Raw genomic sequence first — 123,808 nt, 5'->3', positions numbered from 1 at the left:
CCAGGGGAGGGGACAGGCGGGAGTCGGGGGCAATCTGGGGAGGGAGGTTCCCGGCTCCCAGCCGTGCCCAGCCCCATTCCCTGCAGCACCCCAGGGCCGATTGACTTCCCTGGGGAGAAGGAGAGGAGCAGGGAGAAGAAAAGCCAGTTCCTGCCTCTGCCTGGTCCCCGCGCTGCTGGGGGGATGCGCTGCCCTGGGGATCGTGTCAGGGGACCCCCCGCCCCCCAGAGCGGCTCCTTCGATTCTGCTCTTTTCTAGCATTTGGTAACTTCAGGGACTGTTACTTGCCAGGGTTTAAAAATGGCTTTTGGGGTTTAGTCCTGGTGGGAGTGGGTGGATCGGGGCTGCAATAAGGTGACCAAGGATTCTTCCAGCACTGCAGAGTCTGGAGCATCTGTCTGCAGAGAAAGCAGCTGGAGGGAATCAAGGTGTGAAATGGACCAAAGCCCCTCCTGAAACTCCCCCCATCGCCCTTCTCGCCCCCGACAGGCTGCAGAATAACATTGCCCCCCCCCGCCCCCAGGGGGGATAGAGAAGAGCAATGGCAGCAGTGCGACAGCTCAGGAAAACCATTGTCAGGTGGGGAGGGGGAGGGCTGGCGGGGTGCGGTCTGGATGTGGAGGGGGAAATAAATACAGGAGAGAAAAACAGGAAATGAAAAATATTCAGTTATGTCTTTTGCTCAGTATGGAGAAGCCGCAGGGGCACAGCTGGCTCTCAAATAACTGTGTTTACTAAAAAGAAAAGGAGTACTTGTGGCACCTTAGAGACTAACCAATTTATTTGAGCATGAGCTTTCCTGAGCTACAGCTCACTTCATCGGATGCATAAAGTGGAAAATACAGTGAGGATGTTTTTATACACACAGACCATGAAAAAATGGGTGTTTATCACTACAAAGGGTTTTCTCTCCCCCCCCCCCCAAACTCCTGCTGGTAATAGCTTATCTAAAGTGATCACTCTCCTTACAATGTGTATGATAATCAAGGTGGGCCATTTCCAGCACAAATCCAGGGTTTAACAAGAACGTCTGAGGAACAGTGAGGGGGGACGGGACAAGTAACTACAGTAGAACCCCAGAGTTATGAACAGTCAGGAATGCAGGTTGTTTGTAACTCTGAAATGTTCACAACTGGACAAAACCTTATGGTTCTTTCAAACGTTTACAACTGAACATTGACTTAAAACAGCTTTGAAATTTTATTATGCAGAAGGAAAATGCTGCTTTCCCTTAATTTTTTTTTTTTTTTTAGTATTTATGTTTATACAGCACTGTATTAGTCTTTCTTTCTTGTCTCTACTGCTGCCTGATTGTGTACTTCTGGTTCCAAATGAGGTGTGTGGTTGACCGGTCAGTTTGTAACTCTGGTGTTCGTAACTCTGAGGTTCTCCTCTATACACAGACATGCAAGGCTGAGCCACGTACATACACTGATGCAGGTGGGTGGTTTCTGACAGCAGCTTCTTTAAAACATAGAACACAAAGTGTGTCACCAGAGGGCTCGCAAATTATTTCAAGGGAAACCACCCAATTCTTGCACACTACATACCCCTCCCTCTTCAATTTAAAAGGACATTTTAAAAAAAAACCCTTACCAAATCATTATTATCAAAAGTACTGTGATTAATATCCAGCACACTACACACCAGGTACCAAACCCACTGAGATGTTGTTAACTTCCCAATAACAGTGTCTCTGAACCAAATATTAGAAAGGAGTAGATTCAAAGGAGCCACTTTGGGGAATCTTCCGTCCACCCTTCCCCCCCAACACTGTTCCCAGGGCAGTGCATCCCCCCAGCAGTGCGGAGACTAGGCAGAGGCAGGAACTGGCTTTTCCTCTCCCTGCTCCTCACCTTCTCCCAGGAAAGTCAATCTGCCCGGGGTGCAGTGAATGGAGCTGGACAGATTGACTTGGAAAGTCAATCTGCTCCATGCTGCTAGGGTCACTTGTAGTAGAAGCAAAGATATGAGGCTCGTTGGTGCTGTCAGGAGTCACTGTCTGTGGTTGGGTAGTAGGTGCGATATTTTCAATGGTTGTCACTGGGGTAGAACATCCTGCTGAACTTGTGCTTAGCAGCTGTTTAGGTGTCTTCCTGAGGACATGTTCATTGAAAGTTCCTTGTCCAAAAGTTTAGCTAATTTGTTTTGTACTGGAGTCCATCATTTATTTAACTTCAGGGATCTGCTGTTTTGCTGGTCTAGCTGAATCTCTCTGTCATTTAATATCTGACCTGTTCGCTTCACAACACAGATGTTTAGCATATGCTGTTTTGTTAGATGTTACCTCCCCCACTGTAACAAACCCAGGGGACCACAGATTTCCCCTGTATGTTTTTAGTAGCACTGAGGTTTGCTGCAACCTCACTGTTTTAAGTAGCCTCTGATTGCCCTGTTGTGAAGTTAGAAACACAGTGGAATCTTTATCCAGCTCCATTTTAAGTCTGACTTTTGCTTGTAAAGGAATCCAAATAATACTCGATCTTCTTCTAAGTTCAACAGTTCTTAAGAAGTTATTACACTCTCACAACTTGGCTTGGCTCTAGTTATAACCTGAGTGTTACCCTAACTCAAGATCCGTCCATCCACACACAAAATCCTGAACTGGAAAGCAACTCATCATTCTGTAGTACTGAGAGTCATGGGATCTGCCACCAGAAGTCATAGTGACATGCAAAGTGGGAACAGTGCCAGTGTGGACACTATAACTTGCGTGTTATTTCAATGTGGCCACAAGTAGATAACTGGAGTTAGCTCCGCAGTGAAGACAGACCCTCCTCCGTGGACTCCATGTTGTCACCTGCAAGCTGGTTTATCTTAAACCCTCTGGATTACCCTCATGAAGTGGTTCTTTCACTAACCTGCACGTTTTGTCTGTGCCCCAGTTTTTTGCTATTTTGACAGGGTTTGTGCTTGAACCAGTCATCATATCTCTTGTGAGACTGTTTCCCATGACAAAGAACATAGTGTTGGGTTCTACAGAGCCACCCAGATGAATGACATGGAGAGGTACCTGGCCTGGGTTTTCTGCAAGTCCAAGAGGGAGGAGAGATGGGGAAGAACTAATAACCTGCATCATAGTAACTCCAAGACCTCACAATATTTGCTTTGTGAGCAACCTGAGTTTTAACCTGCCAGACATCACCTCCCTGCAGCATGAGGGCCCCTCACATGGGATGGGGATAAAGGGGGAGGCTAAATTCAATTTAATCAACAACAGGATCATTGGCCATAAGCCTTGATGCAGAGATGGGGAATGGGTAGAGGAGGGGGAGATCTTTGATGTCATCTCCTCTTCAGCTGCTCAGCAGTCAGTTGCTGACACTTTGCCTCTATCTCTTATCCTCTATTTCAGCTTCTGCAGAGAGGACCTTTGCTGAGACAGTTTAGTTACTTTTCTCCATAGTCTCTGTGAAGTTCCCCTCTCCTCCTCCTCCTCCAGTCTCTGCAGAAGCAGCTGGTCTTCCTCTCTCGGGAGCTGATGCACTTTCTCAAATTTTTATTCCATCTTCTCTCTTTTTCTCCTCATTTTGTTCTTTAATAACAAAAATTCACAAAGGACCAAGAATCTCAGTTGCACAGGATCCCCATCCCCACTTCAGACTCATTATGGGTCAGAGAATCCACAGCAATTTGTGTATCTAATGGATTTACAGAGTTACAAAGTATGGGCCAGACTGAGCCCTCAGTCACCCATGCAGTCCCCATGGAGGCTCAAGAACCCCACCCTGCCGTGGTATTTCCATTGCCCTCAGACAGCCTGTGGGGTTAACACCCCACTGAGATGACTGGGAAGTCATTGTTTAAGGCAGCCTGCAGAGCTCAGACCTCCAGTGAAGTATATGCAGAGTTCATATCTCCATTTGAGGAACTGCCCCAGATTGAGGTATCATCAGAGGATGTTTTGGACCAAATTGATAAATTGAACAGTAATAAGTCACCAGGGCCAGATGGGATTCACCCCAGAGTTCTGAAGGAACTCAGATATGAAATTACAGAACTACTAACTGTGGTATGTAACCTATTGCTTAAATCAGCCTCTGTCCCAGATGACTGCTGAAAACACCATGGTGAAAGTTATAAGAGAGGCATCACCATCTTCTCCTCCAACCATTTTGTGGGGAGTAAGGCAAGCACCTAGCTCATTCCTGCAAGAAACGCCTTAGGAACCTAAGCCATCTCCCAAGGCAGGTTCCCATTCCTGAATCGCTAAGCAGAGCTAGGCTCCTTCCTGCAGCCTGGACTTAGGACACATCTGGCTAGTTGGTATCTTCCATTGATTGCTAGGCAGGTCCTTGCTTAGAAAGCTGGTTTTGTTGGATCACAGTTTTAGGTGCCTAGCTTTTCCCACTGATTGTATAGGAACATCTGGCACCTAACTCAGGTTGGTGGATCACAGTGTGGGTCCTGTAACGCTCAGCATCATACCATCTAAGTTCCTTCTTGGGTTTCACCCTAAGACAAATAATTTAGCCCTGGTCTACACTACGGGGTTAGGCTGAATTTAGCTGTGTTAGGTCTATTTTAAAATGGATACGTCCATACAACCAACCCTGTTCTGTCGACTTAAAGGGCTCTCAAAATCAACCTCTGTACTCCTCCCTGGCGAGGGGAGCAGTGCTAAAATCAACCTTGCTGTGTCGAATTTGGGGTAATGTGGACGCAAATTGATGGTATTGGCCTCCGAGAGCTATCCAAGAGTGCTCCAATGTGACCACTCTGGACAGCACTTTGAACTCCGATGCACTAGCCATCTGGGGCCTCCCGCTAACTCAGCTGGCCAAGGCAGAATACTGGCCACATGAAGGTGAAGCACATATGAAAATCTTGTCCCTGGGGACTTTGGCAGAGTTGAGTCATGAGACAGTTGTCCATCCCTGAGACAGCAGCGGGGTCAGAGGCCGGCTTCTAACACCTGAGGGGACAGGAATCCTTACCCAGTGAGGTCACACTCTCAAAATTCTCCCACATGATGACCCTGAAGAGGGCTCTCTGACCTGGATCCATCAGGGCCCATTCTTCTTCCGTGAAATTCTTCCACCTCCTCGAAGGTCACCGGCTCCCCTGCAGCCATTTCCCAGCCCTGTCCCCTGGGAATATGGGATGATCTCCAGTGAAACATGGATGTGATTCTGCAGCCTGTCAAGGTGAGAAGGGCAATGGGGGATGTTTCAGAAGGGGCTTTAATCCAATTAATGTCCTGATTCTCCCCAGGTTCTTTCCCTGCAGACAAATGCTCTAGAGATTCTGCTAGGATGGGAAAATGGTTCAGCCAAGATTTTCAAACACAGCGACCAAAATTTGGGTTTTTAAATCTCCAGTTGCAGTCAGGGCCCACCATGTATCTACTGGGAGCCGTGGACCCTCCACCTGCCTGGCAGGGGGTGGGGCGGGGAACCGAGAACAGCCCTGGCCCGTGTCCCCGCCCCCCGGGCTTCCCGCCCAGGGTGGATGGAAGGTCCGTGGCTCCCTGTGCGGTTCGTACCATAGCTGGGCTGCAGCTCCAGGGCCCATACCCTGGCTGGAGCTGGGTCAGGGTAAGAGCCGTCCAGACAGCTGTAGGGAGCCACGGACCCTTCTGCCCTGGGTGGGGGGCCCACGGGGTGGGGACATGGGCTGGGGCCTGCTCTTGGCCCACCCCACTCCCCCTGGGCAGGTGGACTCATAGACTTTAAGGTCAGAAGGGACCATTATGATCATCTAGTCTGACCTCCTGCACAATGCAGGCCACAGAATCTCACCCACCCACTCCTGTAACAAACCCCTAACCTATGTCTGAGCTATTGAAGTCCTCAACTCATGGTTTAAAGACTTCAGGATGCAGAGAATCCTCCAGCAAGTGAGCCGTGCCCCACACTGAAGAGGAAGACGAAAAATCCCCAGGGCCTCTGACAATTTGCCCTGGAGGAAAATTCCTTCCTGACCCCAAATATAGCGATCAGCTAAACCCTGAGTATGTGGGCAAGACTCACCAGCCAGACACCCAGGAAAGAATTCTCTGTAGTAACTCAGATCCCACCCTATCTAGTGTCCCATCACAGGCCATTGGGCATATTTACTGCTAATAGTCTAAGATCAATAAATTTCCAAAATTAGGCTATCCCATCATACCATCCCCTCCATAAACTTATCAAGCTTAGTCTTGAAGCCAGATATGTCTTTTGCCTCCACTGCTCCCCTTGGAAGGCTATTCCAGAACTTCAATCCTCTGATGGTTAGAAACCTTCATCTAATTTCAAGTCTAAACATCCGGATGGCCAGTTTATTATTTTATTTATTGATTTATTTATTATTTAGGTGTAGGGTCTGCGGCTTCTGGCTCGCTGCGGTTTCCAGCTTTGCCAGGGGCAGAGCCTTGGGTAGAAGTCATGGGGCCACAGAGGGGGTGGGGGCCCCTGCTTCCCCCCCTTTTGGGAAGGGTCCACCACCCCGGTGGCAATGCCATTTGGCTCCCTCTCTCTGGCCCAGTGTGGTCAGGACATTTTTTAGGACTAGAATAAAGTCCAGGGTCCTGGGAAATGATGGGGGTGGCAGCCATGACAGTGAAGCTCACTCCAATGGCCAATTTTTTACCTCAGAGTCTCTATCTTTAAGGACCCCAGAAGGAAGAGGTGGGCGGAATAGACTGTCCCCATTATTTTGTCCACCAATTTGGCCTAATTTCGGACACACTAATTTTAGTTCATTGATTTTTGGTCTCACACTGTCTCGTTTACCAGGCATGATCTTAACGTGGTTCTTGAATTATATCAATAGGCCTTTTTGTTTGGATCAATTCAGTCTTTGGACCAGTTCAGTCTTTCTGCCTCCCTTTCCCATCCCCATTTGTTGTTATAGGCTCTTGTGGGACTATAAACTGTCACTCACTTTTCATGGCTGAGCTCACAATTAGGGTAAATTTGTAGACCCAACATCCCCGATTCTGGGGGACCAGTGAAGAATCCTGCACAGAAGCTAACCCAGGTGCTTCCGAGACCCCCCGCCCCCTCATTCTAAACTTCTAATACCCATGGGGACAGGAATCCTTACCCAGTGAGGTCACAATCTCAGAATTCTCCAGCATGGCGTCCCTGTAGAGGGCTCTCTGACCGGGGTCCAGCAGAGTCCATTCCCCCTTGGTGAAATACACAGCCACCTCCTCAAAAGTCACCGGCTCCTCTGCAGCCATTTCCCTTCCCTGTCTCTTCAGGGGATGTGAGGTCCTGAAGCAAAATGTGGATGTTATTCTGCAGCCTGTCAGGGTGAGAAGAGCGTCTGGGGAGATTTCGGAAGGGGCTTTAGTTGCAGCCCAGTTCCTCCCTGGTTCTTTCCCTGCAGACAGGTGTTCTAGGCTCTGCTGTTCTGGGGAAATGCTAGAGACATGATATTAAAAAACAACAAACTAGTTCAGACCCAATTCCCTGGTCCGATCTCTCAGTAAGAGGACAGAGTTTCAGCACTGGGTTAGCCTGCAACAATGTGGTTCAGTTCTGAGTGTCCAACACTTATTCAAGCACCTGAATATGGATTTAGGTGTCTACATTTTGGCTCCTGCATGTAAAGATCCTGGCTTTCCATCATTTTATTATAGCACAGACCCAGTCCTTCCCTCCAGCACTAAACCCTCAGAGACTTTTTTAAACCCTCTCAGTAACAGAGATTAAATGAAGCCAATGGACCCACTCAGATACTTCATATTAAACACAGGTGTGAGTGTTTGAGGGATGAGATCCTAAATTTCATTGTTTCATGGAGCTTAATGCCAGAAGGGACCATTAGATCATCCAGTCTGACCTTGTGTATTTGATAGGCCCTTAAATATAATCCAGTTACCCTATCCTGACCCCAATAACCTGTATTTGGCTAAAGCATATTTTCTATTAAGTCATCCCGTGTTGATCTGAAGACATCAAGAGATGGAGAGTCCACCACTTCCATTGTTAATTTGTTGCAGTGGTTGATCACCTTCACTATTAAAAATTTATGCCTAATTTCTCATCTGATTTCACCATCTTCAGCTGCTGATTGGCTGATGTTACGCCTTTATCCACTAAACTGAATTTCCCTTTGGCACTCATTATTGTCTCTCGCTGAAGGTCCTTCTAAGTGTAATCAAGTCACATCAGTCTTTCAACAAAACCCAAACATTTTAAAAAAAATGGTAAAATTGTATTTTTCCTTTTTTCCTGGACCCATCTCAAAAACAGGCCAAGTATTTTTTTCATCAAAAATAAAGTCATCATGACCCGATGCAGCCCTCAGGCCAAAAAGTTTGCCCACCCCTGCTCTGGACTAAACATGCCCAGTTTTTTTAACCTTTCCTCATAGATCAAGTTTTCTAAACCTTTGATCATTTTTGTTGCTCTCCTCTGGGCTCCTTCCAATTTGTCCTCATCTTTCTTAAAGTGTATCACCCAGCACTGGACAGAGTACTCCAGCTGAGGCCACACCAGTGCTAAGTAAAAGGAGACAACGGACATATGACAGTCCTGTTAATACACCCCAGTATGATAGTAACCTTTTTTTTTTTTTGCAACTGCATTACATTTGTTCATTCATATTCAATTGGGGATCCACTATAACCCCCGGATCCTGTTCAGCAGTACTACTGCCTAGTCAGTTATTCCCCATTTGATAGTTATGTATTTGATTTTTCCTTTTTAAGTGTAGCACTTTACACTTGTGTTTACTGAATTTCATCTTGTTGATTTCAGGCAAATTCTCTAATTTATCAAGGTGGTTTTGAATTCTAGTTCTGTCCTTCACAGTGCTAGCAACCCCTTCCATTTTGATGTCATCTTCAAATTTCATAAGCGTACTCTCCACTCCATTGTCCAAGTAATTAATGAAAACGTTGAATAGTACTGGACCCGAGACATACCCCTGTGAGACCCCCTAGGTACTTCCTCCCAGTTTGACAGTGAACTATTAATAATTACTCTTTGATTATCCTCTTTCAACCAGTTGTACCCCCAGTTTATCATAATTTAATCTTGACCATATTTCCTCAGTCATGTAAGACAATGTCAAAAATTTATTAAAATCAAGACATATCCCATTCTACAACTTTCCCCATATCCATTAGGCCAGTAACCATGTAACAAAGGAAATTAGGTTGGTTTGGTATGATTTTGTTCCTGACAAATCCCTATTGGCTCTTCCTGATAAATCTATTATGCTCTAGATGCTGCTAAAATAATTGTTTAATAATTTGTTCCACTAGTTTTGGGTAGCCTGGAACCTCCCTCTGGACTTCTTTCTCTGACTCTTCTTGACTTCTTGACTCTGTGCTACAGTTGTCAGGTGTCCTATTCCCTGAGTGACATGCACTATCTACAGAGGCAGAGTGCAGGGATGTGCACTATTGGGTCATCACTTAAAGAGGGCAGAGTTAAGGTTGCATTGGTGTGTATTTTAACTCTTCATTTGTTGTATTTCAGAGGTTTGAGTTTTGTTGAACTCAAATTTCGGGAAGATGCTGAGGTACAGCTGGTATTCCTGGGGGAATTCTGCACCAAAAATTTAAAAATTCTGTGCACAATATTTTAAAATTCTGCAAAATTCTACATATTTTATTTGTCAAAATAACACTATATAATCAAGCCAATTTCAATTATTTTGGTAATTTATTTCAAAATACCTGTCAGCAGCCATGTCTGTAACAGCACAGATAACAACAAAAACTCCCACAGGAGCAGAGAGTTAAAGAAACCCTCATGACAATCCAGTTCCTGTTTCTCTGCCCCCCACCCCTGATCCCGGACACCCACATCCCCTACCCCCAGAATCCAACCGGAGGCCCACCCCCACCAGTCCAGACACTCTCACCCCTTGCCTCCAAGAGTCCAGGGATCCAGAGGGAGAAACAGGCTGATGCTGGGTCCTGGGTTTCTATGGAGTTTCCTGCATGCCGCCTCCTTCCTTCAGGGTGTGCTGAGAACTTCACCTGCCAGGAAGCCTCCAGCTCCATCCCCCTCCCCCAGGCAGTGTCTTCCCTTTACAAGCTGGGGAGCTGGGCTCTGCCAGGTCCAGTGGCCCCTAGTGGAAGCCAGCACTTCTTCAGCTCATTTCTGCAAGGGAAAAAGGAAATTCTGCGCAGAACATTAATTCTGCTAAAATTTTGTATTGCGCAGTGGTGCAGAATTCCCCCAAGAGTAATCTGCTAAACCTCAATTCTGCATGAATGAATTTTTTTGCCATTTAATTTCTGAGTTTTTTAAACAGAAAGAGAAATGTTTGTTGTAGGAGTTAGTGGTTGTTTAGGCAGCTATAGTTCTCGTTTCAGAATGCAGTTCATTGCTTCTGTGGCTAGGTAATGACCAAAAAACCTAGCTTTTATGTATCCATTACATATGTATCCATTACGTAGCACTTTTGATAAATAGATCCCAAAGAACTTTACATTATTATCCTCATTTTACAGATGAGAAATTGAGACACAGAGTGGTAAAGTGACTTGCTCAAGGTCATCCAGCAGGCCAGTGGCAGAGCCAGGAATAGTCCCAGTCCAGTTGTCTCTCCATTAGGCCACATGGTTTCTATGTGATTCCTGAGTGCTCCTCCCCCCTCTATACATATTTTATGGTGGAATGGGGATACTTTGAAGTGTGTAGTTGCTGAGAGGGCATGTGAGAGAAAGCTTAGTTACAATAATTATATGATCATGAGTAAGGCTACAATTTTGTCACAGAGGTCACAGAATCTGTGACTTCCAAAGCCCTCCATGACTTCAGCCCCGGTTGCTGGTAACTGCAGGGTCCTGGTGCCTCCCGCAGACTGCACCCCACGGACTAGCTGTCACACAGGGGAAAGTGCTACTGGACAACACGGAGAAGACTGGGAGCCATGCGATAGCTTGGCAAATAGGGTTCAAGCTCTATGGATCCAGGACTTGGAGGAAATGGTGATGTGAAAAGTGGGGGGTGGGAACTTCAGCTGCAGAGAGACCTGGTCTTTCCTGGACGGCAGAGCAGAGGAGAAGCAGGGGCTGGGGAACCTCAAATACCTTCCCTGACTGCAGGAAGCCCCCATTGCTGCTGGGGAGTGGGGAGACAGCTGCCAGGCAGCTTCAGAGGAACTATTTGTCTGCCCATCTCCTCTCTGAACCTCACACAATTATCTGCAGCCTTCTGCTGTGAACACAATGCACGCAGGGAGTCAGCCGCTTGCATGCCTAGGGGCGTAGCAATGGCAGTGATGACCTCTTTGCCCAAGAACATGAGCAGACACGGGTAGTGCGCAGAGACATGAAGACAGGAGATAGAGGTGTGGAAAGGATGGTGGCTTCAGGGGCACAGAGGGAGATGGTGAGAGAAGCAGAGACACCAAAGACTTGGTGGGGGATGTAAAGAGAAGTTGCTCCCTTGGAGTCAGCATGGTCTAATGGTTATGGGGCTGGACTAACAATCAGGAGACCTGGATTCTACTCCCAGTTCTATCACTGCCCTGCTGGGTAAGTCAGAAATTGTCAGTGCACAGACTGTAGATTAAAATAGGTTTGGCTTCTTCAGGGACAGGAAACTGTCCAGCGATGTGGCATTTAAGGCCCTTTCAGTGATCATGTGCCTGGTTCCATCAAGCAGTTTGTGCTTGGTTTGGGTCCCTCTTAGGTCTCAAAGGAGACCTTTGAGTGCTCTGGGTCATGTTCTCTGGTTTCAGTGTAACTTTGTTGCCCTTGTGGCCAAGATGGAGTCTGCTCTGCAGGCAAGTCTGCTCTAGACAAGAAAAGGTGTGAGCAGGAATGCAGCCATCAAGTCCCTTCCACCCCAGGGCACAGGTGCCAGCTTCCAACTTGGCTCGGGGGTGCTCAACCTTCACTCTGCCCATTTCCACAAAGCCCTGCTCCGCCCCCTTCCCACCCAATTCCATCCCCTCCCCCGAGCACATCCTGTCCCTGCTCCTCCCCCTTCCTCACAGCACCTCCTGCATGCTGCAGAACAGCTGATCCAGGGTGAGTGGGAGGCACTGGGGGGAGGGAGGGAGGGAGGGATGGGGGGTTGGCTGCTGGTGGGTGTTAAGCACCTGTTAATTTTTTCCCTTGGGTGTTCCAGCCCTGCTTTGCTGTGATGTACCTGGAGCATAAAGAGTAATAAAGACATGTGGTGCAGGTAGCCTGGTGGTCTGTGCTGGCTGCTTACTTCCCAAAGAAGCCTGCCAGCCAGGGGCTCCAGGAGCTGAAGGGGGAGCCCATTCACAGTCAGATATTTATCAATGAACATCACCACCATTGTCCTCAGGACAGTTTGTACTGTACATTGTTAGTGACAACACATTGTTATGTCTCCTCAGATACCAACAATTGTTTTGTACATTAACCAGCTTACCCACATATTTTCCCACGCAATAACACAATAAAGAAACCCCAGATAAGAAACCCCAGTAATTACCCACAATTTCAGTGAGAAATAGGAAAAGGAACACCAGTATTTCTGAAGGAAATTTTATGGAAAAATAATGTATTTTCAGCTTAATCTTTCTCGATGTGAAAAACTGGGAATAACACAGAGCTTCACCAGCCTAGGCCACCTAGAGACCAGCAGACTGGATGAAAAGCCAAATGAATCCATCACAAGATAATTTAAAGGTGTTTATTTTCAAATAATCAAAGTAAGTGGAGGGTGCTCTGCCATAAATTGCATATTGTGAATAATCTTGAAAATTGAATTATTACATTGAAAATGTTCATACCGTATCAGGTTTAAAACAGAAAGTAGTCCTAGCAATGCCATGTGATGAGCCTCCCCTCATACTCTGCTCAGCCAGCTCTTCAAGAAATTAGTTTCAATCACTGATTTCAAGAAATTTAGACCAATCCATCAGTATATATACAGAGCATTCCAGAAGGCGGTGGATAGAACCCAGAGCAATTGGGCTGAATTTCCTGGAACAACTTTATTTTCTTTGTGCGCTAAACCACACATGACAACAAAAGCATCACGTGTGACTGAGAAGAAAGGTTTCCCCATTAAGTTTCACTGGATTGCATGGTAAGTATATTTAAGAGCCAGGGTCTTTTTAATACAGTTAAGTTAATTTGTGATTAATCAGTTAAGAAATACAATCCCTTCTCTATTTCTGAATCAATCTACATTTGTTGTGTCCTGATAACCAAGAACACAAAGAGACCAATGAAATCAGCAGTGGACACTGGCAGTACATTGGCTTCAAATAATATTTTTAAAGAGAAACAAACGAGAAAGGATTTGGTAGAAGAGATTTCTATATATAGGAAATTAACATTTGAGGTTGGGGACCATGTTTTGTTCATTTGTGAGAAGGAGAACAAGAAAGGGAGAGTCATATCTTAATTACTGATTATATGTAGCTAGAAAGTTACAAATCACATGAATTAATTTAACAGAAGTTCTAGGAATATCATTATATAATCTTGTGTGAGTTCATTGAAATATTTGGTTAATTAATTCTGTGTCATCATTTTTTCACCTATTACTTTGCAAAGTTGCAGTGTGAGTCCTGCAGGAGGTGGGTGCATGTGCCCTGCCTTCCAGAGGGATCCAGTCAAGACAGTAAGGAGAGAGAGAGAGAGCAGCAGCACATGTGTGTACCTGTGATGTTTAGACTCATGTACATTGTAACTAAACAACCCCATCTGAAAAATTTATAATTATTTGGTTAGGATAAATATTTTGCATTTCTTGAAATGAAACTCTTTAAATACAAATGATGCCATTGAGAGAAGTTAATCTTTAATGGAGATTTCAGGGAAGAATCACAAAATAAATGTAAATAATTCTATTTCTAAAAATATGTTTAGATGCTTGTTTTGGAAATACTGTTGAAAAGGATATTAAAATATTCTTGTTACTGTACTGACATTTCCTAAATTGGAACAATTTTTTTTTAAATTCTTTCTTTTGCTCCATATTTTACGTTGAGATTTCACAGGGGTAGAAATTCTGAGACGAGTGAATGATTCCTCTCCACCATCATCTGCTACACCTGGGCCAGGGGGTGGGGAAAGGTGAGGGGCAGCAAAAACCAGTAGCTGTCTGTCAGTATTTCTTACCAGTATTATCCTATGCTGGGAGCCATGTCACACACTGCACCAGGGGCAGGGGTGTGTGGAGCAAGGAAATGCAGGGGGGGGCGGGGGAAATTACCTGGGATCCTTCCCATGAGTGGTGCCTGTACCCAGCCTGCTCACACAGCCCTGGGGCTGGGCTCTCACTCCCCTACCCCTGACCCCGCTAATGAATCCGCACTTCCCACCCCTCCTTCCATCGAGCTGGGACCAGCTCCCCGCACACTGCTGAGTCTGCAGCACAGAGCAGCCCCTGCAGCAGGGCCCCAGTTCTCTCACCTCTGCCGCCATGCTGCCCCCTATGGCCGTTTCACTCCCCTCCATGGGCAGAGACTCCCCCAGGGCAGGAAATGCCCCAGGCGCTCACTGGCCCCCTCACACTCACTGGGCCCCTCTCCTCACCGCTGTCATTTAGACCAGGGGATTGTCCCACATGTGGTCTGTCTCCCCACCCCCTCTAATTACATCCCTTCCCCTTGTGATCTGGGCTCTTCTCTTCCTGATGCTTCAGGCCCCTTCCCACACCACCGTGCCACCCCTGACATTGCACCCATGCCTCTCTGCCCCTGCAGCCTGCTTCCTGCACCCCCTTCTCAGCCTCTCTCCCCTCCCCCAGCTCACAGGCCTGGTGCTGGGAACTGAGAGAGAAGGGGGTGGAGGGGGCAGGCAGATGATGCCCTTTAGACCATCCCCAGGAGAACAGACTTGGGGGCTGGTCAGCGCTGGGAGGGGCCAGTCTCTGCTACAGGTGTCACTGTCAGGGACAGAGATTCCCTCTGGCCTGAGCTGGGACCGGGCAGAGGATCAGGGGAGCCGCGTTTTCACCCCCAGTGTTGAGACCAGGACAGAAAAAAGGGCAGAGCATCCCGGAGAAGGTGCCAGTGAAAGTGAAGAGATGGGACCTGTCAGTCACATTGTAAAACGAGACCTCGCCCGCCTCATAGTCCAGGAAAATCCCCACCCGGCCGGGCCTGATGCTCACTGGGAGGAGGCTCAAGGGATCGGTAAGAGCCTCATATTTCTTACCCCTCAGCCACACAGCCCAGTATCCATCCTCAGGGGAGAGGAAGACCTTCCCCTTCCTGCTCACAGATTCCCTGCAAACCCCAAGAGCCCACTCAGGCTTGTCTCCCACCTCCACCTCCCAGTAATGCTTCCCGCCCTTGAACCCCTCAGAACCCAAGACATTGGGGCCTGTATCAAATCTCTCAGGCTTGTCGGGCAGATCCTGGCGTGTGTCTCCGAGTCTCACACGTTTCCGATCCTCAGACAGGACGAGGTTGGGATTTGCCGTGTCTGGATCCAGAGTCACGTCCACTGGGGAGAGAGTCACAGAGTCAGAACCGGGGGCAGGGGCTGGTCACTGGGATCAAAGAGAAATTAACCTGCGTCCAGTCTAAGCGCTGAGGGGTGGGAGTGTTATTGCCTGAGGGGAGTCAGGGCCTGTCTGCCTGTGAGGAGACAATGAGGGGGAAAGGGCGGTGGGGGGGGGGGGAGGGGAGAAGGTGCCAGTGGGCGCGGGGGGGGGGGGGGCAGGCTGATGCTGTAAGTGGAAAGGGGAGGGGCAGGTGACAGGAACAGAGGGGGTGGAGGGACACAGGGGAGGGGCAGAGGAAAGGAGCAGGCACAAGATGTGACGAAGCGGGACTGTTCTTAATGTTTCCTCTGAATATTGTGGGGGTACCTCAGTTTCCCCTATGCAGTTCTTAAGTATCTAGGTGGTGGGATAAAGGTGTATGATTGTTGCAGAGCTCTAGAGGGCAGGTGTGTGCAGGGGTTTGGACACAGAGAATGGCCGACACCCTGTTTCCTGGAAACTGATGGCCTGGGCCCTTCCCCCCTGCAAGGTGAGACCTAAAGGGTTGGAGAACAAAGGAATCAGGTGACCTCCTAGCCCAGGAAAGGGACAAAGCCCAGAGGAGGAGGGGCTGGAGAGAGTTTTCAGTTTGGGGCTGGCTGGGGACATGGAGTGAAGTGCAGACGTGGTTGTCTGGTTCACTGCCCCCCAAAATGGACCCAGCTGAGGGGTCCTGTTCTCTGCACCTACTAGCTCTGTTTTAGACCATGTTCCTGTCGTCTAATAAACCTTCCGTTTTACTGGCTGACTAAGAGTCACGGCTGAGTGCGAAGTTGGGGTGCAGGACCTTCTGGCTTCCCCAGGAGCCCGCCTGGGTGGACTCGCTGTGGGCAGCGCACAGAGAGGCAGAGGATGCTGAATGCTCCGAGATCAGACCCAGGAAGGTGGCAGTTGTGTGAGCTGTGTGTCCTGAAGACAGTCTGCTCACAGAAAGGTGACTTCCCCAGAGTCCTGGCTGGCTTCGTAGGGAGCAGTTCCAGAGCATCACCCGGGGACTCCGGGACACAAGGGCAGTGGGGGGCCAAGGGAAGAAACGGGCACGAGGAGGAGGCGGGGGTGTGTGAAGGGAAGAGCAGGTTCTAGGGTGCTGCAGAGGGTGAGCAGACAGGTGGGCACCTGAGGAAAAGGAGGGGATGGGAGAAGGCACAGGTGACAAGGGGACAAAGAGGGCTGAGGGGTAGGGCAGGTGCCAGAGGGGAATGAGGAGGCAAGGGGTGGGGCAGACCCCAGGGGGCAATAAGGGAGCAAGGGAAAGGTCAGTTATCAAGGGGGAGAGGGGCATGAGGGGTGGGTGCCAGGAAGACAGAGGTGGAGCGGGGGAAGGGGTAGGCATCAAAAGGGATGGGGAGGGTTGAGCAGAGGGGCAGATGCAAGGAGGGGAGAGAGGAGAGGGTGGGCACCAGGGGGCATGGTGGGAGTGGGGGAACAGGTGAGCACAGGGGGGTAGAAAGTGGGATATGGAGAAGGGCCGGCCCTAGAGGGGCAGAGAGGTGTGGAGATGTGGGCACCAGTGGGGCAGAGATGGGATGAGGGGAAGGGCTTGGACCAGGGGACCCAAAGGGGGGCAAGGGAAGGGGCTTGCACCAGGCAGGCAGAGGGGGTGCCCAGGATGTGGTTCCAGGGGGTGGCAGGAGGCTGGCCCCTTCCTAAATGAAGAACCAAGGAGAAAGGCTCAGGATCATGACAGGCTCAGAGCTCAGCCATGCCCAGGCCCAAGGGCATAGGTGCCAACTTCCTCTGTTCCTGGGGGGTGCCTGACCCCCGCTCCACTCCAGGCCCTGCCCCCACTCCACCCTTTCCCCCAAGCTCTCACCCCTGCCCTGCCTCTTCCTGCCCCCAGTCCGCCCCCTCTGCCCACCTCTTCCCACCCCTGCTCCTCCTCCTCCTCCCACCCAGCACCTCCTGCACACCACCAGCTGAACAGCTGATCACGGTGGGTGGGAGGGGCTGGGGAGAAGGGGTAGATGCTGATCCGTGGGGCTGCCGATGGGTGCTGAGCACCCTCTATTTTTTCCCCATGGGTGCTCCAGCCCCGGAGCACTTACGGAGTCGGTGCATATGCCCCAGGAGGCTCATCTTGGTGCGTGGGCGGGAGGGACAAGGGGCTCAGGTCACACGAGAATATTCTGGAGCAGTGAGGGATCCTGTGGGGGGCAGTTGATGCTGCTGCCACTTGCTCACAGTCCCGTGTTCCTGGCACTACTTCAGGTGCCACTTTTAATGCCCCCGCCATGATGGGCAGCCCGGTGTGATGGATGGGATGGGGAGCAGCAGGCCCCCCTCTAAGGCAACAGCTGTAACACCTCCTTAGCAGTAGCCCTAGAGAATAACAATGTTATTGAGGGTTCCACTTCACCACTTTCATGCATAGAACCAAGGCACTTCCCAGAAAGAGAAACCGCACTCAGAACGGTGACATCTGCTGAATTGGACAGGGGAGCATCAAACCACCCAATCCCTGAACACAAGGGCATGCCCGGAGGAGGGTTCTGAAGGGAAGCAAATCTTAATGTGCACATCCCGGGCAGCACGTTCACAGCTCCAGCATGTGCAGTGGCATACTCCCACCATTGCACTCCAGTGCAAATCCTTCACTCTGACCTCAGGCGTTCCTCCGCGCCAATATCCCGTCTCCCTCCTTCCCGCCTCAGTTACACGGATGAAGGGGAAGGCAAAAGAAGAACTGGTTAAATAAAAAGCTAACTCTTTTTTTGTTGTTTCCTTCTTTCAAAAGTTTTCAGTGAAAACATGGACAACTTTTTCTCAGGTTTTGTTTAACTGAAAAAACAAAAAATCTGGTAAAAATGAAAAAAATCAAGTGACACTCAGAATAGACCCAGGCTCCAAGTCACTTATTTCTCCTGCACTGGGAAGCCAACCTGCAATGCTCTGCGATCTGCTATCGCCTGGCAGGGGGACGACACTCACGGCAGAACAGGACATTGGTGTTGGAAGAAGGGGCGTAGCATTTTTGACCAGCTGTAGTGAAAAGTCTCAGAGCTGGACCATTTAGCTGGGGTGGCTCCTCCCCGGACCCCTCTGTGGTGTCTGGGGTTCTCCTCAGGCCAGGGGAAAGGAGAGGGGACAGGCAGGGGTGACCCTTGGCTCAGGCTAGCTGGCACTGGCCTCTCACATCCTGTCTCCAGGGGCAGGCAGGGGCTGCCAGGAAAGCGGAACTGCAGCAGTCAGCTGGTGTTGTAGGCAGGAGTCTGAGCAGCCTGTTTATTCCAGTACTGCAGGCAGCTGCCACAGGCTGCTGCCTATTCTTGCTGGGAGTGCCAGGCCTGGGACAATGCCCCCAGCTGTTCCACTCCTGACAGCCACTTATATGGCACATGTTGGTGACTTTGAGATGTCTTGTCAATGCTGAATATTGCAACGGTTACAGCTTCTATAGGAGCCAGGAGTGGCCAGTGCCTGGGGCAACAAACTAGGAGACCTTCGTTCTGTTCCTGGCTCTGGTCTGACCTTGGGCATGTCTTTGTGCCTCAGTTTCCCCTCTGGAACGCTGGGACAATGAAAACTTCCTCCTTGGAAAGCACTTTGCAAGTTGTGGCTGAATAACTCCATATAAGAGCCAAGTGTTGTTCCCTTTCTGAATTATATGTAATGCTAACAGTTCACAGCCCCTGGGGACCGAGCAGTGATTGGATTTTTACCAGCAATGCAGATGTGCTGGAACTAGAGGTGCTGGGGGTGTGGCAGGAACCCCTGGCTTGAAGTGGTTTCCATCATATACAGGGTGTATAGCTTGGTTCAATGACTCTGAGCACCCCCACTGTACAAATTGTTCCAATGTCACTGCAGGAGTTGGTACATTTACTTCACAGGCTTTTTCAGTGTTAAATCATCAAAGGCAGAGTCCCTGAATGTAAGTGCCCCTTTTCCATAGGGGGCCCGGTATTAACGCATTGGCCTCTCTGTATCATAGCACTTTTAGTACCTTTGGCTGGAAGAGCCCAGAGGAACCTGGCACTTGGATTTAGGAATGGGGAAACATGGGTGCTTTTCAGGTTGCAGATAGGAAAACCTACAGAGCCCCTGCTGCGTTAGTGTTAACTTACCTGTGAATTCCCTCAGCACTTCCATCATGCCGGGGACTCTGTATGCATCCTTCAGTTCAGCAGCACTGAGCTCTGGTCCCTGCAGCCTCATCTGCTCACTCCTACGGAGAACACAGTCCAGTTATCGACGCTCAGCACAGGCACCCGTGCAATGGGCTTGATAGAAATTGATGGTGAACTGAACATGGAATCTCACCTGGCCAGTGTGCCCTTTACATCCTACGGAGACAGTAAATAAGGAAGTGTTAGTGTTGTACTGTTCAGCTGTTAGAAGAATAGAATCATAGGACGGGAAGGGATCTCAAGCGGCCATCTAGTCCAATCCCCTGCACTCATGGCAGGACCAAGCACCATCTAGACCACCCCTGACAGGTGTTTGTCTAACCTGCTCTTAAAAATCTCCAATAATGAAGATTCCACAACCTCCCTTGGCAATTTATTCCAGTGTTTAGCTACCCAGACAGTTAGAAAGTTTTTCTTAATGTCCACCCTAAACCTCCCTTGCTGCAATTTAAGCCCATAGCATCTTGTCCTATTCTCAGAGGTTAAGGCGAATAATTTTTCTCCCTCCTCCTTGTAACAACCTTTTAGGTACTTGAAAACTGTTCTCATGTCCCCTCTCAGTCTTCTCTTCTCCAGACTAAACAAACCCAGTTCTTTCAATCTTCACTCAGAGGTCATGTTTTCTAAACCTTTAATCATTTTTGTTGCTCTTTTCTGGACTTTTTCCAATTTGTCCACATCTTTCCTGAAATGTGGTGCCCAGAACTGGACACAATACTCCAGTTGAGGCCTAATCAGCGTGGAGTAAAGTGGAAGAATTACTTTTCGTTTCTTACTTACAACACTCCTGGTAATACATCCCAGAATGATGTTTGCTTTTTTTGCAACAGTGTTACACTGTTGACTCATATTTAACTTGTGGTCCACTCCTTCCTAGGCAGTCATGTCTCATTTTGTATGTGTGCAACCGATTGTTCCTTCCTAAGTGGAGTACCTTGCATTTGTCCTTATTGAATTTCATCCTATTTAGCTCAGACCTTTTCTCCAGTTTGCCCAGATCATTTTCAATTTTAATCCTATCCTCCAAAGCACTTGCAACCCCTCCCAGCTTGCTATCATCTGTACTTTCTATGCCATTATCTAAATCATTGATAAAGATATTGAACAGAACCCAAAACTGATCCTTGTGGAACCCTACTCTTTATGCCCTTCCAGCATGACTGTGAACCACTGATAAATTGAAATGGTTATCAAACCAGTTATGCACCCACCTTATAGTCACTCCACCTAGGTTGTATTTCACTAGTTTGTTAATGAGAAGGTCATGCAAGACTATAACAAAAGTCTTACTAAAGTCTAGATATACCACATCTACCGCTTCCCCCATCCACAAGGCTTGTTACCCTGTTAAAGAAAGCTATCAGGTTGGTTTGACACTATTTGTTCTTGACAAATCCATGCTGACTGTTACTTATCAACTTATTATCTTCTAGATGTTTGCAAATTGATTCCTTAATTATTTGCTCCATTATCTTTCCAGGTACAGAAGTTAAGCTGACTGGTTTGTAAGTCCCTGTGTTGTCTTTATTTCCCTTTTTATACATTGGCACTGTATTTGCCCTTTTGCAGTCTTCTGGAATGTCTCCCATCTTCTATGACTTCTCAAAGATAATAGCTAATGGCTCAGATATCTACTCAGTAAGCTCCTTGAGTATTCTAGGATGCATTTCATCAGGCCCTCGTGACTTGAAGATATCTAACTTGTCTATTTAATTTTTAACTTGTTCTTTCCCTATTTTAGCTTCTGATCCTACCTCATTTTCTCTGGCATTCACTATGTTAGATGTCCAATCACCACCAACCTTCTTGGTGAAAACCGAAACAAAGAAGTCATTAAGCACCTCTGCCATTTCCACATTTTCTGTTATTGTTTTTCCCTCTTCATTGAGTAATGGGCCTACCCTGTCCTTAGTCTTCCTCTTGCTTCTAATGTATTTGTAGAATGTTTTCTTGTTACCCTTTATGTCTCTAGCTAAATTGATCTCGTTTTGTGCCTTGGCCTTTCTAATTTTGTCCCTACATACTTGTGTTATTTGTTTATATTCATCCTTTGTAATTGGACCTAGTTTCCCCTTTTTGTAGGACTCTTTTTAGATTTTTAGATCATTGAAGATCTCCTGGTTAAGCCAGCATGGTCTCTTGCCATACTTCCTATCTTTCCTATGCAGTGGGATAGTTTGCTCTTGAGTCCTTCATAATGTCTCTTTGAAAAACTTCCAACTGTCTTCAGTTGTTTTTCCTCTTAGACTTGCTTCCCATGGGGTCTTACCTACCAACTCCCTGAGTTTGCTAAAGTCTGCCTTCTTGAAATCCATTGTCTTTATTGTGCTGGTCTCCCTCCTACCATTCCTTAGAATCATGAACTCTTGTCATGTCATGATCACTTCCACCCAAGCTGCCTTCCACTTTCAAATTCTCAATCAGTTCCTCCCTGTTTGTGAAAATCAAATCTAGAACAGCCTCCCACTTAGTAGCTTTCTCCACCTTCTGAAATAAAAAATGGTCTCCAATACATTCCAAGAACTTGTTGGATAATCTGTGCCCTGCTGTGTTGTTTTCCCAACAGATGTCTGGGTAGCTGAAGTCCCCCATCACCACCAAGTCCTGTGCTTTGGATGATTTTGTTAGTTGTTTAAAAAAATGCCTCATCCATCTCTTCTTCCTGGTTAAGTGGTCTGTAGTAGACCCCTACCATGACATCTCCCTTGTTCACAGAACGGCTTGTTAATTTTCTCTGTTCCCTGAGACTTTGCAGAAAACACCTGCTGCTCTGAGTTACATTGAGATTTGTAATAATTAGGTAATAATAACTGAATGGTGTATGATTGCAATGGTGCTCATGCACAACGCCAGCCCCAGAGAAGTGCAGACAGATGCATGACTCATCAGTCACTAATGGTACTGTGGGGTGCACTGGGTCACTAAATAGTGTATTAACTATTTGAAAACAACAATAAGAGAAATTTAATTTTCACAAAAATATTCTGCAGATTTTCCAGCTACTGTGCTGAGCTGCCAAAATAAATCACAAGATTAGAAAAAGCCACTGTCTAAATCATGCTTATACAGGTGTTAAATAGCAACTGTAGTGCAAAAAGTGATGGTAAAACTGGCCTCTAGAGGCTGCAAATACTGGATAAAATGTGCTGACCTTACTGTGAAAATGTGTCTTCTAACTGCCCTACCAATAACAAAGTTCCGCTCTGCTGACTGGTGGAAAGAGAGAACTTTATCTTGATGCCTACACTTGATGATGTTGGGAGGTGCTCTGATACCATGGTGATGGGCACCACGTAAGAACCTAGGAATGTTGATTGGCTAATCTTTTAGGGCAAGGGTAGTCAATTATTGTTTGTAAAGGTCCAAATTTCTTGGTCAAAGGTCCAGACTCCAGAGAGAATAACCAAAATAAATAAATAAAATAACAATAATGATAATAAGTAAATAAAATATTTCGGGGCTGTTCAAAAGCATCTGGCAGTCCAGATTTGGCCCACAGTCTGCCTATTGACTACCCCTGTTTTTAGGGGCGGGGCTGTGTCTTTCTGGGTACTGGAAGGCATCCAGCAGTTGGTGGGTGCTACCCTGATAGGAACATTAAAACCAGTCAATGGGAGCTAGGTGCCTAACTTGTTTGATGCTTTTGAAAACCTCACAAGGTGCCAATCTGCATCGCTAGGCACCTACATACTTCTGAAAATCTGGCCCTAAGTCATTCTTCAAAATGAGATGTGGGCTCCTAAGTCACTTAGTGTTTTTGATCATTCTACCCTTAGGTCCCTAACTATAGGGAGCCAAATGTGAACATTTTGGCCTAAATATTGCTAATAATGGTGTGTAATACTATAAATCTGTGGCACTACGTAAATAAATAGTAAATCAGTAATAATAATGATAATGGGGGGGGGCGGGGGGGAGAACAGTCTGTATTTGTCTCCATGGATGTGGAAAATCGAAACTAAAGGGGAACTTTGTACAACTCACCTGCAGCAGCTCAGTGGCCAGTTGCTGGCACTTCTCCTCCATCTCTGAGATCAGCTGCTGAAGAGAGGAGCTTTGCTGGGCTAGTTTGGTTACATTCTCATTTAGTTTCTTCAGAGTCTCCCTCTCTTCCTCAGCCAGTCTCTGGAGAGAGAGTTTCTTTTCCTCATTCAGAAGTAGTTGTAGTTTCCCAAATTCAAACAAGATTCGCTGTTTCTGGCACTTTACTCTTTCCTTTAGTGAATAAAAATGAACAAACAAACCCATAAATATCAGCAGAATTATCAAGTGTAAGGCCATTTTGGGCGAAGTACATTAGATTTGAATGAACGTTCAGAGATTCATATTTTAAGGCCAGAAGGGACCATTGTGGTCATCTAGTCTGACCCCCTGCCTGGCACAGGACAGAAAATTACACCAAGGGGTTCCTGCATCAAACCCATAACTTCTGAGTAAATAGTCAGTAAAGCAGGGGGACCGGATTCTGCGTCTCCCACTTCCTAGGTGGATACCCCAACAGCTGGGCTATAGACCCATTCTCTTTTACACTCTGGCCCAGTGACTGTATAAGTATTTACACACAGTGGAACAATTTCAACAGAAGAGACTTGCCTTCCCCCAACTCTGCCCACAACTCTCTTGAGAAGTGTGAGATTCCCCTGTTCCAATCCTTTCTGCCCCTCAGGCCAAGGGGAAAATCTCCCACATCCCACGTGAATGCTCTAACCACTGGGCTAAAAGTTATAAGAGAGGCACCATCCTACCCCCATTCATTGTACAGGGAGCTGAGGCCCCCAAGCCACTGATTTTCCAGGTGTCTTAAGCTTTGGTTTTGTAACACCTAAGTCCCTTTGTGGATCTGGGCCAGAGTCACCTTCAAGTAACAATTACATCCTTAACTCTGCCCCCACTTGAGACAACCAACCCAAAACTCATATTTGGGAAAAAGCAACCTCCACTACCCATCCTTTCATTACACTAGATATTCATCAGGAAATGGAAAATGTCCATAAAAGGAAAGATGGGAAAGAATTAGCATCTAAAAAACAGATCATCATATGGTGTTGGGGATGCAGTCTCCAGAATCCCTTGATCAAATGCCCCTAAATTTGCCCCATGTATTCTGCACTGGTCCCTCAACAAACAACAATTTTCAAACCAATCTGAGCATGCCTGGGGATTGTAGAGCACTTTGAATGTCAGCTTTAAACTGAAATGGTGTTTCAGCCTTAAGTATGGTGCAGTAACACTGACTCTAAACGTGTATAACTCCACTAGACTTACTAGGGCTGATTCCCCTCTCATTGACCCAGTGTAAATCAGGAGTAACCCTATCCATGCTAATGGGGCTATAGCAGTGTAAAGCTGGTGTGAGCGAGAGCAGGGCTACCCCAGTGAGCAAGGTCAGTGTAAAATTGACCAAATCAGAACAGCGGCATTTTACACAGATTTGGCCCTGCTGTAAATGCTGACACAAGGGGTGAGACAGGGAAGAGTCTGGCCCTCTGCCTTCCTACTGGCCTTGATCCAGAAGGGGCTTCTGCAATAGAAATACAGATGAATAAAATATGGATTTATCTGGGCCTCATTTGCATTTTGAGTCAGGGTAAATCAATGTATTATTGTTAAGTGCCATGTAGATCTGCTAATTTTGCACTTCCATTACCCTCCATATTCCTCAGGCCAAACATTTTCAGGAATTAAAGTCTGATTATAATAATAAACAGGGTTTATTTGTTTTAATGCTATGCTCGTGTTGTCTATTTTTATCGAGAGTCTCTCGTAAATTCTTTAAAACACCTAAATGAAATGAGAGATTAAACCAAACCGCAGACACTTACTTTCCACTCTTTTGGTTTATTTTGCTCTCTGGATTCCAGCTTTGAAATCTCTTCTCTTGCTTTCTTCAGAAGCTCAATGTCGTTGTGGAGTTTCACCTGTGGGGAAAACGATGCCTGGAGAATTCTGCTGCACTGAGTCAGAGCCCTGGGGATTCCTCACCCATGGGTGGAAGGAGGGGTTTGTGGCCAAGCACAAGCCAGCAGTGGAGGGACCTGGGTTCTGTCCCCAGCTCTGCCACAGACAGAGCTGATTTGAGTGACCCCGGGGCTCTCTGCAGAGCTGTTGTATTGGGTCCCCAAACTGCCAGATCCAAGATTCGGGGTGGTGATTTTCTGCTCACCTGCCATGCCTTGTGGGGCAATGAAGGGTTTGTGGAAGGGGCTCAGGGAGTAGTGGTGTCATATAAGGAAGAACCTGTTCAGCGCCCAGCGGGACACCCCCCGCCCCAGCTTGTCCTGATTGGCAGGAGGTGGGGGAGTGCCACTCAAACACAGAGAATTAACTCTGATCCCAGGGAGGGTTTGAGCCAATGAGCTGGGGGACCAGACTGGGAAATTCAGAAGGAAATCAAAGAAAGAAGGAAAGGGAAAGGCCTTGGGTGAGGGGCCAGAGGAAGCTGCTTGGCATGGGACAGGGAGCCTGAGTGTCTAGCCAGGCATGGGGGTGGGAAGGGAAGAGCTGTGTGCTGTGCCAGGGTGAGGGAATCTGTGTAACCCCTGCTAGAGAGCCTGACCTGGATCTGCTCCTGCTCTGTCTGGGTTAGAGAAACGTGTTGTGCTCTTGGTGCTTGTTCCAGGGGTTAACTCCACCCCCTAGGATGGAGGGATTGTGTTTGTATCAAGGTGTGTGGCTGGGACCCCTTCCCCAGCGCTGGGAACCCCACTGACAGACCTTGGGCTCCAGCCCACAGCACTGGAGCACGAGCATCACACTGGCTTTTAAAATGCTTCAGCCAGTTCGGCAGCTCTGTCTGCACCAACCCTGGATAAACAAACTCCTCATGTGGATCTTGGGCAGCTCACACAAGGCCTGCTCCCCTTAAACCCCGTGTATAAACTCCCAGTGGTGTCAGTGAGGGCAGAACTGGGCCCGTCCCCTCTCTGTGCCTTGGGTCCCTGTGTGCAAAGCAAGGTGAACAGGGCAGGGCTCTGTGGCTAGACCCACTGTCTGTGTGGGGTCTGCGAGCCCGGGATGGGAAGCCGCATGCTGTGTGCAAGTACAAAGCATTACTGTTGCTTTAATTTCTTGTAAGAGCAAGAGACCATGGGGGAGTGAAAACAATAGTCAGAAAGTTCATAGATGCCCTGCACGGGCTGGAGGGCTGCCAAGCAGAGTTTCAAGTCAGAGACGTTCTAATATGTTCAGTGGGTGAAATCCTGGTCTGATTGACATCAGTGGGGCCAGGATCCACAAAGGGACTTTGACATTGCGACACTCGGCATTGCAATGCCTAACTTTTAAGATCCTCAAATACCTTAGGAACAACACTGTGATCCACAAAGCCTGAGTTAGGGGCTACGCTCCCTGTACAATGCATGAGGAGAGACAGCACCTTAGCCTGAGATCCACAAACCCCAGCATGCCGGGGTGGGAGCTGCCTAAGCTAGCAAATGAGAAGTGTTGATGAGAGATGCCCTAAATCCCCCGATTCAGGGAGATAGACACCTTACTCCAGGCTGCAGGGAGGCATCTATCTCTGCCAGTGACCCCCAGCCAAGAAGCCATCTCCTGGAGTCACGTGGTTGGACACCCAGGCTGTTTCTTGGGGGAATGAGCTATGAGTCTGCCTCACTCCACACAAAACAGCTGGAGGAGGAGAAGCCACCTGCTTTATAACTGTTAGTCTAGTGGTTGGCACACTCAGCTGGGATGTAAGAGACCCAGGTTCAATTCCCCCCTCTCTGCCTAATGATGAGAAAGGAGACACATCTGGTCATGGAAATTGTATGGCGGGCCATGAATGCTCAAAACACTGGGGATTGGGGTGTGGGAGGGAGTGAGGGCTCCGGCTGGGGGTGTGGGCTCTGGGGTGGGGCCAGAAATGAGGATGCAGAGGAGGCTCCGGGCTGGGGCTGGGTCAGGGGGTTGGGGTGTGTGTGTGTGTGATGATGGGTCCAGCTGAGGGTGCAGGCTCTGGGGTGGGACTGGGAATGAAGGATCGGGGTTTGGGGTGCAGGAGGGTGCTCCAGTCTGGGACCGAGGGGTTCGGAGGGCAGGAGGGGGATCAGGGCTGGGGCAGGGGGTTGGGGCATGGGAGAAGGTCAGGGGTGAAGGCTTCAGGTGATGTTTATCTCAAGCAGTTCCTGGAAGTAGTGAAATGTGCCCTCTTCGGCTCCTACATGGAGGCATGGCCAGGCTGCTCTGTGCCCTGCCCCATCCGCAAGTGCCGCCCCTGCAGCTCCCGGAAGCAGCGGCATGTCCCCTCTCTGGCTCCTACGCAGACGTGCGGTGCTGGCCAGGTGGCTCTACGCGCTTCCCCATAGGTAGGTGCCGCCCCTGTATCTCCCATTGGCTGTGGTTCCTGGCCAATGGGATCTGCAGGAAAGTGTTGGGGGCGGGGGCAGCGTGCGTACCTCCCTGGCTGCCCCTACATGTAGGAGCTGGAGGGGGGATATGCTGCGGTTTCCGAGAGCCGTGCAGAGCCACAGCATGCATGGAGCAGGGAAAGCCCTTGACTCCGCTCCCTGTCTGGAGGGCCAGAGCGGGGCAAGCCCCAGGCCCCACTCCCCGGCACGAGCTCCAGGGCTGGATTAAAACGTCTGATGTGCTGGATGATGTCCCCACGAGCTGTAGTTTGCCCACCCCTGCTCTAACCACTGGGAATGTTTAAAGTAGGGCTCCCTCCAGCTCTCCTGTTGAAGCTGTTCCACTTTGGGTAAATAAAGAGGCTCTTGATCGCGGTGACACCTAAAACTGGGTCTTAGGTTTCAATGTACCTTTGTGGATCCAGGATCCAGGTCTCGGAGTTTTCCATTGACTTCAATAGGGCCAGGATTTCACCCAGTGTATTTAGAAGACTCCTAGCTGTCATGGCTAAACTCCATGTAATTTTAAAATTAAATATAAGCTGAGTCAGAATGGGCTCTACCCTGACATCTGGTGGTGAGCTGTGGAAAAGGCCTTCAGGGGCTGATCTCGTTTGCATGGGCACACCCACCCTGCCTGGCATAATGGGACTGCTTGCCCAAATGGTCACTTTGGCTGCTGTGGGATCCCCAGTCTCTCTGTTATTGGGGCAGAAGTAATAAAGTGTTGTTATCCTGGTTATGTGACTCAAGGACAGTAGAACTGTACTTGGCATTTTATGACAGAGGGACTCGCCCTCACCTAAGTAGCGCTTGTTAGGCAAGGGACATGGGTTCCAAAACCCTCTGAATTGAGAGAGAGAGGTTGGAGAGTTGGGGTTGGTCCTATGTGACTTCTTTACAGTGTAATGATAGGGCTAATTTTGACTCCCTTAGAAGTCTTGTTACATGCTGCAGAACTGAAATTAGATCTGAACTTTAGACCTACTCTAGGCTAGTGGTGTACCAGTACTGAGGCTCCCCTACTAGCAGCTGAAATCACTAAAGAGCTGCAGTTATTAAGAGCTAAAATCACTGAAAGCTGTGTTAAGGGGGGGGCTGAAGACATATTGGTGAGTGGCTAGTAGAGGGGAGTGGCTCACAGTAAAGATTGCAGCAGAACTCCATTGTGGGGCTGCACTGACCAGGGACAGAAATTGTAGGAGGGGGAGACTTTTGGGTTGCTGGACTCAAGAACCAAAGGGAAAGGACCCAGCCCAATCTGCTTGGGGGTGGGTCTTCTGGTTCATGGTTTGTGTTTATGGACCCTAGTTGTGGTGTTTTCCCAATTTAATGCTGAGTTGTTTACCTCATGTCGTTAAAGATTTTTGCTACACCGAGACTCTGTGCTTGTGAGAGGGGAAGTATTGGCTCTTGGAGGTGCCCAGCTCTGTGTGTGTAATTTTCCCAGGTCACTGGGTGAAGGCTCCAGCCGGTTTTGCATGGTATTGTTGAGAGGGAACCCCTGTGTACTGAACCCAGCCCTTGCTGCTGTCAACTCAGCCTGGCAGAGGGGTTACGTAAACTTACCCTGCAGTGACTTAATTTCTCCTGACTATTTAGAAATAAATAATGTTTCCTACCTTGTATTGCTGTGCAGCCTTCTCGATGGGCACCAGTGTGTGAGTTCTGTGCTCCTGGATTTTATCACAAACCAGACAAATCACCTCATCATCATTTTCACAGAACAGCTTCTCTTTGTCCTTGTGTTGCCTGCAGACTGTCTGCTTTTTTAGGTCTTCAGATTTTATCCCTAATTGCTGAATATTTTCCACTATGCTGGCAAGCTGCCTGTTGGTCTGGAAATTCTCTTTCTTGATATTTTTCCTGCATTGTGGACAGAAAACTCCCTCTGTTTCCATTTTCCTTTGTTCATAGTGCTCTGTGATACAAACTCGGCAGAAGTTGTGTTCACAGTCTATGCTCACTGGATCCTTGAAGTAACCCAGACAGATGGGACAGACCACTTCGTCCAGTAGCTTCCTCAAAGAATGGGCAGAGGCCATGGCTGTGGGAATGTAAGTGTTTCAGTGATCAGTTTCATTTCCTGACTTATACCCTAACTGCAAATTAGATGACATTTTAACAGTGAGGGTAGTAAACCATTGGAACAGCTTCTTAAGGGAAATGGCAGCATTTGTCATCAAGTCTTTAAACTGTCATTAGATGCATTTCTAAAATATTTGCTGTACACTGAACCTAATGTTAAGGAAAAGTTAACATATGTGACTCCATTTTGGTCGGAGGGGGGGCCCACCATTGTCTAGAAGCAAGCACATTATGTACCAGGAGGAGTGTTCCTTAGATACTGCATTTTTGTGAAACACTTTTTCTTGTTTTTAGCTTGCCTTGACTTCCGGTATTTGTTTTTTGTTTGTTTTTAACTTTTTGGTCTTTAATGTGGAGCCTTCTATTTTAATAATAAAAGTTACTAATGCATTGCTTTAGGACCATGCTGTGTAATTAACATACTAGTTTAGCATGAGGAATGCACCTAGCAGGAATAGATGGTAAATAAGAAAAGGGTTTGTTTATTGGCTAAGGTTTCTGATGCACAAGGGCATCATGCTTTGCTGAAAGGTATATAACCTTTGTATAATCTGCATTTGGGGTCCCCTCCTGACTAGCAGAGGGGCACCACACTCAAGCGTAATAAACTTAGTATTTTTTAGGAACTCTGCAGTTGTGGACTTTGTTCGTGTGCCTCAGCCTAGATTCAAACTGTGCGTGGCCTAACAGGTATAATCCGCAGCAGTTTTGTGCGTGACCTATCAGGTATAATTCGTAACACTAAGAACATAAGAACAGCCATACTAGATCAGACCACTGGTTCATCTAGCCCAGTATCATGACCTCTGACATTGGCCAATGCAGGTGCCCCAGAGGGAATTAATAGAACAGATAATCATCAAGTGATCCATCCCCTGTCACTCATTCCCAGCTTGTGGCAAACAGAGACTAGGGACACCATCCCTGCCCATCCTGGCTAATAGCCATTGATGGACCTATCCTTCATCAATTTATCTAGTTCTTTTTTGAACCACGTTATAGTCTTGGCCTTCACAACGTCCCCTGGCAAGGAGTTCCACAAGTTGACTTTGCATTGTGCGAAGAAACACTTCCTTTTGTTTGTTTTAAACCTGCTGTCTACTAATTTCATATGGTGACCCCTAGTTCTTGTGTTATGTGAAGGAGAAACTGACATTTCCTTATTCACTTTCTCCGCACCCATCACGATTTTATAGACTCTCTATCACATCCCCCTTAGTTGTCTCTTTTCCAAGCGGAAAAGTCCCAATCTTTTTAATGTCTCCTCACACAGAAGGAGTTCCATACCCCCTAATAATTTTTTTGCCCCTCTCTGTACCTTTTCCAATTCCAATATATCTTTTCTGAGGTGGGGACCACCAGATCTGCACACAGTATTCGAGATGTGACTTACCCTGGATTTATATAGAGGCAATATCATATTTTATGTCTTGTTATCTATCCCTTTCCTAATGGTTCCCAACATTCTGTTCACTATTTTGATGGCCGCTACCCATTGAGTGGATGTTTTCAGAGAACTATCCACAATGACTCCAAGATCTCTTTCTTGAGTGATAAAAGCTCATCTAGACCCCATCATTTTGTATGTATAGTTGGGATTATGTTTTCCAATGTACATTACTTTGTATTTATCAACACTGAATAAGTAAACACTGATAGATGTGAAGGCCAGAAAGGACCAGATCATCTAGTCTGACTTCCTCCATAACATGGACCAGAGAATTTCACCTAGTAATTCCTGCATCAAGCCCATAATTTGTGGTAGAGGTAGAGCAAATCTTTTGGAAAGTGACATCCTATCTTGATTTAAAGATCCCAAGTGATGGAGAATCCACCATGTCTCTGGGCCAGTTGTTCCAATGGTTAATTACCCACATAGTTAAAAAACTACACCTTATGTGGGACTCTTTGTCTTCATTTTTATTGATTTGGTTTGCTCTGCCTCTCTCCTTCCCTTTGTTTTTCTCTATTTTTTGCTCCAACTTGAGGGCCCAGTGAGCTAGAGATTGGTCAAAAAATCCACCCCCCTGGGTGACGTAGTTACAGCAACCTAACCCCTGCTGGAGAGAGCACCATGTCCAGGGGAGGGCTTCTCCCATCAACATAGATACCACCTCTAGGGGAGTTGGAGTACCTATGCCAGTGGGAGAAGCTCTAGGTTATCTCACCTGCAAACACAAATTCAATTATCTTCTCCATGCTGATGATGACTCACAGATTTACCTCTGGGCTCCAGACCCCTCTCCTGCTGTCGAGACTAAAAGCTCATCCTGTTTCTGACATCTCCTTGTGAATATCTAGCCGCCAGCTTAAGCTCGACATGGCTAAAATAGAGCCCCTAATCTTCCCCCCAAACCTTTCCCCACTGCCTACTTTCCTGATCACTGTGGACAACACCTCCATCCTACCTGTCACTAGGCCCTCATGTACAGGCCTAGCAGATTTTCCACATAACATCTCTAAGATATGGCCTTTCCGATCCGCCCACACAGCTAAAAACCCCTCTCCAGGCTCTCATCATCTCAGATCTCAATTACTGCAACGTCCTCCCCTCTGACACTGACAAATGTAAACCTTTCCCCACTCATAGCCATTCTGCAAAGGTCATTTTCTTAGCTCACAGCACTGACCATATCACCCCTCTCTTTGCATCCCTCCACTGACTCTGCTTTCTCCATTGACTCAAACAAAAGCTGCATGTCTTCACTTTCAAGGCTCTTCACAGCCTATCCTGATCTACGTGTTATCTCTCATTCAGTATCAAAAGGTCACCTCTTGCCTCCCATCAGCCCATGGTGCCAGCTTGTCTTGCCTACTTGTTACATTTTCAAACAAGGTCCTTGGTACTTTCTCCCCTGCTATCCCTCATGCTTGGGAGAAGCTCCCACAAAACCTCTGCAAAGCTACCTCATTATCCTCCTTCAAGTCTGTCCTCAAAACTCTCCTTTGCTGTGATGCTCCAGAAAACTTGACATCGGGTAGACTGCTGATGTGCTGTGACCACAGCCTATTGTGCTGACCAGCATTGTCTCACTGTTTCCTTGTTCTCCTCCCTCTGCAGCCACCTCTTGTCTTATACTTAGATTGTGAACTTCATGGGGCAGGACTGTCTCTGTTTTGTGTTTGGCCAGCACCTGGCAAAACATGGTCCTGATCCATGGCTAGAGCCCCAAGACATGAGGATAATACAGATAATTAAAACCACACTTGCCCCCTGTTACCATCACAGCAGGGGAAAGGAGCTGTGTCTGGGACACCCTGATGCCACACTGCTCGGGGGCAGTGTACTGGCTCCTGGTGGTTGTTACAGCCTGGTGTAAGTTAGAGAGAGCAGCCTGCAAACAGCAGCTATGCTAACCCAGCACATAAGGAACGGCCAAGTACAGCCCAGCCCAGGGCTCAGGGCACTGTAACCTGAGCTTTGAGCCCCTGTGTTAGCTCCATGCCACCACTGGGACCCCTTTTTCTGGAGTGACACTCACTGGCCTGCTAGGCAGGGCTTCCAGCCGAATTCCCCCAGCAACACAGCACAAAGCAGCTGGGATTCAAGATGAGTGGAAGCCTATTTATTTATCTGGTTCTATCTGTACTTGGGAACTGTTTTCTCTAATAAACACCTCGTGGTTTTGAGATGTTCTGTGAGTCCAGCTATCATGACACACCCGACCTGATTAACACAAGGGCCCCCCAGATTATCCCCCCTACTCAGTGCTGCCTCCAGCAAGACAATGGCAGGGCAGAAACATACACAGGAGGATGTGTATGTGGGCTGATCCTCCCCTGTAGCTGGGTTGGCTCCTGTAGCCTCTCAACCCACTTTTGATCCCATGGTTCCTTTTCAGTCCCTTTCTCTTTCCTCCCCTCCCCTCTGCCTGAGAGACTTGGCCCTGATCTACCTTACCAACTTATGTTGGTAGAACTACATTGCTCAGGGGGTGGAAAGTCCACCCCCCTGAGCGATGTAATTATACCAGCCTAACTGCTGATGTACCTACACTGACAGGAGAAGCTCTCCTGTTGGTATAGGTAGCAGCTTTGCTAAGGACAACAGTGCTGTAAGTGTAGACAAGCCTTCAGTTACTGTCCCGCTCTCTCTCCTTCCCCCTTCCACTCCCCTCTGGCTGGGAGAGTTGGTCATTGTCCCCTTCCCGGGGTGTTGGCTTTCCTGGAGCTGGATCAGCTCCTGCGTGTGGTAAGGAGAGCAGAGCCTGGGGATGTCAGTGAGAGCAGCAGCTCTGGGAATCCCAGAACCCTGAGACCAGAGATGGGGTGTGTGCCAACCTGCACCCCATGTTCACCTCTTTTCATAAAATTATGATAAATCTTGTACAAAGAATGCCTTGTGAGGTGTCATTTGAAAACTCATGATCTGCTGAACATTATTGTCCTGTTGAAATATGTGTAGCAACACGGTGTATGAAGTTATAAGATTCTACTGTAGGCTTGCTGCTGTAGCATGCTGTAATTTTGGTACATATTTGGTTTGCTAACACCCACAAACCAGTTTTTCAGTGACACAGGCATGTTAGCCCTAGTCAGGTCTTAAAGAGCCATTGTCCAGCAGGGGGAAAGATATAAACAATAAATTTACATTTCATCACAGGGCTGGCTCAAAATCTCACGTCTGCAATCCCAGCAAGAGATGACCCTCAAAGAGGTGAGAAAAGTATAAATCACTTTTCTTCAGGCAGTACCAACTGCTATAAGCTTTCGGTGAGAAAAAAAATTTGCTTTTATGTTTATTTGGCTTGATAAGTTTAGACATTAGATTGGGTTTTTAATCTTTTCATTTTCTTGGTAACCTGGCTTGACTTTTATGCCTCATGACTTGTAATCATTTAAAATCTATCTTTCTGTAGTTAATAAACTTATTTTCTTATTTTATCTTAACCAGTATGTTTGGATTAAAGTGTGTGGAAACTCCATTTGGGACAACAAAGCTGGTGCATTACCATTTTCCACTGATGAAACGACAGTCCCTATATGAACGTGTATCTTCCAGGAGAGGGCTGGGCAGTAAAAGACACACATTTCTGGGGAAAGTCTGGGACTGGGGAATTTGCCTGTGTCACCCTGTATATGATTCATGAGTGGCTGGCCAGAGTATTCATGTATTTTGGCTGGGTGGAATTTACATGCTAGCGGCTGTGTGTAAACTGACCAGGAGTGGCTGTTTACACAGAAAAGTGATATAAATTTTACCCCAGACTGGAGCATTGAAGGGACACAGTGGTCCAGCAGTCCAGATGGTACCCTGTGGAGTGTCACAGGGTGAGGAGAGACTGTTTGTTCAGATTCACTTTCCTGACCGTCCCCAGCACTTTCCCCCAGGTCTTTCTCATCCCCTGTAGTCTCTGGCTCAGCAGCTGATGATGGCAGAGGCCGGGCTGCCCAAGTGGCTGGTTTAAGCCACCAGAGGAGCTTTAATGAAGGTCTCTCACTAGCACAGGGCCTAGGGGGGAGCAGCAGCTGCTCAGTCCAGGCTCTAAGATGAAAAGAAAGGTGGAAGCAGCATCTAACCCAGAAGCTCAGCACAGACAGATCAAGTGCAGCCTCCCTCCATTAAAAATAACTGGAGCTCTCTGGTGGCAGCAGCTCAGGACACCTTCCCCCTCCCTCCACGCTCCCCAAACAAGCCAATTTGGGCAATGACATGACACCAGATGCATCCAGCCAGAATTTCAGTCTACTTCCTTAGAAGACAGGATACTCCCCAGCTAGTGAACCCAAGAGAGATAGACGGGGCAGATGCCTGGAGAGAGGAGGGGCGGGGGTGTCTCTGCTCAGTGCTGGTGCATTGGGAAAGGCCGGTCATTGTGTCTGGATGAGCACTAGGGAATGACACCCCAGAGCAGGCACCTGAGGGGAGGTCTGGGCCTTGTCCATGGGATTCCTGGGCACTGAGCCCAGATTCTGATCAATCACATGAGTGCCCCTCACCCCAACCCCAGCTCCTTTCACAGCCACCGGCAAGAGACACCTGTGAATCACCCTCTCACCAACAGCCCACAGGAAAGCCCCACTGACACCAATAGGGAGAGGTGGTAGGATCAGACCTGTTTCTAGCCACATTTATTATTACTCCATGTCATACAGGAAGGGGTTAGAGGCAGAGGCAACGTGTGGGACTCCAGCAGCAGGGAAGGTGAAGCAGCCTCAGTTGGCTGGGGAGGAGCTCAGCCAACCAGCGCCTAGCAAAATGGGGTCCTGGTCCTTGGCTGAGGCTCCCAGGTGCTACAATAATACAGCCAGCCATCCTACTGCTTCCTCCCTCCCAGGGTTGCAAGGACACAGGGAGAGTGGCACTGCCAGAGGGAGGGACCTCCTCACTGCTGGGTGTCCCAGTTAGGGGCATCCCAAGCAATCTGGAAGGGCACGTGACCCCCCCCAGAACCTTTTATTTTTGCCCCCTCACTAGCCACAGCTGTGTGTGGTCTCTGGAGGGTGTTCCCTCCTATCATAATTTGCTACCCTGGTGAAATACTTATTTTAAGTTTGGGCACAACGAAAATGAGATTTTTCTAATTTAGGAAATTATATCACATTGGAATCTTATTTTCTTTGTGTCCAAATTTAAAACAGAGACTTCGCAGTTGTAGTACATTGTGATGGGAGTGCTTCCACCTAGCACAACTTGCTGCCCCTGGACCAGGGGATGGGGAATGGTGAGAGCAGCAAATTGTGATGGTGCAGCAAAAGAATCCTAGCTGGGTGACAGTAACTGGTTGGAAATGGTGACAGGGAGCAGTTTGTAACGAGACACCTGGCTCTACAGGGAAAATGCCAATGTCTGCATGGAGCAAGTGCTCTAAATAAAGGTCTCAGGCCTGGGGCAGCACCCAGGCCACCAGAGGCCCGGGAAGGTCAGGCAGGAGACAAGACCTGGCCTGAGCCTGAGAGACGAGCAGCAGAAACAGTAAACCCCATGGAGGTGAACACAGCCTGAAACAACAGCTCTGAGACTGAGGACTGCTCCATTCATGCCAGTGGGTGTCTTGTTCCCTCCCCAGGGCTGGAGAGTTTCTGATACTTGTCAAGCCTGCCCATTCTCAGCTCCTCAACCCGCTCTCATCAGTGTGTTCTTGCGGCAGGCTCCGACCATGCCAGTTCTCAGCTCCCCACCCAAAGGGGCAGGGCTTTCCCAGATCCTGGCACACACACAGGGGAGGGGGGGTTCAGGCACCACGAGAAATGCAAGTTCCCATGGACCCTGGCTCACATGAGGGGATAACGGGGAGGTCAGACACACATAAATGTACAGAGGACCCCACATGCTGGCACACACAAGGTCAGGAAGATGGGCTCAGGAACCACTGTGGGGAGGCGGCAGGGAAAGGAGACCTACAGACCAGCCTACCCAGAAGGGTAGGGAGGGGGCTCAGATTCCCCCAGAGAGGCAGGGCCCCTCCAGGAGCTGGTTTGCATGAGAGGACAAGGAAGGGTGGGTCACACCTCTGTAGCTGGGGGCCCCCAGATCATTGCACTCACACACAAGAGGGGAATGTGAGAGTGACAGGTGCCCCTGCCCCTATCTTCTTGAGTCCCCCTGTCACTGACCCCCATCTTTTCCTTCACAGTGTCGCATTTCCCCACCCCATCATCTGAGCCTCCAACCCCTCTCCCTTTATTCCCACCTACTCTTCCACACCAAACATCCTCCCTTCCTAGCGACTATTTGCTTATGTAGTTTATTTTCTGTTCAAAAATAGTGTAAATGCCTTTGGATTATTTTGCTGCACTCAGATTACATTTCCCCTAAATCAAAACCCCCTTTGAAGAGGCAGATTGGAGCAATAGGCCTGTTTTTTGTTCTTGACACATCTCCCTCCGTTTGGATTTACACCCACACTACCTAGACTCCGATTCAATGACTGTGACTTTCCCTCAGAGCTACCCAAGTGCTGTAAAAAAGAGGCAGTTTTCCAGGTAGTTAGCCTCTCTGTCTGCACGACTTCACTGTAATCCCTTTAGCTCCTTCTGTAGCACAAGAGACTACTGATGAGCTAAACGAGAGGAGCAAAACCTTTTTAAAAAAAATGTTTAATTTGATTTTCACCACAGGGCTGGTGGATACCAATACACCCTGTCCAGGCAGTCCTTGAGCTTTGGAGATCCTGGTGTGATCAACTGAGCCCTAGTTTTATCTCTATTTATGAGGGAAAATTCGTTGCCGAAGTCTGTCAATTTTAAGAAAACCTCGATTTTGGGGGTGTGGCTGTATCTCAGCTACCCCTTGGCCAAATGGTCCCAAAATTGGATCAGTAATAGAAATATACACCCTCATAAGCCACACCAAATGTCAGGGCATTCCAAATAACAGTGTGGATTTTACAGCACTTAGGAAAGACCAGTTTTAAACAGAAACCTGATCTAAACCTTAACTCTAGCAGGGCTGTCACCCTTCTATACTTAAGCACTTAATATACCTGAGAGAGTACTTATGAAAATACTTATATACCGTAATACTTATTTGTCCAGAAAGCAAGTGTGAATCACTCTGCAGGTCAGAGATTAGGACGGTCACCGGGGAGGGGTGAGCACCTGGGTCCCAGTTTCTGTGTCTATGACTATTTAATTATTGATACCACCTACAACAGCTTTGACAGGAGGCTTTGAGAGGGGCCACTTAGGAATGTGACAGAGCAATTCATTTATGAGACTAGCTGAGTGATCAAGACAAGGTAATCTGAGGGGTAGGCACATTTTGATGAACAGTACTGACAAAGTGATGCCACCTGGTGAGCACAAGTGGAATTACAGGGAATTGACAGAGTTGGGAAGTCTACTGCTGGTGACTAATGTTAAGATTCTGTCAAGGGCATTTTTAGTAAAATTCAAGGACAGGTCACAGGCAATAAACACTACCAGGAGGATGTGGAAAAATTGGAAAGAGTCCAGCGGAGGGCAACAAAAATGACTAGGGGGCTGGAGCACATGAATTATGAGGAGAGGCTGAGGGAACTGGGATTGTTTAGTCTGCAGAAGAGAAGAATGAGGGGGGATTTGATAGCTGCTTTCAACTCCCTGAAAGGGGGTTCCAAAGAGGATGGCTCTAGACTGTTCCCAGTGGTAGCAGATGACAGAACAAGGAGTAATGGTCTCAAGTTTCAGTGGGGGAGGTCTAGGTTGGATATTAGGAAAAACTTTTTCACTAGGAGGGTGGTGAAACACTGGAATGGTGGTGGAATCTCCTTCTTTAGAGGTTTTTAAGGTCAGGCTTGACAAAGCCCTGGCTGGGATGATTTGATTGGGGACTGGTCCTGCTTTGAGCAAGGGGTTGGACTAGATGACCTCCTGAGGTCCCTTCCAACCCTGATATTCTATGATCTGTGGCACAGCAGGCTAGTGCTGTAACCACTGGATCATCCTGCCTCTCCAATCTCATTATCTCTGCCTTAGCATTTGCACATGACAATATGTGAACACAAACATGGAGAGCCACCACCACCTCCACCATTTGAGCTAAGACCCCAACTGCAGGAGATGCTCACATTTGTACGCATGTTCTTAAGACTGGCTGTGCATCCTGAAAGAGCACACACAGACTGTGGGGGCAGGGAGTGGGGAATGGGGTGCGTGGAATTTCCTTAAATGTTCAAAAACGAGGTGGCATAATTGTTTTTGTTCAAAATCTTGTAATATTTTTTATCCAGTCTTGTCATGTATTTGGACCTGACTGATGAGTTGTGAGTGCTTGGGGTGGGCACTGCTGAATATGAGAGTGGTGTTCACTTACCTCTGAGCTCCTGCTGTTGAGTAGAAATTGCTTCCTGTTCCTGAATGTTCACATTTTCACTCCTAAAAAGAAGACATTCTCTGTCAACTTTCAGTTCAGCTGTTCAGTGCAGTAATGCTGCAGGGCATCGAACAGGAATGTAAAGGGAAATGACAAAGGCAAATACATGTACAGTACCTGCTTGATGTGCTTGCCTCCCCCTGAAAGGAGAAATGGGGAAACTGTCAATAATAATCTATAATTTAATAAAACCATGTGAAAAAACATCCAGGGACCATTCCCCATGGGTGTGCTACGTGTTTTCAGACACAAAAACCCTCTTCCCAACAAGACAACCCCATTTCAGAAGAGTAAATTTCCAGCCATCCCTGCTTTCCTAGGTATTTATGAATTTCATTCATCTGAGCAAATAATGTAGCTAACGTATTCACCCTGCTGTGGCTACAGTTTGCTAAACCCATTGCCATGCACCTTTATCAATCACAAAGGGTTATGCTTCTATATGGACCAGTATTAGCCAGAATAAGTGATAGATTCACAGCTGATAAGGCCTGAAGGGGCCATTCTGATCATCTGGTCTGACCTCCTGTTTTTGAGCACAAGTCAGAGAACCTCCCCCGGTGATTCCTGCATCATTAGGAATCCATTTTGAAGCATTTGGAGGAGAGGAAGGTGATCAGGAACAGTCAACATGGATTCACCAAGGGCAAGTCATATCTGACCAACCTGATTGCCTTCTATGATGAGATAACTGGCTCTGTGGATATGGGGAAAGCAGTGGATGTGATATATCTTGACTTTAGCAAAGCTTTGGATATGGTCTCCCACAGTATTCTTGCCAGCAAGTTAAAGAAGTATGAATGGACTATAAGGTGGATAGAAAGCTGGCTAGATTGTCGGGCTCAACAGGTAGTGATCAATGGCTCGATGTCTAGTTGGCAGCTGCTATCAAGCAGAGTGCCCCAAGAGTCGGTCCTGGGGCCGGTTTTGTTCAGCATCTTTATTAATAATCTGGATGATGGGATGAATTGCACCCTCAGCAAGTTCGCGGATGACACTAAGATGCGGGGAGACGTAGATATGCTGCAGGGTAGAGATAGGGTCCAGAGTGACTTAGACAAATTGGAGGATTGGACCAAAAGAAATCTGAAGACGTTCAACAAGGACAAGTGCAGAGTCCTGCACTTAGGACGGAAGAACCCAATGCACAGCTACAGACTGGGGACCGAATGGCTAGGCAGCAGTTCTGCAGAAAAGGACCTAGGGGTGACAGTGGACGAGAAGCTGGATATGAGTCAGCAGTGTGCCCTTGTTGCCAAGAAGGCCAATGGCATTTTGGGATGTATAAGTAGAGGCATAGCGAGCAGATTGAGGGACGTGATCGTCCCCCTCTATTCGACATTGGTGAGGCCTCATCTGGAGTACTGTGTCCAGTTTTGGGCCCCACACTACAAGAAGGATGTGGATAAATTGGAAAGAGTCCAGCGGAGGGCAACGAAAATGATTAGGGGGCTGGGGCACATGACTTATGAGGAGAGGCTGAGGGAACTGGGATTGTTTAGTCTGAGGAAGAGAAGAATGAGGGGGAATTCAATAGCTGCTTTCAACTCCCTGAAAGGGGGTTCCAAGGAGGATGGACCTAGACTGTTCTCAGTAGTAGCAGATGACAGAACAAGGAGTAATGGTCTCAAGTTTCAGTGGGGGAGGTTTAGGTTGGATATTAGGAAAAACTTTTTCACTAGGAGGGTGGTGAAACACTGGAATGCTGGAAACACTGGAAACACTGGAACACCTTCACAGGGAGGTGGTGGAATCTCCTTCCTTAGAAGTTTTTAAGGTCAGGCTTGACAAAGCCCTGACTGGGATGATTTGATTGGGGACTGGTCCTGCTTTGAGCAGGGGATTGGACTAGATGACCTCCTGAGGTCCCTTCCAACCCTGATATTCTATGATTCTATGATTGTCCCTGAAGGGGTCAACTGAGAATTCAGAGTGTCCACAGTGATCTGGAAATCTGCCAGAGCGTGTGTAACCAACTGGGAACTTGGGAGGGCTGCAGCACTGGTTCTGGGGTTTTAGACAGCTGGGGTGTGGAGGACCATATCCCAAAGAAGCGTGGCAGACATGGGGTCTGCAGTTGGGAGTGCAGCTGACAGACCCAGAGCTGGAGTCTTAGAAGCACATGGGATCCTGTGGTTAGGTCCAGTCACATCTGACTGGTATCTGTCCAGAGAGGGTGTGACACAGGGCCCTGAAGGGATTTAATTAGCCAACAAAAACACCCCTACCTTGGACTCGTGGGCAGCCTTTCCCATGGGAATCACAGCGTGAGAGCGGTGAGCTGGGGATCCTTTGCAATCCACACAAAGGGCTTTGCCATCCTCCTTACAGAACCATGTGAGCTCTTTGCCATGTTTCTCACAGAAATTCCCTTTCCTACTCCTTTTCCACAGTTGTTTGATGAATTGTACTATGCTGCCCAGCTGTGTGTTGGACCTGAAGGCTCTTTTCTGGAACGTTTCTCCACACTGAGGACAGGCGGCTGTCTCCACTCCTGCACAGCGCTGGGTGATGCAGCCCCGGCAGAAGTTGTGCCCACACTCTATAGTCACTGGGTCTGTCAAATACTCCTGACAGATATGACAAATGGCATCTTCTAGCTCTCTACCAGCTAAGGATATTGGAGCCAGGGGTTCCAGACCCTCAGCCTTACGTTTTCTCTTCCCTGGTGGAGCAGGTGTCCCCATGGCTGCTGGGCTCTCAGTCTGTCTGTCTCTTTCCCCAGCTCTGTGTGTTCTGGTGTCACTGGTGGGAGGTGCCTGCATCTGGCCTCTGCCCTGCTCCGTGCAGGGTGAGGTGAAGAAAAGGGAGGGGGCTGGAGGAGAAGGAGGAGAAGGGAAACAGAAAAAAGGGGTGAGGAACTGACTGGGAGAGGAAGATGAATGACAGTTAGAAAGGGTGGGAAAGCTGCTCTGCCAGACACCCCCTCGCCAGTGACCAGGAGCATGGAGGGGGTTTTAGCTCCGTGTTTGGCACTGGCGAGATGGACCCTGGAACACTACACCCGGTTCTAATGGCCGCATTTTGGAAAGGACGTTCAAAAGAGTGGAAAGGTTATAAAAAGAGCCACATATTTGATTTGAGGGCTGGAGAAAATGCCCTACAGGGGCAGACTGAAAGAGCTCGATCTGTTCAGTTTATCAAAAGGAAGAGTGAGAGGTAGCTTGATCATGGTGTTCATGTGCCTTACATTTCTAGTAAGGTTGAACCCTAAAAGCACAAATACAGAGTGGGAAATAATTTTCTTGGCAGCAGCCCTGCTGAGAAAGATCTGGGAGTAGTGGTGAATCACAACCTCAACATGAGTCAGCAATGCGACGCTGTTGCAAAAAAAGCAAATGCAATTAAGAACGTAAGAACATAAGAATGGCCCTACTGGATCAGACCAAAGGTCCATCTAGCCCAGGATCCAGTCTTCCAACAGTACCCAGTGCCAGGAGCTCCAGAGGGAATGAACAGAACAGGTAATGATTAAATGATCCATCCCCTGTTGCTCATTCCCAGCTTCCGGCAAACAGAGGCTAGGGACACCATTCCTGGCCATCCTGACTAATAGCCATTATGGACCTATCCTCCATGAATTTATCTAGGTCTTTTTTGTGCCCTGTTATGGTCTTAGCCTTCACAACATCCTCTGGCAAGGAGTTCCGTAGGTTAACTGTGCATTGTGAGAAGAAATACGTCTTTTTATTGTTTTAAACCTGCTGCCTATTAATTCCATTTTAGGTTGCATTAACAGAGGCATAGCATACAAGTCATGGGAAGTGATAGTACTGCTCTACTCAGCACTGGTTAGGCTGCAGCTGCAGTACTGTGTCCAGTTTTGGCCACCAGTGTATAGAAAGGATGTGGAGAAAATGGAAAGGATCCAGAGGTGAGCGGCAAAGATGATCAAAGGGATGGAATGCAGCCATCTGAGAAAAGGCTGAAGGAACTGGGGTATGTTTAGTTTGGAAAAGAGAAGATGCGGGGGGAGGGCAGACACATGATAATCTTCAGGTATGTGAAAGGTGGCCATAAAAAAGATGAAGAAAAGTTGCTTTTTTGCCACGGAGGGCAGGACAAGAGGCAATGAGTTCAAACTACAGCATAGCAGATTCAGATTAAATCTCAGGGAAAACATCCTAACTGTAAGAACAACAGGGCAATGGAACAGAGACCTCGGGAGGTCGTGGAAGCTCCTTCACTGGAGGTTTTCAAAAGGAAGCTGGGCAGCCCTCTGTCTCGTATGGTTTAGACACAACAAATCCTGTATCTCAGCAGGGGTTAGACTAGATGGCCCTCGTGGCCCCATCTCACCCTGTGGTTCTATGATTCTAACAGGAAACACACATGGTGACAACACAGCCTGTAACAGCCACACCAGCTGCCCACATCCCATCTCTTCCCCCGGACTCTGCTCTTCCTTACTCCTACTGAAAGTGGCAGCTGCCTAATAAAGACACACGTGCCCCCAGCGCCCCCTGCTGAGCCCTCTGCTGAGCCCCTCTCCCTTCCCTCCAGCTGTTCTCTGCTGCCCTCGACTTGCCCAGGATCACCTGTGTCAGCAGCAAAATAAGATCCGGATGAAGCATGGTCTGAGGATGTCCCTCCCCCTCCACACCCAGAGACCAGGGTGAAGCCCTGGCAGTCAGGTTTACTGGGCCCTGCCTCAGCGCAGGGGGCTGGACTTTGTGACTTCTCCAGAGCCCTTCCAGCCCAACATTTCTGTCAGTTAGCTCTGGCCTGTCTGAGACTCTCCGGGCCTTGGAGCCTGACCTGGTGCCCCTTGCAGTCAATGGTCAGATTCCCACTGGCTGTTGGATCTGGCCCTAGCGCACATCTTATCACCTGTGTATTGCACTGTGCATTGTTAGGGGCCTAGCAAGCCCCTGGGTTATTGTTACAGGGAGACACTGAGCTGAGCTCACAGAGTTCTGTCTTGTCTGTTAAATCTCCTCTGGGTTTCTGCCATCCTGCCCCTGAAAATGAAAATGCCAGAAAGTAACAGCAGCCCTGGGGCTAATCTGAGGGACTCTGCAGAGACACTGGGAGTTCTATTGCTCCGGAGGCTGAAGTGCAAAACCCAGCCCAAGCCAGGTGCCAGATAAGTCGCAGGCTGCAGCTTTCAGTTGGAATGTGGCAAACTCCAGGTAACTGAAGAGGAAGGAGCAGGGACAAACTGACAATGTGATTTTATTGGCTGTTCTTTTATGTGGCCACATTATTTCCGCCCCCCGCCCCCGCAAGAAAATAGGCTCAGTCCAGTGAGAATGGGGGAGAAAAATAGCATTTAAAAATTAAGGGGAAAAGTTATGAAGACACCCCAGATAATGTCCAGATCTGCCCACCATTCCCAGGGAACTCTCCCCTCCCTCATCGTTTATGATCCTGCTGAGATAACGACCTTGGGTAACAGCAGCAGAAAGGTGCAGGTGGTGAGCGTGGGGTACAAAGGGTAACAATAAGCAACAGTTTATTGAGCTGCAGAGGGGAGCGGTGTCCAATGGGAGCCTCTGGGGTCAGAGTCTCCTTTTTTATTGCACATCATTGGACTATTATCTGACAGACAGGCCCTCAGTCAGGGTAACAGCAACGCTGAGCCTGTGTGCCCCAGAACACACTGACAGGAAACGATAATTAAACACCCCGCTGCCTGTGTGACCAAGCTCAGGGGATCTGAGACACTTCAGGTGCGGTTCTGAAGGGAGTTCCAGGGTAAGGTGCGTAACTCCCTGCTCTGCTACAGACTCCCTGTGTGGCCTTAGGTGAGTCACTTAGTCACTTACCTTTAGATGCAGATAGACGCCTAGTGGAATTTTCAAAGGTGCCTGGGCACCTAGCTTCTAATGGGAGTTAAGCACCTAAGTGCTTTTGAAAATCCCACGAGATGCCTAACTACATCTTTAGGTGACTACAGACCTTCCAAAATCTGCCCCTTAGTCTCTGTCCCAGATTTGAAAAGCTATTTAGTCTCCTAAAGATGCAGACAGGAGCCTAGTGGGACTTCCAAAAGTGCCTGTGTGAGTTAGGTGCCTGACTCCCATGAATTCCTTTTAGATCCTGCACCTTCTGCACTCGTCCCATGCGTATTCCATTCAAGGTGCTTTCTGGCAGGAATGTCCATGAGAACAAGGGATTTCTACTGAATGTTATGAAATGTTCATAGAATATCAGGGTTGGAAGGGACCTCAGGAGGTCATCTAGTCCAAACCCCTGCTCAAAGCAGGACCGATCCCCAATTAAATCATCCCAGCCAGGGCTTTGTCAAGCCTGACCTTAAAAACTTCTAAGGAAGGAGATTCCACCACCTCCCTGGGTAACGCATTCCAGTGTTTCACCACCCTCCTAGTGAAAAAGTTTTTCCTAATATCCAACCTAAACCTCCCCCACTGAAACTTGAGACCATTACTCCTTGTTCTGTCATCTGCTACTACTGAGAACAGTCTAGGTCCATCCTCCTTGGAACCCCCTTTCAGGGAGTTGAAAGCAGCTATCAAATTCCCCCTCATTCTTCTCTTCTGCAGACTAAACGATCCCAGTTCCCTCAGCCTCTCCTCATAAGTCATGCGTTCCAGTCCCCTAATCATTTTTGTTGCTCTCCGCTGGACGTTTTCCAATTTTTCCACGTCCTTCTTGTAGTGTGGGGCCCAAAACTGGACACAGTACTCCAGATGAGGCCTCACCAATGTCGAATAGAGGGGAACGATCACGTCCCTCGATCTGCTGGCAATGCCCCTACTTATACATCCCAAAATGCCATTGGCCTTCTTGGCAACAAGGGCACACTGTTGACTCATATCCAGCTTCTCGTCCACTGTCACCCCTAGGTCCTTTTCTGCAGAACTGCTGCCTAGCCATTCGGTCCCTAGTCTGTAGCGGTGCATGGGATTCTTCCATCCTAAGTGCAGGACTCTGCACTTGTCCTTGTTGAACCTCATCAGATTTCTTTTGGCCCAATCCTCTAATTTGTCTAGGTCCCTCTGTATCCTATCCCTACCCTCCAGTGTATCTACCTCTCCTCCCAGTTTAGTGTCAACTGCAAACTTGCTGAGGGTGCAATCCATGCCATCCTCCAGATCATTAATGAAGATATTGAACAAAACCGGCCCCAGAACAGACCCTTGGGGCACTCCACTTGATACCGGCTGCCAACTAGACATCGAGCCATTGATCACTACCCGTTGAGCCCGACAATCTAGCCAACTTTCTACCCACTTTATAGTCCATTCATCCAACCCATACTTCTTTAACTTGCTGGCAAGAATACTGTGGGAGACCGTGTCAAAGTCAAGAAACAACACATCCACTGCTTTCCTCTCATCCACAGAGCCAGTTATCTCGTCATAGAAGGCAATTAGATTGGTCAGGCTTGACTTGCCCTTGGTGAATCCATGCTGACGGTTCCTGATGACTTTCCTCTCCTCTAAGTGCTTCAGAATTGATTCCTTGATTCATGGGAAGCAATGTCTGACCATTTAGGCCCTGATCCAACAAGGTCCTTAATTATGTGCATAACTTTCAGCATGCAAGCAACCCCACCAAAGTCTTAATCACAAATATTTGCACCAAACACCTGTTTCTAAGAGTTAAATTCATCTGTAGCAAGGTCAAAAAATCACAGGCATGGTGCCTCCTGCTGGTCATCTTGGGAATTAGCTCAAATCCAGCTCCAGAACACCTCCTTCTGGCCAGTGTCCTGCCTGCCTTAGGCCCCGTGTCCCGCCTGGACCCTGGTGCCCCTTTACCCAGCATTACTCCACACTCTGGGTTTCCCCTCCGAGGGGAACCCCCAAACCTCTAAACCCACCTTGCCTCAGCGGCTACTGCCAGTCATCATCTAGCTCCCATTCTCTGGGGCAGACTCCAGTCTGTAATGGCCACTCATCATTGGCAAGGCAGTTGGACCAGCTGCCTCTGCCTATCCCCAGGCTGCCCCTCTGTAGCTCCACTACCTTCTTCGGCCTTAACCAAGGCCTCAGCCTGGTGAGTTGCCAGGCTTGAGCTCCCCAGCTCCTTTGCCCAGCACTGCTCTGTCCGGTACCCTGCTTTGCATATGTCCTATTATCATACTCAGCCTTCCTGTCTGGAGTGCTGTGCAATGAGTGCTGCACTTCAGGATGGCTATACTGCATGGTGATGGGGGTTGAGTGCAGGGGGTAAGGGTTGTAGTTTTCAGGGCTGGGTGGTGAAGCTACAGGTGTTGGAGGCAGCTGGTGGCGATAAGTACCCAGATGTTGGGGAAAGTGGGTTGGAGGTGACATGGGGGCACAAGGGAAAGAGTTTTGGGACAAGGGCTGCAGGGGGGGCAGGAGCGGCAGTGCTCTGCCTGCATGGCTACGAGTGTTTGGATCGAGTCCGCTTGGCGCTCATGATGCTTATCAGCCACTCTGTGCTTTGGTGCCGGCGATCTACATTCTGCTGGCGGACCATCCTTTCACTCTCCCGCCATCCTGCACTTTTTCATTTTCATTAAGGGACTGCTGCATGACTTCATGCAGCATGTCCTCTTTAGAATCATAGAATCATAGAATATCAGGGTTGGAAGGGACCTCAGGAGGTCATCTAGTCCAACCCCCTGCTCAAAAGCAGGACCAATCCCCAATTAAATCATTAAATCTTTACTTTTTTAAAAATCTTTTACCAATTAAATCTTTACTTCTACGTGGCCTATTCCTGATTCTTTGCAGTCTCTCAGCCGGTGATAACACGGACAGCTGAGATCTCAAGGTTGCATCTGTAAAGGCAAAATGCAATACTTAAGAGAGGCAGCATTGTTTACACCAGACAGAGCAATGATTCCCCCATACTTAAGGAGGGCAAGCACAGTCTACACAATAGCATAATTTGCAAACAGGAAGGGGGTTTTCAAAATTTCCAGAGAATTTAAAGGGCTGGTCTGATGGTTGGTCACCAGAGGGCAAGGCAGTAGAGTTCAAACTGATGACCAGAGTGACTAGAATAGGCATTGTGGGACACCTCTGGAGGCCCATCAGAGTGCATTAACAGACCAGGGTGTCCACATTGCCCATCCCAAAGCAAGCGCATATAACCCACAGGAGCCCCAAAATAGTGAGTAAGCACAGGGTCAAGGGGGACTGATTGTTTCATGGCTGTACTGTCTTCTGGGGTTCTGTGCCTTGGGGAGAGCCAACAGCTGCAGGGGGCCCTTATACTGAACGCTGTCCCCACATTTTCCACAGGAGTTTGTCCTGGAAGACATCTCGCTGCTGAGGGTGACCTGGGAAGCAAGGGAGGGTCTTCTGCAACAATGCGGCTTCCACCCTGGCCCATATGCAGCTTGCTTGTGTGCAGCAATGGTCCCCCTGCCCCTCATGGCACAGTGGCGTGGACATGTTAGCCTGACAGGGACAAGGACCACAGTGGCTCTCCCAAGAAACCTGCACAAGTGCATTGCCCAAGTTCTGGCTGAAACCTTTGAAGAGATCACTGAGGCTGATTACTGCAATGTGAGAGAGCACATCAACGCCCTATTCCGCATCTAGACATGCATGCAGCCCTAACCCTCCTCGCTCCAAAAGCCGTCACCGAATAACTTCCTTCCCCAAATAAAAGTCGCTTACCGGGAACCTCCTCTGGTGTTTGTCCTTCCCCAAGCACCGGCCGCCGCGACTGGCTACCTTCCTCCTGGCTTGAAAACAGCTCCTGGCTGCATGCCTCCAGGGATTCCGGGGTGTCTTCCTCCACCTCGGCACCCTCGCTCCTGCTTTGCTCCTCTTCCTGCCTTGTTGGACTGGGCTCTGAAGTGTCCATGGTGGTAATTGGAGTGGAGGTGGGGTTGCCCAGAAGTATCACGTCCAGCTCTTTGTAGAAATGGCAGGTCATGGAGGCAGCACCGGAGCGGCAGTTTGCCTCGCGGGCTTTGCGGTAGGCATTCCGCAGCTCCTTCACTTTAACCCTGCACTGCAGTGCATCCCAGTCATGGCCCCTTTCCATCATGTCCCTTGATATCTGCCCGAAGGTATTGTAATTCCTATGGCTGGAGCGCAGCTGGGACTGGACAGCTTCCTCCCCCCAAACACTGATGAGGTTCAGCACCTTGCCATTGCTCCATTCTGGGGATCACCTGGCGCATGGAGGCATGGTCACCTGGAAAGATTCGCTGAGAGCACTCCACACTTGGCTGAGCAAACAGGAAGGGGATTTTCAAAATTCCCAGAGAATTTAAAGGGCAGGTCTGATGGTTGGTCACCTGAGGGCAGGGCAGTAGAGTTCAAACTGATGACCAGAGTGACTAGAAGAGGCATTGTGGGACACTTCTGGAGGCCGATCAGAGTGCATTAACAGACCAGGCGGTCCACACTGGCATCGCAGCGCTCCAGCGGGGGTGCATCAAACGTTATTCCACTCGCCGAGGTGGAGTACCAGGAGTGCTGTAGCCGTGGAGTCAGAGTGCCCTACATGCCTTGCCAGTGTAGACGCGTCGTGAGTGAGAGCGCACTGGGCTGCTTTAATGTGCTCTAACTCGCAAGCGTAGCCATGCCCGTAGTCACAAACTGGGCCGTTCCTACAGTCATCTTCCATCAGTGATGTCTGGATCCTTAATCACAAACTGGGTACTGGATGTTTACACAGCTGCTCCTTATCTTATACTTTGCATTTCAGGTTCATCAATTCGCACTCCTTGGATCATCAAGCCAAGGGTGATACTGGTGTCTCCTTTTCCTTCACTCTTTCTTCTCTAATTAGGCCCATCTGCTACTAACATCCTATCTCTTATTTGCTATACACACATACCTCATTCACACAAAGAACAGCTCTACATTCTTTCTCCAAGCAATGAGAGGAAACAGCAGAGGGGCTGTTAAACAATTTTCTAACAAGCAGGCTTGTAACAGAACATCATGATTCTTAAACAGATCCATTTCATATTACTACTTTAGCTTATAAAACAAATTACTACTACTAATTTAATAAATCCAAAACAGCTTAATAGACCAAGGGAACTTTGTGCGGGCTTGGGTTCTTTGGCTAACACCCCCACCGGTGTGGCCAATGTCATACTGGCAGGAGCAGGGTGGCAAGCTCTGCAAAATGGCATCCTCTATAATAATACCAGACAAGACCACATCTGGTACTGGACAGGGAAAAAACCTTTCCAAAAACAGCACTGTCCTATTCAAAACCAGACAAATGGCCTGCCTAGAGCTGTGCATTAAATAAGTTTTTAAACCAGTTTAATTAAACCTGTATGAAAGACTGTGTGGACACTCTTAGGGTATGTCTACACTACGAAAGTAGGTCGAATTTATAGAAGTCGTTTTTTTAGAAATCGGTTTTATATATTCGAGTGTGTGTGTCCCCACAGAAAATGCTCTAAGTGCATTAAGTCGGTGGAGTGCTTCCACACCGTGGAATGCTACCGAGGCAAGCATCGACTTCCGGAGTGTTGCACTGTGGGTAGCTATCCCACAGTTCCCGCAGTCTCTGCTGCCCATTGGAATTCTGGGTTGAGATCCCAATGCCTGATGGGGCTAAAACATTGTCGCAGGTGGTTCTGGGTACATATTGTCAGGTCCCCGTTCCCTCCCTCCGTGAAAGCAGCAGCAGACAATCGTTTCGCACCTTTTTTCCTGAGTTACCTGTGCAGACGCCATACCACGGCAAGCATGGAACCCACTCAGGTAACCGTCACCGTATATCTCCTGGGTGCTGGCAGACATGGTACTGCATTGCTACACAGCAGCAGATTATTGCCTTTTGGCAGCAGACAGTGCAGTATGATTGGTAGCCATCGTCGACGTAGTCCTGGGTGCTTTTTTAACCAAGCGCCTGGGCAAACATGGGAGTGACTCAGCCAGGTCATTTCCCTTGTTTCATCTCGTGGTGATTCAGTCCTACCGGCAGTGCACTGTCTTTTAACCTGCAGCTACCGGAAGATGATGGCCAGTTGTCATACTGCACTGGCTTCTGCCAAGCACCCAGGAGATGACGATGGCTAGCGGTTGTACTGCACAGTCTGCTGCCAGCAAGATAGATGAAGTGGCTCAAAACAAGAAATAGACCAGATTTTTTTTTTATTCATTTTCTCCTCCCTCTGTGAAATCAATGGCCTGCTAAACCCAGTTTTGAGTTCTATCCTTGAAGTTTTGAGTTCTATCCTTGAGGGGGCCATTCAGTTTCTCGCAAACCCACCCCCTTTGTTGATTTGAATTCCCTGTAAGCCAACCCTGTAAGCCATGTCGTCAGTCGCCCCTCCCTCCGTCAGAGCAATGGCAGACAATCGTTCTGAGCCTTTTTTCTGTGCAGACGCCATGCCAAGGCAAGCCTGGAGGCCACTCAGCTCACTTTGGCAATTAGGAGCACATTAAACAGCACACGCATTATCCAGCAGTATACGCAGCACCAGAACCTAGCAGAGCGATACCGGGTGAGGAGGCGACGTCAGCACGGTGACCAGAGTGATGAGGACATGGACAGAGATTTCTCTCAAACCACGGGCCCTGGCAATGCAGGCATCATGGTGCTAATGGGGCAGGTTCATGCTGTGGAACGCCAATTCTGGGCTCGGGAAACAAGCACAGACTGGTGGGACCGCATAGTGTTGCAGTTCTGGGACGATTCCCAGTGGCTGCGAAACTTTCGCATGCGTAAGGGCACTTTCATAGAACTTTGTGACTTGCTTTCCCCTGCCCTGAAGAACATGAATACCAAGATGAGAGCAGCCCTCACAGTTGAGAAGCAAGTGGCGATAGCCCTGTGGAAGCTTGCAACGCCAGACAGCTACCAGTCAGTTGGGAATCAATTTCATAGAATCATAGAATATCAGGGTTGGAAGGGACCTCAGAAGGTCATCTAGTCCAACCCCCTGCTCAAAGCAGGACCAATCCCCAACTAAATCATCCCAGCCAGAGCTCTGTCAAGCCTGACCTTAAAAACCTCTAAGGAAGGAGATTCTACCACCTCCCTAGGTAACGCATTCCAGTGTTTCACCACCCTCCTGGTGAAAAAGTTTTTCCTAATATCCAACCTAAACCTCCCCCACTGCAACTTGAGACCATTACTCCTCGTTCTGTCCTCTTCTACCACTGAGAATAGTCTAGAACCATCCCCTTTGGAACCACCTCTCAGGTAGTTGAAAGCAGCTATCAAATCCCCCCTCATTCTTCTCTTCTGCAGGCTAAACAATCCCAGTTCCTCAGCCTCTCCTCATAAGTCATGTGTTCCAGACCCCTAATCATTTTTGTTGCCCTTCGCTGGACTCTCTCCAATTTATCCACATCCTTCTTGTAGTGTGGGGCCCAAAACTGGACACAGTACTCCAGATGAGGCCTCACCAATGTCAAATAGAGGGGGACGATCACGTCCCGCGATCTGCTCGCTATGCCCCTGCTTATACATCCCAAAATGCCATTGGCCTTCTTGGCAACAAGGGCACACTGTTGACTCATATCCAGCTTCTCGTCTACTGTCACCCCTAGGTCCTTTTCCGCAGAACTGCTGCCTAGCCATTCGGTCCCTAGTCTGTAGTGGTGCATTGGGTTCTTCCGTCCTAAGTGCAGGACCCTGCACTTATCCTTGTTGAACCTCATCAGATTTCTTTTGGCCCAATCCTCCAATTTGTCTAGGTCCCTCTGTATCCTATCCCTACCCTCCAGCGTATCTACCACTCCTCCTAGTTTAGTATCATCCGCAAATTTGATAAGAGTGCAATCCACACCATCCTCCAGATCATTTATGAAGATATTGAACAAAACCGGCCCCAGGACAGACCCTTGGGGCACTCCACTTGATACCGGCTGCCAACTAGACATGAAGCCATTGATCACTACCCATTGAGCCCGACAATCTAGCCAACTTTCTACCCACCTTATAGTGCATTCATCCAGCCCATACTTCTTTAACTTGCTGACAAAAATACTGTGGGAGACCGTGTCAAAAGCTTTGCTAAAGTCAAGGAACAACACGTCCACTGCTTTCCCTTCATCCACAGAGCCAGTTATCTCGTCCTAGAAGGCAATTAGATTAGTCAGGCATGACCTTCTCTTGGTGAATCCATGCTGACTGTTCCTGATCACTTTCCTCTCCTCGAAGTGCTTCAGAATTGATTTCTTGAGGACCTGCTCCATGATTTTTCCGGGGACTGAGGTGAGACTGATTGGCCTGTAGTTCCCAGGATCCTCCTTCTTCCCTTTTTTAAAGATTGGCATGACATTAGCCTTTTCCCAGTCATCCGGGATTTCTCCCATTCGCCACGAGTTTTCAAAGATAATGGCCAATAGCTCTGCAATCACAGCTGCCAGTTTACCATTCTCCTTTAGCACTCTCGGATGCAACGCATCCGGCCCCATGGATTTGTGCACATCCAGCTTTTCTAAATAGTCCCTAACCACCTCTTTCTCCACAGAGGGCTGGCCACCTACTCCCCATGCTGTGATGCCCAGCGCAGCAGTCTGGGAGCTGACCTTGTTCGTGAAGACAGAGGCAAAAAAAGCATTGAGTACATTAGCTTTTTCCACATCCTCTGTCACTAGGTTGCCTCCCTCATTCAGTAAGGGGCCCACACTTTCCTTGGCTTTCTTCTTGTTGCCAACATACCTGAAGAAACCCTTCTTGTTACTCTTAACATCTCTTGCTAGCTGCAGCTCCAGGTGTGATTTGGCCCTCCTGATTTCATTCCTACATGTCCGAGCAATATTTTTATACTCTTCCCTGGTCATTTGTCCAATCTTCCACTTCTTGTAAGCTTCTTTTTTGAATTTAAGATCCGCAAGGATTTCACTCTTAAGCCAAGGTGGTCGCCTGCCATATTTACTATTCTTTCGACACATCGGGATGGTTTGTCTCTGTAACCTCAATAGGGATTCCTTGAAATACAGCGAGCTCTCCTGGACTCCTTTCCCCTTCATGTTAGTCCCCCGGGGATCCTACCCATCAGTTCCCTGAGGGAGTCGAAGTCTGCTTTCCTGAAGTCCAGGGTCCGTATCCTGCTGCTTACCTTTCTTCCCTGTGTCAGGATCCTGAACTCAACCAACTCATGGTCACTGCCTTCCAGATTCCCATCCACTTTTGCTTCCCCCACTAATTCTTCCCAGTTTGTGAGCAGCAGGTCAAGAAAAGCTCCCCCCCTAGTTGGCTCCTCTAGCACTTGCACCAGGAAATTGTCCCCTATGCTTTCCAAAAACTTCCTGGATTGTCTGTGCACCGCTGTATTGCTCTCCCAGCAGGTATCAGGAAGATTAAAGTCGCCCATGAGAACCAGGGCATGTGATCTAGTAGCTTCTGCGAGTTGCCGGAAGAAAGCCTCATCCACCTCATCCCCCCGGTCCGGTGGTCTATAGCAGACTCCCACCACTACATCACCCTTGTTGCTCACACTTCTAAACTTAATCCAGAGACACTCAGGTTTTTCTGCAGTTTCGTACCGGAGCTCTGAGCAGTCATACTGCTCCCTTATATACAGTGCTACTCCCCAACCTTTTCTGCCCTGCCTGTCCTTCCTGAACAGTTTATAACCATCCATGACAGTACTCCAGTCATGTGAGTTATCCCACCAAGTCTCTGTTATTCCAATCACGTCATAATTCCTTGACATCACCAGGACCTCCAGTTCTCCCTGCTTGTTTCCAAGGCTTTGTACATTTGTATATAGACACTTGAGATAACCTGCTGATCGCCCCCCCCCCCCATTCTCACGATGAGGGAGGAGCCCTCCCCTCACAGATGTTCCTGCCTGTGCTTCCTCCCGGTATCCCGCTTTCCCACTTACCTCAGGGCTTTGGTCTCCTTCCCCTGGTGAACCTAGTTTAAAGCCCTCCTCACTAGGTTAGCCAGCCTGCTCGCAAAGATGCTCTTCCCTCTCTTCGTTAGGTGGAGCCCGTCTCTGCCCAGCATTCCTCCTTCTTGGAACACCATCCCATGGTCAAAGAATCCAAAGCCTTCTCTCCAACACCACCTGTGTAGCCATTTGTTGACTTCCACGATTCGACGGTCCCTGCCCCGGCCTTTTCCTTCCACGGGGAGGATGGACGAGAACACCACTTGCGCCTCAAACTCCTTTATCCTTCTTCCCAGAGCCACGTAGTCTGCAGTGATCTGCTCAAGGTCATTCTTGGCAGTATCATTGGTGCCCACGTGGAGAAGCAGGAAGGGGGAATTTGGAGTGGGCAAATCTACTGTGGGGGCTGCTGTGATGCAAGTAGCCCCCGCAATCAAAGATCTGCTGATATCAAGGGTAGTGACCCTGGGAAATGTGCAGGTCATAGTGGATGACTTTGCTGCAATGGGATTCCCTAACTGTGGTGGGGCCATAGACGGAACCCATATCCCTATCTTGGCACCAGAGCACCAAGCCGGCGAGTACATAAACCGCAAGGGGTACTTGTCAATAGTGCTGCAAGCTCTGGTGGATCACAAGGGACGTTTCACCAACATCAACGTGGGATGGCCGGGAAAGGTACATGACGCTCGCACCTTCAGGAACTCTGGTCTGTTTCAAAAGCTGCAGGAAGGGACTTTATTCCCAGACCAGAAAATAACTGTTGGGGATGTTGAAATGCCTATATGTATCCTTGGGGACCCAGCCTACCCCTTAATGCCATGGCTCATGAAGCCGTACACAGGCAGCCTGGACAGTAGTCAGGAGCTCTTCAACTACAGGCTGAGCAAGTGAAGAATGGTGGTAGAATGTGCATTTGGACGTTTACAGGCGCGCTGGCGCAGTTTACTGACTCGCTTAGACCTCAGACTGTTATTACTGCTTGCTGTGCGCTCCACAATATCTGTGAGAGTAAGGGGGAGACGTTTATGGCGGGGTGGGAGGTTGAGGCAAATCACCTGGCTGCTGGTTACGCGCAGCCAGACACCAGGGCGGTTAGAAGAGCACAGGAGGGCGTGGTACGCATCAGAGAAGCTTTGAAAACCAGTTTCATGACTGGCCAGGCTACGGTGTGAAAGTTCTCTTTGTTTCTCCTTGATGAAACCCCCCGCCCCTTGGTTCACTCTACTTCCCTGTAAGCTAACCACCCGCCCCTCCTCCCTTCAATCACCGCTTGCAGAGGCAATAAAGTCATTGTTGCTTCACATTCATGCATTCTTTATTCATTCATCACACAAATGGGGGATGACTACCAAGGTAGCCCAGGAGGGGTGGTGGCGGAGGGAAGGAAAATGCCACACAGCATCTTAAAAGTTTACAACTTTAAAATTTGTATTTGAATGCCAGCCTTCTCTTTTTTGGGCAAACCTCTGTGGTGGAGTGGCTGGTTGGCCGGGGGCCCCCCCACCGCGTTCTTGGGCATCTGGGTGTGGAGGCTATGGAACTTGGGGAGGAGGGCGGTTGGTTACACAGGGGCTGTAGTGGCAGTCTGTGCTCCAGCTGCCTTTGTTGCAACTCAACCATACACTGGAGCATATTGGTTTGATCCTCCAGCAGCCTCAGCATTGAATCCTGCCTCCTCTTATCACGGTGCCGCCACATCTGAGCTTCAGCCCTGTCTTCAGCCCGCCACTTACTCTCTTCAGCCCACCACTTACTCTCTTCAGCCCGCCACCTCTCCTCCCAGTCATTTTTGTGCTTTCCTGCACTCTGACATTATTTGCCTCCACGCATTCATCTGTGCTCTGTCAGTGTGGGAGGACAGCATGAGCTCAGAGAACATTTCATCACGAGTGCAATTTTTTTTCTTTCTAATCTTCACTAGCCTCTTGGAAGGAGAAGATCCTGTGATCACTGAAACACATGCAGCTGGTGGAGAAAAAAAAAAGGGACAGCGGTATTTAAAAAGACACATTTTATAAAACAGTGGCTACACTCTTTCAGGGTAAACCTTGCTGTTAACATTACATACATAGCACATGTGCTTTCGTCGCATTTTGCCTCCCTCCACCGCGTGGCTACCCCCTCAACCCTCCCCCCTCCCCATGGCTAACAGCGCGGAACATTTCTGTTTAGCCACAGGCAAACAGCCCAGCAAGAACGGGCACCTCTGAGTGTCCCCTGAAGAAAAGCACCCTATTTCAACCAGGTGACCATAAATGATATCTCACTCTCCTGAGGATAACACAGAGAGATAAGTTTCAGAGTAACAGCCGTGTTAGTCTGTATTCGCAAAAAGAAAAGGAGTCTCTAAGGTGCCACAAGTACTCCTTTTCTTTTTACAGAGAGATAAAGAATGGATGTTGTTTGAGTGCCAGCAAACATACACTGCAATGCTTTGTTGTAAAATGATTCCCAAGTACATGCTACTGGCCTGGAGTGGTAAAGTGTCCTACCATGGAGGACGCAATAAGGCTGCCCTCCTCAGAAACCTTTTGCAAAGGCTTTGGGAGTACATCCAGGAGAGCCGAGAATGCCAGGGCAAATTAATCCTTTCACATGCTTGCTTTTAAACCATGTATAGTATTTTAAAAGGTACACTCACCAGAGGTCCCTTTTCCACCTGTTGGGTCCAGGAGGCAGTCTTGGGTGGGTTTGGGGGGTACTGACTCCAGATCCAGGGTGAGAAACAGTTCCTGGCTGTCGGGAAAAAGCGGTTTCTCCGCTTGCTTGCTGTGAGCTATCTACAACCTCATCATCATCATCATCTTCTTCATCCCCAAAACCTGCTTCCGTGTTGCCTCCATCTCCATTGAAGGAGTCAAACAACATGGCTGGGGTAGTGGTGGCTGAACCCCCTAAAATGGCATGCAGCTCATCATAGAAGCGGTATGTTTGGGGCTCTGACCTGGAGCGGCCGTTCGCCTCTCTGGTTTTCTGGTAGGCTTGCCTCAGCTCCTTAAGTTTCATGCGGCACTGCTTCAGGTCCCTGTTATGGCCTCTGTCCTTCATGCCCTGGGAGATTTTCACAAAGGTTTTGGCATTTCGAAAACTGGAACGGAGTTCTGATAGCACAGATTCCTCTCCCCATACAGCGATCAGATCCCGTACCTCCCGTTCAGTCCATGCTGGAGCTCTTTTGCGATTCTGGGACTCCATCATGGTCACCTCTGCTGATGAGCTCTGCATGGTCACCTCTGCTGATGAGCTCTGCATGGTCACCTGCAGCTTGCCACGCTGGCCAAACAGGAAATGAGATTCAAAAGTTCGCGGGTCTTTTCCTGTCTACCTGGCCAGTGCATCTGAGTTGAGAGTGCTGTCCAGAGTGGTCACAATAGAGCACTCTGGGATAGCTCCCAGAGGACAATACCGTCAAATTGTGTCCACAGTACCCCAAATTCGACCCGGCAAGGCCGATTTAAGCGCTAATACACTTGTCAGGGGTAGAGTAAGGAAATCGATTTTAAGAGCCCTTTAAGTTGAAAAAAAGGGCTTCATCGTGTAGACAGGTGCAGGTTTACATTGATTTAACGCTGCTAAATTCGACCTAAAGTCCTAGTGTAGACCAGGGCTTATTTTGGTTTGAACAAGGCTTATTTCAGTTAATCTGAAGTTAATTAGGAATCAGGTTAATCTAGACTGCAGTAAACTGCTTTTAAAATGAAATAAGAGGAGCGTCCACATAGGGATTCGCTCTCGTATAACTAAATTGGTTTAAAACACAATCAGTGAAACTGGTGCAACTGTCTGATGTAGACAAGGCCTGAGGCCTTGCCTAGATTCCAAGTTGCACTAGTTTAGTTAAACCAGTGTAAAATCCAATATGGACACACTTATCTTGATCCAGAGTGGCCTATTTTGGTTTAGCTTAAGCCAGTGAGAAATCTACTTAAGCTAAATCGACGTGAGCACCTCTTAGGCCTGTGTTTGTCCCAGTATAACTTTTTTGGTCAGCGGTGTGACTTCCCACCTAAATAGCTCTAGCTCTACAAACCATAGAGCAGCTGCATTTAGATCAGTATAAAAGTGACTCCTACCAGTAGAGCTTATTCACCTCCCCATAAGGGAACAGCTATACTGATATAAACACCTTTGTACAGGTATAACTCCCTCTGCACTAGGGGGGTGGTTAATCACATTGGTTTAAAAAGACACTATTAGTTAAACAGGTGCGAATGCATGTGCAGCAAAGGCCCAGCATTGACAGTTGTGATGATTAACGTGTTATTTCACATTTAATGAGCTTTAGTTTAAAAAGGCCCCAACACTCTTCTGGAGAAATCAAATGGTGAGTCCCTTCCTGTCTCCCCATCCCGGGGACTCCTGGTGCAGACTCTGCCCCACAGACTGCCTGTTACACAAGGGAAAGTGCTACTGGGTTTCTGAGGACAATACGGAGAGGACTGGGAGCCATGCGATAGCTTGGCAAAGAGGGCTCAAGTCCTAGGGATCCAGGACTTGGATGAAATGGTGATGTGAAATGTGGCGGGTGGGAACTTCAGCTGGAGAGAGACCTGGTCTTTCCTGGATGGCAGAGCAGAGGAGTTGCAGGGACTGGGGAACCTCAGAAACCTTCCCTGACTGCAGGAAGCCCTCATTCCTGCTGGGGAGTGGGGAGACAGCTGCCGGGCAGCTTCAGAGCAGTTATTTGTCTGTGCATCTCCTCTCCACTTCCCATGGAATGATCCTGCAGCCTTCAGCAATGAATACAATGCATGCAGGGAGTCAGCCACCTGCGTGCCTAGGGGTGTAGCAATGGCAGTGTGTGACATTCTGTACCTTAGGGAAGCGTATTGTAACCCCAATATTCTTCATTTTCATATAATCGTGATCTCACATATAAAGCATGCCTTGAAGTTATGAGGGCATATGAAGTTATGAGAATTGTGTTGTACAGACGGTCCCCGACTTACACAATCGTTCCATTCCGGAACGCCTTGCATAAGAGGGTCCCCGACTTACACAATCGTTCCATTCCGGAACGCCTTGCATAATTCAAATTTTGCGTAAGTTGGAAACGTATACCTGACCATTACACAAAAAAACAAAACAAAACAAAACAAAAAACCCCAAACCTCCTATTTCTAGCTCATGGAACTTTTTCTGTAAGTGCAGATTTGCGTAAGTCAGGTCTTGTGTAACTTGGGGAGCATCTGTATGGTGGTCACTAAAGCTTGCTGTAAATTGGTGAATCAGCCAGATATTAGCTCCCCAGAGGCAACAGCAAGGAAAGTAACCAACGCCCGGGCGGGGTGTCAAATAGCCTATTAACAGCCATTGTCCAGCAAGGGAGCTACAATGCAATGACTCACCTGCATGAGGCCCCACCAGGGGAATTGCTCAACATTGCTTGAAGAGACTCAGAAATGCCCCACAGACATGCCTGGACTTGTGTTCTACAAGCACATGGACTGAGAGTGTAAAACAGACAGAGTGGACACATACTGGGCCCTTCTCCTGCCCCCACCTTCACTGCAAGCAACCAAGACACTGAGAAGAAGACAAGACTCCAACACAGGAGATTGGCCCAGGTTTAAGGAACAAACCTGTGTATTAGGGACTGCAATATCCAGTGGAGTGAGAAAAATTGCTTACTCTAGTTGTTGCCCAGTCTAATAGGGTTGAGAGGTTAGACTGCATGCTTATATTTTCTTTTCTTTTGGTAACCACTCTGACTTGTTATGCTTTGACTTATAATCACTTAAAATCTATCTTTATAGTTAATAAATCTGTTTGTTTATTCTACCTGAAGCAGTGCATTTGGTTTGAAGTGTGTCAGAGACTCCCCTTGAGATAACAAGCCTGGTACATATCAATTTCTTTGTTAAACTGACAAACTTATATAGGCTTGCAGTGTCCAGTGTTCAAAATAGGTAGAAGAATTTTTCCACTTGGAACTATGACAGCACATGAGGTGGAGAAGAAGACATGTAAAATTATATATCAACATGGCTGTCCAGAGCAGATACTGGCAGATCTGGGTTCTGAATTAAATAATGAGGTAACAGTTTACATCTGGTGTTATTTTCACTTTACGGTCAATTACAAAGTAATGACCATGTGACAGGCGGCTGTTAGCTACAAACTGAGCCCTTTGGAAGCCAGCGCCCTGGTCACTGAGAACACCCAGGGCACCGGGTGCAGTTAGAGTAGGAGGGACTGAGTAGTTTGGGTTCGGAAGGGCAGAGGGGATCACTTGCACCTGTAGGGAGCCTGATGAGGTCACTAGCTCAGCGCTGAGAAGAAAGCACCAGGATAAAAGCCTGAATCAGGGAGCAGGAAGGGGGCTCCTCATAACTGCTGCTATGGTGTGATGCACCATAAAAAGTAATAAAGACACTTGGTGGAGGTTCCCTGGCAGACTGGAGGCTGCTTAATTCACACAGAGGTCTGCCAGCCAGGAGTTGCAGGAACTGATGGGGGAGCCCATTTATAGTTAGAAAATTAAAAATGAACATTGCCTGCAATCTCTTCATGACACTTCATGCTGTAAATTGTGAGTGACGACACATTTGTATGTCTTGTCAGATAGTGAAAACCATGTTGTATATTAACCTATTTGCCAACATATTTTCCCATGTACTAACACAATAAGATTGGATAAGAAACCACAGTAATTACACATAATTTAGTGAGAAATAGGGAAAGGAATGCAGATATTTCTGAAGGAAATTTTAGGGAAAAATTATCTATTTTTAGATTAAAATTTCCCACTGTTAAAAACGAGGAAAAACACATAGCTTCCGCAGCCCATGCCACCTAGATACCAGCAGACTGGATAAAAACACAAATGAATCCATCAAAAGATAATTTAGGGTATCTATTTTCAAATAATCAAGGTAAATTTAGGGCACAGTGCCATGAATGGCATATTGTGAATAAATCTTCAAAACTGAATTATGACATTGAAAATGTTCATAATGCATCACGTTTAAAACAAAAAGTAGTCCTAGAAATGCCGTGTGATGTGCCTCCCCTCACACTCCACTCAGCCAGCTCTTCCAGAAATTAGGTTCAATCGCTAATTTCAAGGAATTAGACCAATCGGTCACTATTTTTACAGAGCATTCCAGAAGGTGGTGGCCAGAACGCAGAGGAATTGTGATGAATTTCCTGGAGCAACTTTATTTTCTTTGTACTCTAAACCTCACATGACAACAAAAATATCACCCTTTTGACTGATTTGTGGCCGAGAAGAAAGGTTTCCCAATAAAGCTTCACCAGATTTCATGTTATGTGTCATTAAGTGCCAGCGTCTTCAATACAATTAAGTTAATTTGTGATGATTCAGTGAAGGAATACAACCTCTTCTCTATTTCTTTACCAAACTACATTCGTTGTGTCCTTATAACCAAGAACATGAAAAGCCCAGCCATACATTGAAAACAATAGTGGACACTGACAGTACATTGCTTGCAAATAATATTTCTAAAGAAAAATAAAACAAAAAAATTGAGATTGTAGAAGAGATTTCTGTATACAGCAAGAGAACATTTGAGGTTGGGGACTGTGTTTTGTTTATTGATGTAAGAAAAAGAAAGGAAGGATCATATCTTGATTACCGATTATATGTAGCTACAAATTTAAAAATGACATGAATTAATGCTGACAGAACTTCAAAGAATATTATATAATCGTGTGTGAGTTAACTTAAATATATTGCTTAATTAATTCTATCATTTTTTCACCTATTAATTTTCAAAGATGTAGTGCAGGGGGTGGGTGTATGTGCCCTGCCTTCCAGAGAGAACCAGTCAACACAATAAAGAGAGGGGGAGAGACAGAGCAGCTGCACATGTGTGTAGCTGTGATGTTTTTGACACACGTACATTGTAACTGAACCACCCAGTCTGACAATTTAATAGTTTATTTTGTTAAGATAAATATTTTGGATTTTTTGAAATTCCACAGTTGAAATACAAATGATGTTATTTAGAGAAGTTAAACTTCAATATAGATTTGAGGGAGGAATCAAAAAATAAATGTAAATAATTCCATTCCCAAAAATATGTTTAGATGCTTGTTTTTGAAATACTGTTGAAATGTAAATTAAAATAATCTTGTATTTACACCTTGTTACAATAATATTTTCTAAATTAGAATAATCTTTTTTGTTTCATATTTTACACTGAGATTTCACAAGGGGTAGAAAATTCTGACAGGAGTGAATGACCCCATCCACCCCCATCTGCTACCTCTGGGGCAGGGGACGGGGAAAGATGAGGGCTAGGAGTTGCCAGGTGTCCGGTTTTCGACTGGAACCTCCAGTTGAAAAGGGAAACTGGCAGTGTCCAGTCAGCACAAAAAGTCCAGTTGCCATCAGTAACTGGCCTCCACTACTGGGGGTGGGGGGTGGGGGTGGGGGGGAAGAGCAGCAGCGCTGGGAGGGGCGAGTCTCTGCTGCAGGGGTCACTGTCAGGGACAGAGATTCCCTCCGACCTGAGCTGGGACCGGGCAGATTATCAGCGGAGCCACATTTGTACCCCCAGCTTTGTGACCAGGATATAAATAAGGGCGGAGCGTCCCGGAGAAGGTGCCAGTGAAAGTGAAGAGATGGGACCCGTCAGTCACATTGTAAAACGAGACCTCGCCCGCCTCATAGTCCAGGAAAATCCCCACCCGGCCGGGCCGGACGCTCACGGGGATGGGGGGAGAGGTGGAGGTGCCAGCCTTGTATTCCCCACCCCTCAGCCACATGACCCAGCATCCATTCCCAGGTGTGGGTGTGACCTTCCTGTTCAAAGATTCCCTACAAACCCCCAGAGTCCATCTAGTCTTGTCTCCCACCTCCACCTCCCAGTAATGCCTCCCGCCCATGAACCGCTCAGTGCCCAGGACACAGGGAAAAGGATCAAATCTCTCAGGGTTGTCGGGCAGATCCTGGCGTGTGTCTCCGTATCTCGCACGTTTCCGATCCTCAGACAGGACGAGCCAGGGATTTGCCGTGTCTGGATCCAGAGTCATGTCCACTGGGGAGAGAGTCACAGAGTCAGGGCCGGGGGCAGGTCACTGGGATCAAAGGGAAATTAACCTGCATCCAGGCTAATCGCTGTGCTGGGGGGTCGTTGCCCTTTAAGGGGACTCAGAGCCCTGTCTGCTCATGAGAGTGAACTTGCGGGGAACAACAAGAGGAAGGTGTGGGGGGGAGGCATCAGTGGGGGTGGGGGAGGGAAGGGCAACAGAGTGACAGGGAGGGGCCAGGCTGATGCTGGGAGAGGAAAGGGGAGAGGCAGAGACGGGTAAGGGGAGGGGTAGGCACAAGAGCAATGGGGGGCAAGGGAAGGAGCAGGCACCAGGAGTACGGGGGGCGGGAAGGGAAGGGCAGGTTTCAGGATGAGGGGAAGGGTGGGCACCAAGAAGAAGGGGGCAAACCCCAGGGGGCACAGAAAGCAAAGGAAGGAGCAGGCATCCGGGCGCAAAGGGGTGTAAGGGAACGGGGGGGGGGGCTCCAAGGGGCAGGGGAAATGAGGAGAGGGGTGGACTCCTGAGGGGCAGATGGGAGCTGAGGAGAGGGTCAGGTGCCAGGGATGGGGGGGATGAGGAATGGGGCAGGCACCAGGGGGACAGTGTGAGGCAGGAACCTGGGGGAGAATCATAGAATCATAGAATATCAGGGTTGGAAGGGACCCCAGAAGGTCATCTAATCCAATCCCCTGCTAGAAGCAGGACCAGTTCCCAGTTAAATCATCCCAGCCAGGGCTTTGTCAAGCCTGACCTTAAAAACCTCTAAGGAAGGAGATTCTACCACCTCCCTAGGTAACGCATTCCAGTGTTTCACCACCCTCTTAGTGAAAAAGTTTTTCCTAATATCCAATCTAAACCTCCCCCACTGCAACTTGAGACCATTACTCCTCGTTCTGTCATCTGCTACCATTGAGAACAGTCTAGATCCATCCTCTTTGGAACCCGCTTTCAGGTAGTTGAAAGCAGCTATCAAATCCCCCCTCATTCTTCTCTTCTGCAGGCTAAACAATCCCAGCTCCCTCAGCCTCTCCTCATAAGTCATGTGTTCCAGTCCCCTAATCATTTTTGTTGCCCTTCGCTGGACTCTCTCCAATTTATCCACATCCTTCTTGTAGCGTGGGGCCCAAAACTGGAAACAGTACTCCAGATGAGGCCTCACCAATGTCAAATAGAGGGGAATGATCACGTCCCTCGATCTGCTCACTATGCCCCTACTTATACATCCCAAAATGCCATTGGCCTTCTTGGCAACAAGGGCACACTGCTGACTCATATCCAGCTTCTCGTCCACTGTCACCCCTAGGTCCTTTTCCGCAGAACTGCTGCCTAGCCATTCGGTCCCTAGTCTGTAGCTGTGCATTGGGTTCTTCCGTCCTAAGTGCAGGACCCTGCACTTATCCTTATTGAACCTCATCAGATTTCTTTTGCCCCAATCCTCCAATTTGTCTAGGTCCTTCTGTATCCTATCCCTCCCCTCCAGCGTATCTACCACTCCTCCCAGTTTAGTATCATCCGCAAATTTGCTGAGAGTGCAATCCACACCATCCTCCAGATCATTTATGAAGATATTGAACAAAACCGGCCCCAGGACCAACCCTTGGGGCACTCCACTTGATACCGGCTGCCAACTAGACATGGAGCCATTGATCACTACCCGTTGAGCCCGACAATTTAGCCAGCTTTCTACCCACCTTATAGTGCATTCATCCAGCCCATACTTCCTTAACTTGCTGACAAGAATACTGTGGGAGACCGTGTTAAAAGCTTTGCTAAAGTCAAGAAACAATACATCCACTGCTTTCCCTTCCTCCACAGAACCAGTAATCTCATCATAAAAGGCGATTAGATTAGTCAGGCATGAGGAGGTGGCTAGGGCAGGGGCAGTCACTGGAGGGCAGAGGAGGGTGAGGAGAGGAGCAGGTGTCAAGGGGACAGAGTGGGGTGATGGGAGGGGCCGGTGCCAAGGAGCTTAGGGAGAAGAGGAGGGGCAGGCACCAGGGGGTAGAGGGTGGGTGAGGAGAGGGGCTGGTGCCTAGGGGAAAAGAAGGGAGGGGTGGGCACCAGGAGGCCAAAGGTGAGGCATGTGGAGTGAGGGCAGGCATGAGGTGGGCAAAGGAGGGGACAGGGGAAGGTGCAGGTGACCAGGGAACAAAGGCTGTGAGGGGTGGGGCAGGCATCAGAGGGGAATGGGGGGAGTGAGGGGAGGGGCGGGCACCAAGAGGGAGATGGTGGGAAGGGGCAGACCCCAGGAGGGTTGCAGGGGGTTAAGCAGAGGGGCAGATGCAAGGAGGGCAGGGGGGCAGATTGGGGAGTGAGGGAACAGGTGAGCACAAGGGGGGCAGAGAGAGGAGTGTGGAAAAGGGCAGGCCCTAGAAGGACAGAGGGGTGTGAAGGGAGGTGTGGGCACCGTGCGGGGCGAGGGAACACGAGGGGAGGAGCAGGACCCAGAGCACAGGGGGTGAGGGAAGGCGCTTGTGCCAGGGGGCAAGAGGAGGGGAGGGCGTCAGTGTGGGAGAAGGAAGAGGCAGGCACTGGGGGAGAGGTGGACACTGGGGGGACAGTGGTGGTGTGTGGGATGGGGCAGGCACCAGGGCCAACAAGGGGTAAGGGGAGGGCAATGCATGAGGGAGTAGAGGGGACAAGGGAAGGGGTGGGTGCCAAAGGGGCAGGGGGTGGGGCAGGTGCCAGGGGGACAAAAGGGGAGGGAAAGGAAGGGGCAGACAAAAGGAGGGAAACGGGGGAGGGCAGGAGTGGGTGCTGGGGCAGAGGGGAGGGGAGCCAGTGGGGAATAGGGGGTGGGCAGCAGGAAGGAAGGGAGCAAAGGGAGGGGCAGGTGCCATGGAGATTGAGGGGGGTTGAGCAGGGGGCAGACAAAAGGAGGGCAGGGGGAGGGGCTGGCACCAGTGGGGCAGAGGGAAGGGTGAGTAGATGGGAGGACTCCAGAGGGGCAAAGGGGATCAGAATGAGGCTAGAAGAGGGGTGGGCACAGGTGGGCGAGGGGAGGGATGGGGATGAGAAGGGTGGGAGCCAGGAGAGCATATGAGGATGAGGGGTGGGGTGGGCATCTGGGGTGAGGGCAGTGGCAGGCACAGGGGTGCTGATGGGGGCGACGGGAGGGTGGGAGACATGGGATCAGAGGGGGAAAAGGAAGAGGTGGATGCCAGGTGGTCAGGCCTGCCGACAGGGCGGGCAAAGGGGGCAATTGCCCAGGGGCCCAGGCAATGTAAAAGGGCCCAGGGCCTGCGGCCAGTGCCAGCAGCACAGCACGGCTAAGGCAGGCTTCCTGCCTGCCCTCGCTGCACGCCATTCCCAGAAGCGGCCGGCGGCCCCTGGGAGGGGAGTCTCCACAGGCTGCCTCTGCCCTGAGTGCCGACTCTGCAGCTCCCATTGGCTGGGAACTGCGGCCAATAGGAGCTGTGGGGGTGGTTGTGACGTTGCACTCCATATGTTTATGAAAATTGCTTGTGAGTGTGAATATAATGTAACTGCAATATGCTTTATGCAAAAGGTCTCTTGTAAGTTTTCATTACAAAGCTTATAATTTACTGAGTGTGTTCACTCTATGTGTATGTATGTATCATTCTTGTATCCGAAACTAGAAATATGAAGTATTACTCTGAAGTCCTATTGTAACTATGCAAAGTGTGGGCCATTAATGGTGGCTTAGAGTCTTGATGGCTCCCACTGACTGGGACAATTGGTTGTAAATGGTTTATTTACTTGTACGCCTTCCTGTGTATGTGGTTGCCAGCCAGTGAGTAATGAAGTCTCACAGAACATGTGACCATGTCACCTGGTACCGGAATCTATCTTAAACCTGGTGCTTTTCCATTTAGAGGACGGGGGGGACCCAGAGAGAGACAAAGGATTCTTGCCTTGTGCCAAAGCTATAAAAGGGGGTGGAACAGAACAAAGGGGGCTGCCAGTCATGAAAAATCCCCGAGTTACTACCTGAGCTGGAACAAGGACTGTACCAGGGGAAAGGATTGGGCCCAGACTAGGATGGAGTCTAGTCTGTGAAAGAAGCTTATTGAAACATCTCTGAGGGCGAGATTTACATGTATTCAGTTTCTTAAATGTATTAGGCTTAGACTTGCGTGTTTTGTTTTATTTTGCTTGGTAACTTACTTTGTTCTGTCTGTTATTACTTGAAACCACTTAAATCCTACTTTTTATACTTAATAAAATCACTTTCATTTATTAATGAACCCAGAGTAAGTGATTAATACCTGGTGGAGCAAACAGCTGTGCATATCTCTCTATCAGTGATATAGAGGGCAGACAATTTATGAGTTTACCCTGTATAAGCTTTATAAAGAGTAAAACGTATTTATTTGGGGTTTGGATCCCACTGGGAGCTGGGCATCTGGGTGCTGGACACAGGAGTACTTATTGAGTGGTTTTCAGTTAAAGCCTGCAGCTTTGGGGATGTGGTTCAGCAGGTTTGTGTGTCTGGCTCAGCAAGACAGGGTTCTGGAGTCCCAAGCTGACAGGGAAAACTCAGGCTCAGAGGTAGTTTCAACACATCAGGTGACAGTCCCAAGGGGGTCTCTGTGACCAAACCTGTCACAGCAGCCTCCCCACCTAGAAGCCACTGCCAGAGGGGTGTGCCGGCCACTTTTGGAAGCCCCCCAAGGTAAGCACCGACCCCCTGACCCCCTCCTACACCCCAACCCCCTGCCCTAGCCTAAAGCCCGCACCCTGAACCCCCTCCCAGAGCCTGCACCCCCTCCTGCACCCAAACTCCCTCCCAGAGCCCGTACCTGTCCCGCATCCAAACTCCCTCCCAGAGTCCAACCCCGCACCCCCTCCCACACCCAAACTCCCTCCCAGAGTCTGCACCCCACACCGCCCCCAGCACCTCAACCCCTTGCCCCAGCCTGGTGAAAGTGAGTGACGGTGGGGGAGAGCGAGTGACGGAGGGAAGGGGGATGGAGAGAGTGGGGGCCGGGCCTTGGAGAAGGGGTGGAACAGGGGCATGGCCTCAGGAAAGAGGTGGGGCAAAGGTATTTGCATTTGCGTGATTAGACAGTTGGCAACCCTACCAGGGGGGCATGTGGAAGTCTTGGCCATGCCAGAAGAGCGCGGCCAGCAGCGCAGCCGGCAGCTAGCTGGGCACCAGCCAGCGCAGGCATAGCACTGCCCTAATGTCAGGCGGACGGTGTCCACGTGGGCACAGCTTGTGGGTGTAGGGAGGTTTATTGACTGTTCTGCCCAGGGCCCAGAATAGCTGTCGGGAGGTCTGCAGGCGGTAGAAGGGGGTGAAGTGATGGGTGGGCTCCAGGGTGCAGAGGGTGTTTGGGGAGAGGGGTAGGTGCCAGGAGGGCAGGGGGACAAAGGGAGGGAATTCTTGAGGGCCACAGGTGGGTGGAGGGCAGGGGCACGTGCCAGGGAGACAAAGTTGGGGGACGGGGGCAGGGGCCAAGGAGAGCAGAAAGGGGTTGAAAGGAGGGGGTGGGGTGACGTGAGGTGGAGGGGGGCAGGATAAAGGCAGGGACCAGGTGAGCACAGGGATGAGTGAAGGGTAAGGGAGGGGCAGGTGCCATGGGTGTAGAGGGATGATGTGGGGCAGGCCCCAAGGAATCTCTCTTGGTCTGGGGCCATGTGTGGTTGGTTTGTTACTAAGAGCAGGTTGGTGCCGTCCCTACACACAGGACAAAGACGCAATAATCAGATAATCAAATCTCCCCAGACTGTTTGGCAGATCCTGGCGTGTGTCTCTGCGTCTCACATATTTCCGATCCTCAGACAGGATCTTGCTCCCTCCATCTGGGAGCAACTGCACCGGGGGCCAGTCCCAGTTCACACCCGCGCGGTGCGTCTGCACTGGGGTTTGCACAGGGGCACACACATGCCTGAGACACTGCTGTGCCAGAGGCCGTAACCCCTCCCCTCCCTGGGGTTATGGATCAATAATTACAGGGTCACGGGAGCAGGGCAGCTGGACTCTGGGCTCCTGGGTGGGGACCCGACCCACCGGGCTGCAGGGTCATTCTCACTCCCACGCTCTGGCAGCCGTGGCAGTGTTTAGACACAGGGGGGCGTCTTCAGCAGGAGAGATTGAGGGAGCCCCACGTCAGACACCCGGAGCCCAGCGGTTCCAGCCCTCACTTGATGGGGGGGAGACCCCCATTCCAATTCCTGCCCCACATCCCATGGGGGGATGGAACCGGGGGCTCCCCGCTGAGGGCCCGGCCACAGAGCTACAGGCTGGAAGGGAAGCGGTGGCAGCTTTTCCTGTCCATTGAAACTCGTCAGGAAACTCGTCATGAATCGGCAAATAGTGTCAGTCAACCCGAAATATAATTTTTCAGCAAAAAAACTATTTGCACCCAAATTTCACCCAGCTCCACTGTCTGAGCAACTTTGGAGCCCAATTCCCAGTGACTTGTGGTGAGTGACTCTCAGCATCCCCAAAAACACAGAGGTACGGCCAGGCCAGACTCAGGACATCAGCTATGAAACACTCCAGAGCTGCTATTTAATTTGCCCTGGGTAGAAAAAATCCCCCTGGGCCCAATCTCACCCCCACAAATCAGGCTGAAAATGGAGACTCGGCTCCAGCCTCAACTCTTTGCCCGGAGTGATTTGTCCCGTGGACTCTGCCAGCGGCACAGATCCTCTGCAGATACACCTGGGCGTCTCCCAGAGCGGATAATGGTCCCAGAGACCATCCCAGAGCCCCAGGGGCTCAAGTGTCTCCATCTAACGACTGCGCCAGCCACCCCCCTCGCTCTCATTAACTGGCCCTGGGTCAGACACGCTGGGAACTTTCACACCCAGCCACTGAAGACACTTTGGGAAAAAATGGTGGGTGCTGAGCACCCACCGGTAGGCCTGCCCATCAGCTCCCCCCTCCCCCCAGCACCTCCGCCCACCAGCAGCCCTGATGATCAGAGCCTCCCCCGCCCTCCCGCCGTGATCAGCTGTTCAGTGGCCTGCAGGAGGCACTGGGGTGAGGGGGAGGAGCAAGGGCAGGGCGTGCTTGGGCGAGGGGGTGGACCAGGGTGGGAAGAGGTGGGGTGGGGGTGGAGCAGGGTGGAAAGAAGCAGGGTGGGGGTGGGACCTTGGAGGAAGGGGTGGAGTGGGGGTGGGGCCTGGGGCAGTGCGGGGGTCAAGCACCGCCTGGCACACTAGGAAGTTGGCACCTCTGGCCCCTGGGATCAGGATCTGGGATGGTACTCTCCCCAGGAGTGACAGAAACTCCCTAAAGGTAGAGGGGCCACCGGTGCCTGAACCGTGGCCCTGCCCACCCAGGCCACACCTTCCCCCCAAGGCCCCAACCCCACTCCACCCTTTCTCCCCAAGCTCCTGTCCCCGCACCACCCCTTCTCCCCACACCCCCGCCCTCACACTGCCCCTTCTCCTCACGCTGCCTCTTCCCCCCAAGACCCCACCCCCCTGGTTGCTTCTATCTTAACCCTAACCCTTATGACTGGTAAAAAGTGGGAGGCCAAACCCTTCCACTTTTAAAAGTGATGGGGCCATGGCCCCCTGTCACCCCTTCTTCTGGTGAGGAAACACAGGGCCTTGGGGCAGTGTCAATGAGTTTCATGCTGGGGGTATGAGTGGGGTTTTACACCCCAGATGCTGGAGCTCTGTGTATCGAGGGTATGAGGATGTCATAACAGTCATGTGAGCCCCACATTGTCCTGCCAACATGGCTCAGCCCTGACATCGGCTGGAGTCTCTCCCTGGGGAGGAACCATCCCTGCGGCCCATTCAGGTCTTGGCCTCCCTGCGGAGATGGCCGGTGAGGCTGCCGTTAATGTGAGTTACGATGGGAGGTCCTGTCTGCTGGGAACCAGACTCTCAGCCTGGGCTGGAATCAGTGATTGGGGATTCACTGTCCCCTTGAGTCAGCTGGCTCCCCTTCCCCTCGCAGTATGATAACAGCGATGCTCACACTTGGTGATACCCCCCAGTGCCCCAGCGGGCAGGGCGAGGGCCTGTCCAAGGAGCAATGGGTGCAATCTTCAGCAAGGGAGACTGAGGCTGGAGATGAGGAAACACTTTCTAACTCTCAGGGCAGTAAAGCTCTGGACCTGGCTCCAAGGGAGGTTGTGGGATCCCCGTCACTGGGGGTTTGTAAGAAAAGGCTGGATGGTCTAGGCCCTGCCCCAGCATGGTGGGGCTGAACTAGGCGACCTCTCGAGGTCCCTTCCTGCCCTGCATTGCTATGAGTCTAGGTTACAGCTGTTCTGGGGCTGGGCCCAGGGGGCTCTAAGCGTGGTGTGCGGCACATGGGGGAGTTAACACAGTGAGTGATCATGGTAGCTCAGTGTCCCTGCCAGGGACCTGGGTTGGCATGTGTCTGGCTGCCTGCACCCAGCTCAGACTGTGCTGTGTGGACAGGACCTAGGGTTGCCACCTATCCAGGTTTACCAGGATTGTCCCTTTGGTCAGGTCATCGCCCTGGGAAATCTGTGAGTCTGTCCCCGGGTGTGTTGGTGGCTGTAGCCGGGAAGCCGCGGGGTAGTGGTGCCTGCACAGAGGGAGCTCTGGGTCCAGAGTGCCTGGGAGCCGTGGGGATGGGGCAGCTTGGGAGCAGCGAGTGATATGGGGAGCTCGGGGCCGGTACGGCCCATTTACACCTCACAGGTACTGGATGTGGGGGTCATGCTGGGATGGGGGGGGAGTGGAGTAGATCTGGCACCATGTCCTGCTTGGCGAGGTTGGTTCCCGGCTCAGCCCCAGGAACAGGAGCCTATGGGGGCTAGTGCCCTCTCCCAGGGGTGGGATAGCAACACAGTGCCAGGGGATGGGGCGTCAGTGCCTGGAGTGAGGGGACAGGTGGTGGATGTGGAGCAGGCAGATGTCCTGGGTTTTTTTGCACCTCAGAGCTGACGACCCTAACAGGACCCCCAGCGGTGCTTGTGTAACTGCCCTTGGTGTCCCTCCCACCAGCTCTATGCGGTAGGATGCCCCGGAGTGCAGGTACCCCTGGGCAAGTTGTACTGCAATGTGTGTGCATGGGGGCAGCATTTCATCACTAATCACAAAGGGGCCACGTCCCTGCTCTGCAATAAACCTGGGGTGTTGCCTGCCCCTTTCCACCCACCCCCAATGATATTGCTGTTTCCAGCCTCTTGCTTTTGATATGAAAGTGCGGGTGCGCTGGGGAAATGAGGAGAGAGCTCTCAGGGGCAGGTGGGATGCTGATGTGAATAAAGTGTCGGTTTTATGTACAGTACCTGCATATAGCTGGGCTCTTCTCAACCCTGAAAAAAAATACACAGAGAGATGAGAACTCCCCTGAACACAGACATGCCGAATAGGACACAGTATATAACAAGGATTATATTAAGGGTGTGTGTGTAGGGGGGGAGGGGGAGGAAATGGAACTTACCAAGCCCCAATTCAGTGAAGAGTTTCCCTAGAAAACAATACATAAATAGACCTGAAACCATGCTTATAAAAAGGGATGGGAGTCAGAAACCTAAAAAAAGTTTAATTCTTTAGACAAAAGATGCACCTAGGCATTCACAACAGTTCCAGACACTTACACAGCCCTAAACAAGCAGTGCTGAAGGAATGTTAAGAGTGAAACTGCTGAGCTGCTAGCAAAAATATGCATCTAATTAAAATCAGCTACTGATCCAGAGGAAAAGAGGGTAGGAAATGTTGCACCTATATTTTTTAAAAAGTGCAAGAGAGATAAGGAGAATTACAGCCCAGTAAACTTAAGTTCAGATCCTGGTAAATTGGTTGAAATTATAATTAAAAATAGAATCCAAAAGCACGTAGATGAACACATAGCACCAACTCCATGGGTGCTCCAGGGCTGGAGCACCCATGGGAAAAAAATGGTGGGTGCTGAGCACCCATTGGCAGCCAACTCTCCTGCACCCCAGTGCCTCCCACCAGCTGATCAGTGCCTCCTCCTCCCTCCCAGCGCCTCCTGCCTGCTGCGGATCAGCTGTTCTGTGGCATGCAGGAGGCACTGAGGGGGGAGCTGGAGGAGCAAGGGCTGGGTGCACTCAGGGGAGGGGGTGGAACGGGGTGGAAAGAGGTGGGGCGGGGCCTTGGGGAAAGGGGTGGAGTGGAGAGTGGGGTCTGGGGCAGAACCAGGGGATTGAGCATCCCCCACGCACATTAGAAAGTCGGTGCCTCTGCTGGTCACTATCTCCAACAGGCTAGAGCAGAAATTGAGGGGAGGGGTTCAAAAAAGGGAGAAGGTGTTAATTATAATATGGAAAGATTTCAGTGTGGGGAGAGATGTTATTATTAGGACTGTTCAGAGAGGAGACAGCAGAGGACATGGCAGAGGTGCACATACTAATGAACAGCATGGAGATGGTAAATCGATTATCGGATGGTCCTAGTCACCCTCTCTCAACAGTTTTATAAGTTGCTGCCTTTCAATTTCATTGAAATACTTCTCCAAGAAATACACAGTGAATCTTCACCATCAGGTATCACTCAGACCAAGACCTGAGTAGCATTATACATATCCAGGGAGAGTGAGGACAGTCACCGTATGTTAGATAGAACTGCAAAATTATTGGGGATGTAAAACCTCCCATTTCAGGGCATAAGCTGACCCTGAACTGCCTAGAGCTAGGAAGAAACGTCCCCTCTGGGCAGGGTGTTCCATGATTGGGGTTTCTGGAACCTTTCTCTGAAGCAACTGGTGCTGTGGGAGACAGGATTCCACAGTAGCTTCTTCCCTGGTCTGATCTGCTATGGCAAATCTGGCAAAGATTCTGTTTACTGAATGTACAGGTCAAGAGTTACTACACAAAATCACATTACAGTACCTAGGTTTCAGAGTAACAGCCGTGTTAGTCTGTATCAGCAAAAAGAAAAGGAGTCCTTGTGGCACCTTAGAGACGAACCAATTTATTTGGGCATAAGCTTTCGTGGGCTGAAACCCATTTCATGCATCCGATGAAGTAGGTTTTATCCCATGAAAGTTTATGCCCAAATAAATTGGTTCGTCTCTAAGGTGCCACAAGTACTCCTCGTTCTTATTACAGTACCTAGGTAAAAAGAAAAGGAGGACTTGTGGCACCTTAGAGACTAACCAATTTATTTGAGCACAAGCTTTTGTCCCAAATGTCAACTCTAAGTTAATGCATTTGTGAAAATCTACCATGAAATGTTATAAAAATAAATCACAACTTAAATGTCTGAAAGTTTAGAAATTTACAATTATATGTCTAACCCCAGCCCCAACCTTTGTGCAGCCAATTTCTCCCTGGCCACCACCTTCCGGATGGGGAATGTCCCTGATGGGGAAGCTAGAAATATTATTATAACTTAAATTTCCTCATCACTAACTATATAGTGAATGACAAAATAATACATTCATCTGCTCCCTTCTGTCAATGACTAGGAAGCAAATCCCCAGGTTACCAGTGCCCCAGCCACTGAAATAGACATAGCTAGTAAGTGTAGACCGGAAGGGGTTATGGTGGAGCTCTACTTTGCATGCAGTATAAAGCAACTGTGTTCCATTTGATAAGAGACGTCAATAGCTGCTTAGGAAGTATAAGTTATATTCCCTCTTCGCTAACATAAACGAAGAAACATTACCTTTTTCTTCACGATGTTCTTCTACAAATAAATCATAAAGAAGGGGATTTGATTTAACATATTGCACATTTACAGGCATATTTTCTACTATTATCTACACATACACAGGCTTACAGATGTTCCCATTGACTGCATTACTGTCAGGCCCTTGTGTAATGTGATTATGCAGTCATTTGCTTAGCAACATTATTTCCATTTTTTAAAAATTGCCACACAGTTGTGCTCCATAACTGGTGCTTCTGATTTTTGGGTTTAACCAATAAACACTAATAAAAAAATCCCTAATAAAAAGAAATACTTCCAAAGAGAACCAGCTGTAACAAAACAGCAATTTCTGCCTGAGTCTGCAGAGAACCTGAAACCAGTGATCTGAGAGATCTGAACTGCCCCCTTCATCTCAGGTTGTAGATTCTAAAGCCTTAAAGTGACAGCATTCATCTCTATTTCATGGCTGATAATTTGATCAGAACCACTCAGTACTGTTTGATGTAGTGACAGAAATTGGGGTAGAGTGCACTGAGGCAGTTACTTGCCGTGAAGGCTGCTGGGTTTAGAATAATGAAATCAAGGCCTTTCCCTCCCAAATTTAATGTCACCTCTGCCTGTGGCCAAAGGGGGCAGATGTATCCCCTCCTCAGTCTGAAATGCCACCCAGAGTAGGTCTTCACTGCAGAGTTAGCCCACATGGTCAGCACCCGGGTCTGAGCCCCTGGGCTAACCTAACCTGGGTGAGAGCAGCCCCACTGCAAAGCCCTACCCCATTACTGTGTCCGCACTGGTGCTGCGAACCCCGTGTGAGTCCCTAGGACTGCTGGAAACATATCCCATAGCTCTCCATGCTGAGTGAGCTGAGCCACGCTGATTCTTTCCCAGTGAATTATGAGAGAACTTGTCTGAGCTTCTGGCACACCCGGGGGAATCATGGGATGGCACCTGAGGACTGTCAGCATTGAGTGATTTAGCCTGTGTCCTCACTGAAGAATGGGCAGGTTACCAGCCCAAGGGAAAGTGTTACCCAGGCTCTAACCCTTAGCCCCAGATGGGCCAGCTCCCCTGGACTGAAAGCCCCACTAAACTCAGAGGGTTGTGCGTGGATGGGAGTGGGGGAGTTGGAGGCATCACTTAAGTAAGAGCCTGGCTAACTGCAGTAAAGACACAAAATCATCTCTCACACCTGCCCAGCTGCCCAAACCTCCAGCTCCCCTGCCCCAAACACCTGGGATGCAGTGATATATTTATAATACAAAAATCTCTATTTTTCATGGAAAGCAGCAGTGAAAGAATGCAACCTGTGGGCACTGAGGGTCCCTTCCTTACATGGCCACTGACCTGTCAGAAGACAGGGGATCCACAGCAATCCCAAAGCACAAGCCATATAGGGGCCTCAGCAGCTCTTAAGCACTGCACAGCCACATCCCGTAGGCACCCATTCTACGAGATCACATAGAGGGGCTCAGGGGCAGACCAGAGTAGGAGGCCTGGTCAGTGGGGCTGTGAGCTGAGCAGATTGACTGGACCCAACCTCAAATCCAGAACCATGTTAGGCTGAGATTTGAATGAAAGCGACACAAGGAGCCAGAGAGTAAACTCTCAGTGCAGCCCCAACTCTGCCCGCTGAGCATGGCCACTAGCAAAGGCCACTGGACATGATCACATCACAGTGAGCAATGGCACAGTGTACTGGGCAATCAGGGCAACACGATGTTCTGTGCATTGAGCTCACCACCTCACAAGGCCCTGCCTTGTTTACACCAACTTTACCCAAGGTGCTTTTCAACTGATTCAGTTAATCTGGTAAAAGTTTGTGTGTAGACACAGCTCAAGGGAGTTTAATGGGGAATCCCCAATGAGATTTTGGAGTGCCCCCTGCTGAGAGAGGGAGCCAATCACACACTGGTCTCAACCCAGAGTCAAGTAATGACCCTGGCACAGCAGTGAAAGGGTTACATGGGACACTGGGCTCGTGGTTTATATTCTAAATGTTACTTCTGCACTAGTCCTGCTGCAGCACTCACAGCTACGTTGCAGCAGCCTTAGCTGAAATTACCCATTCAACTCTCAATCAGGAAATAAGCCAGCCACAGAGCAGACCCTGCAGGTCGTCACAGCAGTGATGGGGTTAATTCAGTGTGTCTCAGCCATTTCAGGTTGTTCATTCCTCAATGAAAGTCAAAAATTTTCGCAACCCCCTTTTATTTACTCTAAAAGTCAGAGTAAAACATATATCAATAACAAAGATAAGCCTGGATAACCCATCACAACCACTACAATTATTGTATGTGACCTTCCAAACTCTGAAGGTTTTAGCAGCCCCAAAGTTATTCTAGACATTTTATTTTCTTTGCTTTGCAACAGTTATAATATTTTCAACATCTCACAACCCACCCACTCCCAACTCGATAGCCTTTCGTGACCCCACTCCAGAGGGTCGTGACCCGCCAATTGATAAATGCTGGGTTAATTAGTACAGCAGAGATGCCTGAGGGAATCACGTTTCTGTGATGATCTCAAGATGTCAGTCATAACCTCCCTTTGGTGTAACTGCAAATGACCCATCTACAGAGAATCTTGGTACTTGCTCATCTCTTCATTGTTTGCAAATAGCTACATAAAATCTTTAACAAGCCGCATTGGCCCAGACACTGACCTTTCTGTCTCGCCAGGTCAGATCGCAGCATCTCTAGGGGGAGAAAAGGGCAAGAGGTGAGATTTCACCATCATGTTTATGGACACATCACTACTGTTAACTACAGCACAATCACATTAGGGTGAGAGGGGCAGACAGACAACAGACAGATCTGTCCAGGGGCCTTTGCACTCAGAGTCCCCTCTGCCTGGGACTGAGTCATGGTAGCAGATAATAGTGGAGACAGGGCGACGTATCCCTTCCAGTGGCCACTTAAAGGTCTGCCCCCAGAAGTCACTCCTGCTGCCTGGGCCTCAGTCACACTCCTCTCAGATCTGGCTGGTGTGAGAGGGGTTGAGAGAAGGTCTCTTTGTCTTAGGCCAGGTGTACACACAAGGCTTCACTGGTTTAACTTCAAAGTGTGTACAATAGCAGGATACCTCTCCCCAGCATGGAGGTGCTGCCATTCCTCAGTTTCCCCTGTCAGACAGAGGCTCCCCAGTGGGCCTGCAGTTTGCAGCTGCTGGAGGGATAATTTATAGTCAAGTAATTCTGGGTTTAGCTCTCTGGCCAAAGCTCTATCAGGGCCCTTCCCTTTCCTGGAACAACAAAAACTCCAATGAGCAAAACAGCTAAACAATCTGCTTCTCCCCCCTGCTACTGGGTCACAGCCCTTCCCTGGGCTCAATAATCCTTCCAGACCCTAGACAGCTCATCCCTCGCCCATCTCTCCAACTCTGCAGTCCCTTGTCCAGGGCTCAGTCAGTCCTCATCCCCTCACCGTTGGGGTTTATGTCCATCTCCTTCAGGTGGCATAGTGGGAGGTCCTGGGTTCCAGCCCAGGGACCCCCAGGTACGCAGGGACTGTTCACTGTGCTCAGTAACCTTGAATTGCTTTTCTCTGGGCCGCTTCCTATACAGCCTGTGGCTTTCTAGGCTTCTCTGAAGCCTCTCCCGGGTTGGCTGCTTCTCCGCTCTCCCCAGGGCCTCTTCTGGCTAAGCCCCTCTCTGGCTATGTTGCCAAGCCTCCTGCCAGGTTGCTGTGGATAGATCCAGACCAGGTCTTTTCCTGCACCTGGCCGCCAGCCTATATTCCATCCTGGTCATGTGACCTGCCAGGGATACTAGCTGGAGGCTCCTCCATGGAGCTGTGGGCATAGGCAATATAACTGGCACAGTTCACAGAGTCACCTGACACTTGTCCATTCTGAAATGAGGTCTTGTGGTCTGTCTGCTCGATGGAGAAGGTGAGCCTCCAGTTTTGGGAGGGCCTAAGTCCACCCCATCCCTGAAGTCATCTGATCCTGGTCAAGTGTCCCTCCTCACAGGGGTTTAGGTGCCTATGTCTGGAGATTAGACACCTAAATACCTTTGTGATCCAGGCCTTAGCGGCCAAGAGAGAGCAATCAAGGGAGCTGTTCCTTGGTACCAGGGTGGTGGTCTCTGAGCTGAGGTTTCTGCACAAAGAGCAATTGCCTGTGTGCAGCTTTGGCCATGTCCGTTCCTGGTAGAGAGGACCCTTGATCGGGGCATCAGTGTTGCCACCCTCCTGATTTTATCACAGGGAGGGTGGGGAGAAAAGATTGAAAACATGACAGCTAAAGGCTCCAAAACCAGAAGGCAAATAAAATGAATCCCAAATTATTATTTTTAAGTCAATCTCATGATTTCGGGGGCCTGACTCATGGTCTTTGAGTATTTGAGGTTGGCCATACTGAAGGCTGCACCTGGGGACTCCGCAGTCCCCTGCTTCAAAGAAACCACAGATCTGGGTGGAGATGAGCCCCAGCTCACCCCATGGCAGTGGCAGAGGTGTTATTGCAATGCAGGAGATTTGATCTTGGGTTCTCCCAAGCAGAATGCTCTGGGGTCTGGGCAGAAGGGAAACAAGATGTCTAAAGCAGTTAGAGACAGATCCACAAAGGTATTTCAGAACCTAACTGCCAGGGGCTAGTTCACGAGAGAATCTAGGAGTGGCGACACTGTGCTCCACAGAGCCTGTGTTAGTCACCCAGGCTCCCTATACCTATACAATGAATCGGGGGAGAATCGAGAGATGCCTTAGAATGGGATTCACAAAAGCCAGCATTCTAGGCAGGGAGCCACCTAAGTTGGCCAATGGGAGATGCTGACCAGAGGGGTGTTTGCTAAGCTCCACCCCCTTTCAGAGTTCAGCACCGAAGTCCAGGCTGCAGGGAGCTGCCTAACCCTGCTAGTGATTCTCAGCTGGAAAACGGGTTCCAAGTCAGGTGCTTATGAGAACAAGTTAAGTGCCTGCCTAACTCCATGCAAAATGGCCAGAGGAGGAGCTGTCACCTCCCTTCTGACTTCTAGCCCAGTGGTTAGGGCCCTCATTTGGGATGTGGGAGACCCAGGTTCAATTTCCCCTCTGCCTGCAGGGGACAAAGGATTTGACAGCGGGGGTCTCTCCCTCTCAGGAAAGTGCTGTAACCAACCACTGAGCCCTGGGATATTCTGATGTGGGGCTCCCTCAGACTCTCCTGAGGAAGCTGTGCTACTGCACAGAAATAATTAAAGAGTCTCTGGAGCTGGGGGCTGGCTCCCTGGGTCTCTCACATCCCAGGTGGCAACCCTCACCACCAGGCTATGGCGTCTCTCTCTCTCGGTCCCAATGATGAGGTGGTTATACATAGTGGACCAACCTCATCAGGAGAGATGGAGGTGGGAGCTCACAGCTCAGTGGTTAGGGCACTCTTCTGAGCGGTGGGAGACCCCTATCCAAAATCTGTCACTATCAGGGGTAAGGGAAAATTAAATCCGAGTCTCCCAAGTGAGCTCTCTAACCACTGGGCTGAAGGTTATAAGGGAGATGGCACGACCAGGTCCTCCTTTGGCCAGATTTTGTATGGGTCTTGATCTGGTAGGAGTGCTCTGAGAACACCTGTCAGATCAGGCTCTGTAGGTAAGACAGGCTACTGTATTTCAGGTTCCCCAAAAGAGGACTCTGCTGTGGGGAGAATGGGGTGGTGGGGGGGAACGGAGTTGGAGAGGGTATGGAGGGGGTGCTGGAGGAGCGTGGGTACTGGGAGGGGGTATTTGGGGTGTTGGAGGGTATGTGTGTACTGGGATCTCACACTCGAAGTGGGGGGCAGTGTTGCTCTCTGTCATGGTGGCACGGTAGCTGGCGCAGGCCTGGGACGCAGCACCAGCCCAACAGTCAGCGCCTCTGTGCAGGCCTCTCCCCGTCCCCAGGGCTGGGTGCTGGGGCCTGGATGGGTGGGATCCAGCTGTGGCTGCAGGGAAGGGACCAATCGGGGTGTGAGACGGCTCTTTCTGAGCTACAACGTGTGTACCGCAAAAATCTCAGAAATTGCCTCTTATTTGAAAAATCTGCCCGGATGGAGGGTGGAAGATCAAAAAAGAGGCAAATGTCCAGAAAAACCCAGAAATAACCCTAGATAGGCATCTGGGTGCCTAGACTAAAGCAGCCGTGCACATGCCCAGAGGCAGAAACACAGGTGCCCAGGGAACTTTTTACTGCAAAAGATGTAGGCATTGAGTGAGTTTAAGCACCTACAAGGTTAACTGGCAGACGAGAAAGGGTTTTGTGGATTGCAGCAGTGCCTAAAACGGAGACTTGGGTGCCTAAATCAGGAGTTTAGGTACCTATGTCCCTTTGTGTATCTGGGCTTTAGTGACTAGGCGGGAGCAATCAAGGAAGCTGCTCCTTGGTAGAAGGGCAGAGATTTCTGAGATTTCTGTGCAAAGGGCAATTGCCTGCTGGCAGTTTTGGCCACATCTGTTCCAGACAAAGAGGACCTGTGTACATTCTGATAATAAATTATACTAGGAGATACCCTCCCTACTTGTCACTGAATTCTCTACCAATAGGGAAATGACCTGCTGCAAGGCCCCCAAATCTGCTGCCATTCAGTGGAAGTTCCATGTGCCGTTCATTTAACGTCACATTTTTGTTTCCAACTGAGACAATATGGATCCCCGCTGACTAGTGAACAACAATGCCAGGACTGGATTGTTTAGTGAGAGCTATAGGGGTGAATGCACTTGATATTTTCTTCAGGTTGAATGATTTGTTCTCCCTCAGCCTCGTTCCATCTCTCAGTGTCCAAATCTCTCTTCAGAACATTGACGTCCAGTCCCTGTGTCAACCCCTCTCTTTAAAAGGAAGAAAAAAACCCAAAACAGAAAATCTCCCTCATTCTCTCCACATTCTGTCCGTTTCTAACTTTACCTTTCATTCTGTGTTGCCTCCAGAAGCAGTAACTGGCCAGGGCAATCAGAAGAGCCAGGAGAGCTAGGATCACACCCAGAGCCACCATCCAGGGATTGGCCCTTGGGAAAAACAGCTCTGCAAAAGAAAGCGGCATTGTGACAATGTGGAAACTGTCTGTAATGTTTTTATGATTTTCTACCTATCACCTTGGTATTGCTACCCAGTGGGTGCAGAAGGGTTAAAATGCTGCCCCTGGAGCAAAGCAGGAGTCATGAGATGTTTGTCTGGGGTGATCTGAATGGGTCGCTCAGGACTGGCTGGGACCAGCCCATATCAATGGAAGCCCTGAGAGAGACAGGAGACGCCTGAAGGACTGGGTGAACATGTGAGCTCAGCACGGCTCTGCAGCAGGCCAATGATGGGCAGAGGTGACAGGAGGCAGTGGTAAGAACTGGGCTCACAGAAACACAGGGCTCTCACCTGGGACTAAGACAAAGGATCAGAGACAAAGAAAGGACACCAAGATGGTTCCTACAGCTGCCTGTCTCATAGGATGTCAGCAACCAGGTCATGGGTGGTCTGGCCTAATGGTTGGAGCAAGAGTTCCGCATACCAGTTAGAGCTAGATCCAGATGGGGTGGGCTTGGGATCAAAGCCAAGAGTCAGAGCTGGGAGTGAGAAGCCTAAGCCCCAAGGTTAATCAGCATCACAGTCAGAAGGTACAGTGGAGGGGGTCAGAGCCAGGAAGTAGCTGGGGACTGGAACAGAAGTGGTTACAGACAGGTACAAAATGCACTGTGTAGATACTGGATTGCTGACTGCTGCTACAAAGCTTAAGCATCAGTCTGCTGACTCCTGCAACCCATCAGGAAGCACAGTCAAACACACAGCTTGTATGAGGGCCATCTGTGCTCATTAGATTGCCAAGAGACTGACTGTGCTGGAGACGGCCCCTGACAAGGGAGCCCTGGGGCTGGTATGGGCTGTGTTTTAACCTTGGCCTCTCTATGCTAACCTAAGGGCTTCCTGATTCTGTATTCCAGTTGACTATTAAAAGGCAAAGGCTGCCTGGTATCACTGCAGATTCTTACTCGCTGAAGTCTGTTGGCCCCTGAAGGGAGTAAAAGTCTCGGAAAGAGCGTCTACCTCACAGGGGCTTGCTGGGCAGACCTCACTGTGAGAAGCAGGAGTGCTGGAGCCTGGAGGCTCAGTGGAGCCTGTGTTGCCTATTCTTGTGGCAAAATCTGACCCCTTGGGGGTCTGGCACTCTCAAGGGCCCCTCCCTGCTTAAAGGCTGGGGCACAGAACAAATTGTGTAAATCCATGACAGTCGCTGGCGGCTGGTGGGATACGGAATGCACCTGCAGTATTTTGCAATGAGTTACTTAGTACAGATCCTGTAAATCTGTGACAGTCATTAGTCTGCAAACCCTGACTAAATGCGGTCATATTATGAGCAAAGAGTGTGTCTGACTGGAATAGTCATCGGGGGCTACCTATGGATTTCATGGTGAGCTATGGCCCTCCATGCTTTGCTTCTAAACCAGTGGAAGTCCAAGCCTTAACCTGCTTGTGGAATATGGCGAAGGTCCCAGCTGCATTGCAGATCTGACCTGTGTCGCAGTGCAGCCAGAGACACCCTGACATGGCCGTAGTTGCAGTGTCATTGGGCCTTACATGGGCAGAAAATACATGGTCACGTTTTTGAAAGGGTAACATAGGAACTAGTGAAACCAGCATGGTCTCTGAATCCTTGGGCTTGGTCTGAGCGGGAGAGAGGCAGACCCCCCTTCCTACAACAGACCAGTGAAATACTTACAGGGAACAAACAGGGAGCCCAGCTTGTTAAATATTAATCCCTCTGTGATGCTGGCAGATGAGATGCCTGCTCATGCCAAGTCCCCAGGACTCACTGAACACTTATACATGCGCAGCTGAAAACCAGTCTTGCTTATCTATGTGTTAGCATCATCAAAATAAATAATAGAGGTTCAGTTGATAGGGATGTGTTTAGTGTTTTCCAAAATGCTTGTAGGATGCTGCATGCATTGTTCTCACTCAACTATACCCCATGGTATGAAGTGATAGCAAGCATTGGCATTGTAAACCTCTGTGACTATGTAACTCATCAAAAAAAGAAAAAGTCCTCCTGTTCATTATCTGCAAATGAGCCATTGTGTGAGATCAGGGATCAAAGACTTTGTTAAGTGCATTCCTTCCCCACCCCATGAAAAAGGGACCTGCATGGGAAGTGTTGTTGTGAGCTTGGCTCCTGTGAGAAGAAGTTATAAGTATGAACACAAGGAAAAATTCTTCATCTCTGGACAGTTTGGATTCTAAGAGGGCAGAATAACTGAACAAGGAGGTGGTGATCCCCTGAGTTATTCTGGGTAGCCCTGAAAGAGTTTTTGGAAATTGACAGATTACTACATCTCTGCTACCTTTTGAAATTATAGACTGTGATTCACCTGTACTTGTATTTTTACCTGCTTTAACTTCTCAATAACTCTCGTTCCTTTTTCTGAGCTGATAAACCTTTAGTAGGTTTACTATAGAACTGGCTGCCAGCGCAGTCTTTAGAGTGAGATCTGGGATTCAAATTGATCTGGGTGAGAGACTGGTCTCTTGGGACTGGGTGTAACTTGAATATTTTGTGGTTTTTGGCGTGAGTGACCATTTATCTCAGAGTCCAGTTGCCTCGGTGGCTAGACTGTCAGACGGATTTGGGAGTTTAACCCTCTTTTGAAAATCCCAGCCTTTGTTAACTGTAAATTAGGTAGGAACGTAACATTAAGGTGAAAATGCCTTTGCACCCAGGAATGTCACAGTTAATGTTTTCCGGTCTAACAGTGTGCTCTGACACCACGAGCCTGTAACTCTGTGAATACAAATATTGTCACCTGCAAAGCCTAGGCACAAACGTGAAGCACAGGCCTGCTCTACACTAGAAAGTCAGGTCGACCCAGCTATGTCTTTCTGGGCTGTGACAAATCCATGCCCCTGACCAATGTAGTTCAGCCAAGCAAACCCTCGGTGCTGGCAGCGCTAAATCGATGGTGGAATTCTTCTCTCAGCCCAGCTACTGCCTCTTCAGGAGGTGTGTTCACTGCAACAACAGGAGAACCCTTCTCCCCATTGCTGTAATGAGCGTCTACACTGACGTGCAACAGCAGGGCAGCTGCACCTGTGCTGCTGCAACGTTTCAGGTGTAGACAAGCCCTGAGTTTTGGCTGAACATTTGGCCTTTGTCATCTTTTCTGCTACCCTATTCTCAGTGCTCATCTATGTTAAACGAGACCTCATTTGGATTCCTGTTCCCCTTATCTCAGTCCCTGAAGTATCACTAAATTTAACAGTAAATAAATATCTGCTCTGTAGCCTCAGTGCCATGAGACCTTGATAAATCTCAGCAGCCAAGCACTGCTGGACTGGGTCAGTGAATCATAGAATATTAGGGTTGGAAGAGACCTCAGGAGGTCATCTAGTCCAACCCCCTGCTCAAAGCAGGACCAACACCAACTAAATCATCCTAGCCAGGGCTTTGTCAAGCCAGGCCTTAAAAACCTCTAAGGATGGAGATTCCACCACCTCCTTAGGTAACCCATTCCAGTGCTTCACCACCCTCCTAGTGAAACAGTGTTTCCTAATATACAACCTAGACCTCCCCCACTGCAACTTGAGACCATTGCTCCTTGTTCTGTTATTTCCCACCACTGAGAACAGCCTAGCTCCATCCTCTTTGGAACCCTCCTTCAGGTAATTAAAGGCTGCTATCAAATCCCCCCTCACTTTTCTCTTCTGCAGACTAAATAACCCCAGTTCCCTCAGCCTCTCCTCATAAGTCATGTGCCCCAGCCCCCTAATCATTTTCGTTGCCCTCTGCTGGACTCTCTCCAATTTGTCCACATCCCTTCTGTAGTGGGGGAACCAAAACTGGACACAGTACTCCAGGTATGGCCTCACCAGTGCCGAATAGAGGGGAATAATCACTTCCCTCGATCTGATGGCAATGCTCCTACTAATACAGCCCAATATGCCTTTGGCCTTCTTGGCAACAAGGGCACACTGCTGACTTGTATCCAGCTTCTTGTCCACTGTAATCCCCAGTCCTTTTCTGCAGAACCACTGCTTAGCCAGTCGGTCCCCAGCCTGTAGCGGTGCATGGGATTCTTTCTTCCTAAGTGCAGGATCTGCACTTGTCCTTCTTGAACCTCATCAGATTTCTTTTGGCCCAATCCTCCAATTTGTCTAGGTCACTCTGGACCCTATCCCTACCCTCCAGTGTATCTTCCTTTCCCCCCAGCTTAGTGTCATCTGGGAACTTTGCTAAAGTCAAGGTATATCACATCCACCGCTTTCCCCATAACCACAGAGCCAGTTATCTCATCATAGAAGGCAATCAGGTTGGTCAGGCATGACTTGCCCTTGGTGAATCCGTGTTGACTTTTCCTGATCACCTTCCTCTCCTCCAAGTGCTTCAAAATGGATTCCTTGAGGACCTGCTCCATGATTTTGTATCAGAGACCTCCATGAAATGGGAATCTCTGCAGCAGACTGCACTGTGAGTCCCAAACTGTAGGCCCTATTTAATTAATCTCCAGGGAAACTTGCTTCCCAAGCTTTGCTTTTATCTCTCCTCCTCCTCCCACCTTCCCTGCACTCTTATACATTCATTGGTTTAGAACCATTTTCCCGTTGTCAATTCAAAATTTAACTAAACTCCCAAGAAAATGTATATGTACAATATCTTGTTGCAAGATTTTAATTGCAACAAAATTTGAGTGAGGAAAGTCCAAGTAACAACCCCCTAGGGTCCTTATTTCTGTGTGGGGAGCCTGGGCACCAGGACGGGGTTCTTTATTATGTGATTATGAAACAATGGGCAACACCAGAGCCTTTTCAGCAAATACCAGAATGCAGCAATCTGAGATTCTCAGATGAATAGTGCCGTAAACATGCAAAGTGTTGTTGTTATTTTATTACACTAATGGCTAACTATTAATTTAATTAACAAAAACAAAAAATTTCCTTAGTGACCATTAAGGTGGTACCAAGGCACAACCCACCCACCACAACCCGAACAGCCTAGAAATCAGAAGTGAAGGAAAAAACATTCCTTCATTCCTAGCAGCCTTCACATTCTTGACATGGCTGTCAATAATACACTCCGATTCCAGCACTCCATAAGGCTGCCACTTCCACCTCCCACTGAGATCAAACAGCTTTTTTAAACGATGTTTTTTCATTGTGTGAATTAAATCAACTAGTATTTTTAAAAAAGAAACTCTGTTATATGCAACTGTAAACTTCTTGCAGCAGGAGCAGAAAGGTTTGAACCCAGACCCTATAGAGCTTCAGCGCTAACTTCTACTACTTGAGCTATGGCTAGCTTCCTACTAAGCTAGTTACCAGAGACAGGCCTGACACACACTTTCCCTTGAGTTACACAGCTATTCACTAGACTGCAGTAGAAAACTGGAGTTCAGGAATGCTGGAGTCTGTTTCTGGATCTGGGAGGGCACTGTGGTGAGCTGGTCATCAACAAAATAACCAAACCACATACGTAGGGTCAGATCTTCTGCAAAGCAGAAGGAATCAAACCATTGTTTTGCTCACAGCTCCAAGCCCCTTTCAGCCAGCACTCAGCCCAGAACTCTCTTGCTATGCTTTTCTCAGGCCCACACTCCCAGTGCTTGTTATGCTCCTTCCCTGTGTCCGCCTCTGTGCTGTGTACTCACTGCTTCTCTCTCACACACACCCCTCTACCAAAATAATACCCAGCCAAACCCCTCCACCCACATCTGCGTGACACAGGCCTTTGTTTTGGGTAGTAGCATATGCCTATATTTGGGGTGGAGGCTGTTAGTTTTTTCAGCGTTCTGGTTCCACAAAAGGGCTTAATGGCTTCTTACCCCTGTCTTAAATGAAGGGCAGTGGTTATGGCCAACTAGGGAGGCTGCTCATCCGGTATTAAACCGACTGGTCCTCCGTTTGAGACCTTTGTCCCCTGTCCTGCACTGGGACACAACCAGATGTGGTTTTGTCTGGTATTAGATGGGGCATGCTGCTCTACCATTTCTGGCTTTCAAAAATGGCACCTCCCACCCTGGTGCAGCATGACCTCACACACACAGTGTGTACAAGGTCACACTGGTGGGGGCAGGGTGGTGCAAGTTTAAAGATAGCGGCCCACCATTCAGCTTGACCTCACATGCACCACCTCACCAGCGGGATCAGGATCACACCAATGGGGGCGGCGTCACACCATTCGCAGAAGTACCGGAATGTCTGGTATTCCGGGAACATGTGAGTGCCAATCTTATGTCCAACCCATAACAATAGGGCTGGGTTTGGTTGTGGTATTTTTTTTTAACCATTTTTACTACATTTCTTAAAAATAAAGGTTTAACAGTGCTGTCACAATAAAACTCTGCCACAACTTCAAACATGCTGCCACTCCACCAAAATATGACACTCAGGCCTGATCCTTCACTCCTTACTCAGGTAGAGATTTCATTTAAGCCAGTGGGAGTTTGTCCTGACTCCTGCCTGCATCCTGACGGGGCCCTTGGCGCTGCTGTTAGATTAGTGTAGTCTTCTGGATGTAATGCAAGAAAGAAACCAAGGTAAGAGTGTAAGAGAGGGTGTCTTGTGTTACCCAGAGAAAAGCTATAAACAGGGGGTCAGTAATAATCGCACAATACTATATACTCCCCACTAACATCTGTAATGTCTTGTCAGACCCCAGTGCAGTGTGGATGGGCACTGACCTGCTATGAAAACTGTTGATATTTTCTCTTGGTTGACGAGCGGGTTCCTGACAGAACAGGACAAATTCTGGTTGGAATCTTCTGTTATAACAATAGAAATCTGAGTTTGAAATAGGCCATTGGTCTCCTTGGATATTTTTTCAGAGGCAGGTGATAGCAGCTTCCCATGGTGATCTTTCCACTGAACCTCAGGTTCTGGGTGCCACCCTGCTGATTGACACACAACCAGGATTCCTCCATCCTGGTGACCATCAACAGAGATGTGGGGGTCCGAGCCCATAGCTAGAGGAGAATGGAATGAACCTGTGTTAATTCTACACTTTCAGCAAAGCAGACAGAAGCATACCCTTCACGAGAAGTAGCAAATTAACTCTTTTCTCTGTCCCCAGCACCCACTGTCAGAGTGAGCTATGTGGAAAACTCACTGCAGGTGTGTGTCACTGAGTGCTGGGGGGGCTGTTCCCTTCACTATGGCCTGCAATACTTTACTCAGCTAGATATCAGAATCTCACTAGTGCACGCACCCTTGCTATTTAATTCATTAGTTTGTTCCAGCTTTTCCTCTTTTGATACATCACTCTCTGACAATGCCTCATCTTTATTAGCTGAGATGAGCAGATATCTCCTCTGTGCTGACGACTAGCGCAAAGAAAACATTTAGCTTCTCTGTAACATCCTTATCCTCTTTGATTGCTCCCTTTCTTCTGTATTGGTACACCTTACCCACCAACTCTCTGGCAGACTACCAACCCCTGATAAACATTGAAACAATTTCTTGATATTTGTTTTTGGCTTTGGCTTTTTATTCTTCCTCTCCTAATTTATATCTTATGCCTTACATTGCAGTTTCCTTCTATTGGTTTCATCTGGACTGGGTTTCTTCTTTTATGGGGAGATTAATATTATAGAGACTAAGACTGAGAGTAAATTCATTCTGACTATTTTCATATATTTCTTCAGGTGACAGGTCACTTTATTGCTTTATCTAAAAATGATTATTTCACAATTCAATTTGTCATTTATATTGAGCTTCGAGTTATCTGTAGATAAAGATACTGAGATACTCTGACAGCATCCTGAGATACTATGAGAATGTTCTTCCTGAACTTAGTTCCTGAACAGAGCTGGGCAGGAAGCAGTTTTCCTGCCCTGTGAAAACTTTCAAGATATATACAAAAAATTTCTCCTAGAAAACTGAGACAAAAAATCAAAGTCTCCAAAAACTTTCATGAATCAAAAATCCCCAAAGCATTTTGAGTCAAGTTAGTTGAAACATTTCATTTCAATTTTGACAACTTTTACTTATTTACTACAATTAGCTTACATTTTAAAACAAACAGTTGATTTTAAACTGGAAAATGGATTTTCTCATGTTATAAATATCAAAACAAAAACGTTTTGACAATTTTGAAACTTTTTTTCAAAATTTTTGAGTAAAAAACTCAGTTGAAACCAACCCTTTCCCACGGAAAGTTTCAGTTTCAACAAATCAGCAATTTTTGATGAAAGAAAAGCTTGGTCAAAAAATTCCCAACTGGCTCTATTCCAGAGGGGTATGGGACTATGAAAATAACAAGGCAATTCCAAAAGAAATTGATCCAATTGTATGACGAAAAAAATCAGTTAATAGACACAGATCCAGATCCAGAGAGGCACTGAGTAACTGCAGTTTCAGTGGGAGTCATCAGTGATCAGCCCTTCTCGAGGTTTGGCCCATAATATGTGAGGGAAAGAAAAAAAACCTGCTGGAAAGGTTTCAGATGAAGTGTTCTATGTTTAAATAAGCAAATGACAGACACCTGATATAAGCAGAACCCAAGGGAAGAGAGTGAGGGGGTGTCACAGCTTTGTCAAGCACCCCCTCTTGGCCACTCACCAGACTGCTGTGAGGGGATCCAACCATTGAATCACGTGTGTTTTAAACCTCTAGAGTCTGAGCAGAGTCCAGGCACAGACAAGGCCTGAGGTCTCTCAGACCACTCTGGGGGTGCAGATCCTCCATCTTACACCCCTCAAGAAGTGAGACCTCATGGTCCAACTGCCCAGCCCCTGCTGGGACCAGTGCTGTTCCCATAGGCAGCCCCACAGCTTAAATACTCCCTTGTTGTCCCAGAACTCCAGCTGTGTGGGCATTCTGGGTCCACATATTATGTGGTAGGGTAACACACAGAGACTTTGCACAGGATTCTAACACCATTGCTCTTTTCTTGAAAACACGGATCTATAGAAAAATAATAGACCTACATGTATTTCCCTCTCACAATTTCCTTACCACTCCAGAGCATTCTCTGGGCTGGGTCAGATTTTGCTGCAGCAGATGGCTTGTCTTCTCAGCCAGCGAACCTCCCTCTCTCAGACAGTCTTCTCTGGTCTTGGCTGGTCTGCATTCTTCCTCTCTCTTTCCCAAAGTTTCTTGTTCCTGTCCTACTGATTGTCTCTAGTTTCTATGTCCCATCACTAACACCTGGTTCCTTTGTTCTGTTTCTCGTAATTTTCAACTCACTAAACTCCAGTCCCCCTTCAGACCAGCAGAAGGAAGTGGCTTCTTCCCAGTTCCAGCTAACATCCTTAGCATACTTATTGACAGGTCAGAGTTAAAAAGTAGTTAAAGCTAACTACTCCTCGTTGTAAATAGTCTGGTGTATGTGCTACGACTTGGTCAGTAATGGTGGATACACGTAGACATAGAGACATTCTATGATACAGCAATTTTCATAAAAACAACTTCACAATATCAAACAGAATTCATAAACTATACAGACAGAGTCCTCAAATTATCACAGTGGGTTTGTTTATTGTCAGAGAAATATTTGAACTCTATACTATGTTTAAAATAAAATTTAGAAACTGCCCCAAGTACAGAGCACATAAGCAAAATTCTTCCATTTTTCCTCAGGGATTGACCCTGCTGTGCAATAATTGGAAGCTAAAAGAGAATTCTGGATATTCATGTGTGAATGAGAGCGATCAAGGGGTAAATCACAATGAGCAATTACTCCATTTATTATACTGCTGGCAAATAAAAACAATAAAACACTATAACTGACCTGATACCATCAGTTCCAATATGGCTTCTTCATAAAATATACTGTATTGAAAAAAGCATGTATACTGCCCATGATCAGAGAGCTGGACCTGGTATATTCTCAGGGAAACACTCCCATTAGTGATGCCATCTTTCAGCAGCTCTGTCCTCCCGTGATATTCCAGCATCTGCTCTTCATACTTATCCTGTCCCTCCTGATACAGGTGGACAACTGAATGATATTGGAACCGGAACCATCGCACCTCCATGTTCTCAGCGCTCATCCTGGGGGAGAGGTGGCAGGGCAGGACGGCCTCCCCACCTACGGAGGTGGTGATTGGATGGTCAGGTCCAGTCACTGTAAACTGTGCTGTGAAATGTACCAGTGGAAAAAAGTGATGAAGTCCGAGAGAAACTGAATGGACATTAATTTAGGTGCAACAGTGTGGCAGGGCACAAAAGTGGGCAGGGTGCAAACAGAAAGAGTGTGGATACAATGCAGCACTGGTGTTTACACTAGAACAGCCCTCCTGTTCAATGAGCAATGGTTCAATTCTCTAACACAGACAGAGGGTATGAGACTAGTACCCACAAAGGAGAAGAGGCAGTGCCTGAGGCAAAATGGACTGAGGAAATGCCAGTTTATCATCATTACTAAAGCAGTTTAGTCACAATTTGTATGTTATTGTATCGTAAAATGTTTCACTGTAATAAGTGCAACCTTCGAGTCAGTTACCAATGTGATTGCACCATAGAATGCCAGAAAAAGATGATGAAGTGAGCTCTAGCTCACGAAAGCTCATGCTCAAATAAATTGGCTAGTCTCTAAGGTGCCACAAGTCCTCCTTTTCTTTTTGAGAAAAAGATAGAAACAGTATAGATTAATTACAGACAGCAACTATGTTAAGGTGGCCAAGTCAAGCACTCCAAGACTAGGAAATGCCAGAATTAAGGTTTTCCATGAAACCTTAATTGTGCCCCCTTGTGTGTGTTCATTATGCTACAGTCTTTAATTACTTGAAAACATGGTATTTTTTCCATGGGATCCCTGACTCATTCAGTGCACAGGATAGATCAATGCTCAGTGAATTAGCAGCTATTCAATGCTTCTTTTTATCCTAATAATTCAGAGAGGCTCCAGGCCATATTTACTGCCACCCTCCAAATCCTGCACTAGATATAGAATTATATTATCTACTCAAGGGCTTTTCTGTGGTGCTCATCCCTATCTGAGTGTGTCAACTAAAACTAATTATTTTAATTTCATAACATCCTTTTGAGGTAGGGAGGTTTTGTTATCTCCATTTTCCAGATGGGAAACTGAGGCACAGAGACATTAAGGCCAAAACTGTCCACTAACTTGAGACACCTAGGGCCCGATTTGCATTCTTATGGCATGTTACATGTCCACACCACACTCCCATGGAATTCGCTGGCAGTGGTGAGTGTTTTTCACTTTTGCAAATCAGGCCCCAAGTACTCCCAGAATACTCCTGTGCCAGGGGCTGAAGGGAGCGGTGCTGGGCTGTTAAACCAGCCATGTGTCCCTCAGGGAAACACCACCCCCAAGAGGAGGAAATTCTTAACTGGGAGGACCTGGCAGCTTTCTGAAGTCATGGCACTAGAATGCAGACAAAAATCTGGAACCAAGAGACCAATTTGTGACTTGCATGATCTTCCAGGGTGAACAGGCATGGTGAATGACATGAGGCTATAATGTGAGAGAACTGGTACTTTTAGAAGGAGAAGATATATGAGCAGACAGAAATCTCATGGATAAATAGGAATTCCCACCTGATGCCAAATTGTGAATGTGCAGAGCAATGAAGAAAACAACGTATCCAGGCAGCGAGGAACTCACAGTGAAGCCATGAAAGAATGAGAAAATCGTCCTCTTCATTATAACTTGCTCTGAACAAGGGGAGAAACAAATGAAACCAAACCCATGTTAGCAAACTGCTGGGATTTCTCTACAAGTGCAGTGAATAAGCTGCAGGACACAGAGGGTGTTGCAGTACAAAGGGCAGAAGCTTACAAACATGCCATGCCACATGAAAACAAGACTAAGTGTAACATTAAACCTCTTACATTCCTGTATACATTGTTGCATGAAGCTGGTCAGATCTTTGATGTTACCCTGGTCCCTTTGTGCCACTCCAGCAGTGCAGAGGGGCCGGAAAGCCAGTGTAGGCATCCAGCTGGGAATTCTGTCAGTGTAGGGGAATCCTCAGATGGTGTAAACCCAGTGTAACCAGCTCTAGGTCACCCCCTTGCATCTCCTCCATCTCCCCAGGGTTGAAGGGTTGTTGGAAGTGTGGTGGGATGTAAAGGGTGTGGCTGGAGTGCTGCTGAACTCCACTGATCCCCAGCAGATGTGATGGCCCCCTTGTAGATCTTGCCTGCTGGGGCAAGATGGAGAAGCCCTGAGGCTGCTTTTCATAATGCCAGGATCTGAATTGGCTCCTGGAAGCCCCAGGTATTGGGGCAAGTGTAAAAATGTCAAAAAGCTACTTTTGTCCTTCCTTCCTCCACGTAGGTCCAGCACTAAGCAGCACTCAGAGCACAGTGCAGCTCTCAGACTGTCAGAATGAGTCACTAAATCCCTCACCTATGCCTGAGCCCAGTTCTGGAACTGTATCCCTGGGGCAGGTGGGCAGGACCCAGCGTCCCTTTGGGGGATGCCCTGACCGCCAGGCTACACAGTCATTCTCACATGCTCAGTCTCTCTGCCCAGTGACTGTTTAAGTTTTTATACACAGTGCAAGGGTCTCAGCAGGAGATATTGAGGGATCCCCACATTGGAATGTCCCATGGCCCAGTGGTTACAGCAATCTTGTGAGAGGTGGGAGACCCTCTTCAAATCCTTTCTCCCCCCCTCGCAGAGGGGAAAATTGCGTCTAGGTGTCCCACATCCCAGGGAAGTGCTCTAACCACTGGGATCAGTGTTGTAAGGGAGGAAGCAGCATCTCCTCCTCCTCCAGTGCTTCTAGCAAGAAATGCCTTAGGCCCCACACTCCAGGAGATGGGTTCCCAGCTGTGGGTCACTAGCACAGACAGGTGCCTCCCTGCAGCTCAGAGTTGGGTGACTAGCTCCCTGAGAAGGGCATGGCTTAGCCTCCCCCCTCTCCTTGGCATCTCCCATTGGCTAACTAGTGTGTGGTTTGCGTGGATCCCATTTTTAGGAGCATCTCGCTCCCCGTTCATTGTGGAGGCAGCCTGGGCACCTAACCCAGGCTTTGTGGAGTCCAGCGATTTTCAGGGTGTCTAAAAGTTGGGCATTGCAACACTCAGCATTGCAACACCTAAACCCCTTTGTAGATCCAGGCAGAGCCGTCCCTTAGGTAGGGTGAATCAGGGTGACCACCAGAGGCCCAGCGCTTTGGGGAGCCCCGCGCTTCAATAAAATTGGGACGGTAACGATATTTAGCCCTTTGTCCCGCATCCTGACCGATGCACAGTTGGGATGCCATTTGTCCCGATGCTCAGGTGAGGAGGTGGGCTGGGAGGTGAGGCAGGAAGCGGGAAGACAAGCGGGGTGAGGAGGTGAATGGGGAGTGGGCGCGAGGGGAGTGAGGAGGCAGGCAGATGGCGAGGAGGAGAGAGGCGGTCCGGCAGACGTGGGGGCTGGGGACGTCCAGGCGGATGGTGAGGAGAGTAGCGGGCAGCAGTACCGGATTTACCATGGCGCCCGACCCACGCGCCAAAGGGGCCCTGGCCCAGCCTGCTCTTCTCCGCCCCCCTCCCCTGCTCTCTCCTGTGGGGGCAGAAGCTTGGTGCTCCCGACTCCTGCTGCAGCGGGGCAGGCTCCGCCGGCACCCAAGCTCCTCCCCTGCCTCTTCCCACAGCCTGCTTCGTTCCGCCCCTCCCCTTCCCTGCTGCCGAACAGCTGATCGCCCGCGCCAGGCAGGGGGAGAAGCGGAGCCGCAGCCCGCTCGCCGCTAGGGGAGGAGGCGGAGAAGAGGCGGGAGCGGGGCGTTGGGGAAGGGGGTGGAATCAGGGCATACCACCGGCATGAGCTGCTCAGGGCAGGGGGCTGGGAGCGCCTCCACAGCCCCAGCCCGCACCCCCAGCCCTGACTCCTGCACCCCCCCACACATACCCAGTCCCCCCCACGCCCCATGCCCTGACTCTTGCACACCCCCCCCACATCCCTACCCCCACCCTGAGCACCAAACGGGAGCTCCTGCACCTCCCACATTCCCACCTGCAGCCCTCACACCAAATGGGAGCTGCCCCAGGTAAGCGCTCCTTAGAAACCTCCTGCCCCAACCTCGAGCACTCTCCCTCACCACCCTAGCTCCTGGCCAGACCCTGCACCCCAGCTCCCAGCCCACTCTTGCACCCTAGCTACCTCCCAGACCCTGCACCCCCAGCCCTGTGCTCAGTGCACCCCCACCCTCAGCTCAGTGCAGAGAGAGACAAAGAAAACGGGCTAGAACCAGGGAGAAGGTAGGTATCCGCTCTATGTGGGCAGGAGTGGAGGGGATCCTTTTTACCCCCTCCCCAGCCCTGCTGTGCTTGCAGTTTACCCCCGGCCCCTCCCTTGCTCCAGGGACCAACCCTAGCTCCTGCCCTGCTGTGCTTTTGCCCCCGGCCCCTGCCTTGCTCCAGTCAGCAGGGACTAATCCTCCCCCCATGCCCCACTGTGCTCATCCTGCCTCTGGCCCCTGCCTCGCTCCAGCTGGGGACCAATCCTCCCCCCGCCCCACCATGCCCCGCTGTCAGGGTGGATAAAAATCAATGACTTTTTTTAAAAAATCAGATTTTTTTGTATTTAAAATCAGATTTTTGAGGACAAAACCTATCTAAAAATAGTTTTAATTAAGATACATTATATCTCATCATGGAATAGGGATGATAAATTCTAATTCTATGGTATGAGACAATATATTCATGTAATGTTTAAGAAAAGTTTTGTAAATGAGTTCTAATAGTTCATGGATTAGGGACCCAATTTTATGGGGTTCCACAGGCTTCTGTATAGATTATTTAGGTTAGTCTTTCTCTCAGTCTAGAAGATACCGTCAGAGACGCTTAGTTTTGCAGTTCTCAAACTGGGGATGTGTCTCTCCAGAGGTAACATGCTTGTTAACAGCAAAAATGTTTTTAAATAAATAAATAATATATAGAGGTGAGAAATAACAGTTGTCCCTCTGCAAATTTGTGTACACAGAGTCAATCCCTTATCTCTCTTTAAAAGTGAAAAGTTTCGAAAAGTTCAATGAATAGAAGATTGTTGGGGGCGGAATAGATCTGGACAAGGAGAAGAAGTCTGGAGATAAAATGTGAGAAGCGAGAGACATATGCTTTTTTGTAAAAATATTATGTTTGCTGTTGAAGAAAAAAATCCATAATACTTAACGTTGTTGTTTAGTTAAATAAAACAATTTAAATGTCTGTCTGGTGATGTTCTCCTCCTAATACAGCCTGGCAAGAAAATCCTCCAAATATTAATGATTAACCTGTTGAATTGGAGATAGTTCACCTCCCAATGATATCTGCTTCAATTCTCTTTGGTAAATGAAATAACCAATCATTCATTTTCTGATATAGCTGTAAAACGCATCTGAAAAGTTTTCAAAATAAATCACTGTTTAAAAATGTATAGTGTGTACCTTCTAAAAATGAAACCTACATCTATCTCTGAGTTGTGAAGAATATATATTAAGGTTATAACAACCAACAAGAATGCACTTTTATGTAGAAAACCATGATTAAATCGAGTCTTCCTGACTACTGATTTAAATCATGATTTAAATCAAATCCACCCTGCCCGCTGTGCTCTTGCCCCTGGCCCCTTCATTCCCCAGGAGGGCCCACAAATATGTTTGGTGCCGGACCCACGAAAAGTTAATCCGGCCCTGGCCAGGAGACGAGCAGTGGGCAGGTGGGTGAGGAGGTGAGCGGCGGACAGGCACGCCAATGGTGAGGAGGACAGCAGCGGGTGGGCTGGGGGCGGTGAGGAAGTGAGCAGCGGGTGGGCGTGCCAGGCAGACAGTGAGGAGACTAGAGTGGAGGCTGGTTTGTCCCAGGCCCTGCACCCCGCTAGGGAGGGCCCTGGATCCAGGCCATGGTCCTTTGCAATTTATCAAGGTGTCTAATGCATTAGGGAGGTCCATGTAGACCTGTCTTCACTCCGCCAGACTGATGAATGCACTGGAGTGCCTGATGTCTTTAAGGTACTGACCAAGGTACCATCAAACTGGTGTCTGTAGGAACACAGGACTTGCCAGACTGGATGCTTCAGAAGAAGGTACAAGAAACCTGCAGGAGGGAATTATGGGAAAGCCCATCCTCAATGGAAATTTCTTCCTAACCCCTTCCATTTATATCCCCTCTAAAGCACTAGGGTTTTTTTTTCTCCCCCAACACTTCCCAAATCCTTACAAAGATAACTGTGGATAGTTTCCTTATCCATAGATATGTCTAATCCTTTTTTGAATTGTGCTAACACTCCTCACCGCAATTATATCTGTGGCAATGAGTTCCTCAGGTTAATTGTATGTTTTGTGAAAATGTGTTGCCTCTTATCCATTTTAAATGTGCTGCCTTGAATGCCCCCTTGTTGTATTCAGAGCAATGAACAGAAATACCTGATCTGACGTGTCTATCCTATTCCTTATTTTATGTCCCTCTATTATGTTCCCTCTTAGTTGTCTCCTCTTTAAACTAAACAGTCCCAGTCTTTTCAATCTCACTGCATAGGGCAATTTTGCCAGGCCCCTAATCACTGCTTTTGTCCATCTTTGAACCTCTCTGTTTCTGCAACTTCCTTCTTGAGATGGACTGACCAGCACTGACCACAAAACCCTTGTGAAGGAATCCCTCTGATAAATATACTGGTGTTAGAATCTTTTCCTTATCACTCATTCCTTACACATCCTCACACTTGGTTTTCCTGACCAAACTGAGCAGAGGATTTTATTGCACTGTCCACTCCTTGCCTGCGTCCATTTAGAACTCAGTGTATGAACAGTTCAAAAGATTCCCTCCACTGTGCATTTGCCAACAGTGAATTTCATTTGCTCTTATGTTGCCCATTCCCCTAGCTTGGTTAGCTCCTCTAAAGTTCCTCACAGTCTTCTCTGGTCGACTAATTAAATATTTTTGTGTCATTTGCAAATTTTGCCACCTCACTGTTCACCCCTTTCTTGGGTCATTAGTAAATATATTGAACCAACCATTGTGGTCAATCTTTTGCCATGATGAAAACTAACCACTTATTTCTACTTTTTGCTTTCTGTCTCTTAAAGCACCTCTAGACTGGTAAAACAAGTCACATTTAAAAACATGTTTTAAAACATGATCTTCCACCCAGTGGAAACAGGATTTAGCAACTTTTAAAAGCATGTTATCTGGTTATGTTCAGCCCTAGACTCTTCCAATGCTAATGTTCTTGATATGCTCCTTCAGATCCCCTGTGCATCCCTGGTGACTTCAGTTCTTTAGTTTATCAACTTTCTGATGTTGTGAAAATTGCCATGGCACCTGCGACATTCTGGAGGATGAGGTCTGGGGAATGAGTCTGCTGAAAGCCTGTTTCAAAGATGCCCCTTACAACCCACTATGTCACTGTAGTGCCCAAAGCACAATCAAATAACATTTCCATTTCAAATATGACACTGTCTTTCTGGTCGATCTCACTGGGGCGATTGAACTGATAGGAGTTCATAAGACTCCTGATGCTCATTTTTTACCTACTTCTGCAGACAAAAAAGACTTTCAACATTTTAAATAGGTTTTCTGTGTGTGTACGTGTGGAAGGGGAGGCTGTATCTTGGGTGACCCTTTTGATTATGTTAAGTCAAAATTTCTCCACAAATCAGATTTCCTCCCCAGCTCCTGAGCTGCCTACCAATTTCAAATCAATCTGCCTATGTCTCTGATTCAGCAAAGCACTGAAGCACGTGCTTAACTTTCATCACAGACCTAAGTCCTGTGGCACATAAAATACAACGTTGGCTCTCCTGAACCACGGCCTATATATGTGCAAAATTCAACTTCAAATAGAAACTTTCTTGCCAACTAGGAGCAGTTATCGCTGCTCCATAATGACCTGTAGAGCTTGTCTCTCCTGAGTGCTACTGTGCCGCAAGCCAGGGTGTAAATCCACAGTGCTCCAGCCTGCCATGCACTAAATCTCCATGTACAACTTGCTGCCTCATGCAAAAAGTTCCATACTGAGCTTTAACCTGGCATGACTGTTTCCTGCACTGCCTTCCCCAGGATGAATATGCCTAGCACTGTCTGGACTAGGGATTTTTCACACCCCTGAGAGACCTAGCTATACCGATATAAAATCCTAGTGTAGACCAGGCCTTGGTAATTAAGGGGAGCCACCCACTGCCAATAACGTCTCATAAGGAAGCTATTCACTAAATACATCTCACATCAGGCAATAAAACAGCAAGAGAGAATGAGCCCTACTGCAGGCTCCGCTAGAGCACAATGAACTAGCAAAGGGGAAAATCCCGTCTCACTCATCAGGCTAGGAGCTCTGTGGGGCAGAGACTCTGCCTGCCCCATTGTCTGTTTGGAAAGCACCAAGCACACCCTGGTGTTACCCAAACCAAACAAATGCTGACCCTTGCAAGTGTGCATTTCTGCAGCTGAATTTACACTCAGCGTATGAGAGCTCTCAACACTGACAGCTCATCTGAGTAAGTGCGTGCATGAGGAAATACAAACTGAGCAGCTAGTCTGTAGTTCCAGATGGAAGCCCCCTACCTGCTGAATCCTGGTGAGGGGACAAACACGCAATATAAAACTAGTCTGTAGGTCTAGATGTGATTACCCACCCTTGTTGCCATCAGGGTTAAATTTATTAGTGATCAGTAATTAAGTTTGATGGGTGTACACCCACAGTAAGGGAGGTGAGTGGTTGGGTGGGAATGGTGAGCTCTGATTAATATTAAATGAAATAAAACCTCAGGAGTTCATAGACGCAATTGGACAGTTTAAATATAACCCAGGAGTTGGCTGAACGCTATTGGACAATTTAAATATAACCCAGGAATCGGTTGAATGCTATGGGTCACTCTTTTTAGCAACTCAAAAGTCATTAAAATTATACATTTACAAAAATAAACAAGGGTCTAACCCAAACCTGAAATGTTTCAAGGGTTCACAAACCTCCACCATACTTTTATAGAACAAGCATTTGCTGTAAAAACATTTAAAAGCTATGGGTATTTCTAGGGTGTTTACTATGGTTGTGATACATCCATTTTATTTCAAAACAACCCAAAACTTTAAGCATGAAAGAAACACATTAAAAAAAACAAACAAGACTTTCACTGATATTAGTAACTTTATGGATTGTTGTGTATGGTGATTTACTGTTTAATACTGTAAGAAGGCCCTACAGTGCTTTTTTTTCCATTGAAACAGAAAAATGTATTTTAACTACTACTACAAAAAAAAAAGCAGCCCAGTTGTGCAGACAACTTAATTCTCCCACCCCTCAGATCACAAAAGGGAACTTTGGGGAGGGATACCTAATTTCCTTATGTATCTATTAATTCAGAGTTGTAAGTGATCGAATCAACCTGCTAACTACAGACTCTGAAAGAAAGAGTTAGGATGGTATAAAAACCTCAGGGTTTTTTTGGAGACTGTCCTCTTTCAAGAGAAACTATCTTGAACAGAATAGCTGCTGGACTGCAAGACTAGGTGTACTGCTTGTTTTTAACTCTGAAAATATATATTATATAATGTCACTCTTTATCCATGCTGTCCTTACTAGCTAATGGTACCTATCTTTATTGCAGTGTGATTTGTTTAGCATGGAAATAGCAACTTCAAGCTGCTTTTCACCAGGGCCAGGTAAAACCCCATTTTTAACTATAGTTGTGCTTAATATTGTTAAATTAAAAAACACCAGGTATAACACAGATTACATAAGGATTTGATGCTATTGGGGAATAATACTAACTAAAAATTTTGCTTGTTCATTAATCCAAAGGTCCAAATACACATGGGGGAAAACAGAATAACCATGTGCCGGCATCCGTTTACCCTGTGGTGGAAGGTAACTTTCTGCAATTGGCTTTTAAAAGAGTGTGTCTGTTTTAAAATGTTTTTTAATTAGTTAGTGTTTAAATTGTTGCTGGTGATCTAGGAGACCTATACTAGAGATAGGTGTGGGTTTTTAAAAAGTATTTGGTTGCAGACTGTTGGTTTAGTGTGTTTAAAACTCCTGTTTTTGTGTGTGTGTGTGATTCAGGGAGTCTATGCTAGAGATAAGTGTGTGGGGTTTTACAGTATTTTATTTCAAAACAGTTTGGTTTTTACTCTGCAAAATGTGATGTGTTTTTAAAATGGGTTGTTTTAAAATTAGTGTTTAAATTGTTGTTGGTGATTTAGGGGTCCTATGCAAGACATAGTTATGGTGGGGGAATTAAAAAGTATTTTATTGCACACTTTATTTTTGGGTGCATGGTGGAAACGTGCTTGTATTAAAAAAATGTCTAGGTTTTAGAGGAACACTAGTGGTAGAAATAAATCAAAACCTGTGTGTGTTATACAGCCTGAAATGGATTATTTTGTTTTAAAGCTATGACTTTTTAAATAGAAAAACACCCTAACGAGTATTTTATTTTTTTTAAGTTTATAAGACAGTTTCATGTGTTTTATAATAATAATGTTGTCTGCTCCACAGTACGGTCAAAACACGAGAGATCCTTAGACCAGAGTGAAAAGAAGCTCAAAAGAAAAAGGAAAGAGACAGCTGAAAAGGAAAATTCACCAGCATCAACGGCTGATGGATGGACGAAGCCCAGTAAATATATTTTGCTTATTGGTTTAGTTATGTTATGAGGTTTTGTATTTTAAGCAAATACATATGTGTGAGTGAGAAAGATGGTAAAGTTTTGTAAAATGTTTATTTGATGCTAAATTGGAATATCTCTGTTTTTCTTAATCAGACATGGGCAGCTCTCCTGACAATGCTGTAGTCAGAGCTACAGGGACACCTCCACCAGAACCGCCAAAGAACCAGGAGTCTGCTCTGAGACTTTTAACAACAACAACAACACCACCACCACCAACGCAAAACAGCAGAAGAGCGCAGACGATGCATCAGGACAGTCCAAAGCTCGTATACATCAAACCCAAGGACAAAACAAAAGACTCTGATAAAAAGCAACCACACAAACACAACTCCAGTTCCTCAGCTGTCAGCACCACATCAAACCCTGAGAAAACTGAGCAAAAACACAGATATTCACAAACCCGGAGCATGCGCTTTAGGGGTCGTGAATGTGAGGGAAAATACACATTCACAAACCCGGAGCACACGCTTTAGGGGTTGTGAATAAAAAACAAGGACTGAAAGTTCCTGCGATGCTGGGGTATCTCCTTATGAAGTATCTGAAAATTATTACCAACCATTTTCCCAACACAATAAGCTCGACACAGCTCTTCGGTATTCTAAAAAGATTTGGTAAAAATATGATGCTTCGTTCAGAAAGCTGATGGACCCTGTATCCTCGGGGGTTCTCAAAGAAAGGAGGGCTGGGAACTACATCAAAAATGCAAAAGCTTTCGTGGGTGACTTTTTGAAAAATACTTCTATTTTTCCAGAGGGTGGTTCTGAGCAGGCATGACTAGTCATAGAAAGGGGCCTGAGTAAAAGGGGCATCCTCAAGGGTACACATCCGCTAAGGCATAAACAAAAGGGGGACAGAATTTGCGGGACAAACAGATGGCTGCCCAAAAATTATGGGCCAGGGTAGCTGTAAAATGTTTTTAAAAGGCTAAAGAGGTGATGAGGAGAAAAGAACAAAAAGAGTTGCCCCTATTGAAGGCTCTCAGATTGAAGTGTCTGAGAATGGGGAGGCGAAATGTGACTCTCAGATAGAGTCTGATTTAGAAAAGTCCCCAGAAGGCTCTCTAGACGGGTCCCTGTCTACTTCTGATGATCCTTGTGGTGGCCCCTTGGAGTCTGACTCTCAAATAGCATTTGACGTAGAAGACGCAGCTGATGGTCCCATAGAGGAACCCCCAAGTAACCCTGAAAATGCAGATGCAGATCCCCAAACAGACATGTATATGGAGCAAGTGAGAAGTTGGCAACAGGAACTACCTAGATTTGGTGGTTTGGTGTATTGTGAGGAATTTCATTTTGTTGATCTTGAGTGAATAAATTCAGCTCAGCAGGTCGTCAAAGTCATACACAGGGGGATACAGTTAGTTCTTGATGACGTTAACAGTAGGGTAGCCCCTGACAATTACGTTCAGTTACGTTTAGAGAATCATAATTTAACTGACCATTTGTTTTCGGTCAGAAGAACTAGGGATGAGCTGTCTGCTGAAGACTTCTTAAATCAGACCTCAGAGCTGTTACAGAGTAACACAGAGATGCATGTCGATGGGACATTGCGCCTCATTGTGACAGTTGTAAAAAACATGGGTGGGGGTGACCGTAGAGTTTTAAATTCTATCCCAGTTGGATAGTCCCAGCTCTAGTCCCAGCTGCAGTGTAGACGTACCCTTAGAGACAAAGAGAGCTTTAGATAAATGATAGAGTCACTCATGCTCCACCCAGCATGCAGCCCCTGCCAAGCTGTGCAATGATGTCAAGTCGTCTCAGGAACCAGGCTGTGCCTATAACTTCCCCTAGACTGAGCCAGCTGCCAGGGCCTGTGTTGTCCACAGAGCAGCCAGCATTGGCCGGGAAGGGAGCCTGACCAGGGCTCCAGGGCACAGACTCACGGTCTCCCTGTGTGATTCCCACAGACAGAGATATGGGAGGAGGTGATGCACCCCCTGCTCTGGCAGAAACCTGTAATATGGGTGGCAGCAGTAACAGCACCTGCCCTCCCTCAGGGCAATGGCCCTGCAGACTGGGGTGGGGCTGGGAGGGATTCACTGAATCTGGACGAAGGTTTTTCTCTTCTTGTCTTTCAACCCTGCACTCTGAAACATCAGTTTAGTGACAATAACAAAGGGGAGGAGGGGGGAAAGAAACACAAATACACGAACACACACACACACCTGTCGCAAAGGGAGCCCAGTTCTGTGCCAGCATCCCAGTCTGGGTACAGATGAACAGAAAAATCTCGGAATTTGCAGAGACATTCCCACAGTCAGGTTTACTTTCAGAGTCAGGAGGTGCCGGATTCTCCCTGAGAATCCCTTCAGTGAGGCCCTGTCAGGGCTGAATCCCACTCTGGAACTTCGAGTGCAGAAGGTGGGGGTCTGCTAGGGTGACCAGATGTCCCTGGGACAGTCCCGATTTTTGGGTCTTTTTCTTATATAGGCTCCTATTACCCCCCATCCCCTTTCCCGATTTTTCACACTTGCTGTCTAGTCACTGTAGGGTAGGGGTCTCAATAACACGGCCCGTGTTATTTCCTGCGGCCCACCATAGGTGCCGACTCCATGGGTGCTCTGGGGCTGGAGTACCCACGGGGAAAAATTAGTGGGTGCTCTGCACCCACCAGCAGCCAAGCTCCCCTTTCCCCCGGTGCACCGTGTCCCCGCTCCTTCGCCTAACTCCCAGCGCTTCCCGCCGCCAAACAGCTGTTTGGCGGCACTTAGGACTTTCCAGGAGGGAGGGGGGATGCAGCGGGTTCAGGGTAGGAGGCGGAGAAGAGGCGGGGCCGAGGTGGGGATTTGGGGAAGGGGTTGGAATGGGGGTGGGAAGAGGTGGGGCAGGGGCAGGGCCTCATGGAAGGGGTGGAGTGGGGGTTTTGCAGTCTGTTACCAACCAATTTTGAAGTTCTCAGCTATTTTGACTTGACAATTGGTGTACAACTACAGAAAGGTGTGTATCTGCGCTGTGCCAAGAGTACTAGACCATTGTGAGATCAGAGATAATTCAACCAATCACCACCCGTACTCAATAGCTAATTTGCATGCTACAGTTTTATTTGTTGTATGAGGGAGACTTCAGAGATGGTGGATTACTTGGCCCGACTGCCACAGCCTTGTGCCTAGCTGCCACCTCACATATCAGAACAACCACCTACACAACAACACAACCAGCAAGTCCAAATACAGATAGTCCCTCACCCCAGCACACACCCCTTATTTGCCACCAACACAAATCAATCAAAATCTCCCAGCACAACACAACCCAAGCACAAATCAACACAGCTTCCCCTGACAACACACATTTGCCCACCCTCACTCATACTTACCATAAACTTGAGTGGCTAAGTGGCAAGTTCTTTGCTAGTAAGCATATATTTGGCTACTGTGACAACGCAATAAAAGTCAATAGAAAAATCACTGTAAGATGCTCTATAATGTAAGGGTGTAGAAAAAAGGTATATATTATATAAGATACAGTACGTGACCCTGTAATTAAAAGATTACATGATAACACATAGTCTCAAAGGGGCAGAGAAAAAGTTGTGTGCGCAACCCTAATTTTGGCACATGTGCTTAACTGTGCAGTCTTAACATTCTCTTAGTGTAGTTTTTTATATGGAATGTGGTACAATTTGCAAGCAACACTGAGACTGGTTTTGTCTCAGGATATCAAACTTAATATTGATGCTCTGGTTGATACAACACACTGCCAGCTAAGTGGCCAAAAATGAAATGACTGTCAAAATTAGCACTGACTTTTCACATTACAGTTTTTAAAAAGTTAATAATTAACTTTCAATAGCATACAATATTACTCTTCATTTTTTTCATTTTTGACTATACTTTTGTATCATTGTATAAAAAGGTTTCAGTGATGCAGCCCTCGGGCCAATGTACTAGTCCTCATGTGGCCCTCGTGGTGATTTGAGTTTGAGATCCCTGCCCTAGGGCCTGCAAGGATTTAAAAAAATTAATACTGGCCTCTCCAGGCTTGTATTAAAACCCCAGGATTACAGCTTTTCACTGAGTTTGGCTTGGTAAACGCTGCCACCACCCAAGTGAAAAACTGCCTCTTGCAAATCCTGGAAAAACTCACTTGGGAAGTTTTCCCTGAGGCCCCTCGGCTTTTCCATCCCTCCCTTGGGGAAGCCGAGAAAGAAAACAAACAAGAGGGATACCCAGCTGTTGCCACCAGCTAATTGAAAAACATGTGCACAAACCTTTTAAGACACAAATCAAATCAGGTTCTTAAAAACAGTAAATTTTATTAAAAACAAAAAGAAAGAAAATACATCTGGAACTTACGCTTCTGCTAGATTTTAAAAGAGCAATTCCAAAAATTAAGCACCCTAAATAGCTTCTTGGGGTTCAGCTTAAAGGTTACAAGCAAACAAAAGCATCTGGGGTTAGCACAGAGGAGTCCACAAGCCTTACAGAAAATAAAAGAAATAAACCTAATTACGTCTATCTAAACATTTCCTGTCCAAATGAATCCTTCTAGGTATTTCATACCTGGTCCAAACTTTACACAGCATTCCAGCTTCCCCCACCCCTTCAGCCCAGAGAGAACAACAGAGAGACAAAGAAAAGGAGTACTTGTGGCACCTTAGAGACTAATCAATTTATCAGAGCATAAGCTTTCGTGAGCTACAGCTCACTTCATCGATGTGCTTATGCTCTAATAAATTGGTTAGTCTCTAAGGTGCCACAAGTACTCCTTTTCTTTTTACAGATACAGACTAACAGGGCTGCTACTCTGAAACGTGTCATTATGCAAGAGAGACAAAGGGAAAGCTTTTTTCCCATTTTAAAAAGTTCTACCCTTCCCATTGGCTCTTTTGGTCAGATGCCCACTCCTTTTTCTTTACCTGGGGGACTTTTTAACCCTTTACAGGTAAAGTAAGCAGCCACCAAGTGGGACTTTATAGCTAACTGGCTGGCTGGGTGTCCATAAAAGGGAGATCCCCCCCTCCAGCTTCATTTACCACAGGCCCATTGGTGCTAACAGCCCATCTGAAGGGACCTCAGTGCTGTGTGTCCAGAAATCTCAGACAGAACCATGCAGCTGGGGGTGCAGAGCCCGGCGCTCCCCTCCCTGCTGAAACCCAGAAAGAAGCTTTGAACCGGAAGGTTTGGAAGGTTCCACAAAATTCTACAAAGGTCTAGAACATTCTAGGAGGTTAGTGACAAATGAGGAAAGCCTGAAACATTCAATTTTTCCTTTTATCACTAACAACAAAACCAGCCCCCCGACCCCCCCCCCCGCAAGCCTGGCACCCCAGGCAGTCCCCTAGGTTGCCTGCCCCTAAAGCTGGCCCTGGTCCCCATGTCACTTACAGAGGCTGCAGCACCATTTCAACACACAGGGTCATGAAGCCGGAGGGTTTGAGACCGGACCCTTCCTCGTTATTTTTGATACATTTGTAGCTGAATTGACTGGGCCGAGCCCCCTCCCCGTCTGGGCCTTCCACTCCTTTCAGAACTGAAAGTACAAAAGAAGCAGGAAGTTGAAGTAACGGTCTGTGTCCCTGGCTGGTTGGGGCAGAGCAAATTCCTCTTGAAGTACCAGCCCCACCCGCAGGGCACGGAGCTGGCGGGGGTGAGCCAGGGTAGGGGTGGCAATGCCCCCCCCCCCGCCTCCGAAGCTGCTGTCCCTGCTCTCCAGGGATCGCGGGGTTATCAGTAATGCCGCTCTGCACAGCACCGCCCGTCACAGCTTTGTCCGGCTGGGGAAATAAAGCAGCACCAGCAAAAAGCACCAGCCAGTTCGCACCACCCCACGCCCCTGCCCTGGGTGGAGGCAGAATGAGGAAGGTGGAAAGGGGGGGATTGCTGCTGGGGGAGGGGGAGCTGAAATCCAGAGCGCCGGAGTGGGAACTGGGTGGGAAGCGACAGCTGATCAATGGTAGCTGGGGGAGAGCGGAACGGACTGAATGTAACTCAGGAACTGCCCGGCTGTAGCTGGCTTGGCTCCTGCAGGCGCTCAGGGGAGCAGAGCCTGGGGGGTCAGGGAAGGCAGCAGCTCTGGGACTCGCAGCCCCTCCAACCCCAGCAGAGGTGGGGGAAGAGGGGCCATTGGTGCAGAGTCACTTTCCTGAGAGGAGGAGGCCATGGGATTCCCTGAGCGCTGAGCCAACGGGCTGGAGTCTTGTGAATCACGTGAGCACCGCCTTGCTCCTTCCAAAACAGAAAACAGGAGGGGGAGCATAGCTCAGATCTGGTGCCGAGTCCTTGCGGCTCAGCACAAATGTTCCCAGCCACCGACACCCCCTGCAACCCCCCCCCCCCCCCCCCCGTCTCCCCAGCCACTTCCCCAGCAGCCCATAGTCACAGTAGTACCCCCTGAGACCAACATGATGTTTGAAACGGGAGGGTTTGCAGGATCAGGCCCTCGTCGCCTCTCTCATAAATTATTGCTCCATATTTCATACAGGGGAAGGCGGGATCCAGGAAGGGGGTCTGAGTGAGGGGCGGGGGGGACTTTAGCACTGGAGCCCAATTGGGGAAGGGGCTGACATCCAGGCAGGTAAAGCTGGCCAGTGTGTCAGGAGCTGATTCCCATCAGAATTTGCTACTAGTAACAAAAGCCTAAACTCACTTGGAGGCTGGAGCCTAAGGCTTTGCAGTAGCAGTTCCCTAGGTGCCTGTTTCTGCCTCTAGTCATGTGCACTGTTGCCTCCCACTAGGCACCCATACCTATCTCCTGCCCAATCCCTAGCACAAACCATGAACTTGGGGAAGATAGGTGCTTCTCCACTTATTTCGTCTGCAGTGTCTGATCCAGCAGTTCTGCTCAGAGGCCAACCATTAGATCCAGTCTCATACAAAATCTGGCCAGAGGAGGATGTGCCATCCCAATAGTTAGAGCACTCACCTGCAATATGAAGAGACCCACGTTCACTGCCCCGTTGTGTGAGGGAGAGAAAGCACTTGAACTGGGGTCTTCCACACCTCTTAGGAGAGCTCTCTAATAGTTTGTTCTAGTATGTTTCCAGGTACTGAAGTTAGGCTGACTCATCTATAATTCCCTGAGTTGTTTTTGTTCCCCTTTTTAAAGATAGGTACAATGTGCCCTTCTCCAGTCCTCTGGGACCTCACCTGTCCTCCACGAGTTCTCCAAAATAATTCTTAACAGTTCTGAGATTGCTTCAGGGAGTTCTTTATGTGTCCTGGGGTGAATTTCATCAGGCTCTGACAACTCCAATACATCTAATTTATCGAAATACCTTTAACCTGTTATTTCCCTATTTTGGCTGGTATTCCTTCCCCCTTGCTGTTCATAGTAATTATGTTGAGTATCTGAAGACTGAACCAAAATAAGCATTAAACACCTCAGTGTCTGTGACCAGCACATGGGTGATCATGCCTAGTGGTCACAGCAGGAGTCATTAGCCAGGAGTCAAAGCCCAGGGTCAGAACAGGAGTCAGAGGCTCGATAGAGTAGGTCCTCAAGGAATCAATTCTGAAGCACTTAGAGGACAGGAACAGTCAGCATGGATTAACCAAGGGCAAGTCATGCCTGACTAACCTAATTGCCTTCTATGACAAGATAACTTCTCTTCGACACTGGTGAGGCCTCATCTGGAGTACTGTGTCCAGTTTTGGGCCCCACACTACAAGAAGGATGTGGAAAAATTGGAAAGAGTTCAGCGGAGGGCAACAAAAATGATTAGGGGACTGGAACACATGAGTTATGAGGAGAGGCTGAGGGAACTAGGGATGTTTAGTCTACGGAAGAGAAGAATGAGGGGGGATTTGATAGCTGCTTTCAACTACCTGAAAGGGGGTTCCAAAGAGGATAGCTCTAGACTGTTCTCAGTGGTAGCAGATGACAGGACAAGGAGTAATGGTCTCAAGTTGCAGTGGGGGAGATTTAGGTTGGATATTAGGAAAAACTTTTTCACTAGGAGGGTGGTGAAACACTGGAATGCATTACCTAGGGAGGTGGTGAAATCTCCTTCCTTGGAAGTTTTTAAGGTCAGGTTGACAAAGCCCTGGCTGGGATGATTTAATTGGGGATCAGTCCTGCTTTTAGCAGGGGGTTGGACTAGATGACCTCCTGAGGTCCCTTTCAACCCTGATATTCTATGATTCTATGATTCTATGAACTGGCTCTGTGGATCAGGGGAAAGAAGTGGACGTGTTATTCCTTGACTTTAGCAAAGCGTTTGATATGGTCTCCCACAGTATTCTTTCCAGCAAGTTAAAGAAACATAGGCTGGATGAATGGACTATAAGGTAGATAGAAAGCTTGCTAGATCATCAGGCTCAACGGGTAGTGATCAATCGTTCCATGTCCAGTTGGCAGCCAGTATCAAGTGGAATGCCCCAAGGGTCGGTCCTGGGGCTGCTTTTGTTCAATATCTTCATTAATGATCTGGAGGATGGCATGGATTGCACCCTCAGCAAGTTTGCAGATGACACTAAACTGGGAGGAGTGGTAGATATGCTGGAGGGTAGGGATAGGATACAGCGGGACCTAGACAAATTAGAGGATTGGGCCAAAAGCTTACTGCAGGCCAGCTGAACTGGTTAGGTTGCCCAGAGACTGGCAGGCCCTGATTCCTGACAGTAGACCCTGCCCCGATGGCAACCCATAGGGGCCTCCTGGCCCAGTTTTTTGGGGTACTTCCTATGGAGCTCTCGCACTAGATCCTGGGTATAGATGTTCTCTACTGGGTCCCAAGACCACACGTCTGGACTGTAGACTTTCCAGTCCACCAGGTACTGGAGCCTTCCCCTAACTTGCCGAGAGTTGCGGATTCAGTAGACCAAGTACTCCTCCTGTCCCTGGACTGTTATGGATGGTGGTGGTGAGTTGGAGCAGTTAGGATCTGGGTTCTTGGTCTGGGGCTTTCAAAGTGAGATGTGAAAGATGGGGTGGATCTTCCAAGGACTCAAGCAGCTGTAACTGGAAAGGCAGTGGGTTCACCCATTCTATAATCTTGAAGGGGCCCAGGTATTGGTACTCTAGGTGATGGGTGGGTAGTTCTATTTAAGGTTGTAAGCAGAGAAACACATCTTGTCTTCTATGGCTAGAATAGGAAGAGCCTGACACTCTTGGTCTGAATGGTGTTTATAGGCATCTTTAGAGGACTGCAAATGTTCCTTGAGCTTCTGCTGCACCCAGTGTAGGTAGGAGGTTAAATTTGCAGCAGCTCATACTGGGGAACTCTCAGGTAAGTCTGGGTGTCAGCAGTGGTGAAAGCCAGGGCTTGTAAAAAACGGGCTATGTTGGGTTGAGGCATGGCTTACATTGTTAAATGCAAACTCAGAGTAGCACAGCAGGGGGTGCCATTCATCCTGGGGGTAACTCAAAAGGCCGCAAAACTACTGCTTCAAGATTTTATTGACCCTCTCTGTTTGCACATTAGTCTGGGGGAGATAGGCAGACGAGGTGAGGAACTTGATGTCAAAAAGTCTAGAAATTCACATAAGATTTGGGAGATGCACTAGGACCCTGGTCTGATATAATGCCCATTGTTAACAAATGGTAGCAGAAGACATTTTTCAGGAAGAGCCAGGCCATCTCCTGTGCAATAGGAACAATACCAAATTGGATGAAGTGCACCATCTTTGTTAGGAGGTCAACAACAACCAGGATTACCGAGTTTTCCCTGGGAGCATGGCAGTTCTATGATGAAATTCATTTATATAATAGACCAAGACTACAGAGGTCTTAGATTGGCCAAAATGGCCCTGAAGCAGAGAATTCATAGAATCATAGAATATCAGGGTTGGAAGGGACCTCAGGAGGTCATCTAGTCCAACCCCCTGCTAAAAGCAGGACTGATCCCCAATTAAATCATCCCAGCCAGGGCTTTGTCAAGCCTGACCTTAAAAATTTCTAAGGAAGGAGATTCTATCACCTCCCTGGGTAATGCATTCCAGTGTTTCACCACCCTCCTAGTGAAGAAGTTTTTCCTAATATCCAACCTAAACCTCCCCCACTGAAACTTGAGACCATTACTCCTTGTCCTGTCCTCTTCTACCACTGAGGATAGTCTAGAACCGTCCTCTCTGGAACCACCTCTCAGGTAGTTGAAAGCAGCTATCAAATCCCCTCTCATTCTTCTCTTCTGCAGACTAAACAATCCCAGTTCCCTCAGCTTCTCCTCATAAGTCATGTGTTCCAGTCCCCTAATCATTTTTGTTGCCCTCTGCTGAACTCTTTCCAATTTTTCCACATCCTTCTTGTAGTGTGGGGCCCAAAACTGGACACAGTACTCTAGATGAGGCCTCACCAATGTCAAATAGAGGGGGACAATCACGTCCCTCGATCTGCTCGCTATGCCCCTACTTATACATCCCAAAATGCCATTGGCCTTCTTGGCAACAAGGGCACACTGCTGACTCATATCCAGCTTCTCGTCCACTGTCACCCCTAGGTCCTTTTCTGCAGAACTGCTGCCTAGCCATTCGGTCCCTAGTCTGTAGCTGTGCATTGGGTTCTTCCGTCCTAAGTGCAGGACCCTGCACTTATCCTTATTGAATTGAATTGTGGCATTGTTTCAATTCCTGAAGCAAAGGGTGTTGCTCTGGAACTTGAATACAACTCGTGTGACAAAGGAGGCCATTCCATAGTCAGAATTTAGAGTTCTGGCAGGTACCCACATCAGTCAGGATCTGGTGGATTTGGGTAGCAAACGGATCATTGGAGAGCCGGGGTGGATGGAGGATATCACTGAGACTGCTGTCTATTGTCCCGTTGACAAAGCTGGAAACCTTGAACATGGTGGTAGAGGGCTTTTTGCTAGGTTCATGATACTCATTTTTTTTTCATGAAAAGGCATCCACTTTCCCATTTCTTGTCTTTGGGCAATAGGTTACCACAAAATCAAAGCAATCAAAGAAGAGGGACCAGCAGATCAGGTATTGGTTAAGGCAGCTAGCAGTCTGTAGGCTCTTCGGGTTCTTGTGCTCTATCAGGACTTGCACCAGGAATCGGATTCTTCCTAGGTGAAGCACCATGCTTCAAAAGCTGCCTTGATAGTCACTAACTCCTTGCCACAAATATTGTAATTTTTTCCACTCAGGTTAGCTTCTGAGAATAAAAAGTACAGGGGTGTAGTTGGTTGTGGGTGCCCACATGTTAAGATAATACTGCATCTATGGCAAAGTTTGAGGCATTGGAATCAATTGTAAAAGGTTTAGTGGGATGTGGTTGAATCAGTATGGGTAATGAGGCGAATGCCCTCTTCATGAGCCTCAGTGGATAAGCGAACTGGGCCCTGTTTTTCAGGAGCACCAGTATGGGTGCAACCAGGTGAAAGAATCCTTTAATAAACCTCATGTAGAAATTGATGAACTCCAGAATCGCTGCACTTGACATACATTGATGGGTGAGACCCAGTCAGATATTGCTGCCACCTTACGTGGTTCCATGGTGAATCCCTCAGGCAAGTCAATACATCCCAAGAATTCCTCTGTGTCCTTATCAAACTTGCATTTCTCAAGCTTCACGTAGAGTTGGTGTTGATGGAGTGTCTCCAAGACAGTGCATACATGGTGCTTGTGGAGGTCCTGACCTTTGGAGAAAATAAGGATGTTGTCCATGTGAATGACTACAAATTTGTCCAGCCTGTCTCTAAAGATGTCATTTTTGAAATGGTGGAAGTTTGCTGGGGTGTTGCACAATCCAAACAGCATGACCAAATGTTCAAAGTGGCTATACCTGATATGAAAGGCAGACTTCCATTTGTTTCTTTCCCAGATCCTCAACAAGCTATAAAATTCATAGAGGTCCAACTTTGTGAAGATCTTGGCAGAGCAGAGTCTTTCAAACAGCTCATTAAGTAGCAGTAAGGTACTGGTTTCAGATTATAAACTTGTTCAGAGCTCGGTAGTCCACAGAAGGCTTGGAGGGAGCTGACAGTTCCAGAGTGCCTGTAGTTTGGATTTGGAGGGGGAGTCAAGGCACCCAAGGGGAACCTCTGATCTGAGCTGGAGGTTGATGAGGCAGTCATAGCTCTGATTAGGCAGTAGGGTGTCAGTTTTCTTTTTGTCAAACACATCAGCATAGTGTTGATATTTAACGAGATCCTCTTTTCACGTATCTGAATTCTTTAGAGGACCAAGTAAACCACAAAGGGTGGCTGGTCCCAGGTTGGCTCTTGGGAAATAGGTATGTTGGTGAGATGAGGAGTCAAAGGATACCATCCCTGTGTGGGTTGTGGACAGGAAGCCAGGGGGTGTCAAGGACAACTGATAGATGTGGTGAATGAATTATCCCAAACTGGAGGAAAAACTTAGTACCCAGCACCAGCAACCTAGCGTTACCTAGGGAGGTGGTAGAATCTCCTTCCTTAGAGGTTTTTAAGGTCAGGCTTGACAAAGCCCTGGCTGGGATGATTTAACTGGGAATTGGTCCTGCTTCAAGCAGGGGGTTGGACTAGATGACCTTCTGGGGTCCCTTCCAACCCTGATATTCTATGATTCTATGATTCTAAAGCCCCTGCCTTACTCTCAGCTGTAGATGCCTTGTTGGTGCGGTCTTTCCTCAGCGCAAATATGATGGGTTTGTGCCAAAACCCCTCTGGGGACGCACATCCTCTGATGTCAGCAGGCACATCTGCAGTATACTGTGACTGTGCATCCAATCGTATCTGGGATATCCACCAGTCTTTCAAAATTGTTACCTGGAATGTTTCAACTTTTCACAGGCGTGGTCATCAGATCGCGGTCCTATGTGAAATGGACCGTCTTGGCATATCAATCGCAGGCCTAGCAGAAACAAGGCTGATAGATCACGGACGTCACGAGGTGGAAGTTTCTTTATTTCTGTATTTTGGTGGTCCCAACCCCATACATGGGGTAGCACCACTACTACAAGGTGAGGCCAAGTTCTCCCTGATAATTTGGATGCCCGTGTCTTCTCGTTTACATGTCTTAAACATCAACACAGTTACCTCGCTGTCATACTAGTCTATGCACCAACAGAGGAATCTGTTGGTTCAGTTAAAGATAATTTCCACCATCAATTGGAATCTCTAGTATGCACAGTCCCTCCACATGATAATCTCATGATCCTGAGCAACGTAAATGCAGTTACTGGCTCCCTGCAAACTGGGTTTCAACAGGTCATTTTTCATTATGGTTCAGGCATATTCAATGATAACTTTTACCGCTTGCTCACATTCTACACCTCCCATAATTTTTCCATTCTTGGGTCATGGTTCAAGCGCCAACTCGTACACCAGATGTCATGGATCTCTCATGATGGCATCACTCAGAAGGAGTTGGATCACATCATCACACATGACAGGCATCTCTTCGCCTCCTGTAGAGTATATCATGGTGCGGAATGTGCGGCGAATACAGATCACCACCTACTGGTTGCATGTATGGTGTTGACTGTCCGACAAGCTGATAAGCCTTCTTCAACTATGAAGAAGTTTGATATTGATGCACTTCGTGTGCCAGGTTTAGCCAACAGGTTTTGTATCATCATCAGCAATAGATTCTCGGCTCTAGCCACCCTCCCTGATAACATGGAGGTTGCCTGGTCCTTTTCACTTCTATTCTCAACCAACCCACTGAGCAAATGATTGGCGATAGGCGCCCAGCATGCTGACTATGCCTATCGGAGGAGGCCTTCCGGATAATTAAATTGAAGGCCGCAGCCACCAGCGTGGTGATAAGCGCACTCATAATCAGCTGAAGCAAAAATTTAACACCCTAACACTCTGCGATCGCGAGGCATATTATAACCAAGTAGCAGATGATGTTGAATTTAGCTTAGCCGGGGCATCTCAAAGCCAGTATTCCATGTGATCCGCAACCTCAGCAGTCAAGAGGTTGTCACTACAAACGGCATCCTGTATGACAGCCAAGGTCATCCATGTAAATCAGACGATGACATCCTCTCACACTGGGTGGAATATTGTCACAGTGCCATGAAGCAAACTCCAGTTGCTGCTTGCTCATAGCTGGACGGTTCTAGAGCCAGACATTTGTACTGATGCACCAACATTGGATGAAGTGAAGCATGCCATCTGCAAACTGAAAACAGACCTGCAGCCGGTGCTGATGGCATCCCCCCAGAGCTGCTAAAATGTGCTATTGACCTTATAGTGGAATCACTTCTAGACATCTTTCGTCTGCCAACCACCTGGATGGACAGTATTGTGCTCTCACTTTATAAGGGTAAGGGACCATGCAGGGAATGTAAGAGCTATAGGCCAATCACCTTGCTGCCCGTTCCAGGAAAGGTGTTTGCACATATTCTGCAGGCACGCTTGGAGCCTCTGCTACATCAGAAGTGTCACCCCTAGCAATCAGGCTTTACGAGGAAGAGGTCCACATTAGATGCCATTTTGGCCCTTCGCTTGTTGTTGGAGATACACCGTGACTTCAGGAAGCCCCTGGATGTAGTGTATGTTGATCTTAAGGCTGCATTGGTTCAGTTGACTGTGTCATGCTATGGAAGACCTTAAAGGGTGTAGGTATCCTACCACTCTGCTGGACTTGATTAGAGAGCTGAATAATGGAACCACTGCTCATATTCATCTGGGGAATCGGATGTCAGCATCTTTTAAATTAGTATCTGATGTTAGGCAGGGTTGCGTCTTGGCCCCTGCACTTTTTTGTTGGGCAATGGATTTCATAATGCCGCATTCCATCAGGTCCATAGGAGTAGTATATACCTTGATAGCACTCATCACCATGCATTTTTGACAGATTTCCACACCCCTTTAGGGCTTAAGTCCCACCTTCCCACCCCATTTCCGTTGGCGCCGAAGTTTGGTGCCGTCGGCCATTTTGAAAAAAAATTGTGCATGTTTGAATGGAGGAAGTGTTGTGCTTGGATACATTGAGAGAAGTTTAAAGTTTGGATAATAAGTTTCAATATCTTGCAGCTGGGCTTCTTGCCAGTCAGCTGCATTGAGCATGGGCAACAGAGATTGGTCCAACACAATATAATTCACTGAGGCAGATGGCATGCTATCAGGGGGCAGTCCCAGAGCTTTTGCAACACACCTATGAAGGCTCTCGTGGGTCTTTGGCTCTTGAAGACTCACACTGCAAATAGCTCTCACTCCATCCATAGGTATCACACCGACTTCCAATGCCTGCGGACGCCAGGACAATGCATCCTCATCTACATTGCTTCTCCCTGATTAGTACTGAATACTGAACTCATGGCTCACCAAGGTGGCCACCCATCTCTGCCCTGTAGCATCCAGCCTAGCACTTGTTAACACATAAATCAGTGAATTGTTGTCTGTCTACACTTGAAACTGAGCACCATACAGCTAGTCTCAAAATTTCTCAGTGATGGCCCATTTCAAGGCCAAGAACTCCATTTGTGGATGGGATAGCGAGTTTCACTATCAGACAGCCCGCGGATGGCAAAGGCTACAGGTTTACAGTTGCCTTCCACATCCTGGTACAGGACTGCTCCCAGACCGTCCAAACTGGCATCAGTATGCAGGATAAATGGCTTTCTTGGGTCAGCAAAGACTAGGACTGGAGCATGAGTGAGGCAATTAATGATTTCCCAAAAAGCCCTTTCACATCTCTCATCCCACTGTGGTCCAAATGGTTCTAAGGGGCCATAAAGTCTCTGCTCAGGAGCCTTTGGGGACCTCCTCTTATTCTTGATCTTAGATTTGTTCTTGCTGGACTGATACCCCCGGGTAAGATCTTTCAGGGGTTTTACAATGGTAGCATAGCTCTACAAATCTGTGGTAGTAGCCACTAAATCCAAAAAGGTCTTGAGTTCTCAGTAATTACTTGGACATGGCCATGTAGTGAGGACATCTATTTTGTCAGGATCAATACTCACACCTTCTTGAGACACAATGTGACCCACATACTTCACCGAGGTTCTGCAGAATTGGCATTTGTCAATTGAAAGCTTCAACCCATAGGCTTCCAACCGATCTAGAACATTAAGAAGTCTTTCTTCATACTCCTCCAAGGTTCTTCCAAACATGATCAGGTCATCCAAATAAACTAACACTTGCAGTAAATTCATGTCTCCCACATCTTTCTCCATAAGATGCTGAAACATAGCAGGTGTTCCAGAAATCCCTTGGGGGCATGCGCTCAAATTGATGAAACCCTAACAGACAAATGAAGGTCATCTTTTTGTGTTCTTCTCCTAGATGGATCTGGTCATATCCACTTTGAAGATCCAACACAGAGAAGCACTGACTCCCAACAAACAATCCAAGGCATCTTGTACCCAAGGCCTGGTGTATTGGTCAACTACAGTGCGCCTGTTTAGGGTGTGGTAGTCAGTACACACCTGGATTTTCCCCCTCTTCTTATGGGCCACCACAATGGGAGAGGCATATGGGCTGCGGGACGCTGTAATGATACCATTCGCGATCAGCTCTTGAAGATGATGCCACACAGCTTCCATCTCAGAGAGAGCAATCTTTCTAGATCTCTCCCTGAAGGGTCGGGGGTCTTGTAGCCGGATGTGTTGTTCCACTCCTTTTGCACATCCCATGTCCCACTCATGCAGTGAGAATACCTTGAATCTTTTGCAAAGCTTCTTCCTCAGGCGATTTCACGATGGTTTCGGGCTCAAAGAGGTCTGCTATCTTCTGCCCTCGTTTCACAACCACATCACGGCTTGTTTCATTAGCAATCAGTTTAAACACCTTTTCCTGGGCTTCAGCAGATAGGGTTATGACTCCACTGGGAACCAGCACTCCTTCAGGGAGCCCTCCCTCAGCCAGCTGCTCTACCATTGCTAATGTTCCTTTACTGCTCTTAGGCAGGTACTCATGACAATCACCTCCTTTTCTGTCACTGCAGGCACCACGAAGGGGGCCGTGCACGCGTACCTCAATGCTCCCACTGGTGAATCAGACATCACCTTTTTAGTGTCCTCAATTTTTCTGTAGGCTGCAGCACAATGTGTGTGGATCACCATGGTGTTCAGGTATTGGTCCCCTGCTCACTGTCTGCAGTAATCTGCGAATACCTTAAAGAGCTTGGAGTTCGTCCCTATTAGCACGGACACATCAGAGACCCCTTTAGGGTCAGGGCATATTAAGGCAGCAGTGTCCACCTCTTGTCTTACCCCAGTTGAAATCCTGGACGAGCCCCCACTTGTAACACCAATAGACCCCGGTCATCGGCGGGCAGGATCGAACTGGGGACCTCTGGAGCTTAGTGCATGAGCCTCTACAGCATAAGCTAAAAGCCAACTGGCTGTTAGCTAAGGCTGTAGAACAAACTCATTAATTGCTCTCTAAGTGGTCTCAGTGCCACTAGATTAGACAGAACACCACATCTAGAAGGTGGGTGGGTTACACTCTTCTAACATTTCCTGTATTTTTATTGTGACTCTGTAATTTACTATCTTTAATACTGAAGTTTTGCTTTTTTGGAATAGCACAAGTGGACACAAATCAGACATCAAGAATTATAACATTCAAAAACCAGTCGGAGAACACTTCAATCTCTTTGGTCACTCGATTACAGACCTAAAAGTCGCAATATTACAACAACAAAAAATTCAAAAACAGACTCCAATTAGAGACTGCTGAACTGGAATTAATTTGCAAACTGGACACCATTAAATTAGGCTTGAATAAAGACTGGGAGTGAATGGGTCATTACACAAAGTAAAACTATTTCCCCATGCTTATTTCCCCCCCACTGTCACTCACACCTTCTTGTCAACTGTTGGAAATGGGCAATCCTGACTATCACTACAAAAAGGTTTTTTTTCCTCCTACTGATAATAGCTCACCTTAATTGATCACTCTCCTTATAGTGTGTATGGCAACACCCATTTTTTCATGTTCTCTGTGTGTATATATATATATATATATATATATCTTCCTACTGTATTTTCCACTGCATGCATCTGATGAGTGGGTTTTAGCCCACGAAAGCTCATGCTCAAATAAATTTGTTAGTCTCTAAGGTGCCACAAGTACTCCTCGCCCTTTTTATGATTTCAATGCTGACTGATTTCCTGGGTTGCCCATCTTGTGGTCCAGGGGAAGTAATTTGTGACAGAAGGGGATCCCCATCACAGCTCGCTACCTGCACCTGTTCCAGGGGTAGCAATCTGAAATGGGTGGATGGCAGCCCCTCCTGTCACAATTTGCTACACCTGTGAAATCTCTATTTTAAATTTGGACACAAATGAAACAAGATTTTTCTAAATTAGAAAATTATATCAAATTAGAATGTTTTTTGTGCCCAAATTTAAAACTGAGATTTCACAGTCTAGCTCATTGTGATGGGAGTGCTTCCATCTAGCACAACTTCGACCTTTGGGCCATGGGGAGTTGTGGATGTAGCAAATTGCAATAGTGCAGGGAAAATCCCTAGCTGGATGTCAGTAACTGGTACCATCTGGACATTTTGACAGGGAGCAGGGACATGACACCTGGCTCCACAGGAACGGTCAATATCTCCCTGGAGCAAGTGATCTAAGTAAAGGTCTCAGGCCTGGGGCAGCACCAAGGGCCACCGCTGGGCTCTAGCTCAGGAAGGTCAGGCAGGAGCCAGGGAACTGCCCTGAACATGAGAGACCAGCAGCAGGAACAGCAAACCCCAAACTACACACAGCTAATGGAGAGCTAGAGTCACACACCATGGGGCAGGGACAGGAAAACACACAGGACCCTGGCATAAATCAGGAATAACCCATTAGAGTCACTAAAAAGAAAAGGAGTACTTGTGGCACCTTAGAGACTAACAAATTTATTTAAGCATAAGCTTTTGTGAGCTCACTTTGGAGCTGTAGCTCACGAAAGCTCATGCTCAAATAAATTTGTTAGTCTCTAAGGTGCCACAAGTACTCCTTTTCTTTTTGTGAATATAGACTAACATGGCCTGCCATTAGAGTTACTGTGACCCCTAAATCCTTTCCAGAGTCACTGCTTTCCGGGATATAGCCCCCCCTCCATTCTGCTGGTATGGCCCACACCGCTTGTTACTAGATGTGGAATTTTCTACTTGTCTCTATTAATAAGCATTTTGTTGGGGGTTTTGTTGAGCCCCCTTTCCCTGACCCCTGTACTTATACCAGGATACACAGGGGCCCTGTCCCTCTGGGGTTGTCTGAGTCCCTCTCAGTGCTTACTATACATGTGTTAGCATCTGGGGGACCCAAACCCTCTGTTGTCCGAGGCCTTCTCTCTACCTCTCATACATTTACCAAGATGTGGGGGGCCCTGCCCTTCTAGGTGTTATCAATCTAATCCCCTCTCTCTGCAACACCTCAAGTCAAGAGTTGGTGGGGCCAACCCTTCCTGGGGAAATCTGAGCCTCTCTCCATTCCCTGCACATGTGAGCTGGGATTTGAGGAGTCTTGTCCCTTTACAGATATCAGAGCCCCTCTCTCTGCCCCCAGTGTGAGCCAGCACCTGGAGAATCCCTGCCCCTCTGGGTGGGGAGCTAAGAACAGACATGCTGGGAGCATGCACCAAGATCACACTGCTGAGGCCTGATCTACACTTGAAAATTTGGTATGCAGGGTCTGAATGAGCTCTCCCTGACATATTGTGGTGAGCTCGGGGAAAGACTTTAGGGACAGACGGTGTTTTATATATGCCTACTATGCCTAGGTGCACAGCAGAGGGAACTGCTCTGCCAAAATGATCACTTTTGGCTGGTGGTGGGTTACACAACACTCCAGTATTGAATGCAGGAATGTCGTTAGCCCTATTTCATTAGCAAAGGGCAGCAGAACTGTGCTTAGCCTGCCCTGACTGAGGTGAGTCACCCTCAACTGAACCTCACTCGCTAAGTAGAGATGCCAAATCCCTGTGAAAATGAGGTGGGGGGGGGTACAGGTGTTCCTAGCTGGGTGTGTGGGCTCTGTAAGACTCCTAGATACCATTTGATCCTCTTCTCTCCATGAATTTATGTAGTTCTTTTTTGAACCCTGTTATAGTCTTGGCCTTCACAACATCCTCTAGCAAAGAGTTCTACAGGTTGACTGTGTGTTGTGTGAAGAAATATAGCTTTTTTTGAGATGGGGTGACCACATTTGTATCCAGTATTCAAGATGTGGGCATACCATGGATTTATATAGTGGCAATATGATGTTTTCTGACTTATTTTCTATCCCTTTCCTAATGATTCAAATAATCTCATCTCTCTGGTCCTCACTTTCCCCATATGCAGAAATGGGATAATGATGTTTCTCTCTCAGATCTACTGATGAAAAGACCTGGGCATAATCATCATTGCCTGGCCACAGTGGTGTCTCAACTGCACAACTACATGACAATTACAGCTGACAAAATGACCTCCAACTCCTACCAACAGCATTTCTCTTTTTGTTAAAAAAAGGACATTCGCTGACAAAACCTTTGCTTACCCAGAACTGGGGTTGCCCACTGGTGTGTCATGTGCTCCCAGACAGCATGTGACCAGTGCATAGCATGGACCACATTG

At 48.1% G+C, this 123,808-nt stretch overlaps 3 protein-coding genes across 4 annotated transcripts; 1 reads left to right on the top strand and 2 right to left on the bottom strand.

Annotated features, from left to right (window-relative positions):
* Window positions 1-14,639: 14,639 nt before the first annotated feature.
* Window positions 14,640-39,873, bottom strand: LOC140904644 (E3 ubiquitin-protein ligase TRIM21-like). The gene is made up of 8 exons (XM_073327076.1): window positions 39,854-39,873; window positions 39,677-39,738; window positions 29,475-29,899; window positions 25,327-25,422; window positions 23,489-23,719; window positions 19,638-19,660; window positions 19,442-19,542; window positions 14,640-15,337 (listed from the first exon to the last, which is right to left on the bottom strand). The coding sequence occupies exons 3-8, from the start codon at window positions 29,895-29,897 to the stop codon at window positions 14,778-14,780; spliced, it is 1,434 nt and encodes a 477-aa protein (XP_073183177.1). The 5' UTR covers window positions 29,898-29,899; window positions 39,677-39,738; window positions 39,854-39,873; the 3' UTR covers window positions 14,640-14,777.
* A 23,246-nt stretch (window positions 39,874-63,119) lies between these two features.
* LOC140904643 (butyrophilin subfamily 1 member A1-like) lies at window positions 63,120-109,537 on the bottom strand. Of its 2 annotated transcripts, XM_073327074.1 has the most exons (10): window positions 108,767-109,536; window positions 94,406-94,522; window positions 92,634-92,981; window positions 89,587-89,868; window positions 82,835-82,951; window positions 78,643-78,675; window positions 75,996-76,016; window positions 73,807-73,833; window positions 73,652-73,678; window positions 63,121-64,462 (listed from the first exon to the last, which is right to left on the bottom strand). In XM_073327074.1, the coding sequence occupies exons 2-10, from the start codon at window positions 94,509-94,511 to the stop codon at window positions 63,909-63,911; spliced, it is 1,515 nt and encodes a 504-aa protein (XP_073183175.1). In that variant the 5' UTR covers window positions 94,512-94,522; window positions 108,767-109,536; the 3' UTR covers window positions 63,121-63,908. The 2 variants fall into 2 exon arrangements, with proteins under 2 accessions (XP_073183176.1, XP_073183175.1); XM_073327075.1 differs by lacking the exon at window positions 73,807-73,833 and having other exon boundaries at window positions 63,120-64,462; window positions 108,767-109,537.
* On the top strand, window positions 97,019-103,955 carry LOC140904645 (uncharacterized). The gene is made up of 5 exons (XM_073327077.1): window positions 97,019-97,060; window positions 102,382-102,436; window positions 102,576-102,641; window positions 103,272-103,391; window positions 103,537-103,955. Exons 2-5 carry the CDS (start codon window positions 102,397-102,399, stop codon window positions 103,914-103,916), a joined length of 606 nt encoding a protein of 201 aa, XP_073183178.1. The 5' UTR covers window positions 97,019-97,060; window positions 102,382-102,396; the 3' UTR covers window positions 103,917-103,955.
* Window positions 109,538-123,808: the final 14,271 nt, after the last annotated feature.

This window comes from Lepidochelys kempii, unplaced genomic scaffold, assembly GCF_965140265.1.
Source record: "Lepidochelys kempii isolate rLepKem1 unplaced genomic scaffold, rLepKem1.hap2 scaffold_54, whole genome shotgun sequence".
Lineage (NCBI taxonomy): Eukaryota > Metazoa > Chordata > Testudines > Cheloniidae > Lepidochelys > Lepidochelys kempii.
This window is presented reverse-complemented; position numbering and strand designations above follow the sequence as displayed.

Coding starts and splice junctions, on each gene's coding strand:
- LOC140904645 (XM_073327077.1), top strand. CDS start 102,397: ATGGAAATAGCAACTTCAAGCTGCTTTTCACCAGGGCCAG. Junction 102,437..102,575: donor CTGCTTTTCACCAGGGCCAG/GTAAAACCCCAT, acceptor ATTAATCCAAAG/GTCCAAATACACATGGGGGA. Junction 102,642..103,271: donor CGTTTACCCTGTGGTGGAAG/GTAACTTTCTGC, acceptor TCTGCTCCACAG/TACGGTCAAAACACGAGAGA.
- LOC140904644 (XM_073327076.1), bottom strand. CDS start 29,897: ATGGCCTCTGCCCATTCTTTGAGGAAGCTACTGGACGAAGTGGTCTGT. Junction 25,423..29,474: donor AGGCTGCACAGCAATACAAG/GTAGGAAACATT, acceptor TTTTCCCCACAG/GTGAAACTCCACAACGACAT. Junction 19,661..23,488: donor TGGCCACTGAGCTGCTGCAG/GTGAGTTGTACA, acceptor CTGTCTCCGTAG/GATGTAAAGGGCACACTGGC.
- LOC140904643 (XM_073327074.1), bottom strand. CDS start 94,511: ATGAAGAGGACGATTTTCTCATTCTTTCATGGCTTCACTGTGAGTTCC. Junction 78,676..82,834: donor GAGGCAACACAGAATGAAAG/GTAAAGTTAGAA, acceptor TTCTCCCCCTAG/AGATGCTGCGATCTGACCTG. Junction 64,463..73,651: donor AAGAGCCCAGCTATATGCAG/GTACTGTACATA, acceptor CTCTCTCCCCAG/TGGACATGACTCTGGATCCA.